General features: G+C 32.9%; 5 protein-coding genes across 7 annotated transcripts in view; 3 read left to right on the top strand and 2 right to left on the bottom strand.

Moving 5' to 3' along the window:
• The window catches only part of LOC143052793 (cytochrome P450 2J4-like), a 14999-nt gene extending 9034 nt beyond the window's left edge, over positions 1 to 5965 (bottom strand). Inside the window, exons 1-5 of the mRNA XM_076225896.1 lie at positions 5597 to 5965; positions 4315 to 4531; positions 3900 to 4026; positions 3084 to 3240; positions 2564 to 2700 (exon numbers count right to left, since the gene is read on the bottom strand). Coding sequence (XP_076082011.1) covers positions 2564 to 2700; positions 3084 to 3240; positions 3900 to 4026; positions 4315 to 4531; positions 5597 to 5951 — 993 coding nt within the window. The 5' untranslated portion in view covers positions 5952 to 5965. The remainder of the gene's footprint in view (positions 1 to 2563; positions 2701 to 3083; positions 3241 to 3899; positions 4027 to 4314; positions 4532 to 5596) is intronic.
• Positions 5966 to 68368: 62403 nt separating this feature from the next.
• On the top strand, positions 68369 to 78061 carry LOC143052791 (digestive cysteine proteinase 1-like). Of its 2 annotated transcripts, XM_076225894.1 has the most exons (9): positions 68369 to 68527; positions 70253 to 70398; positions 72601 to 72706; positions 73245 to 73397; positions 73884 to 74007; positions 74758 to 74858; positions 75489 to 75651; positions 76841 to 76946; positions 77159 to 78061. In XM_076225894.1, the coding sequence occupies exons 1-9, from the start codon at positions 68522 to 68524 to the stop codon at positions 77256 to 77258; spliced, it is 1005 nt and encodes a 334-aa protein (XP_076082009.1). In that variant the 5' UTR covers positions 68369 to 68521; the 3' UTR covers positions 77259 to 78061. The 2 variants fall into 2 exon arrangements, with proteins under 2 accessions (XP_076082009.1, XP_076082008.1); XM_076225893.1 differs by lacking the exon at positions 68369 to 68527 and having other exon boundaries at positions 70244 to 70398.
• A 235-nt stretch (positions 78062 to 78296) lies between these two features.
• On the top strand, positions 78297 to 96987 carry LOC143052790 (digestive cysteine proteinase 1-like). Of its 2 annotated transcripts, none has more exons than XM_076225891.1 (9): positions 78297 to 78434; positions 82924 to 83069; positions 83428 to 83533; positions 86383 to 86535; positions 87643 to 87766; positions 90641 to 90741; positions 92628 to 92790; positions 96046 to 96151; positions 96798 to 96987. In XM_076225891.1, exons 1-9 carry the CDS (start codon positions 78402 to 78404, stop codon positions 96895 to 96897), a joined length of 1032 nt encoding a protein of 343 aa, XP_076082006.1. In that variant the 5' UTR covers positions 78297 to 78401; the 3' UTR covers positions 96898 to 96987. The 2 variants fall into 2 exon arrangements, with proteins under 2 accessions (XP_076082006.1, XP_076082007.1); XM_076225892.1 differs by lacking the exon at positions 78297 to 78434 and adding an exon at positions 82077 to 82225.
• Positions 96988 to 99200: 2213 nt separating this feature from the next.
• LOC143052789 (cathepsin L-like peptidase) lies at positions 99201 to 121556 on the top strand. The gene is made up of 9 exons (XM_076225890.1): positions 99201 to 99335; positions 112431 to 112576; positions 113464 to 113569; positions 114217 to 114363; positions 115990 to 116113; positions 118311 to 118411; positions 118626 to 118788; positions 119949 to 120054; positions 120543 to 121556. Exons 1-9 carry the CDS (start codon positions 99330 to 99332, stop codon positions 120640 to 120642), a joined length of 999 nt encoding a protein of 332 aa, XP_076082005.1. The 5' UTR covers positions 99201 to 99329; the 3' UTR covers positions 120643 to 121556.
• A 2602-nt stretch (positions 121557 to 124158) lies between these two features.
• Positions 124159 to 130917, bottom strand: LOC143051389 (uncharacterized). Its single transcript, XM_076224311.1, has 3 exons — positions 130839 to 130917; positions 125658 to 127554; positions 124159 to 124444 (listed from the first exon to the last, which is right to left on the bottom strand). Exons 1-3 carry the CDS (start codon positions 130851 to 130853, stop codon positions 124305 to 124307), a joined length of 2052 nt encoding a protein of 683 aa, XP_076080426.1. The 5' UTR covers positions 130854 to 130917; the 3' UTR covers positions 124159 to 124304.
• Positions 130918 to 144179: the final 13262 nt, after the last annotated feature.

The following is a 144179-nucleotide window of genomic DNA, read 5'->3' as shown; positions in this document are numbered from 1 at the left end:
TTTCAAAAACTTTACACCCTATAAAGATATACCTATATTTATGTTTCCTGTACCTTACAAAGTAAAAAGGCACAGATTACAGCTAATTTCCTAATGCATGTAGAGCAAGACTTTGGTTACCTTGCTTGCTTTGTTTGTATATAGTACAATAATAATTTAAATAACATCCAATTGAATTTTACTATAATATTTACAGGTTTAAGTCTGCCTATATTTATTGTTTGAATATATGACAATCTTAAGTGCTTTAAGCTTGGGTAAATGTTTATACAAACAAAACAAGCAAGACAACCAAAGTTTTACTCTGCAAGCTGTAGGAAATTAGCTGTAAAAGAAAATATTCTGCAGTTTTAGAATATTTTATTCTCATAAACTAAATACAAATTTTAGTTACAGAGATAATGGTACATATAAACATACATAGAACAATGTAGAATAAATACATATTCTGGAGTTTTAAGTATGCTTGAATGAGACACATAATGTTCATTGAATGTGTACATGGTGTAAGGGTATGAGTGAAAAAAATGTTGCATGATTTGAAAATGATTAAATTTCCTTTAGCTCTTGGACTATCATATTTGGTATAAATTGATTTAATAGTCCCATATTAATGACCATCATGTTTTTTTTTTTTTTTATGAAATCAACATCTATCTTTATACTATGTTTTCTATCAGTATGTGGTAATTAAATTTATTGAGAGAAAAAAATAAGCAGGACATTGAATATAGCAATATATATTCCAAGCTGCCATTATACATATGGTGTGATTGCCACTGTGACCAACTACTGAATGATGTAGTGTATGGGTCTGTATGATTTATGAAGAATGAGCAAGATTCAAGATTTTATTGTACACTCTGACAGTTTACACTGTTACAAGAGGCAAACCCAAACATGAGAGGCACTTCATCTGATAAAATAGAACAAAACACAATTCAAAGAACTATCGGATTGATTGAATCAGATGTCTCTGATTGAATTGTGTTTAACAACACTTCCCACACTGTTGTACGAATACACGGAGGTCATGTTTTATTGGTAGATAAAGCTACAGTGTCCGTAGAAAAAATCAATACATAATTTTTTTGCCAAAAAAATACCAAACAGAAAGACAAGGGGCTTCATCATACGGTACCCCAAGGCTGAAGCCGATGTGTAATTATAATCATTAATAAACCGAGTAAAATATATATTTGAATAGTTTGTTTCTTTTAAATAAGTTGGTTATGGAGAAGATGCAACAAAATTACATTTAAATAAAGATCAGCGCTCAACAATTTCCCGATGACTGAATTTTATTTCGTATTACAGAATTACTTCCCTTTGAAAGTCACTTGTGCGTTTGTAAACAATGACGGACCTGAAAACTTGTGAAACACGTTACTTTTGACTCAAAAGTGCTAGCGTGTAGAAATGATGAATTTTCGATTCAAGTTAACGTACAGAAAGCTGAATATTAATATTTAACGAAAACTGCTACTCGGTTCATGTTGTTTATACCGTTTAAGTGTTAGGCGTTGTAATATCTGAAGGTCATAGTATTTTTGGCGCAATTCAGTCGAAAATCTCCGTTTATTTAATAAATCTTTTTATTCAAAGAGGCGAGTAGCACTTTTCTAATACTTTAGTATATAAGCTATCCACAGATAACAATATTTAGAAAAACAAGAGTGTCTACACGCTAGCACTTTTGAGTTTACTGTTTTCACGTTTATAAATAGATTTTGAGTGTCAAGTGATAACCACGTGATAGTTTGAGAATGTAATTTGTGAAAACGAAAATTTATATTGTCAATATACTAGCAAGACAAAAAAAATATAACAAATTACACTATAAATGAGTCAAAAAGTCTTTTTATTAAAAGTTGAAATTTAAGTCACACTTTTTCATTTTTTCGAAAATACAGCATTAACATACCCGCGTATATGCTTTTTGCAGGTCAATATGCGTTTTGCTATCCGCCGTTTTCTCTCTACCTTCGAAAATATAGTTTAACATGTGACTATCCCTAAACGAATCAAATTTGTTAAATTATACGAATTAATAATATAAGTTTACATACAATTTCATATAAACAGTACGTTCAAATTGACATAATGATACTGATTGGAAAATAAGTGAAGATGTAAGGATTTCTAGTCGATTTGGAAGTATTCAAAAAGTGCAAATAACAAAGATATCAAAGATTTTGCCTAGTTTGTTTGTATTAGTTTTTCCTTGTCAAATATATTTAGGACAGATAATCATGAATAAAGCAACAATGACGATTTCTAAAAACCTATATCAAGTTAATGTTGTGTTTAAATTTCATGAACATTGATAAATGATAAAGCTGTTGTCGTCATCAGTGGTTAAACACATGTAGTCGGTCAAACATATGGGCAAATTATCTACAAAATGCGCATACCAAATAAAGGGCGTATAAACAAAAACAAAGCATGAAACCACAGCTACAAGTGCAACCTGACGGGTTACTGTTTCCCGAATAGGTACCGAACTGAATTGCAATACAGTACACAAACTAGGCACTCATAATTATACGACAACCGGATTTACCTTATGTATTTCCTCCCTGCATTTTGTCTGGACATCCGGATATTTCAGCAGATGGAACATCAATGTCATCAGTGTGCCTGTGTACGTCTCGTATGCCGCTATATACATATCAATGATAGCTTGGAAAAAATTACTTTCTGGAAAACAAAAAAAAAAAATAGAAAAAAAATGACAAAATATCCATTTCCGAGCTATGGAAGTTTAATTATATCCTGTGTTTTTGGACGAACAATGTCGGTGTTGTCAGCGATCATTTATAATCATTGTCATGGCTTCTATGACAGTGTTGCAGATAAATATTTTACAGTAAAAGAACACCGCATTGCATTCTGATCAATTGAGTTTATGAACATACATCATAGTTGCGCCTTCAGCGATAGAGATTATGTACATTCCGGTGATTGTCCCTTGAATACGTTGTTTCCTGAAATGCACTAATAACTTGAAAGTCTAGAAAACTTAATTCACTTTTTGTTTCTTGTATATTTAAACAGAAATCACGCTGCAGTAACACACTAACCTGATAGGGCACTGTCTTTTCTTTCTGAATCAGATAGATTCAAATAAACATCCAATAAATCAAGTGGGAACTTTGAATTATTGTCAGTGATATGATTCTCTAGTTTTTGTTTCATGAATGCGTGTAGTTTGTCCATTTCTCCAATTACTTCACTGACCTGAAAATATAGATTTTACATACGTATCATTGGTCAGTTATTAACTTCCATACCATCATCAATTGAGCTAAGTCAAAGTTTAAGAACATAACAGGTGACCACATAGTTGGTATCTGTAATTAGCATAAGAGATAGAACTTATAGGTTTGCAGAATGCACCTTAAACAGTCGTATGAGACCGAAGATAAGATCATGTAGTAACCCCCTTAAGTTGTCATAGGCGGTTTTATTTTTTTAAAACGATAGTAAAAAAACCTGTTCTATGATGACTTATAACATGTATAAAACATAGACAAGTCAATATAACAGTATAGTGTAAATTACTGTACATCATCAAAAACAACCTTTTTTGCATATCGGAGCTTCTTGTTACGCTGATATAACATGGACAAAGATATTTGAAAAAAGGCCAAATACCCATTACTCCTGTGAAAATACAAAATAAAAATGATAGTAAAGGTTGGCCAAATTTACGTGACAGCAAATGTGCATATCTAATATCTAATATACCAGCCTTTTAAAAACGGTATTCGGGAATCAGCATGTGTTTATACAATCAACAACTTCTTCATTGTTATGGTAAACAGATGACATGTACATGATGAGTTTAAATATTTAGATAACTACCTAACATATCTGGTATAGATTCGTACAAATACCTGAGATTTTGTAAACAGCGCAAGCCAGCTAAACAAAGTTTCATTTCTACCCAAACTCTGACCATGTTTAAAGATGTATTTAACTCTAGTACGCAATGTCGTAAAATCAGGATCCTCATATTCCAATCTGCAAAATACATTAACTTACTTTTTGCATGTATATAGGCTTTCTATAAAAATCAGACACAGCTTCTTAACGACATTGTTTATGTAAATATATAAACTTGAAAGAATTATCAAAGGGAAGACGGTAGCGAGGATCGATCTCCCCACCACCGAAATAATACGCACTGTGTCTGTATTAGTACCAATGCTGTACTGTACAACGCTGTGCCTCTTTTCCAGTAAGATACAATTAATAAATGTATGGCTCTTGTCTGGATGTCTCTTATATGATACACTACCATATATTTACCTTTCCCCGAATGCCAGAATCGACATTATATTTAGTGTACTGTTAAATAAATGGTCTAACGGATCCGTGGCGTCATTTGGACTGAAAAATTGACAAAGTTTGTTGACTTCTAGAGTTAACTGTTGTTGCATATTCTCTATGACTGTTGTTTTATGTTGAGCCTGAATCATTAGTTTGTTTAGTTCCTGCCACTGATGTCCATTCGCCCATACAATGCCTATGTAAAACATGATAAAAAACTCAGGAAATGATATCCATAAAAAAACAACCTCATTCATTATCAAAATTGTATTGCTTTTTTCATATTAACAATAAAAATGGCATGCCATTAAGTTCACACACAAAGTTGTTTAACCAAACTATACATTTTGATAAATATCATACCATGCTGTCTATACAACTGGTCGTCCGCTACTATTTTTCTACGACTGAAGTGTTTGAGGATAGTGTCCTCGCTTTACATGTTTTAGCAGTTCCATTTTTTTCTGAAGTCAATGTTATTCTTACTTTTGATCTTGAATGAAATGTTTAGGAGGTATAACGCTATTGTTAAAACACACTGTTAACTACGAACGAAACGTAAGAACTGGATAAAAGCGGGTAAAATACCTTATTTGTATAAACAGTGACGTAGATATACCAAAAACAGTATGTCAACCTTATCCCATACAGACTTACTTTTACAACCGTATATGAAGGATTGTTCCTGACGTATGTATAGCTATGTACGAATTATTTTGCAAGCAGTGGAAAAATTTAAAGGAAAATTACAAGAATAATCAACTTCAAGGAGATTTCAAAATGGAAAGTGCCTAATCGAATTGCAAAATCAAAAGTTGAAACCCATCAATTCAATGAATAATAATTGTCATACTCCTGATTTGGTACATGTATTTTCCTATGTAGAAAATTATTTTTTTGTGATTCACATAATTCCAAATTCATAATGCCTACTTTCAACTAGCTTATGTTAGCGAAGTCAGCAGTACCCCATGCAGTGTTTAAACTCCACGTCTGACATATTGAAATGCTGAAATTGTTTAGATTTACTTATTTAATCTCTCGGCCTCCGAATACATATGGAAAAGAAGTTGCATTTTAATTTGAATTTTCTTATTTTGTCTTCTTTTAAAACATAAGTATAAACGTACAATCAGTATAAGATTACACCGTACAAGATTGCAGTTCATACACAACGGAGCGTAAGAATAGGTCCCGACTCTTTATTCTCCTTTACATATAAATGACATACATGGTTTTAGTAATGTAATTATCATGTTACCTTTGCCTTTAAAGATATGCTTAGGACAAAACATCCAGGTTGGTCTATGTGATGAGTTTTCGCCATCATCAACCATAACTTTGGATATATTGGTATGTCCAGAAATAAACACAATAGTTATCTGCCCTAACTTTAATCTGAAAACGTTCCCATACTCCTTCTGTAAATCTTTTGTCAGCTGGTAAAAGTTTTTGGCTCTACTAACCATGATAAGATTTCCTAAAAAGGGCCATGCCTTTGGTCCAGGAAGAGTATCACCTGGTGTCAGATATCGGTTATAAATCAAATAAGTTATGAAAAGCACAATCAACGTTATTAATCCCACAGTAACATGAGTAAAAACGTTTTCCATCATTTGTTTTGATGAATCTGTAAGAATAAAATAAATGAGTAGACAATTTTACAAAATAAATGCCTCTTCCTCTAATGTTGATGATACATTACAACCTGTGAAATACGACACACTGGGGGACCAGTAAAAAAATGTCAGATATATAGGGTAGAACTGTATTGATATGTTCTAGGGTAACACTGTTATTATACGTCTTGGTGTAAAATAGTAATGAAATGCTCGAAGATATAGAACTTAAATTATATGACCTAGGGTAACACTAGAATGATACGTTTTAAGGAAAAATTGTAAAGATATGGTATAAGGAAGAACTGTACATGTTGTTTTACGTTATTTGGTAACACTAGCATGCTACGTTCTAGGATACAACTGTATTTATATATTGTAGGGTTACACTATCATGATACATTCTACGGTAAAACTGTAATGATATTTTCTAGGGTAGAACTAATTTATATCTTCTAGAGTAACACTGTCATGATACCTTCTATGGCAGAATAGTTAGTGTATTTTATATGTTCTAGGGCTACACTATCATGATACGTTCTAGAATAGAACAGTACTTGTATGTTAAAATTGGCATGATCAGTTTTAGGGTGTCATGACACCTTCTAGTGTAGAAGTGTCGTGATATGTGCTTTGGCATATTCATGTTCCTCTCGCAGGTAAAACAATCATATAGTATACTAAAAAGTAGACATTTCATGATATCTGCTAGACTAGAACTAAAATTAAGCAGTAGAGTATATAACTGTCATTATTTATCATTGGAAGAACTGTTCTTCATGATATATTCTGTATTCGAACCGTCATGATACGTTAAAGGGTATAGCTTTTATGATCTGATTTTGGGTATAACTGGATTGGTTTGTTACAAGGTAGCTCAAAAACCTATGCTTAAGGGTACAAATATCAGAATCTGTTATCCACTAATATTGATACGGGAATAAAATGGTCACTACATATCTTCCTCCGACCGGCAATAAAACACTTACCGCAGCGTGGGTTCGATTTGTTGTGCGTGATGTCCCCGTAAAGAGAGAGTGCCACGTTTTCTGCACGTAACAAACCCTTGTAAACACGCTTTGGGGGATGGATTAAGAATGTCTGGATGTGGAATAGTTAGTTTAAATGTTTTAAAATGGTGAAAATTATAGACGCTTTTTATTGTATTTTTGAAAGTTATCATTGTCTATGACACAAATTGGATAGAAGGATAGTAAAACAATAATTGGTCATATTGTCTTGGTTAACAAGAACTTTCCATTGTGTGTCTTGAAAGGGTGTTAGTTTTGATATTTCCTCTTTTCGTTAAATTAGGTTTTTATAGTTTTGTTTTTAAATATAAATAAGATTCGATGAATTAAAGTTGTTCACTTCTTTTTTTTTAATTTGGTCTCTTATAATGAGTTGCCTTATTTGCAATCATAACGCATCTATTTTTTTATTTTTAAAGAAAAAACATATTTGAATATTTCAGTTCCGGTTTAGTAGTATCCAACATAATGATATATACATTTGAAGACAGTTAGTAGTAAAGTCCAAATTGTACGGTGATATATACTTTTTCCGTTTACTTCAATTATTATCGTTTTTGTTTTGTCACCTCAAAAAACACCCAAGTCTTGTAATATTGAATAAGTTTTTTTTTAATATCTTGTTTAGAAAGACTTGTATTCCATGGTTGCAACATACATCAATGTTAATAAAATTTATCCTAGGCAAATTTTGTAAGTGTATCTTATTGAACACTATAACACTACACACACCTAAATTATGTACATAAGTGGTTTACAATGTATTATCATTAGATAATTGTTTGTGTAAGTTAAAACATTAAAACAACATGATTTTGTCATAAAAGGTATAACTTAAAAGTCAATCATAATTGTATGCTTTGTGATCTTCAATAATGTATACGTAATAATAAAACTTTATGATTACATGTCCTTACCTGTAAATGTAAATAATGTGTGTTTGGTGCACAGATGCAGGTGACTTATGAAGCATATTAAAATATTGATCAGCCGTTGTACTAACAGTGTGTGAAGGTTTACTTAAAGTCTTGCATGTTTTAATCATTCGAGTCACTGCAGTCAAAAGGGATCTGCCGTAAGATAGACTATTGTATTAATGAATGTCAGGGCTAATTTTGACAGATATTTTATGCACAAATGCACATTGAGTTTCTGCCTCAAGACTTGTCAATACCAAAGTACGACAAGATTTTATAAACCGATCAAATGATAAAAAACGTCATAGGTCTGCACGAAAATGTTGTCTTTAAGTTGTTTTTTACAATATCAGATTCCCGAGATAATCTACACAATAGATATTGAAACTTCAAACAAACAAGAAATGAGAAAAACAATTGCTGCTATCAGAATTTGAACATACATTTAGCATGTTTATATTACAAGTTGTTGTTATATTCTGATAATAAGTCTTACCTTGTTTTAGAAAAGTTCAAACATACACCTGTATTATAATAACAACAAATAATGTGACGCACAGTCGTTAAAAGTCACTGAGGTGTGCAATAGAATGCATTGCATTCAATTATGACATAATGTGTAGTTTATCATGGGAAATCATTACGCTTATATATGCATATATAAACTCCTTCTATAAACAAAATTAAATAAAAAGATTTAATTTAAAAATGTGATAGACTGAGCTACCTCATGATATTTATTTTTTTTTATTGAAGATACTAGTTCTTTGCAATATAATTACACCTTATGTAAGAATCCTCGATTTTGATTGGTTGATAGCCAGTGTATTTTTCACCAATTTACTGTTATCACATGAATATCGTTCATTTTTAACGCCGCCGGGGTATTTGCCATACGGATATGCCTTTTTTATCCTCTCTGCAATGGTATTTGCCAAAAAATACTATATCCGACTGGACGCTTGTAACGTCACGATCATCAATGCGTTTGTCAACATTAAAATTCAGTGTAATTAAACAGATATAGCTTTGAGAATGAATTAACCTCGCCTTACGGCTCGCGAAATTTAACATTCTACCGACTGGTATTTTTAGCAGATACCCCTCTTTAACATGATATATCTGTTGACAACGTCATCAATTGAAATAACTTACTTTAACTAAATCTAACATAAACAGCAGTAGTTGTTCTTTTCTTGTATTTTGACATTTCAATTTCTAAATGGAAACTCGATACTAAAATGTACGACTAAAGAGACGTTTTTTTAATTCCCTATTAATAATTTTCCCTTTTTTTAGACGGCGATTTTCCTTTAAATCAATCATAAGTCGTTCGGTATGCCTGTATGTGTAGTGATGTCATAGATTTTAATGAATGAATTCAAAGAAACGCGTGTACTGGTAAATTATAAAATCTGGGATTTCGTTACCATAAATTACTAAAATCTTTTATTATATTCTTTCATATATACAAATATTTGATTAGTAAATTTGGATATCATAAAATGTTATTTCATATCCTAGAGAAGAAGCGTTCTGAAGGATTTCCCGATGAAACTAACATGAATTTCGTCTAAAATGATTTTTTCATCACCTTATTTGGCATTTTTTCGCCATTTTTTGGCAAAAATGTATGACTATGAAAAAAAGTGAATTACTGGATTTATGTAATAACACATTTATTAAACATAAGTTAAATGTATCCAAAAATGCATATGCTATATAACAAAGCCAACACCATGCCATAGTTAGTTATTGACATTTATCTGCATTCAAATGTGATTTTCCGGGGGAAAATCAGGAAAATCATTACAAATATACATAAAATGAGGATTTCTAGGATTATTTAATAACAAACCCTGAACAATAAGTTAAAATAACAAGTATGGTGCATATGTTGTGAATTGATTCAGTTTACAATATCAACAATACCAAAGTTAGAAAAATACATAAGAATGCATTTTAAAGTAGTTTTTTGGCAAAATACTGTAACAATCTTCATAAAGTGAGGCTTCTGCATGGGATGGTGCATATGTTTTGAATTGATACAATTTAAAATATCAAAATTATAAAAATACATATGAATGCATTTCAGAGTCAATGTTTGGCAAAATACGATAATATTGTACTAAAAGCGCAGAAATCACTATGTGATCCGTATTAACTTATCGAACCTTTAAACAAACTTAATTGTAAGGGTTATCCTACCAATATTTTCATTATATCTTTTAACATAGTTTACATCAGCACTAATTTCGATTTTGTCATCAGCACATTAAAACATAACTAAATTTGTATTCTTTTCAAACGGGATGTATAGAGACATACACACTTTTATTTTTATCTATAAAGAACTCATAACTATCCTTCTCTCTGTCAATACATTAATGTTTGGCTTTGCACAAGTCATATCTTTTTTGACTGTCAATGAATCTTTGTCGCCTGTTTTTTTAGTTTATAAGCGTTTCTCTTTTTTTTCGATTTTTATATAGATTAGACAGTTTGTTAGCCCGTTTGAATGGTTTACACTAGTAACTTTTGGGTCCATAATAGTAAAAACAACAGAAAATGCTCGTCCTAAAAAGATTAACTCAAGGCAAGACATTTACAGACTTGGTGGGGAAGTCCTTGAAGGTGATGACCATAGTGAGGATTGACATTCCGATACCATCATATTCTTTATGTTTTGTCTGAATAAAGTTTACTAATTCACAAATTTACTCGGAACTGTATGATCTAGTTTAATACTATGTACAATATGTAATATGTCAATATGCTGTTTCAAGAAAGTGTCTAAACTAGTAAGCACTATCCGTATTTATTTAATTTTTAACAGTAACTGTTGTATAAATACACGTGTTTAGAAACACGTGGTAGTGTTTACATACACTAAAATAATACATCTTTGGCAATGTCAATAGGTTTAAATTCTACTCTATATCACATGAGTGATAATCAACGAAGTGTGTTTAAAAAAAAACCATTGTATCACGTGACAATCGTTACGGTTATTATGTCCAAGCTAAATTTATAGTATACCTTACCTTATTTGACTACAACATGCAAATCAGTTCATTTCCACTTTCGATATAATTCAGAGAGGCGCATAAAAATTGGTCACTTAATTTGGATTATTTTATCAAAGTATCATTAACATAAAATCTTTGTTAAAAATTCAGCTCTCTGATATTTGCAATACCAACATCGAATATTTACGATGTTGAAATATTGCTTTTTGTACATGTACATATTTTTCTTTTTTTCTTTACTTTTTATTTTTCTGAAATTCATGAAGGGTCATTCGAATTATAATTGTCCATGCTATGTATCATGTTTTAAAATGCAGTCCTATATTGTTATCCTTTTCTATTGTATTGTATTTGACAATGGGTAATGATATTGTATCGTACAGGATAACAATAGGACTGTTTTATCACAAGACTAGTTTGGGTTGTTTGAAAAAAACAGTTTACCGGTATTGTTTTTCCTTAAATGATATGCTGGCAGAATTAATAAAGATGATTTCAAGATTTAAACTAAGTATACGCAACCTATATAGAACTTGTAGTAATTTGATTGCTTTTTATTTAGTGCTTTTATGTTTATTATTAATATGTGGTGACATTGAACCGAACCCGGGTCCTGAACGCACACACGAGTATTCCGAGAAAACATTGTCAATTTTCCATTGCAACATTAGAAGCCTTAGAAATAAACTGAACTATATTGCCGATATTATTGAGGATTATGATGTAGTATTTTTCACAGAAACACATTTAGACTCTAATATTGCTGATTACGATATATCTATTATGGGGTTTGAAACACCAGTTAGAAAAGACAGAAATTCACATGGTGGTGGTATTATCATGTATTTTAAAAATTACGTTCACATAATCCGTCGACAAGATTTAGAGCATGATGAAATTGAGAGTATGTGGTTTGAGTTAAAGACCAAACTTCGATCTATTTTGATTAATATAAATTATAGGTCGGAAAGGCAATCTAAAGTTTATTTCTGGCAATACTTTGATCAAATGTTGAAAAACGCCCTTGATGAAAATAATTGTATAATTTGCTTAGGTGATCTGAATAAAAATTTTATGTCTGATCTACCGTCAAATATTAGAGATATTATTTTTATTAATGGCCTGATTAACATAATTGACAAAGCCACACACTTTGACACACGAACAAGTAGTTCGTCACTACTTGACCCTATTTTAGTTACAGACTCTATACCAGTTTTAGATAAAGACACAATACCTATTGATAGAGGTATAAGTGACCATGATGGAACATATGTCACAATTGATTGTGGTTTTAGTAAAAGTCGAACATATATTAGATCTATATGGGATTATAAAAGAGGGGATTATGACTTGATGAAACAAAAAGTACTTAATACTAATTGGGAAAATTTGATTTCTGATGCAAGTGATGTTCATGTTGCTGCTACGAATTTCACTAACACTTTTATTATTATAGCATCTGCGTGTATCCCTACAAGGGACGTAACTATAAGATGTGATGATAAAGTTTGGTTTGATTCAAATTTGAGACGGGAAACGAGAAAACGGGACAGATTTCGAAAAAAATTTATGCGTTCACATAGTACATCTGCTGAACATAAATATAAGCAACAAAGGAATAAAGTTAATAATTTAAAAAAGCAAGCTAAAAAGCATTTTTACGCGACTATAAACGAGAATTTGGATGAACTTAAAGTTGCAAACTGTAAACAGTATTGGAAGACCATCAATATGCTAATTAAAAGCGACAGACCAACTCATGATATTCCTCCGCTAAGAGACCCGGATCATAACTTTAACCTTGCGTATGAAGGAACAGAAAAGTCTGAGATTTTAAATAAATATTTTTGTTCTATTTCTAATATAGATGATGCTAATAAAGATTTACCGGAATTTGATGATCGCTGTCATGATTTTCTTTCGCAGATAATTGTTAGTGAACAAGATGTATTTGATATTATTTCCACGCTTGATCCAAATAAAGCGGTAGGACCAGATATTGTTAGCAACAGAATGTTACTTGCTGTTAGAAATGAAATTTCAAAACCATTATGTTTACTTTTTAATAAATCACTTCATGAGAGAGTATTTCCCGATCAATGGAAAATTGCATATGTTATTCCATTATTCAAAAGTGGTGACAAATCACTACCTTCTAACTACAGGCCTGTCTCCTTATTGTCATGTGTGAGTAAATTATTAGAAAAAATTGTGTTCAAAAGTATTTTTAACCATTTACATGAAAATAAACTGTTGTATAAGTATCAATCTGGATTTATTCCAGGATATTCCACTACGCACCAATTAATTGAACTTTACAACAAAATTTTATTGGCGCTAAATGAAAAGCTAGTTACTAGCATTACATTTGCTGATATAAGTAAAGCTTTTGATACGGTTTGGATTAAGGCTTTACTATACAAACTTGAAAAATATGGTATAAAAGGAGACTTGCTGTGTTGGTTAAAAAGCTACTTATGTAGCCGATCTCAGAAAGTTTTCTTAAAAGATTCACTTTCAAAATTTGGAAAATTAAACGCCGGTGTGCCTCAGGGTTCGGTTTTAGGACCGTTATTGTTTTTGATATATATTAATGATATAGCTGATGGTTTTTCTGGATTTGGGAGGCTTTTTGCAGATGACACTTCAATAGGTCATACTGCTCCTAATGAATCCATTTTAAAAAATTTAATCAGCACAGATCTTGTTTATTTAAATGCGTGGTCAAACAGATGGCTAGTGAAGTTTAACCAAAATAAAACAGATATTATGATATTCAGTATGAAAACGATACAAAGTAATTTTTCTTTTTTTTTGATGGCACTACATTAGAGCCAGTTCATACGCATAAACATCTTGGTGTCATATTTAGTAGTGATTGTAAATGGAGTAAGCATGTTGATAGGCTGATAGAAAAAACTTCCAAGCAGCTTAATGTTTTACGAAAACTAAAATTTAGACTTAAGAGGGAATATTTGGAAAAAATTTATATGACTTTTATTCGGCCAATTTTGGAGTATTCATCAGAAGTATGGGATAACTGTGGACAAACAAATTCTGATCGGTTGGAAAATATCCAAATCGAGGCTGCTCGAATAGTTACGGGATTAACAAGTTACGCTAGCCGGAACAGTATCTATTTAGAGACGGGATGGGAAAAATTAAGCGTCAGACGGGAGGTTAAAAAATTATCTATGTTTTATAAGATTATAAATAACCAAGCGCCAGATTATTTACACGATTTGGTTCCGGATTTTGTATCAGATATTTGTAATTATAATTTGCGTAACAGTCAAAATATTACTATTCCCGTAAATCGTTTATCAGCTTATCAACAGTCTTATTTTCCGTCATCTGTTGCACTGTGGAACTCTTTAGACTTAAGTATAAGACATATTCCTACATTTTCCTTTTTTAAATTAACCTTGCACAAACTATACTATAGAAATAATAAATCTCCGAGATTTGGTTCTTTAGGAGATCGTTTGTATTCTGTTTTACACACAAGGCTGCGTAACAGATGTAGCGCACTGCGTGCTGACTTGTTCAAAGCAAATTTGATACAAAATGCAAATTGTTCATGTGGTTTTATTAATGAAAATGTTGAACACTATCTATTATATTGTATTAATTTTTCAGCTCAGAGAAATCTGATGTTTAACGAAATTAATGTCTTTAATGTAAATATTACTATCGATTTATTATTATTTGGCGATGATGCTTTACGTACTGAAGAAAATGATATTATTTGTTTATCTGTTCAAAGGTATATAAAAAATACCAAACGTTTTTCTCTGCATTGACAATCTTAATTCTGCTTACAACACATGAAATTAAAGATATTTCTATATACATGTAATGACAATAATCGAATGATCTTGATGAATATTTACTGTTAAGTTTTGTTATCAATAACGATTCAATGGATTTTAACGAAAGAATATAAGAATAAGTTTCAAATCTATACTTACCAGTGTGCAGCTGACATCCTTTTCGAAAACTTGGATAATATATTAAGATCCCACGCTTTATTATGAGAAAAACACACACACTTATTTAAGTTATGTCCACAAGAACAAAATTTGCGCATAGGTAATTCCACTAACTATTCGGTGTGTTTGTGTCGTATTTATACTGTAAAAGGATGCACTCGATTAAAATCCATTGATTCGCTTCAAAAAGTTTTCTTTTGTTTTCATGTCTTTATTCTTAAATTATTTGTTAGTATGAAATATTTGATGTGTTCATTAATTAATGTGTATATTTTGTATTTGTTTTGGAGAAGACGTTACTAAGTTGTAAAACTTGTGTCGGATCCTTTTGTCATTTTGAACAATAAAATATGTTTAAACTTAACTTTTGGGGCTCTTTGTAACATGCTGTTCGTCATGTGCATAGGATCACTGTATCTTGACCTATAGTGGTTTACTTTTATAAATTGTGACATGGATGGAGATTCGTTTCATTGCCACTCATACCAGATCTTCTAATGTTTATTGACACTGTATGTGCCTTCAATTCGAATCAAATCAAGTACTTACTTTATTGAGATCACAAAGGCTAAGTTTTAGTCCATAACATGAAGTTTATGAGAGCAAATTAGTATACTAACAATTTGTATCGCCTAATCCGGAAATGTGATTAGATAACGGATATGTATAGTTAACTTTAAATACTACAGATCTTGTAAACGTGTTGCTTAAACAAAGAAGTTAGTGAATTATCGATTATATTACTTATAATTTAACTAAACAAATATACATAGAATTTATTAAGTAGCAAATTGCTTATAAGTACAATAGAAGTTGTAATTTACTTTTTAATTTAACAAAATGTTGGTGATATTACGAAAGCGTATTAGCGCCACACAGTTATCCTTTTTGCCTTAGTCTTCTTAAGCTTGCATAAGTTTTCAGCGTTTGAGATCAACATACTACCAATGCATGTATGAGGTTAAAGTCCGATGGTCTTCTTGATATTCAAAACTGAATCAAAACTAGGAAGTCAAAATTTAAAGTTTTAAAGAAATGTTGTATTAAGGTAGCACAATACAAAGATTTTGTTACTCCCAATCAGACAACTTTAAACTGATGTATTTCATTTCATCCTTCTTTATATTTTATAAATGAGGTACCAAAAGAAAGAAGAAGGTTTAATCTTTCAAATTGTGATAATTTCATTATGACATAATTATTACATAATTAATTATTATGTAATTAGTTGCTATATTGTGATGTCCACACTTTAATGAATTTAGCTTCTTTGTTCTTCATAGCATCCCAAAATATTTTATATATTCTTGTACAACACAGCTTGACCTCCAAAATTGTGTTAATATTAATTATGTGGGAATAAAACAAACAAACATACAAGGTTAACATTTCAAAAATAGGGGATAACAGCCAACAGTGTGTTATAATCTTAATCACTTAAAAATAAAACACCATACAAACAATGAACATTACCAAAAATAAAAGTCAAGTATACAAAAATTTAAAATAGAACAATAACGAAATGGCGGAATGTATAAGTACAGAGCTGCGTCATATGGCAACAAGTCTGGTTGTTTTAAATTGTAATTGGTGGCAACTTGTCAATATTATTTCTAAACAATACGTATATAATAAATGTAAAAGCGTCAACCATACCAGGAGATTTCCTGTTATTTACTTCATTATATTTACACTTAAATCTTTATAATTTGCAGCAAAACTTATTGTTTTTCAAAAAGTTTATCAAATAAATGGAATGCTTTTGTTTGCAAAGATTGTGTGTATGTTTGATGCAGAGTTTGGAACATTCAAACTGCTACCGAATTAAAATGCCGATCGACATTATAAATCATCTTGTGCATCAATTATAGTTCAGTGATTATGAAAGCCATACTAACCTCCATATTCTATATTTATTTTTTTTTGTTTAGCTTGATTTTAAAATCATATGAATATTTATAATTAATCTGTTTTTAAGGTACCTTCTACCAGTCATCCAGTGTCATTAAAAGTTACTAGAGCAGAAATTTAAACCATGAAGAAAGTGATACATTGTAAACATGGTAATTAACCAATAGAAAATATTTTTTTAAAGATATTCTTATACCAGACAACTTAGTTGGCAAACAAATAGAGAACTGTTAGTAGATTTTGCCACTTTTGTTCTCTTGTCCATATTTTTAAAGCCTTTTTTCAACTGACCTAGTACTGATCCTTTTGATTTCTATAAACACATTTAGTAAAAGTACATTAGATTACAACTAGGCTGAAAAAGTTCAATTTCATTGATATGAAACTTTGACCAATATATACCCGTACACAGGTTTAGTTTAAACATATTTTATTTGTTTGATTACAAATTGGATAAGACACAAGTCAAACAGACTTATGAAGTCTTCTCCATTTAACATTTATCACAGGTACACAGGTTTGTCAATAAATGAAAACTTAAAATTAGCAGAACATTTTTACTAATACATATATTACAACAATACTTTAAAGAGTCATTTTTTTTGAAAACTTGGATCAGATAAATATAGAAAAACATATGAATTTACTAATAAAATTGAGAAAGGAAATGGTGAATATGTCAAAGCGACAACCACCCGACCATAGAGCAAACAACAGCCGAAGGCAACCAATGGGTCTTCAATGTAGCGAGAATTCCCGCACCCGTAGGTGTCCTTCAGCTGGCCCCTAAAATATGCATAATAGTACAGTGATAATGGACGTCATACTAAACTCCGAATTATACACAAGAAACTAAAATTTAAAATCATACAAGACTAACAAAGGCCAGAGGCTCCTGACTTGGGACAGGCGCAAAATTGCGGCGGGGTTAAACATGTTTATGAGATCTCAACCCTCCCCCTATACCTCTAGCCAATGTAGAAAAGTAAAACAATAACAATACGCACATTAAAATTCAGTTCAAGAGAAGTCCGAGTCTGATGTCAAAAGATGTAACAAAAGAAAATAAATAAAATGACAATAATACATAAATAACAACAGACTACTAGCAGTTAACTGACATGCCAGCTCCAGACCTCAATTAAACTGATTGAAAGATTATGTCTTCATCATATGAATATCAGGTACAATCCCTCCCGTTAGGGGTTTAGTATCATACTATCATAAAATATATGAGAAGAACATAACCCGTGTCATGCCAACAACTGTTTTTTTAGAAATAAATGTGTTTAGTTCCGATGCAAAGACCCTATCAGTGAATCAATGTTAAAGCCAAAATATGCAATCTTTAATGACCTGACAACAGTATCGTAACTATATCCCCTTTTAATAAGTCTATTTAAAGGTTTTGTTAGTTTCTGAGGAGAATACTGACATTTTTGTGCTTTATAAAGAATATTTCCATAAAATTTTGGATGTGAAATACCTGAACGTATAAGATGTCTGCATGTTGAGTTATATTTACGAATTATTTCCTTATACCGGTGATAAAATTTAGTAAATGTTTTGACCAGTTTGTGATATCGAAAACCCTGGTGTAATAATTTTTCAGTAATACATAAATTTCTCTCGCTAAAATCTAATACATTGTTACATACACGAGCGAATCGTACAAGTTGAGATATATAAACACCATAAGATGGTGACAAGGGAACGTCACCATCTAAAAATGGATAATTAACAATAGGAAATGAAAAATCATCTCTTTTATCATAAATTTTTGTATTAAGCTTCCCGTTTATGATATAGATATCAAGATCGAGGAAAGGGCAGTGGTCATTGTTATCATTAGCTTTATTTAAAGTAAGTTCTACAGGATAAATTTCTTTAGTATACATACTGAAGTCGTCATTATTTAGAGCCAATATATCATCCAAATATCTAAAAGTATTGTTAAATTTTTGTATCAAATGTTGTTTTGATGGGTCTTTGCTAATTTTAGTCATAAATTGTAACTCATAACAATACAAAAACAGGTCCGCAATAAGTGGTGCACAGTTAGTCCCCATTGGAATTCCAATAACTTGACGATATACGGAATCTCCAAAGCGAACAAAAATGTTATCAAGTAAAAATTCAAGTGCATAAATAGTATCAAAGCATGTCCAATTGACATAGTTCTTTTGTTTATTGCTACTAAAAAATGATCTAAAAGAGTTTGAACATATGTACTCGCATTCCGACTTTTTAAATGCCCAGTTAATTAGGGATGTGAATTTTTTCTTAATAAAAATATGAGGCAAAGTGGTATATAGGGTAGAAAAATCAAAACTTTGAACAGATTCAAAATCACCAATATATGCATGCAATTTATCAAGTACTTCCAACGAGTTTTTGACACTCCAAAAGTAATTAATTCCACTATTTTCAAAGGCCTTATTTGAACAATTTATTATCAGGTTTTTTATTGTACCAAGTGTACTAGTAAGTAAAACAGACAATTTAGTAGTTGAACAATGGCTGGAAGATGAAATAAATCTATATTTGTAAGGTTTTTTGTGCAGCTTCGGAAGCCAGTACATAGTTGGGACTTTCATTGTGTTTGGTTCTGCTTGTAAAGAAGTAGCTAAAAGTTTATGTTTGTTACAGATGTCGTTTTCTGAAAATGAAGTCAGTTGGAATGTTGGTGAATTCGTGATTTCCTTTTGCAGAACCTCTATATAAAATTTACGTCAAACAATAATGATATTATTAGCAGCTTTATCAGCCGGGACAAAAACAAATTCCTTGGCTAGTTCTGTTAGTTTATTTTTGATACGCGAAATAGGGTTTTTATAGTTTTTGTTGAGGGTAAAATGTTCTTTAAAATGTTGTATTCGAATATCAACTATCTTCATTACTGAATTAAAAAAAGAGTCCAAAGATTTTTTGTCAGCTTTTTCCCGTTTTACCCATTTCAAACAGTAGGCGCGGAGTGAGTCGTTGATGATATTACGACACTCATTCCAGTTAACAGTTGACGGGGGACGATATTTAGGTCCTTTACTGAGGAATGATTTTAACTCTCGGTCGCGAACGATGTTAAGGTCTCCTGTTATAACATGGGAAATTGGTCCATAGGTGTATTCTGAATTACTGCAATTACACGACATAGGTGTATTTTCAGTGATATTTACATCTTTACACAATTGGCTATAATTAAACACATATTTTCGGGTAGATTTCTTGTAAATATAACAAATGAGAGGGAGTTCAGTATTATCAAAATATCCAGGAATTTGGTCTTTAACAGAATGGTCGTTAAAATACCGGCAATATTTACAAAATCAAAACCTTTATTGACATACTTTATTTTAATAAAATGTTTTTTATGATCTTCAGGGCGATCAATTTTTGGAAACAGTTTAGAATAACAATATGCCATTATAATTTGGACAATTTCATACTTAGGACTGTAATATGAAATTGTGTTGCAATCCTCTAAAATTTTATTTAATTTATTTATAGGTAAAGAACAAAGCTTGGTTAACAGATAATGTCTGCCGTTGTTTTTTGAAATGGAAATTAGGTCCGAAATATTTGTATGGTTGGTCCGAAATTTTCTTTGATTGCGATTTTTTCTGCGTCCATGAGAACGATTTTTACGAACAGTTTTAGAAACTATATCCAAAATGTTAACAGAATCGGTTCTTGATATATTGCCAATTCCCATGATATTATCATTAAGACCGAGAGGGTAGACTGTCTGTAATTTTTTAATCCAATTTAATTCATTTATTTTTCGTGATCGTACAAACTTGGAATGAGATTCACCAGGCTGCTTATTTACTACTTCTAAAGGTTGAACTGTTAAATATTTAATAGGATGACTGTGCTTCTTAAGATGTTGATAAATGATACTTTTGAATTTATTGGGTCTTTTAAAACGATACAGGTGTTCTTGCGTGCGTTTAGATAAATATCGCCCAGTTTCACCTACGTACTGAATACCGCATCCCGGTTTGTTTCATGTGAGTAAATAAATAATACTGTTTGTTTTTCAAGTAATATCAGTTTCAAAATTTAGAGAAAATGTGCGACCATTAAATTTGGACCTTACTGTATTGTTGGTGGAAAGACGGGGACACGTAAGTCATTTTTTGGCATGACACTTATCGATAGAAGGGTAACCACGATTTTTATTGTTAAAAACGTTAGCTATGGTCGTATTTTTAGATAAGCGATTCTGAAGATTGAGACGTGTAGATACCCTTTGAACGAGTTTAGTATTTAATATTTTTCCATTTCTAAGCTTCATATTTGTTTTTTGGTATGTAGATTTATTACAAAGGAGCAAAGACTGGCGTCCAGAATATGAACCATCACACAGTAGATTAAATTGTGTAAAAAGGATAAAACTGTTCGGCTCAAGACGTCAAATGCTTATTGTCATAAGTTACCCGACAAATTTAACAAAAGATAGGGTATATCAAGGTAGCGACTGACGTCTGACTAAATAGATGAATGGGGCTGAATATTAAAATACTACTTTTTGATAGATATTCCTAAAGTAATGAACATAGAGAAGTTCTCGCTCGGACACACACTCCATAATCTAGTATAATATAAGAGCATAAACCTTAAGCACGGGGAGGCACTCTACTGTCTCCACACGGCACTAAAGACAAACTCTGTAAAAAATAAAATTGAGAAAGGAAATGGTGAATATGTCAAAGCGACAACCACCCGACCATAGAGCAAACAACAGCCGAAGGCAACCAATGGGTCTTCAATGTAGCGAGAATTCCCGCACCCGTAGGTGTCCTTCAGCTGGCCCCTAAAATATGCATAATAGTACAGTGATAATGGACGTCATACTAAACTCCGAATTATACACAAGAAACTAAAATTTAAAATCATACAAGACTAACAAAGGCCAGAGGCTCCTGACTTAGGACAGGCGCAAAATTGCGGCGGGGTTAAACATGTTTATGAGATCTCAACCCTCCCCCTATACCTCTAGCCAATGTAGAAAAGTAAAACAATAACAATACGCACATTAAAATTCAGTTCAAGAGAAGTCCGAGTCTGATGTCAAAAGATGTAACAAAAGAAAATAAATAAAATGACAATAATACATAAATAACAACAGACTACTAGCAGTTAACTGACATGCCAGCTCCAGACCTCAATTAAACTGATTGAAAGATTATGTCTTCATCATATGAATATCAGGTACAATCCCTCCCGTTAGGGGTTTAGTATCATACTATCATAAAATATATGAGAAGAACATAACCCGTGTCATGCCAACAACTGTTTTTTTAGAAATAAATGTGTTTAGTTCCGATGCAAAGACCCTATCAGTGAATCAATGTTAAAGCCAAAATATGCAATCTTTAATGACCTGACAACAGTATCGTAACTATATCCCCTTTTAATAAGTCTATTTAAAGGTTTTGTTAGTTTCTGAGGAGAATACTGACATTTTTGTGCTTTATAAAGAATATTTCCATAAAATTTTGGATGTGAAATACCTGAACGTATAAGATGTCTGCATGTTGAGTTATATTTACGAATTATTTCCTTATACCGGTGATAAAATTTAGTAAATGTTTTGACCAGTTTGTGATATCGAAAACCCTGGTGTAATAATTTTTCAGTAATACATAAATTTCTCTCGCTAAAATCTAATACATTGTTACATACACGAGCGAATCGTACAAGTTGAGATATATAAACACCATAAGATGGTGACAAGGGAACGTCACCATCTAAAAATGGATAATTAACAATAGGAAATGAAAAATCATCTCTTTTATCATAAATTTTTGTATTAAGCTTCCCGTTTATGATATAGATATCAAGATCGAGGAAAGGGCAGTGGTCATTGTTATCATTAGCTTTATCAAATCTATTCATAACTGCTGTGTCTACTTTCACTTTTTTTTTCTCCCAAAGCAATTAAACAAAATTTAATGGTTTCAAGTTTTAATGTCGCATGCTTCATGTGCTTGTTGAGTAAACATGGGTTTATAAGTATGACTTTTGATTTCTATGATTTTTATTCTTACAATTATTTTAAACATGATCATACATGTACCATTATTAATTTGCATGTATTATAATATTTTCATTTCTGTTTTGTAGATTTTCTACAGGAACTTCATATTGAGTTACATAACAGAAATAGAGCTATCACAGTCATGTATAATGTCTTCGAAGCAGCATTTTATAAGATATCAATAAAACAGTGGACTTACTACCCTTTTGGATGAATTATAGCCTGAAGAAGTTTTGATCTGACATTAAGGACTGGGCCATACAATTTTTGCCCTAATCCTTCAAGTGGTTTAAAATTTGTTTAGAAGGGACTGAATTGGTTTGTGTGTGTCTGTATCTTTAAAGGAAAAGACTTGATTGACTATTTGTAAAAAAAATAAAAATTATAGAATTATAAAGAAAATAAAGCTAACTGATTTTTGTATTGCTTTTGAAAATAGAGCTCTATATATGGGAGACTTTACTGATTACTATCTGGCTGCAGCAGTGTAAACTATTTGTATACAGCTTTATATTTTAGAGGGGAGATGACATGGATGCTTCAAACCTTGTATGCAGATATCTTATGCTAAGAAGTTTCCTTCTGTCAGGTGTCCATTTTCCTTGACAACATTTTCATGTTTCAACAAAACCATAAAAAATATACATGCCAGGTAGTGTGATCTGCTCTTGACCTCATTTTCATGGTTCTTTGGTCAATGTTAAGTTTTGTGTTTTGGTATGTTTTTCAATTATCCTTTAAGCAAAACAAGATAAAACTATTAGTGTACTGAAGTGAACAATTGTAAGGTGTACAATGTACAAGTCTGTCTGACCTTGACCGCAATGGCTCATTGTTATGGATCTTTAAAAAATGTTTAGTTGATGAGATACATGTGTATTCTGATCCTATAGAGCAACCAATTTGTTGTCCTTTTTAGAAACAGTGTTGAGCTTTATCTTGAACCATTACTACTATATTGATAGGGTTCATACCCCCCTTTTTTTGTCCAAACAAATTTCATTGAATTCTCTAAAAAAAAATAAGGAACAAGTTCATTTGTTGTCGCAGAAAGCTCGACATATATGTACAAATGTAGGGATAGTGATCCGGCTGTGGCGGCTACGGCGCCGGTGTTAGCTAAATTCTTAAAAGCTTTATATTTTATAAGGTGGCAGACCTGGATGCTGCATACTTTGTATATGGATGCCTCATGTTAAGAAGTTTCCGTCAGTCACATGTACAATGACCTTGACCTCATTTTCATGGTTCAGTGACTACTTGAAAAAAGTTAAGATTTGTTGTAATATTAAATTCTTTCTTATAATAAGTAATAGGATAACTATATTTGGTATATGCGTACCTTGCAAGGTCCGCAAGCCCGTCAGACAGTTTTCACTTGACCTCGACCTAATTTCAAAGATCAGTGAACAAGGTTAAGTTTTGGTGGTCAATTCCATATCTCAGATACTATCAGCAATAGGTCTAGTATATTCGGTGTATGGAAGGACTGTGAGGTGTACATGTCTCCCTTGCAGTTGTCATCTGACCATGACATCATTTTCATGGTTCAGTGGTCGAAGTTAAGTTTTTGAGTTAGTCTTTTTTTCAAATACTATATGCAATAGGATTACTATATTCATGATATTTGGTGTATGGAAATATCTATATCTCAGTCTCACAGGTTTTATTTGACCTTGACCTCATTTTTACGGTTCATTGCTCAGTTGATTTATAGGCAATAGATCAACTATATTTGTTATATAGAAGAAATGTGTGCATTACATGCCTGCCTGGCATGCTTTATCTGACCTTGATCTCATTTCATGGTTCAATGGTCAATGCTTAGTTTTCTTGGTTAATGTTTAGTTTATGTGACAGTTGTACCAAAGTTTTATATGTAGGACTATCAACATAATATCAATGATTAGTAAAGAAGGCGAGACATTTCAGCATGTGCACTCTTGTTAATGATATAAAGTCTATTTATTGCACTACAAACATATCTGAAAAGCTTTCATTGATTAAATATAGAGCTTAACTGTCAGAGTTAACATCCAGGAGGGGGGTAGGGGGTTGGGTGGTGTGACAAATATCTTCAAAGGGTTGTTTGAAAGATTTAAGTATGGCATCAATATTTAATATTTTTGCTCCTTACAATGATTTTGTACAGAACCAATATTGTTTAAGTGATTTTAAACGACGATTTTGTAAATCTAGGCATTTGTCTCCATGACAACCAAATATCCTACTCAACTTTATTTAATTATTTTGAATAATTTGATGTTACAATGTATTACATGGAGAAAATTTTTAAAAATTAAATGCTTGTTTAAATTCTATTATCATAAAGCATACATTTATCATTGTATAATTCTCAAAATCGGTGTGTTCTGTTTCCATGGAAACTGGTAGTTTGATTTGAGGAAAATGATAAATAAGTAACTGTTTTCTTTACTTTGTTTCAATATTTATGTGTTATACAAGCTAAAAAGACACAATCAAAGGAATCGTGCTATAAATACATGAAAATAATTTAGTATATTGTAAGACAAAAAATGCAAAAATAAATGAGACATAAAAAACTTTTTTTTCTGAAAAATCTAAAGGAGGCTTCAAACGATTATTTTTGATATGTTATAGACAAAGGTCCAATGAACAAATGCAAACAAACAGGTTATCCATAGGACCCTGCTCTTGGAAGAAAATAGAATTTGAAAAACGTAATTTTCACTTCTTTTTCTTTTAAGAAAATGAAAAACTGCAGCAATTGGTTGCCATGGAAACAAGAGTTGCCATAGTTGCAACTTCTGTTTATCAACTTTAATTTTTAGAACAAATGTGGAATTATGATAACATATATTTGTTTTATCGAAATTAATTAGCAGTTAATAAAAAAATCTGTGATGAAAAACAGTAATTTTTAAGGTTTTAGGACTGAAATTAAAGGGTTGTTATGGTGCCATCGTAACCATAGCAACTAAATGTACAACACATGTGCAATTGTTATTTTTTTTAGTTTCTTATCAAAATAGAACATATGAAGCCCAAAAAAGTCAATTTGGCAACTTCCACTGTATCACCCTTTGCATGATTCTTAGGTGGACCCATACTTAAAACAAAACATAATTGAAATTGGTTATTGTTTCAGTAAATGTCTGCCATGAATGTATATTAACACGATTATGTTGGTCTCCAAATGATGTTTGACCGGTTGACACAACATTATGCTTTTGCCAAGACATAGGCATTCCGCAATTAGTAAATTTTTACTCCGAAATTGTCATGGTGACCTCCTGGGGATGCAATATACAACTGTGAGCTTCTTTAGCGATCATCTTACCATGACATCATCGTGGTTGTTGTTATATTTTGATATTTTAATTTAAAAATTGAAATGCAATCCGTTTTTGTTCGTAACAGGACAGGTTTTCTTAGATTAAACTTCTAAATACTTGCCAAAACGAACAACATATGAGATGTAAAAAGTAAAATCACAAAAATACTCATCTCCGAGGAAAAAAGAAAACCCCTAATCAAATGGGCAAATCAAATGATAAAACACGTCAAACGAATGGACAACAAATGTCATATTCCTGACTTGGTACAGACATTTTCAAATGTTGGATTAAACCTGATTTTATAGCGCGTGTATAGCGCTAAACCTCGTGCTTGTATGACAGTCGTATCAAATTTCATTATATTTACAACGATGCATGAATAAGACAGTTATAATAGGTAAATAAAGGCAACAGTAGTATACCGATGTTCAAACGTTTTTTAGATGTTTGTAAGATGTTTTTTATTCAAAGGAATATATCAAAACAAGCTGTCTTGTCATAATAAGTTATTAATAATCATACCTAAGAACGAAAGTAATACCGAAAAATAATATTGGCATTGGACGATGTTAATCTTATTCTTATCAATCCAATAAACTTATGCTTAAAGGTTATTAATTCAACACTGTACTTAGATCTCTGAATGTAAGCTTTAATATGTTTGTATTGTATTTGTTATCAGTAATAATAATACAATTCAAAATCAAAGCAAATGTTATTGTTATATACATATTCACATCCATGGCCCTACGATATGCTTATACCTGTATCTTGACATTGCATATGGTCATGGTTTGTTCTTAAAATATGTATGAGTTTGTCCATTTGATGATAAGATATGTATTGGTTAATAATACGCTAAACACAACATGATATTGAAGTTCAAAACATTGTCACTTCTCACTTGCTTCGTTAACAAATGTGTTGACGGAGTAAAGTTCAAATGGTCGTTACAGTAACATTTAGTTTCAAATATGCAGTAGTAACAAGAGTAGGGTGTAACATGTATAGTATTGTTATTGCCTTCTATGTCCTAAAGAGTAAATTTCAAACCTACGTATCAAGCAATAACTGAGTATGTCAATTACAGCTAAATGCGTGTAGTGTGTAGGTATAGATAATATCCTTGGTTGGTTTGCTTGGCAGCTTAAAACCTGATATCCGTTCGAAGTATTGCAGTCACAGAGTAGGATATTCTACTAGAAATGAAAAGTAGTAGACCTACCCTGATAATGACTTCAAGGTTCAGCTAGCAAGCAACATAACCAAATATATTACCTTTACCTTCACCCTCAATGCATTTTGCTGTAAATGTCTGCAAGACCATAATAACAAGTCAGTACATATTAATGGATGTTCGTCCACACCAGTTCATCGAAGCCTTTCCGTCATACCACACTTCTAATACACCAATTTCTCATGGCCATCGAACTTGAATAGTACAACGCTAGCAATGTAGCAATATTGAGATGTTGTTAAATGAATTGGCTAGTCCGATAAATATATAAAGCAGATTGAAACAGTTCGTGGCATTGTCACAAATCATCCTGTCGATATGTGTATTGTATTTTATATATGCATTGTTGTGTGTATTATGCTTCCCTATAAACAGACATTTGAGAGCATTTCGGTGTTGACATAAATATCAATTATATGGTAATTCTTATAATTTTCCTGTTATGAATTTTTCCAAAACTAAGGTTTTTCTTATCCCAGAAATATATTACCTTAGCCGTCTTTGGTACATCTGAGCATAGTTTTGTGTGGACGTAGCGCGCATCTGGTTATATTTTTTTTAACCAGTTACCTTTTGATTTCTATTATTCGTTTATTTCTCTGTCCTATATTTTTCTCCCATTTATCTGTCTATCTAACCCTGTCGTGTAGTGTTGTCATGTTAATGTTATAATTAACACTGCCATTAACGCGGGAGGATTTGCAAGCTACAAAACCAGGTTCAACCCATCATCATAAAATGCCCTGTACCAACTCAGGAAAATGACAATTGTCACATTATAGTTCGTTTCTGTGTGTGTTACATTTCGGTGTTGTGTCTCTGTTGTGTCGTAGTTCTCTTATATTTTATACGTTTCCTTCAGTCTTAGTTTGTAACCAGAATTTGTTTTTTCTCTATCGATTTATAAATTTTTAACAGCGGTATACTACTGTTGCCTTTATTTTTGCACTTTTTTTGTAATTTTGGGTCCTCAATGCTCTCCAACTTTGTATTTGTTTGGCTTTATAACGTTTTTTATCTGAGCGTCACTGATCAGACTTATGTAGACGAAACGGACGTCTGGCGTATTAAATTATAATCCTGGTACCTTTGATAACTATTTTGTAATGGAATTATGATTCAAACTGCTGTACTCTCCTACGCACCTCATCTTATAGCCGGATTGTGATTAGGGATGTGCTGCTTGGTTTAATGTACCTTATACGCTGCCTGATGTTGATTTTTTTTTTATATTTGTCCTTCTGTGAATTTTCCTTACCTTCATCATGATTATTGTTTTATCGAAAAAAAAGGAAGTGATACTCGTTTATACATTTACGTTTTTTCGAAGTAAATATTTAGAGTATCGACTCATGATATTTATGATATTTAGCAATAATAAATGCAATTTAAAATTTGACAATTATCAGGTGATATACCCATAAATTTGATTTCACATATGCATTCATATTAACACATTTGCAGCACTGCAAATTTTATTTGATTCTCAACTTTGTCGTGACAGCAACTTCTGAACTCTTGGACACAGTTTTCAAAGTCCTCAAAACGGTTCATAACATATTTGAACCCACCAATGGGCGTCATATGATTTTCCCCCCGAGTAAATCTATAATCGTTCACATAATAAAGATGGAAATATCTGTGGTTACAACTATAAAAAGGTGTTGATGTTTTTTTGCGCCTTGTGCGCACTCTGTGTTTTGCCTGTTGCTTGTGTTGCTATTTTTTTTCATTGGTCTTCATAGTCTTCGGATTTTAGTTTTTGTTTTCGTTTAACTCAAATTAAAGTCAATGTGTCTTTTTAGGAAATGTTCCATTGGCAATAATTTCGACAATTTAAGGAATAGAGTGACACAATGTGACATGCTGTCATGGTTTTTTTTCCCTTAACGATTTGATGTATTCTGATATTTCATTTTCACTAGATGTATGCGTTGGCACAACGATACCTGTCTAAAATTACATCTCATAAATAACAGTGAATGAGTATCAGGATTTAATCACCATTCATTTCGAATTTATTATATAGTTAGCAAATAATATATATATATGGCTTAAACAATTTAAATATAAATTCGAACTTTGTCGGATAGTTGTGGATATACACGTATACAATACAATATATCACATAAATTAAAACAGGTAAAAACGAATATTTACAGTTCTTTTCCCATAACTTACTACAACTAATCTCGTAAAAAACAGTCACTTCTAAACAATGACACCATCAAGTCAGTAGCACATGTGAGTAAGACATCTCAATGCATATGGTTAAAATTGATCACATGAATACTAAGACATCAGTATCAAAGCAAATTCAAAAATTCATTTTAACAATACAAGATGTGAGTATACCATCTTGTAGTACAAACATGCTAAACTCTATGTGGTAAATGTTCAATACTGTCGATTTTCCCCTTTCAGCCTTTTTTCATACTAATCATTTGATTTCACAAATGATGGCTATTCGAATTCATTTGCATTACTTCATTACAATAACAAGCTTATTGTGTTGTTTCAGTGAAGACGATGATACTGCGTCAATTATAAATTGAATAACTAGTGTGTTGTCATTTTAGCTGAAGTTTTTCCTGCCGATGAAAAGTAGCAAGCATATCGAATACTGAACACATATGACAGACTTTTAAATATCTAATTCGATTAAGGTCGACAATTAGGTGTTAACTGTCTGTTAAAAAGATTCAAGAAAATGAACATGAAAACATGGAAGGATTCACAATGGTTATAATTGCAGTTCTCCTTTCTTTCGATAACATCCCAAAGGATATAGGATTTAGAATAGTTAAACATGCTGATAAAATAGCATAGATTATTATTTGGTTCGTAATGTTGCATTTAAGATTATCAATTAAAATTTCCAATACATTAATATATGTACTTGGGGCAATATTGAAAATAATTAATAGTAAGACGGACATCAACACTTGTCGGAGAAGTTTTCGTGACGAAGATCTAAATCCTCTGTGAATTCTCCGAGGAATAACTTGTGATTGAGTCCTGCTTAACTCAGGAGTTCGTCTTCGAGAAACGTTTGTACTGTTCTTGTGCGTGCTGTTGTTGTTGAATGTATATTTTAGAGGATTGCGGATTCTGCATCGATTGGTCCTAACGAAAACCACTGTGGTGTACACAGCTAAAACCAGATTCAGAATTATAACAAACATCCAGGAAACATCCATTATAATGAATTTAAGTATTCTCGTAATTATACACGTTTGACCTGCGTGTGCAGGACTCATGATAAAGATAACAATTCCATAGGCGATAGTTGCCATTATATTTAAAGTGATCGATAATGTCATGCAGATTTGTGATACTTGGAATCGGGCCTTTGCATTCTGTACAACGTTTACGTTCTTAAAAACCAAGATGCGGGATACTGTCAAGGACAGCAAGCACCAAATATAAAGACCTCTAAGTAAAAAGTCCAACGTTTCTGTAAACAAAAATGTTAATATGAGTTACTATAATATATACGCAACAAAGTTTTGGGTGTGTATAAGGTGTCTACACGTAAGAGGTTTAGCGCTATAAAACCAGGTTTAATCCACCATTTTCTACATTAGGTCCATTTGTTTTTGGTGTGTTTTGTCATTTCAATTTTGTCATGATTAGAGACTCGCCGATTTGATTTTCCTTTGAGTTCAGTTTTTTTGTGATTTTACTTTGTATAATCCCTTTTATATTTTATGTTTGCCTGATAGTTTTATTAAGTTGCGTTCTATAATATCTATTTTTTTCTTTGTTGTTTTGTATATAGATCAGCCGTTTTTCTCTGTTTTACATTTGGTTATGTCAGGGCCTTTATTTGATTTGTATATGTTTGGCCATTGTTGCCTTTCGTACGCTATCGAAAATAATATATATGTTCCGGACCATATGAGTATTTAGACCATACGCGTATGGTCATGACCATATGGGTATATACTCATATGGTCCGACCATACGCGTATGGTCGGACCATACGCGTATGGTCGGGGTAATTAACACTCTGTTTCAGTTTACTTTTAATACTTCTAAACTCTTCATATAGTATGACCGTTCATTCAAAATACGCTATCATATAGGTAATTCTATCATTATATTATAATAAAAAGATAAGCTAAATAAAAATAAGAAGTTTCACATAGTTAATTTTACTTAATTGTCAAATTTAAAGTAAACACATTTTATACCGATGGTCATTACCGATTAGTTATTACGAGTAATTGGCAATATGTCGACTAAAAATTAAATTCCAAAAAATTCTTAATGAACTGTTACATAAGAAGTCACTGGAAAGTAGCATACTATTAGTTTATTTAAGTTGTGTTGTGAAGATGGTGTATTGCAGTCATTTTACGATATTTGAGATCTAGAGCTTCTTAAAAACACCGTAGACATCAGAATTGCCAAAGACCTTGGTATCACTGAACGCAGCTGCAAAAAGGCTTGTTTTTCACTCGCAAACAAAATGTGTAAATGAAAAAGATCGTGCACAAATTTCTTGCAAATGCAAAAAAGCTATGATACCGTGTGGAAGTGAATGTCATCCAAACCTATATGCACGAATGTAACTAGCGATGAAAACTAACTATGGCATCAATACTTTTTTTACGTAGTTTTTTGGATTATAAAATTTAAAAAAATTGTCATGTTTTAAACCATCACTGTTTTTTTAGATAAAGTTTTTGTATTATTGAAACGTTTATAAATAATGTAATTTGAAAAAAATACATATACCTATATGGTCCAAATACTCATATGGTCCGGCCCGTTAATAACCAAACGAGTATTATACTCATATGGTCCGACCATACGCGTACGGTCGGACCATACGCGTATGGTCGGACCATATGAGTATACGCATACGGTCATGACCATACGCGTATGGTCCAAATACTCATATGGTCCGGAACATATACACCAGTTTGTCTCTGTTGTCTAGTTGTGTCATTAACAAACATACCACACCACCTTAATTTATATTCAACAGGAAGAGTATGAGCATTTATAGCATATGCATACTATTTTTGTGTATGCTGATTAACATTACAAATAAAGGCAAATGCTGAATACAATACTCATACAAAACGATTTCCATCAAACAAATGCCAAGTTATCAGCAAATTAAAATTTTTACTTCCTGTTCTTAACAGATGTCATCTGATTTGGTATGTTTGAAGGCGATTAACATTGCTAATTTTCAAAGACTTGGGGGACTATCAGTTAATGTCATTGGTTATATCGTAACTTCAAATTGACATTAAGGTATCAGCATAGTAATTGACATGTTTGAGTATTAAATATTATCAAAAAACCCACTCTGTCAAAAAATACAATTTGTGTTTCGGTATAATTTGAAACATGTTAAATAACTAAGCACGGAAATGCATTCTCAAATGATTGTTGACGCTCAATTTAGTATAGATGTATCTACGCAAAAAAGATGTTTACCTTTATTTGGTGAAATTCTTCCTTTTAAAATATACTCAATTGCAAATGATTTCAAAAACCTGTTTTTGTTCGGGTATACAAAGTTTGCATAATGGTACTTACCAAAGGCGTTGAGGGTAAACGTGTCGAAATCTTCTTTGCCGAGTGAGTATTTGAATGAAGATTTCACAACTGCAACAGATGCCTGGAGTAATTTAACAACAGTGACAGCTAAAATCGTTTTGTCAACAATTTTTTTCTTGTCGTTTATCTTGATACTCGTGTAAGCAAACATAGTATTTAAAAGTATACCAAATATATTACAGAAAATACAGATCCAAAATACAGGAGAATTGTTGTTAGTCGACATTAAAGTGTTGCATGCATCCATCGTCTTTAGAAACTTGTTTGGTTATCTTATTCAAAGTTCTGATGTTGGTTTTATACCTGCCTTTGATGTGTTAATATAACCTTTCAAATGATGATTATGAAGCAATCTCATAAAGTAATATTGAAGGTGTGATTTAAATTAGAGAAACATTAAAAACAGTATGCAATCGAAAAAGCTTTGTTGTTTTATAGAATGTATGTGTGAATGTAGTTTTGATTACTATTTCAATATAAAATACATTTTACTTTGCATACACCAAGTGTGTGTTTCAAACCAACTGATCTTGGGTTTTTTTCTTTTTATTTAGAATCAACAGTTGACTCTTTTAGCAGATATCTTAAGTCGGTTTCGCTTTGGATCAACTTCCTACAGAATTCACACTATCTTTAAGAAACATTATATATACACACTGACTTGATTTTAAGACTTCGGTGTGTTCGTAGGGCTTTTTTTTAACCAACTCATATTTTCAAAACGGGCAATAACAAAATAAAAAAAACCCGAATAATGACAATGTACATACTTACCATCATTAAATTTTAGCTTTTGATATAAAAAATACCAAACTTTTTTTGCCAGTCTTCATTTTGAGTAATGCCATATTCGTTGTTTTTCCTGTTGGTTAAAACCAATAATAAGTACATGTAAAACTCCATAGTATTCATCATCGGTATATCAGCGTATCGATTGAATTCTTGTAAACACTCAAAGTGAAGAGAGTAGTATTTCTGAATTCAATACAAGTTTTAACAGTTTAAAATTGATTTTGAATATTTTGCTTGAACCCATGTTTCGACCTTAGCAAAGAAATAAAATTCATAAGAGCTTTCCATTTCAAAACATGAGTTTTACTACATAGTAAAAGTGGCACTGTTCTAGGTATTAATGCGCTCATATTTGACATTGCATTACCTGTATTTACAGCAGTACAACATTAAGAGTTAATATAGGAAAGGAGAGTTATTTTTTTATCAGTTCTATCCAAAGTAGGTTCCTTAAAATTGATTTCAGCAAAAGTATGTTTATAAATGTACTTGTTACCACTATTAATGTAATGGTTTGTGATGGAATTTAGTGTACAAAGTAAAGGAAATGAACGGTAAGTTGTACAGAAGTCTCTAGAGGCATAATTTAATGAACATGATAAAGGCAACAGCAGTTTACTGCTCATCAAAACGATATTAGAAGTGATATTTTGGTAACCAATACATCGTAGACATATTTTATTGTCAAGAGGTATAAAGATGGTGCAATGCAGTTATAATTTCATTGTTTACTTGTTACTATGTACGGACCTAAATAAAGACGAACTCACGGAACTATCGTGTAGTATTTACAACAAACTATAATATAGGTGGTAGCTGAATAATCCCGTATGAAGAAACATAATTTGTGAGTACAAGTCCACACAAACCACAAAGTTTTAAGCAACATAATTCCTAACAGTTATTCTTGAATGTCATTAGTGACAAAATAACAATTGATAAGAACGTCATATAATGCACGCATCACTTATACCCAGAAACATATATCATAACAACATAATTTACTGTCTGTTTATATAAATTCTCGTAATTTCGTGGTTGCAGAACCATTATTGTCATTGATTATTTGTTCTGGTATAATTTTTTTAGATTAATGAAATAGTTGATACCTGCATCATTAAGCCATACCAAAGAAATATGGAGGTAGGATTTATATTAGAGGAACAAAGAAAACAATTTTCAAGTATTACATTGTATAAAAAGCATTGTTTTATTTGGTGTACTACTATCAATAATCCATAATATCTAATCTGCATGCAAATGGCCAGTGTCTTGAATAAGTGTATGCAAACTGGAAAAGTGGCTGTTTCTGTGACATTAAGACTTCTTAAATTATAATATATTATGGGTTACAAGCTTATTGTTTTTATATTTACCATTTCAACTTTTAACAGTTAAAGAAAGAAATCTAAATTCAAAAGTTCATATTTTATATGAAAAATGGCCACAAATGGCCTTAATAGCACATATTCCTTTCATCTAAATTTTCAAGAAAATTTTATTCTACGAAATACAGCCCCCTTTTAACAAGATATCTTACATATAAGCAATTTAAAAGAATAACAAGTGTGAAGTATATGCATTTTACAGAATCCACAGCTTATTATGCCAATTTGATAAAAATCGTTTTTAAGTACACATGTACCCAAATTTTGAAAAGAAAATCATTTATCTCATAATTATTTGCCGTTAGTGGATGTTAAAAGTGATATCGGATATGTTCCTTACGTCGTAATTAAAGTCCCCTTCCCTTTCATGAATATTACCTCCCAAATAAGACTATTTATCGCAACGGGTGCCACATGCGGAGCAGGATTTGCTTATCCTTCCGGAGCACCCGAGATCACCCCTAGTTTTGGTAGGTTCGAGTTGCTTATAGAAAACTATGTTGTGTCATGTGGTCTATTGTTTGTCTGTTTGTCTTCTTTTATTTTCAGCCAGACATTATGAGTTAGACTGTTCGTATGAAATATCGCATCCCTCTTTTACATGTTTTATAAGACTTAAGTTAAGGTTTATAAAATGTTTTTTTCATCTGAATTAATTTTTATCATTAATGGAAATACTCTTGTTTCTTTTTGTGCAATTTTAGTTCTATGAGCAAATTGCCTTTATCATTGTTCATGTATATATTTTGAAATTATTTTGACACAATGCTGTTCAAGATCAGAAAAATAAATTACAATATGAATAATTAAATGTAGTTCTTCTTGAAATATCAATAGAAAAACGCATCATTTTTATTATTACAAAAATATTTAAGGTAAAAAATGGTGAAAATTGTGATTTTAATGCTATTTGCATATGTGAAATGACATGTAAAGTTTCACCTGCTCATAACTTTATTTTAAAAAAAATTAAGAAAAATATGTTGTGTTTTCATTTTACCTATCCATATGTTCTATCTGCTAAAGATTTTATTTGTTTTTGAGAAAAGTACTTTCGGACCATTTTGCATGGTTTTATGGGAGAGTTGAACTTAATATATATTGTTTTCCTTTTTTTGTGTTGGCAGGAGGTTTTATGGGTTGTTTTTGACGTTTGGTTGTTGTTCAGAATAAATTGAAAACGTAGAAACCCTCAAACGTGTCTCACAGGAACAAATGTCTAGCACAAAAGCTTACGCGTGTGTGAAATTGGATATCAGAAACTGTATTGGTCTTCAAATGTCAATGCCGAGTATGTACATTAACAAGGTAATGGTCGTCATTAAAGGTTGTTTCAACAATTGACTCACAAGTAACTCTTTTCACCATGCCATTTCTTTGTCTGACAAATATCGCACGGGGAAGTGTATTTTTCTACTTAGAAAAACTCATAATGACTTCCAGGGGATGTTATGTACAAGTATGACGGCTTGCTTGGTAGGCTGGCATCTAACTATGACATCGTTGATATAAAGTTAGATAAAAGTTTGCAATTGTCATTTGTAAGATGATTCAAGGACAGAGAAAGGAAACCACTCTTTACACTCTCAGAAATCCTTCGTGTTTTCTAATGAAATTCATGCTTACTTGTGCATCTCTATTACAGCGTTATAATAAATGACCATGGAGTGATTTCATTGCTGCTTACTTTTAATGGTGTGAAATAATTGATACCTGCATCTTCAAGTCCTAACTTTAGTTGTTTTTTAAAGTTGATTAGTTAGCAATCCCATGAATCAAAGTTGAAGGTGTAATATATATTAGAGAAACCACAAAGACAATAATATAATTAAAATATCTTGCTTTGTTTTGTTTACTATCATTGATAATCAATAAACTTTAATATGCGTACACACAACATGTTTCTTGATTCTGTGTATGCATGAAATATATGGGTTTGTTTTGTTTTGTAGTTTGTTTGTCATTTAGACTTTAAAATTCAAGTGAAGTAGAAATCAATAAACGTCACTCATGGACAACAATGTGTATTGCTTAAACTTAAACGCGACAGAGCTTCGTTAAAAATGTATTGATTCAACACATGTCGTTTCTGACAATGTGTAATAACATGCTGATAGAGGTCAATAAATGATGTGTGAACAGTTCACGTGTTGGGGATACTGTTTTTTCTGTTTAATGCACAACGGGGAAATAATAAATTGCACTTCAAAAGACTGCTTGCGACCTCCTTGGTACAGAAAGTACGACTGCTCGCTTCTGATATCAAACGAGTCTGATTTTTAGAGTTGCAATTGGCTATATGACTGTTCAGTATACCTTATGAACAAAACGTTATTTAATTACGTCAAAGGGACAATACAAGCTTCATTCATACCAGCAGACTTCTTGTTACTTTCTGAAGTTTATTTGCACTTTAATTTAAATGACTCACATCTATATAATGTGCAGCAAATAATATAAAGACAAATATTTTTAATGAACTGGAATGTTTTTGATTGCAAATATTGTGTTGATATTTGTTGTAGAGAAAATTAAAACTACTAACCGAATTAAAAGGCTCATTAAAAGTGCAGAATCATATAGAGCATTCATTGAATTGTTACCATCCAAAATTAGTTAACTTCATTAAATACATACCATTGCAAACAATAACTAGAGTTTAATCCACCATTTTCTACATTAGAAAATTCCTGAACCAAGTCAGGAATATGACAGTTGTTATCCATTCGTTTGATGTTTTTGGACTTTTGATTTTGCCTTTTGAATTTTGATTTTCCTTTTTTGAATTTTCCTCGGAGTTCAGTATTATTGTGTTTTTACTTTTTAGAGAAAGAATATGTGACAGTATATTCAAATTTTGTTTATTCAGGTTTATGCTTGAATGTAGCATTTAATCTATAGAACAGACATTTGCGTTAGCTGCAATATGGTACAACACACATGTGGGGTCACGTGGCTGAATATAGACAAATTTACAATCGTATAATTTCACCACGAACTAAAGTGTCCTTTAAATGTCAAACCACTGTGTTGATAGCTACATTGTTGGCTGCGTCGTCAGGTCTTATGAAGACATGTGGTTACTAGTCATCAAATTCAAAAAAAAACAAGAAAAGATTAGAAACGCATCCCCAACAAGAGCACTCTTGTTTACTATTTGATTGTCATTTGTGACGTCAGTCTTGATAATCATAGCATGTAGTTAAGTCCATGTCCTGAATATTATAAAAACAGAGTTCTGAACGTCATTTGTCTATCGCTTATTATAAATATTATCACTGGCCCAAAGAGAAATGTCAGATACAAAAATAATCAATTAGTTGGCAATTACAAGAATATTTATATAACAAGAATGATAGTCATATGTTATTTGTAACGTCATTAATATTAGTAACCGTAGATTCAAAGTGCTCTCGATGTGTGTACAACTTTTCGTCGTAGGGGTAAAAAAGAACCTAATGTTAATGCATATGTATAACATTCTAACTAAATAGAAAAGGTTGGCAACTTTTTTTGTGTATGTGCCAACATGTTTTGCTATTTTCAGTTCTCCATTTGTGTGAGTTTATTCCACATAAAAGACAAAAAAGAACTCAATTGTAATGCTTTTATGTATTTTTTTTAACAATATGGAACATATTTGCACTTTTTTGTTTGCGAAAAACTAATTTTGCAAATTTATTTTAAGAATGTATATTTAAGGTAAATCTTATAGAATTATGTTTTAAGATACATCGTATGATAAAAAAAGTTAAAAGCTTTTTTTGTGTTGATGGTCCTGTCATTTGCAATCATCATTGTAACCCGAAAGTTTGAACTCGACTAAAGTGTTTCACAGAAACTCGTGTTGATCGCAAAGACATAAAACATGTCTAAAATTTAATATAAATTCAACAAATATCATTGCTAGACATGTATACAAACATGCTTACGGTACCGTAGTCATTAAATGTATGTCAACGTTTTTCACGATATCTATGTTTAGGTTTATTTTTTAAAACAAATTATTGAGTTTTGTATAATCTATAATAAATTAATCAACCAATGAATAAAAACATGTATAATTACCTTATCAGAATCACATAATTCCGAGTAAGTCAGTTAACCGTATGACTTTCTACTCTAACTGTATAGTTGGTTGTAAAATAAAAACACATGGAGGATATGAAACAATTGAACTGTGAACAATTAACGGATTAATCTAAAACAACACAATTTACATAAACAAAATATACGAGAAACATAATCCAATGACAGCCAACAAACTACAGGTTCTGACCGAGGACTAAAAAACGGCTATTTTTTGTTGTATCTTGCTGTGTTTTAATATTTATCAATTTAAATATAGTTTTTTTTTTGTTGTTTATAGTGAAGAGAGTTAGATAGTATTTGTGTAATGTTGCTAGTTTATACAAACATGTAAAATATCGCAACTGGCTTCCAACGAAGTAAAAGTGACTATTAAAATATCATAATAAACATCATCGGAAGAAAAACTATTGTTAGTCCATGATCATACCCAATCTACTTTTATTCACCTTACACAAATAATCGTAATTGCTTCAGTTGCGTTATTCATGATTCTGATTGATATAGTTGATGTTTAACCTATAGTTTAACAATAAGACTTATGCAAATGCCGGAGTATGAATCTCGAAAAACGAAAATGGTAGCACACCTATATATATTATAGTTTTTAACAGTTTGTAAATTTGATCATTGCTTGATTGAAATGATTGTTGTTATTTTTGTTAATGCAGTTTTAATCACTATTCATTTAAAAAAAGTTTACGTACACATATTGTATCTTTTTTTCAAGCCAGCTTGTTCTTATGTTTTGGTTTTTTTTTTTTATTAAAATCAGTATTACTGTTTGACAGAACTTATTTCGATTGAAGTTAAGATCAAACTCCTGCTGATTGCAATTTTGATACCAAGCATCGTTTCAAATACGACAAGCTAACACTTTAAAAAAAATCAATAAATAAGATGAGCATTTATATATTATCACCGACACAAAAACGTCAGATATGAAAAGTTGATACAGGATGATACAACAAGACATAATATAATAAAGTAGTCCAAAATATCAAACTAAAACAAAGCTTATTTTTGTTTTGTGTTGGGATGATATATCATCGTTTGTTGTCGTTTGTTGACATTGTGTATATATGTGCCGTCTGTCCCAAGTCAGGCGCCTGTTATTCAGTGGTTGTCGTTTGTTTATGTGTAATATATTTGTTTTTGTATATAATAAGGTCATTAGTTTTCTCGTTTGAAGTGTTTTACAATTTCATGTTGGCGCCTTTAATCGCTGACTATGCGGTATGGGCTTTGTTCATTGTTGCAGGACGTCCGGTGACCTATTGTTGTTAATGTCTGTGTAATTTGGTATCTTTTGGAGAGTTGTCTCATTGGAATACATACAACATTTCATTTGTGATATCTATAAAAGTATCTGACAAATATAAAAAAGAAGATGTGGTATGATTGCCAATGAGACAACTATCCACAAAAGAGCAACTATAGGTCACCATACGGCCTTCAACAATGAGCAAAGCCCATACCGCATAGTCAGCTATAGTAGACCCGATATGACAATGTACTTCAAACGAGAAAACTAACGGCCTTATTTGTGTAAAAAAATGAACGAAAAACAAATATGTAACACATAAACAAACGACAACCACTGAAAATCAGACTCCTGACTTGGGCCAGGTACATACATAAATAATGTGGCGGGGTTAAACATGTTAGCGGGGTCCCAACCCTCCCCTAACCTAGGACAGTGTTATAACAGTACAACATAAGAACGAACTATAAAAATCAGTTGAAAAAGGCTTAACTCATCAGATGGAAACATACAAGTGGACATGGCCGGGTAAGACTAATGTGAAAAAAGTATGCTAAACATAAAAATGTTATTAAAGTTCAAAACAGGGCAAATTCTCACTTGTTTCATTAACAAATGTGTTACATGTGTTAACTGGGTAAAGTTCAAATGGTCATTACAGTGACATTTAGTTTTGAATATAGGATATTAACATGATTTACTTCTAAACCTACATAGCAAGCAATACTATTTCAATTAAAGCGAAATGCCTTGAGTATGTAGATTATCTTTAATTGGCCTGACTACTAGCTGAAATCATTTTCCGGAAAGGAATACAACCATCCTTTGGAACCCTTTGGAATCAGTGCAGTCCTTATGAAAGATAGATTGGTTACCTGGCGGACTAGTCTATTACATGTATACAGATGCTCTGATAAAATCATATAGTCCTGTAAATATACAGACAGATGGCTACAGTTTATTATATTGTCAAAAATCATTCGGTCGATGTGTGTACTGTATTTATATAATTCTGTATTGTTTTGTTCTCCACTATTCAAACATAGTTTATGAGCATGTTTTAACGGAATCCTGTTCCAAACTGTTTTACTCTTCTACACACTTCATATTATAACTGTATTGTGATTAAGGATGGACTGTTTGATTTATATAAACTTGTTTCATTCTTAATGTTTGTCCTTCTGTGATGGATTCAACCTTTTTTTATGATTATTATCTTACCAATCCATATATAAAAGAAGTGATGTTTGTATTCATTTACGTTTATTCTAAGTAGATATTCAAAGTATCGGTACATGATATTTATAATATCTAGCATCCAGAAATGCGATTTAGAATATGACAACTTTAAGGTGTTATACCTATCAATTTGATTTAACATATCAGTTTATATTAACACTTTTGGAAAACTGCCGAAAACAATTCATAATTAATTGCAAGAGAAGCTTATGTACAGTAGTCCATGAATCATTCTTAACCTTTTTTAAAATATCGACAATTACAAAGAAGCGTCGCAGTGATTTTTTAACCCTATATGCTAACATTGCCTATGTTAATTTTAAAATTGTTTGTATGCACATTGAACGACAAATCTATGTGACGTATACAATTTTCTGACGTCAGACACACAAATCAATGAATGTGTTTGTAGATAGATGTTTTTGTGTTCTGTTAAATTGTTCCTTTTAAAAATGTTATACAATGACGACTGATGTACCCATATTTTGACTGTTTTGTTTATTGTTTCTGTTTAGTTAACGCATCAATTTAAATATAACGGAATTTGATGAGACTGTCATCAAAGTGGTAGGGTTAGCGCTATAAAACCAGGTTGATTCCACCATTTTCTACATTTGAAAATGCCTGTACCAAGTCAGGAATATGACAGTTCTTGTCCATTCGTTTTTTATGCGTTTTGTTATTTGATTTTGCAATGTGATTATGGACTTTCCGAATTGATTTTCCTCTAAGTTCATTTTTTTTGTGATTTTAATTTTAAATGACTTTCTATTACAGAGTATATCTATAATCTGTCAAATAGGTCAGATAGACTTACATGTTTCTATGACAATAACTATATGAAGAAGTTGATGTTTTCTTAAAGTACATCGTGCACAATATTTGTTTTGTCTGTTGATGGCGTTTGTTACTATATATACCGTATGCAGGGTTTTTTAACATATGTTGTGTCTATGTTGACTTCAACATTAAGTCAGAGTGTTTATTTGTTAAATGATTCCTCACGGAATAGTAATTCATTATCTACCAACAATATTTTATGTCTTTTGATTTTTGATGTATAAGTTGGTAAATCTAAACCTGTCTTAACTTACATCCTATAGATATTAGTAAATTTGCATTAGGATTTTACATAGTTCCCTACGAGTTTATTGAGAAGTCAACATATGATACATTGCATAGCTATACTGCTAAAGCAAATTAAATATAAACATGATAAAGTACATACAAACCACCCACTTCATTTGAAGTAATTTTGATAGTTGTAGATATACACATATAAAACACATTACCAGAATTAAAACAGATTTTGGATCAACACTAAATAAACAAATCGGTTAAGAACAATTTTTAAATCTGATAATATACTGAACTCTAACGATCGTATGTTCCTGATCGCTGAACTGTTAGATATGATCAAAAATACTTCAGTTGCACACGTTACATAAAATGAACCAAGCACTGTATATAACGAAGATATTGAATACCGTTAATCTCTTCTCTACCCCTAGTACAAACTATCACTTTTAAAACAGTAACTGATAAACAGTGATACTATCAAGTCACCAGCACAACTGAATGAGACATCCCAATGCCAATGGTTGAAACTGATCAAATTTTAATAAATTCTATGACATAAGTGGCAAAACAAATTCAAAAATCAATTTAAACAAAAACAAAATGTTAGTATTTCACTTTGCAATACTTGCCAGTTGATTATTCAATCAAATATCATTGTCTGAAATAAATGAACTAACATTGACCTTAACAAAGGTATACAGTAATTTTTCAAATCTTTTTATAAAAATCACGAGAAAAAGAGAAGGGGGATCTGTGTCGTTCTTAAATCTTAATGCAGCAAAAATGTTTATTCTCTCGAGTTGAGCTCCTCAATGTATCAAACAAAATACTTTAAAAGTTGTATTTCTTTTACATGACGTTTGACCTTAAACGGTATTCGTCTATCTGATTGTGATTTTAATCATTCAATACATGACATTGATAACCATTGCAAGTATTGGTCAACTTTTCTCTTTGAGAAAACCCATTACGTTCTTGTCGTTTTCAAGCAATTCGGTTGATCACACAAATGCTTACTATTCAAATTCCTCTGTATTACCTTACTATGAGAACATGACACTTTTGCTAGTAAGGTAAAGATCATGAAACCGATTCAGTTATAACTTGAATAACTAGTGTGTTGTCTTCTGAGCATAAGGTTTTCCAGTCTACGAAAAGAAGCAAGCATATCGAATACTGAACTAATATGACATACTTTTGAATATCTACAATTATGTGTTAAATATCTGTTGAAAAGGTTGGTCGTCTTAATCCAGAAAGCTAAAATGAAAACATGGAAGGATTCACAATGGTTATAATTGCAGTTCTCCTTTCTTTTGAAAACATCCCAAAGGAAACAGGATTTAGAATGGTTAAACATGCTGACAAAATAGCATAGATTATTATTTGGTTCTTAATGTTGTATTTAAGATTATCAACTAAAATTTCCAGTAGATTAACGTATGTACTTGGGGCAATATTGAAAATAATCAATAGTAAGACGGACATTAAAACCTGTCGGAGAAGTTTTCGTGACGAAGATCTATATCCTCTGAGAATTCTCCGAGGAATAATTTGTGATTGGGTACTGCTCTTCTCAGAAATTCGTCTTCGAGAAACGTTTGCATTGTTTTTGTGCCTGTTCTTATTGCTGAATGTATATTGTCTAGGATTGCGGATTCGACATCGATTGGTCCTTACGAATACCACTGTGATATACACAGCTAAAACCAGATTCAGAATTATAACAAACATCCAGGAAACGTCCATTATAATGAATTTAAGTGTTCTCTTAATTATACACGCTTGCCATGTGTGTACAGGACTCATGACAAAGAGAACAATTCCATAGGCAATAGTTGCCATTATATTTAAGGTTATCGATAGTGTCATGCATATTTGTGAATTTTGGAGTCGAGTCTTCGGATTATGCACAACGTTTACATTCTTTAAAACCAAGATCCGGGATATTGTCAAGGACAGCAAGCACCAGGTATACAGACCTCGAAGTAAAAAGTCCAACGTTTCTGTAAAAAATAAATGTTAATATGAGTTACTATATTATATACTCTACAAAGCTGTAGGTGTGTATAGGGCTCCTAAATGTGTATAATCCTAGTATATTTAATGTTTGTCTGTTTAAAGTCTTAATCATGTTATTAAGTTGTGTTTTATACTATATATTTTTCCTTTGTTGTGAATTTTGTGAATGTTACTGTTTTATATTTTGTCATGTCAGGGCCTTCAATAGCTTTGTATATTATATAGGTTTGTTGATTGTTGACTTTCGAACGCTATCGATAACAATATTTACATCAGTTTGTTTTTGGTCATTGACAAACATACCACAACACCTTAATTTATACTTAAGAGGAAGAGTATGAACATTTATAGCTATTTTTGTGTATGCTGATTACAAATAAAGGCAAATGCTGAATACAATACTCATACAAAAAGATTTCCATTAAACACATGCCAAATTATCATCTAATTTAAATATTGACTGCCTGTTCTCAACAGATGTCATCTGAGTTGGTATGTTTAAAGGTGATTAACATTGCTATTTTCAAAGACTTGGGGGATGATCAGTTTGATGTCATTGGTGATATCGTAACTTCAAATTTACATTTAGGTATCAGCATTATGATAGTAATTGACATGTTTGAGTATTAAATATTATCAAAAAACCCACTCTATCAACAAATACAATTTTTGTTTCGGTATAATTTGAAACATGTTAAATAACTAAGCACGGAAAGGCATTATCAAAATATTGTTGACGCTCAATTTATTATAGATGTACCTACGCAAAATATGTTAACCTTTAATTGGTGAAATTCTTCTTTTTAAAATTTACTTAATTGCCAATGATTTCAAATGCCTGTTTTTGTTCGGGTATAAAAAGTTAGAACTTTGCATACTGGTACTTACCAAACGCGTTAAGTGTAAACATGTCAAAATCTTCTTTGCCGAGTGAATACTTGAAAGAAGACTTCACAACTGCAACAGATCCCTGGAGTAATTTAACAACAGTGACAGCTAAAATCGTTTTGTCAACTAGTTTTTTCTTGTCGTTTATCTTGATACTTGTGTAAGCAAACATACTATTTAAAAGTATTCCAATTATATTACAGAAAATGCAGATCCAAAAAACAGGAGAGTTGTTGTAAGACGACGATAAATTGAAGCATGCAGCCATCGTATTTAGTAACTTCTTCGGTTATATTATTAAAAGTTCAGAAGTTTGTTTTTATACCTGCCTTTTGACGTGTTAATATAACATTGAAAATGTTGCTTATGAAGAAATCTCATAAAGCAATATTGAAGGTGTGATTTATATTAAGGAAATACTAAAAACAGTATGGAATCAAAAATGCTTTGTGTGCTATGATTTGTTGCTGTTTTTTTGTGTAAATGTAGATTTTTTTTTAAATTTAAACAATATTAAATAACCTTTAGTGTGCATAAACCCGGTTTTTCTAAATTTCAAGTCAATTTATTTTATTTGTATCATTTTGTTTCAGTGTTTCAGATAATATAGGTTGATTTTTGTTCATATCAACTTTCTACAGAATTCTATCTTTTTAATAAAATTGCTATAAATTAAAACAAATAACATTTCAAAATTAATTGTGTACGAAGCGCTTTTATCAACTTTCACAATGCCACTTATCATTACACAACGAATATAGTTGTGTTATCTCTCTTATCTTTGTATCATGAAACTCTACAAATGTAAGTAATCAGTGTACTTACAAACAACAGAAAGCATTGACATATAGTAGATAGTAGATAACACATAAACCACTGCGTTGCCCCGGAATCAGAATTAAACCATCGTTTGGGGCAACTCAGAGAGCAACTCAAATCAAATGGTTATAAGAACAAAAATATTTCAGAAGCTTTCGGTAAACCAAAAGAAAAAGACCGAACAAACCTTCTTGAATACAAAGAAAAAACGGCCCAGACAAATAAATCCCGTTTGTTGTTAGCGTTCATCCTCACCTGACAAATCTTTCATCAATTGTCCACAAACACTGGCGTCTTATTGAACATTATCCTTCCTTAAAAGAGATTTTTCCATCACCTCCCGTTATGGCTTACCGCAGACCCAAAAACCTCAAAGATATTCTAGCAACATCCTAAGTATCTAAACAGGAGATATCAACAATCGGAGGTTATAAACCGTGCAGAAGGGGCAATTGTAAGTCGCAAACATCGAAAGCCAATTCGTCAGCACAGTCACAAAGAAAATATACAACATATTTATAACATCAAATTGCAAAACGCAAAATTACATTAATGTTCTAACGTGTGGAACTTGCAAATTACAATATGTTGGTGAAACAGAAACACCATTTCACATCTGACTAAATAACTATCGGTCATTTTATACAAAAGAAAGGAACTGCCCAATTACAAGACACCTTTAAAGAGCAGGACATGATTTTGAAAACGTCATATTTCAAATCATTGAGAAAAATCAAAATTGGGATTCACAAGGAAGACAAAAAAGAGAGAGATGTTGGATGCACCAGTTACGAACTCTTGAACCTGATGGACCCGATGAGAGAGACGAAAAAAGATTTAAAAGCAAATCAAAACCATAATTATCTTGAAATCATACAAATTAATTTATAGAAATTCGTACAATTAATCGAACATCTATAAATGTTTTAAACTTTTATTCCAACTTCATGTAGTTGTAGCTGCAAACATATTTTAAGCAACATCAATCCAAATGTTACAATTTTTCTCAACTCTGGTATAGATGAAGCTACAAAAATATTTTTTGTCATGCATTCGATTTCACCTTGAGAGATGCATACGCCTGATGAAGCTTATTTGTTTAGCAAAATATTACGTATTTCTATTTAAAATCTAATAGAACTTTTAATGTATTAAAAAGCGTGTTTAAGTTATATTCTTAGACATTTATATATATATGGCGAGACAGAACAGCCATTCAACAAACGCATGAATGGTCATCGTAGTGACTACACCTGCAAGCCCGACCTCCCCGTAAGTCGTCATTTAAGACCACATGAGCATGTCCAAACTGATCTTAAAAAACTTACCATAACTATCATAAATCATAACGAGGATTGGTCAAAGGCCGACAGACTTGCTCTGGAAAGTTTTTGGATAAGAAAGCTCAGGACAGTTTTCCCAGAGGGCATTACTGAAAAACATAGAAGAATCACTCCTACCATCAGTTGTGTCCAGTAACTCCGGCTTCCGTACTGGACTCTTACACTTTTCAGGAATTTTTGAATTATACTAGTTTTAATTACAGTTGGCAGGGATGTGTAAATACGCAGCCACGTTCTATAACTTAACCTTAGTAAAAATTTATTACTCATTTTTCTTATCATCAAATTACTATATTTTTGGGATGTTTAAATACGCAGTCGCTGATGCAATTTCTCTACCGTTGTCATATTTAAAATATCATACCAGCTTAGATCGGTCAGGACTGTTTATTGGGACTGCTTTTCCACGCAGTTGTTTAACATCTCAACTGTCACCACCTTTGGGAATTTAGAGTTGTGCTAGTTCACATTGTAAATAACTATTTTTATTTTGGCATATCTTTGTAGTCTTTGCTCTGTGTTTGGAAATATTAAAATTGTTCAAGCGTTCGCTTAAATTTTATAAATTTCAAGATTTTGATAGAGTCTTAATTTGAATTGACATGATTCATTTTTCATCGTGCAATTACCGAGGAAGGATACCTGTTATCCGAAATATCTAATATATTGTTCGTTTTATTGTGTTTTTGGTGATGCTGTACCCTTTTAGACTTGTTATATATATATCTGTGTGACAATATAACGATTTTATTTTTCCTATTTTGAAATATCAATTTCTCCTTACATACCTACTGACCAATAATATGACTTTAACGTATTTTAACTTTTGATGACGCTTATAGTATTTAGTTGTGCCTTAAACCATCATAATTATTTTTTAACAGATTTCCATTTTTGAACATCTGATGAGATATATGTCTAGTGTTTCCTTTTTCTACTTTGTAACAAGGTTGGCTAAGTTTGAAGAATTTCCCAATGTCTCATTGTTGTGTTAATGTTGCTTTGAAAGTAATAAACAGTATATATAAGAGGCAGACACTACTTTGCGCAAATTATGTTATTCATCATCATCATCATCATCATCATCATCATCATCATCATCATCATCATCATCATCATCATCAGTTATATGTTCGTTTGATGTGTCTGAGCTTTTGCTTTTGACATTTGATTAGAGACTTTCCTTTTGAATTCTCCTGGGAGATCAGAATTTCTAGGATCTAACTTTTTTCAAATACAAATTATTATTTTTTTACAAGTCTTATCGATCAAAATGTGTAAAATAATATGTTTGACGTCGATAGTTCACAGCTCGAGTTACATTATTCAATAATGCGTTAATCATGTTAATAAGATGAGCAATCATTATTATGCGTCACTCGCATAAGGACAACCTTAAATCGAACTCTGGCAAATGTCTGGGATGATAAAATTCAGAATTGAAATGAGTCGTGTGTCAAAGATGCAACAACCCGACCAAAGTGCAGAAAACATCTGAAGACAACCATTGGGACTCCAACATATCACGAAAATATCACACACGGAGAAAGGTTTAAATTGGATCTTAAACAAAATGTCTTTTAGTTCATTTAGACGTCACACCAAACACACAAATGAGCTAACATTATAAAACAAACGAGATTAGCAAAGACTAAAAGCTACTAGCTTATGACATGTCACCTCTAGAACTCAATTAAACTGATTAAAAGATAATGTCTTCATTCTATGAAAAGTGCAATCCCTCCCTTTAGAGGTTCAGTGTCATACCATCATAAAATATTGGAGAAGCCGGGGTCATTTTTATAATATGTGATGGTCACGAAATGGCCTGACGCATTTTCAACATATTGTCATTGAAAGACTAACGTCTATTATATTTGATCATAGCGTTTATAAATGTTTATGGTTTGGTAACTTACCAATAAAAAAACGATACTTGACCTAATAGATTTATAATACATTGAATATTTAATTTTAAAAAAATGTCAATATGAACGGCAGTATCAAGGTCTTCTATATAAACAGAATTTTTTTTAATCACCTCAACCAAATAGAAAAGAAAAGACAAAAAGGTAGAGATTTAAACAAATTGATCTTAAAATGTCAATGTGTGACTTTTTAACAAAGAGGCAAATTCATAACGTATCATGTCCGAAAAGTTGGTTAAAGAGACAACGATATAACCAAGGCAAAAGAAAGTCGAAGGGCAGAGCTGTCCACTGGATTAGCTTTGCGTGTCGCTGTACGGCTTACAGCAATGAACAAACCTTTACTGCATAAAGGTTCTGACAGAACATATCAATAATTGTTTGAACGAGAAAACAACAGGATTTTTTTGACACAGACATTGAATAAAATCAAATATGCTTTACTCAAAAAAAGAACAAACATTGTAAAACAGTCACATGATTTGGTATATGCATATAACGAATGACACTGGGTTATACTTTTTTGCAGTCCGTTTACAATGTTAAAACTTCAAAAAGACGAAAACGGGATTGATAACAAATACAGTGTACGGAGCTTTGAATATCCAGAGGTAGCTGAAAGATGAGTGTTAAATAATTGACACCCTGTGCGGCTCACGGACTTGATTAATTATTATACTGTCCCCTTAAGAACGTTAGGCAGTATTAACGTCACACAACTACATTATTGGCGGCTTTATCGGCCTGTATGAACGAATCTAAAGTCCTAAGAATAAACCTATAGAACACTAAACATAACATCAAATTAGTAAGCAATATCTACATCACAAGGTTGACCATGGGTAGTCTTGTCAAATATGTTAATGCGTCATAACATATGGTTACATATTATATTATAAGACAGAAGTTAATAGCACGTTTGTCACCTTTATTGTGTTTATATATACATAATTGCCTTACCTAAGTAATATTTTACGCTCATATACGGAGATGATGTTTTAAAATTGTAATGACAAATATGTTATACAAAACAAAAGCTCAGAAGTTCAGAGGAATCTCTAACTGTTTGTTTAATAGTAAAACATCGTGCATTTCTTTAAATAAAATGTTTGGCTTTGTACTTTTAATTTAGAAACATCACTCTTGAACTTATTGCTTTCATTATCGTTGTGTGTGTATAATCATTCGACATGTTTATGTTGCTTGTTTTTCTTGTTTTGATGGGGTTTTGTTTAATGATTTATTTTTAGTTGGTAACAATTACACTGAAACGTTTAACAAATATATACAGGTGTATCACATAACCTTATGTTTACGCAAAATAATAAAGTGACAATATATGAATTGAAAAAAAACTTTTGAATTGAAAATATTTTTATCATTGATTACAGAAACTGAGGGTTTAATTTGTCAATTGTAATTCATTACATTATAAATGTTAAGGTCGATACGAATATCGAATTTTATACAACGTCATAATTTGGACGCTTAAAAAATCGGATGCATTTTAAAAACAGTTATATATATGGTAATAGTTTTTCTGAAATACTGATATACTGTCATAAAGGGTTAAAGATACATTTCATAAGAAACTCGGCATGCCGATTATGTATCATCATTGGAAATTGGTTATTTGCGTTTATCAAATAGTTGTTTTAATAACATATATATAACTTCATACATGTTTTAGTAATATAGAAGAAGAAGAAGAAGAAGATGCCTTATTTCCATAAATTGGGTTCACAAGGAGCATAATATAATATCATTGTAATATTATTCTTTTACAAATATAATAAACAATACAGTATACATAGTTACAAACACAAATAAGAAACAACAGTTTTAACATATTAGTAAATATACACCTTTGTTTCAGGCACACCTCTGGAAAGTAAAAAAACATAAACTGTATCAAGTACTTTTTTGAAGCATATTATAAAGTAGACGAAAACGATGTTTTGTTTGTCATTGCGATGAGTCAATTGTAATACAGACAGTAGTCAAATTGACATGCGATGAACTCCAAATACATATGCAGGAGAATGGTTTTGCAATAACGTAAGGCCGTGTTCTCATTGACCTACACAGAAATAAGTACCACTGGTCAATCAACGATTCACTCACAAATGCATTACTAAAACACTCTTAACATCTCAATCCTTCTTCTTCGTTTGTAGCCTACGTGATGTATTGAGTAATAAGTGGCGGATTCAGATGGGGACGGGTTACGGGGGTTAAAACCCCCTTTTTAGGACGAATCATGTTTGAAACCCATGCATTTCAAAAATGACTGCATCTGCTCTGGTAATCGAGACATCTATAGTTACTTGAAAATAGATGCAAAGGACTTTCCTTACTGCTAGAAAAGTTGTCATAGAAGTTTTAATTCGATTTTATGTAATGAACATTTAAATGACACATTGTTTATAAGTGTGAACAAAACTTATGCACAGGTAGCTAAACCAGGTATATAGATGTGAAAAAATTTAATGTGAAACTAGTTTACATTACTTTTAACTAATTGTTAATATGTTTACTTTACATGGCGTTCTGTAAGAACACGGCCTAATATGGATACTGTTTTGTGTGATTTTGTATATGCATATGCTATATAAGACAATACCTAAACCAATTAGAAAAAGACAAAAGGCGGATATTTCACCTAAATGATCTGAAAATGTCACTGTACGGCTTTTAACGAGAAGCAAAAATCCATACCGCATACAGGACCGGGAGGGTGAATAAAAAGACAACATCAAAACCAAGCAGAACAAAAAACGAAGGGCAGAGCTGTCCTCTGAATTATCTTCACATGTACGGCTTTCAGCAATAAACAAACCTTTACAGCATACAGTTTCCGACAGGACAGAGGGGTTTAATTTGAACATGACAAATACTGGCATACATAAAAATTAACAGAATCAAATATACACCAACAAACGACAACCATTAAAATCTAGTCACAACTTTTTCGACAAGCATATATAGAATGATACTGAATTCAAACTCTTTTGCGGTCCGTTTCAATGTATCAACTTCAAAACGACGAAAACAGGTTGCAAAACCAATACAGTGTACGGACCTTTAAATGTTCAGAGGTTGCTGAGAGTTGATTGAGTGTTAAATACTTGACTCTCTGTGTGGCTGGTGATCTTGGTTGTATATTAAAAAAATATCATCTAAAGAAATTTTGGCAACATTAACGTCACCCCCCTACATTGTTGGCATCTTTTTCACCCGGTGTGAACTCGCGTTTAAAGAATTATTCTTTCGAACACTAAACGGATAAATAATTAGTAAGCAATATGCAAACAAGGTTGATCGCAGGTACACTTGGAGTGTATGACGTTTATCATTTCGTGTAGTTCTTATGAAGAAGGTTAATGCGTCATAGTATATGATGAAATATTATATAATAAAACATACATTTTGTAAGTAAAAGTTACTAAAGTAATGCTCCTTGTGTGTATATATATAATTGCCTAACCTAACTTATATAAGAGGGTTATAAACGAAGATGATATTCAAAAAATTGTATCAATTTGTTAAATATGTTATACAAAACATAAGCTCACAAGATCAGTGGAAGCTTAACAGTTGATTTATTGAACGCTACAAAAATCTATTTTTCAAAACAAATATACCTTTCGTTATACTTATGCTTTGTATAAATACGCCGCTGACCAACTATCATATAGGGTTAAGAGTACATCAGACATTGTGTGTGCGGATTACTTATTCCAAATGAAGATTGGTTCGTTGTGCTCATCAAATGTTTGTTTTGTAAGCATGATAAATGACTTCATGTCTGTTTTAGGTATACATATATCATCATGTACTTATTCAGAGCATATTTTAAAGTAGACGAAGAAGATGCTTGGGTGTGATTGCAATGAGTCAATTGAACAAAACCTTTGATTTTTTGGAAAAACTAAGGATTTCTTATTCCAGAAGAAGATTACCTTTGCCGTATTTGGCATAATTTTTTGGAATTTGTGGTGCTCAATGCTCTACTTGTACCTGTTTGGCTTTTTAAGCGTTATGATCTGAGCTTCACTGATGAGTCTTTTGTAGACAAAACGCACGTCTGACGTATTAAACTATAATCCTGGTACTTTTGATAACTATTTAAACCATTGGACGATGCCAATGCTGGTGGAAGTTTCGTCCCCGAGGGTATCACCAGCCCAGTAGTCAGTACATCGGGGTTGCCATGAATATCAATTATATGGTCATTTTTATAAATTTCCTGTTTACAAAACTTTGAACTTTTGGAAAAACGAAGGATTTTTTTTATCGGAGGAGTAGATTACCTTAGCCGTATTTAGCACATTTTGTTTTGAATTTTCAGTTCTCAATGCTTTTCAACTTTTTCGCTTTTTAAGACTTTGGATTTGAGCGTCACTGGTGAGTCTTATGTAGACGAAACGGGCGTCTGGCGTATTAAATCATAATCCTGGTACCTTGGATAAATATTAGTAATACATACAGTAGTATCATTGACATACGATCAACTCCAAACACATATGCAGGAGAATGGTTATGCTTAACGTAATATGAATACTGCTTTGTGTGAGATTTATTATATTCATATGCTAGTTATGTAATGCGGAAATTCACAAAAACATGTCATAGTTCATGTTGTATAAGGACACTTGTATATACTTCTGAGACGACCAGTCATTGAGTGTTATCTTTAATGCCACATGTGTATAACAGTCTGTGGTTTCAAGTTTTGAAAACAAGTCTTGATAATCTTATGCGAGACCGGCTTGCTTCTTTGTTTACCAAATAAGCCTGATATCACCGATGTAAGAAGGTAGAAATCTTGTGAAGAGTACCAACATTTTTTACTTTGTCGTTAAATAATAACATACTTTACAACAGTGACACTAATCGTACTGATATTTTGTTAATATTTTATATTGTATATTCCTTTGTTAACATTGTGTAGCTCTGTAACGATAACAAATTTTGATCTATTAATTATACATAAAGGTTGCATATTGAGCGATGATTGGAAAATTCTAGATATCTACTCTATTATGTGATTTTAAACAAACCTTTTGTACGAGCTGTTAAACCTATTCCACTGACGTTCAATACCCGTATAGTGTTAATTTTTAGCGAATCCTTTATTTAGTCTTTGTACATACCAGTAGGAATTCACATATCCTCTTCTGGGGACAAACTTAAAAACGCCAAACATTCATATCGTTGTACAGATACAATTGTAATTAACCCTGATAAATACAAGATTTCAATTTAAAATGTGTGAGTGTTTTGATTCTAAATGCTTCTCAAATTCGTACTTTATTTTAACCTTTTAACAACGTTTTATTCGAGTAGCCTTTTGTAGACGAAACGCTTGTCTATCGCTAATATAAATGTTAATTCTGGTATCTATAATGTTTTCAATTGTATATGATTTAAGAAATAATGTCGGTTGAAATTGACTAAATGTACCTCATGTTTATTTCTGAACTGATAACCTTACAGTTTGAGACATTATAATATTATCTAACTCAATTTCAACGGCGATAATTTAATTTAACATTATTACAGTATTATGTAACTCAACATTTAAATTTTTGACGTCAAACAATACGTAATCTGTCTTTAAATGAGGATTTCAAAGATCATTTTCAGAAACATTTTAATTTCTGAGATGAAAATAAGTTCCTGTGATACACGTGTTTCGAGGTCAAATACTTTTGTCTTAACAAGAAACAAAAAAGCAAAAATGTATTTAAGTTCTTTTAACAAACTTACAAGGACGTTCACATATGTGAACAACGACAGCGACCAAGTTGAAAAGTATGTGCACAATTTAATTAGTTCAACAATTTTATAAAGTCAAATTCATCCGAACATTTGAAAATGGAAAGGATAAAATAATGAAATAAAAAAAAAGAAAGAGTCCATCACATTCAATCGTTTGATGTGTTGGAAATTTTGAATTTGCCAAGGGGACTTTCCGTTTAGAAGTAACATTGTTGTATCTATTTGGCAATGAGTTATTCTAATTTTTGAAACGTATTATATAAATATCATCATGCAAATGCCATCTTTTCTTGTAAGTATTTGTTATATTTAGAAGAGTTATGAAAAGAGTTTTGGTCATAATTCGTAAAAACATCATTTGAGGATAAAAATGTGTTCCAAGTTCAGTGCACAAAATATGGAAACATCAATTGAAATAAAGAAAATTAACTGTTTAATCTTAAACTATGTTTCCTTACTCCTATCGCAATAAGTAGTGGGCTAGTAAATTGTAGTCTGTACTGCATGGTACAGGTGATGGTAAAAGGTAAGATTCTTTAGTAGAAAACCAACATACACATTGTTTTTTTTTTTCAATTGCAGAAACTATAATAAAGGCAATACATATTTGGAAAATGTTTTGACTTTTAGTTTTGCGTTGACATGACCAAGTCATTAAGACTAAATAATACTTCAAAGCAGATTAAATTTATGGTAAAATAATCCTACCTCAAGAGTGGCTAGTTTTAATAAAATAGGGGTGAAAAATACCAATGGGACCTTCAATCACAAATTGTATTAAAAATGAAGTGACACCATGGCTAAAAAACATACATACAGAAAAAGTTTTAATACAAGACACACAACATATAAAACAAATAATAAAGTCTAACCCAAACGAACTCCACCAAAACCGTGAGGTTTATCTCATGTGTTCCAGAAAGGTAAACAGATGCTGCACAACATGTGGCATCTTTCGTGTTGCCCATGTTATTACAAACCCGGTAAATAGTATAAGGTAGGTCACATAATGGAAATATAGTTATATTTGGAACATATCCGATATCATCTGTGACACGGATATTCCAAAATGGTCAAATAACTCGTAACTGCGTCCGTAACATTTTCGAAGGGATGATTTCAACTTCCTCATTTTGTACTCTTGGTTAAGAGGCTTCCTTGTGATCGGTTATTCTCTATCAAGTAAACAATAATAGGAAATACTCAAGCCCAGGAATATCGTATATATAGGGAGATACATACTCTGTATGTAGGTGCTGCTTGAATTTTGCTAAATAGACAAGGAAAGTTCATAATCGGGAAGCTGAACGCATATTTTTTGTTGTACAGTTTTGTTTTCAACCGACCATCATTGTCATTTTCCTCATGTTAGAGTAGATAGTACGTTAAACAGTGTGATCGAACTGTTGCAGATATATACAAAAAAAAAGTAAACATATACAATTATGAATCCGAAGATCGGGCATTCATATGAACAATTGAGGAAATGAAAACTACGTTCACAAGTTTATGTTTACTCATTGGTATAAAATATTATACAACCAAGTAGAAAATTAAAATGATACATGTGACGTATCGTGTCATGGTTGATGTTATCAAGTACACACGTAGTTATAAATAACTTCCATAAATGTTAAATTATATTATCGCCGTTGAAATTGAATTTAAAATTGTATAACATCAAAAACAAATTCTTGACTTTCAGCTAAGGTTAAAAATTGTCGAGTTCATTTTTATTATTGTTATTTTTAAATGATGGTCCGATGTTTATCATGTATATATCTTTGAGCTTTTTATCATATAAAATCGGAAATAATTTGTTGCGACAAAAATGTAAAATAACAAAAATACAAAACTTCGATGAATCTTCTGAACGTAAAGTCCCTGCACAAAAAGCAAAATCAAAAGTTCGAGCACATACAACGATTAAATAACGGAGACAGAAGTATACTGTCGACAGCTTATCACTAGTAAAAAAACTTTTGTATATTCCATTGAAAAAAATCTTATAAAGAACAATGTAGAAGTGTATAACCGGCTAGTCTAAATTTACGTCATTGATTTTTTTATTATATTCATAAAATTGTCTAATTCATTTCCATTTCCAAATGTACATGTGGATTATACATGTACCAGTGAGAGGTTTAGCGCTATAAAACATTTAAAAATGCCTGTACCAAGTCAGGAATATGACAGTCGTTGTCCCTTCTTTTGATTGTGTTATGGTTATCATTTGATTTTTCCATTTGATTAGTGACTTTACGTTTTGACTTTTTCTCGGAGTTCAGTATTTTTGAGATTTTAATTTTGTCTCAATAAAATTATTTAAGAAATTAATTGGTGCTTATACTTTGCACATTTGTCAACTTGGTCGGTATCGTTGTTCATGGATCATAAAATTGTTTTTAACATATGTATATGTGTTTGTTAGTTAAATTTTTCCTTTTAAAATTGTTATATGATGATGACTGATGTACCCATATTTTGACTATTATATTTATTGTGTCTGTTTATTTAACGCATTAATGTAAATATGTCGTAAATTGATGAGAATGTCATTAAAGTGAGAGGGTTAGCGCTATAGAACCAGGTTTAATCCACCATTTTCTACATTTGAAAATGCCTGTACCAAGTCAGGAATATGACAGTTCTTGTTCATTCGTTTTTGATGCGTTTTGTTGTTTGATTTTGCCATGTGATTATGGACTTTTCGAATTGATTTTCTTCTAAGTTCAGTATTTTTTGTGATTTTACTTTTTATAACAACCAAGTCGATGTCAAGTTTCTTCTTCTTCCTGGAAGAAACTTAACTGCTGGTGGATTATTATATACCGAGGGCATCATTAACTTGGTAGCTTTATGCATGATGAATATAAAATATACGAAGAACAAACCGGCTGGGACGTCGTCCGGGTTACCAAGGTCCTCTGTTGCTGCACGGAACACTGTAGCATTTGATTTGTGTGATCCACAATATATCCTCCGGGATACCCCTGATTTGACTTATGTTCAGCCAGAAGGTAATTATTATTTCAAAAATTCAGATACCTTTCATAAATTAAAGCCATGTTGCGTCAATATTTTCGACTGTTAAAATACACCTGCTACAAGTGAATCAACACCTATCATTTCTTCTTGTCAACATAAAATAGGAAAAAGGAGCACGTGTAAGACTTGTGATATGTTAATCACGACTTCTGATTTTACTAGTAATTTAACATCTAAAACATATTACACTAAATTTTTCGAGTCTCTGGACTGTTCCTCGAACAATGTCGTGTACGGAATCGAATGTACTTTGTGTGGACTTCTTTATGTTGGTGAAACTCGTCAAACTTTGCGTAAAAGAATGAATCAACACCGGTCTGATAATAAAGATCCTCAATTTAGGGTTCTTTATAACCATTTTAATCGACCGGATCCTTCCTTATCTATGAAAGTACGCATCATTGAGAAAATTTATCACCACACAAATAACCCTGTACTAAATACTCCTTTCCGCAAAGATAGAGAAAATTTCTGGATAAGGGAGTTAGGGACTGCAATGCCATATGGTTGCAATGACAGTATTAAAGGAGTAGGACATTTGTCAAGTCCTGCCTGCAGTGATGTTAATGTAATGGGTTTATTTAATACTTCCTTACGACAACAACGTAGTCATGGACAAAAACATTACCATCGGCCTAATGTAAAAAAAGTCTTCCAAATCTAGATCACCCTCTTTGAGCTTTGATGACCTTCTTTCACATCTTCATCATCCACTAGGGTTACATTACATAAGAACTATTCTCTTTTCACTGCCAGTTAATTTTCTAAAACGTTTGAGAGATTATGCACTTGACAAAGGAAGCACCAATACATTTTCTGCAATATACAGACTAGTCAGTATTATTTATGATGTAGCTCTTTTCCGTCTTTTCAAACCAGTAAGATCGGAACCTTTACATGAGGAAAAGAGGAGATTCCTTCCTGTTGATTTTGCCAATAGAGGAAGTGATGCAATCAATATCTGTAACGTTCTACATCACAAGGAGGTAACATCTAAAATTCCTATTTATTTTCAAAATCAGTCTGTTCCTATTGTATCCTACAGTTAAACCAAAACCATTGCACCTAAAATATTTAACTATAAACAAGCATTGCAGGACCTTGGCTTAGAACAATACCTAAAAAACCCTCCGACATGTAACTGTTCCCACTTGCCTTATAATTACAGCCCCTCTGGTCATGTTATAACTGGGGATCTAAACATAATTCAACCTGAAAATCTCCGAAAGGTCATTTCTCATGGTCCTAAGTTTAGAGAACCTCAACACATCAATTGGAACCATAACTTCAAAATAATTATGGATTCCATTGAGGACTACGCCAGAGCATGGGCTAAGCGAGACGAAGTTGAACTGGACACTTTGTCAGAATGGGTTAAAACTATCAGGTCTCTTATAAAACGTCATATTCACAAGTTGAAAAACTGTGTGAATGATCGACCAAAGTCCATTTTCAGAGACAAAGAGGCCATGCAATGTCTATCAACTCTTCATGATAAGTATGTTGTTGTTCCTGCGGACAAAGCTTCAAACAATATTGTCTTTGTATGTAAATCGTATTACTTCGAATGTCTTGTAAAAGAATTGGGTATAAAGGAGCACTCAGGTAATCCCACATACAAAGACATATCATTTGACAAGGATGAGATTTTAGCAAATCATAAGTCCTTCATGGTTTCAATAAACATTACATTGAACACCAAATCGGAAGACTTACCTTGTTTGTATTGGATACCAAAGCTTCATAAAATTCCGAACAAACAACGGTATATTGCTGGCTCATCTTCTTGTTCCACTAAAAAAATGTCCATTAGATTGACTAAAATTCTCTCCGCAGTGAAAGAGGGTCTTCAGAAATACCGTGAAACTGTTTACTCGCGTAGTGGTATTAACCATATGTGGATTCTTAAAAATTCCAAAGAACTTCTAGACAATTTTAAATCTCGGTCTTTTTCTGAAATTAGTTCCATCAAAACTTTTGATTTTTCAAACCTGTATACCACCAATCCCCATGTGAAATTGAAAAATCGCCTAAAAGAAATAATTCACAATGCCTTTCAACATAAAAATGGTAGCATACGCTATAAATTTATTACTTTGGGATTTCATTAGGCATATTTCGTAAGTAGTGACAAACATAAGAGGCTCTCAAGAGCCTGAATCGCTCACCTTAATTCTTTTGGTTAAATCTCTCATCAATGATTATTTTGGCTTTTCAATTTATTTAAATGTTTTTTGGATCGTCCTATTTTCTTCAAAAGCCAAAAAAAATAATCATTTTCTCCTATGTTCTATTTTAGCCATAGGAGCTATGTTTCTTGACATACATGGAAATAAAATATAAAATTTATACTAGATACTCCGAAACTCATTTAGCCTAAGTTTGGCTGAAATTGATACAGCAGTTTCAAAGAAGAAGATTTTTAAAAGTAAGTCAACATGATGAACAAATTGTGAAAAAAGTCTCTAAAGGGCAATAACTCCTTAAGGGGTCAATTGACAATTTTTGTCAAATTGACTTAATTGAAGATCTTACTTTGCTGAACATTATTGCTGTTTACAGTTTATTTCTATCTATAATTATATTCAAGATAATAAACAAAAACAGCAAAATTTCCTTAAAATTATCAATTCAGGGGCAGCAACCCAACAAGAGGTTGTCTGATTCATCTGAAAATTTCAGGGCAGATAGATCTTGACCTGATAAACAATATTACCCACGTTAGATTTGCTCTAAATGCTTTGGTTTTTGAGTTATAAGCCAAAAACTGCATTTGACCCCTATGTTCTATTTTTAGCAATGGCGACCATGTTTGTTGATAGATCATAACTTCGGATACAATTTACAAACTAGATACCCTAAGGAACATTCAGTTAAAGTTTGGAAGTATTTGGCCCAGTAGTTTCAGAGGAGAAGATTTTTGTAAAAGATTACTAAGATTTACGAAAAATGGTTAAAAATTGACTATAAAGGGCAATAACTCCTAAAGGGCTCAACTGACCATTTCCGTCATGTTGACTTATTTGTAAATCTTACTTTGCTGAACATTATTGCTGTTTACAGTTTATCTCTATCTATAATAATATTCAAGATAATAACCAAAAACAGCAAAATTTCTTTAAAATTACCAATTCAGGGGCAGTAACCCAACAACAGGTTGTCTGATTCATCTGAAAATTTCAGGGCAGATAGATCTTGACCTGATAAACAATATTATCCCTGTCAGATTTGCTCTAAATGCTTTGGTTTTTGAGTTATAAGCCAAAAACTGCATTTGACCCCTATGTTCTATTTTTAGCAATGGCAACCATGTTTGTTGATAGATCACAACTTCAGATACAATTTACAAACTAGATACCCTAAGGAACATTCAGTTAAAGTTTGGAAGTATTTGGCCCAGTAGTTTCAGAGGAGAAGATTTTTGTAAAAGATTACTAAGATTTACGAAAAATGGTTAAAAATTGACTATAAAGGGCAATAACTCCTAAAGGGGTCAACTGACCATTTCCGTCATGTTGACTTATTTGTAAATCTTACTTTGATGAACATTATTCCTGTTTACAGTTTATCTCTATCTATAATAATATTCAAGATAATAACCAAAAACAGCAAAATTTCTTTAAAATTACCAATTCAGGGGCAGTAACCCAACAACAGGTTGTCTGATTCATCTGAAAATTTCAGGGCAGATAGATCTTGACCTGATAAACAATATTACCCACGTGAGATTTGCTCTAAATGCTTTGGTTTTTGAGTTATAAGCCAAAAACTGCATTTGACCCCTATGTTCTATTTTTAGCAATGGCAACCATGTTTGTTGATAGATCACAACTTCAGATACAATTTACAAACTAGATACCCTAAGGAACATTCAGTTAAAGTTTGGAAGTATTTGGCCCAGTAGTTTCAGAGGAGAAGATTTTTGTAAAAGATTACTAAGATTTACGAAAAATGGTTAAAAATTGACTATAAAGGGCAATAACTCCTAAAGGGGTCAACTGACCATTTCCGTCATGTTGACTTATTTGTAAATCTTACTTTGATGAACATTATTCCTGTTTACAGTTTATCTCTATCTATAATAATATTCAAGATAATAACCAAAAACAGCAAAATTTCCTTAAAATTACCAATTCAGGGGCAGCAACCCAACAACGGGTTGTCTGATTCATCTGAAAATTTCAGGGCAGATAGATCTTGACCTGATAAACAATATTACCCCGTGAGATTTGCTCTAAATGCTTTGGTTTTTGAGTTATAAGCCAAAAACTGCATTTGACCCCTATGTTCTATTTTTAGCAATGGCGACCATGTTTGTTGATAAATCAAAACTTCGGATACAATTTATAAATAAGATACCCTAAGGAACATTCAGTTAAAGTTTGAAAGTATTTGGCCCAGTAGTTTCAGAGGAGAAGATTCTTGAAATAGTTTACGACGACGACAGACGACGACAGACGACGGACGACGACGGACGCCAAGTGATGGCATAAGCTCACTTGTCCCTTCGGGACAGGTGAGCTAAAAAAGGTAAAACATGCTACACAGAAGAACAAGTGGTCAGTATGCTGGAGTTTCTTATCGACAACATATTTGTTGAGTTTGGAGGTATCTTCTGACATCAGACTCGGATTTCTCTTGAACTGAATTTTAATGTGCGTATTGTTATGCGTTTACTTTACTACATTGGTTAGAGGTATAGGGGGAGGGTTGAGATCTCACAAACATGTTTAACCCCGCCGCATTTTTGCGCCTGTCCCAAGTCAGGAGCCTCTGGCCTTTGTTAGTCTTGTATTATTTTAATTTTAGTTTCTTGTTTACAATTTGGAAATTAGTATGGCGTTCATTATCACTGGACTAGTATATATTTGTTTAGGGGCCAGCTGAGGGACGCCTCCGGGAATTTCTCGCTACATTGAAGACCTGTTGGTGACCCTCTGCTGTTGTTTTTTATTTGGTCGGGTTGTTGTCTCTTTGACACATTCCCCATTTCCATTCTCAATTTTATTTTCCAACAAATTGTCGGCATTCCTATGGGAACAAACTGTGCGCCTCTTCTTGCCGACTTCTTCTTATTTTCATATGAATCGGAGTTCCTCCAGACACTTGTCAAAAACAAGAGGATCATAGAAGCCAGATTATTTAATTTCACTTTCAGATATATTGAAGATGTTCTTTCCATAAACAATCCGAACTTTTCTGATTGGGTTCTAATACTATATCCCCCAGAACTAGATATTAAAGAAATAACAGACACGGCTTCCTCCGCCTCATTTTTAGACTTATATCTCGAATTTGACTTACACAGTCATCTCAGTACCAGAATATTCATAAGTTCTCTTTCATATAACATGTATAAATATCCTATACATTTTTAAAGCATTTTGTTTAGAAATAACGAAATTTGATCAAGTGTTCATGAATGTAGAAAAAAACGAGGTTTTTTTGCTGTATATTTATTAATCAAATTTTTAAAAATGCATCATTGACAGAAAATATAGCAGTTTTACAAAATTGTTAAAATGTAAACGGCTAGTTATTTATTTGAAAGTTGAATGCTTCTGCTACATCAGTATAGGCTGTTTTTGTACAATGCAATGCTCATATATCGGGTACAAGCATCATTAACTCATGCTAAATTACTGAAATCTTCACAATTTTGCATTTTAGCTAAATTTCTGACGGTTTCCGTTTTAAATGAAAGTGGCCGCATTTGTGTTCATTCTTAATATTGAAATGTAAGTTGTTACTAATTGAATCAATTGAAATAGACAAATAGTGTTTAAAAAGTATCCAAAATCTTTCATCTGATGAACTTGAAATTTGAGGCCATAATCGGCCCTTACCGGACCTACTCCGTTGGTACAAATGCTCTTCATACGTAATCAAACCGAATGTCATTTTTAAAAAGGGGGTCTATAACTCGTTTAAAAGTTAAATCAGTTTGAATGATTAAAATCAGTCAAAAATTGCATCTTTTCTCGATCTGTCACGGTTGACGTCGCAAAAATAACATTTTAAATTAGCAACGTCATTAACTCGCCTGTAACTGTAACATATGCCCTTAATTACGTATATGAGATTGTAAGTGTAAATAATAAAATTGTACGTAATAACTTGCAAACTTAATACCAAAAGCAATTTTTGTTTTGTTGTTGTTACATAAATTCTAGGGTTATCACAATTGACGATGGAAAGTAATCAAAGCGGGATATTAACAAGTCTAATACAACGATATCCTACAATTTTAATTTGAAGTATGTGTTAATATCTAAAATAATTTCAAAACTGTCAGACATTGTTAACAGCAGGTGTTATAACGTAATTGTCCCTCTAAGGTAGGTTTTAAAACTTTTCATCAAATTCCATTTCGTATCACAGACTTGCTAAATATCAATATTAAACTTCGCTATGGTATCAACTTGTCATACTTTCTTACAATGTTAAGATATCTTCCAATTTTTCTGCTAACTCTCTGTTGTTCTCTTTTGATGTTGATGATTTATTAATCCGTTACAAATTAAAGGTTAATCCTTTTGCAGAATTTGCAGAATGTTAAGGTTCGTCTGAAGTAAAGTGTTTTAAATGTCAGAACTGTCGATGAATTCATTCCAGATAAGATTATTATGAAATACGTACGGGGACGTTGCGGGATTATGAACCACCTTCTCTCGTTCTCCATTATAAGTTTGTACTTACTATTTGTACATCATTTTGTTGATGAACTCATTGTTGTTTCTATTTCTTCTATAATGTCTTTCAAGGGCCAATGTGTGTTCGTCACGTTTTGTTATTATTTATGTTTGTTTTTGATAGACACTAGTGTAAAGGTTTGACGAATGGAGACTAACGACTTATTGTTCATCTCATTTCGAAGATGATTTCTTCTACTTCAGCTCTAAGGGTTTATGAATATGCTCCATATATGATTAAAATACGTCATTTGTTAAATATGATGGTACCTGCAGATGTTTAACACACCATTCGTTGTTACAAACTAGAAGCTTTGTCAACAAGTATGAACAATGAGATCCCATACGTTAGCTAATGAGACCGATGGCCTCAAGAACTCAAAGAATGTTAGTATTTCAACTTTATCGCACTATGCAGTCGGTGATAAACTTAACAGTACCATATCGTAAAAATAGTTGGCGTAACAAAATATCACAAAAGAAAAGCGGCCTCATTTTTATTCAATTAAACAAACGAAAAACGAAAAAGGCAGACAGCAGCCACGAATACCCAAAAAGAATGTGGCAACGTAAAGCAGGTTACGGTTGCTTAAATATTCGCAAAGCAGGGGTAGTTGCGAAACAAACCATAATCATTAGTTAGACATGTTAGTTTAAGGTTTTCAACTTAGTAACGTTTTCTCAAATGTATACATACATATACACATGAATGAACATTACATATATTTCTCAAATGTATACATACATATACACATGAATGAACATTACATAGATCCAATAATTAACTAATTATTGCTTTAGCATGAAGATATAAAAATAAATTACACATAAATTGTAAGAATCGTATCAATGGATATGTTCAAATTATTATAACCAATCAAATGCGATTATTTCAGAAGAAATAAGTACAAACACACAGAGCTGTGTAATATAGAATATTTTAGTGAACATGACAAGTCATGTGTGTGAATGTGTTTAAATGTAGAACACACTCATAGTTTATAGTTACGGATTAACAGGAAAACGGAATAAATCGTCACGTTATTGAAAGTATCAATTTTGTTTTTTACTTAAGGTTCATCAAAACCTTTTGGCTAATATGGCAGTGTCTACACTACAAATTTTACTCAAAGTACAGACAAACCTATCTATGCACCTGCAAAAGCTTTAAGGGATGACAGGAACTAGATATATAAATTGTCAATGCATTTTATGTTTTAGAAAATTATAAACTTTACTAGATTTTGATATCCATTTTTTTTTCGTTCCTGCTGAAGGTGTCAAAAACAAACTAAGTTGGGAAAGAGGTCTGAGAATCTCCCTTCATATTATAATGTTGTAAGTAGTATTGATTTAAAAGGACAATTGCTGGGCAATAAATATCTGCAAACAATAGGTGATTTAAAGTGTGTAACTGGGTGGACCGTATCAAATGAAACTCGGGTGTTTATTTTGTTATCTTCTGCAGACTGGAAGAAAAAAACTGGACATCTTAATCCAGGTAAGTTTTTAATTTTCTGAAACGTATACTAAATATATCTTTTATATATCTAGTTTCTGTTATGCGTCAAAACTTTCCTAGATGTACCAGTTTGTCTGTACTTAGTGTAAATTTTGAGGTGTTAACACGGCCATAGTTTCAATTCCTTACATGTATGATGTTGAAACTTAAATCCATTCAAACGTTTTAGAATACAAATTACAGTTATAAAGATCATCCGATTATCGTACCCCTAAGAGCATTAATTGATCATGTTCTAGTAAGATCTCTTACAGAATAAGGTTGTCAAAGTTGAGTTAAACGCTTGGTACTTTTTATATACTTTTGTACAGAAAGAAACACACTGTAATGTTCGTCAGACTCATCACCATAGACCAATACCTCAATTGTAATATTGAAAGCAATAACATTGATTTCATTTGTCATTATAACTCTTTCTGATGACAAAATGTCTTTACAATATAATGAATAATGTTAAGCATCTTCATTGATAAGCCAAATAAACAATTGGCATCTTGTATTAAGTTTGCATGTTTGAAGAGTGCTACAACGGTTTCGCAACATTGCACGTTTGAAGAGTGCTACAATGGTTTCGCAACATTGCATGTTGTAATACAGATACTAAGCGGTCTCTAGAGTAAAAATGTCTCGGAGGTTTTTTATTCTTATAGCATCACGTATGCAGTTTCCCTTCAATTCGGGAGATATGATGATTTGTTCACCCTCGGCAGTTATTATTGTTCTTGGGTAAACAAATCGTCATATCTCCCTCAGTCACGGGAAATATATATATAGATATATCCTCTTGCACGTGTAAGATAATTTCAACTGCAGTCAAAAATACGTTCAGCTCGATCCATTCATTAATTAGCAAATCTCAAACATTGTATCAAATATAAGTGTGTCCTCCTCCTAGCAATGCATAAAATAAGTAACTGGTAATGCTAAGCCTCAAGAAATCAGTTATTAACGGGTTTATGTCCTAAACATATCAATACAAGTTATATTTGAATAATTCATCACAAGAAATTTCGATTTAAAATATATAACAAAAATAGATGTATTAAGGAAATAAAATTCTACCTGAGAAATTTACTTACACATTGCACTTAGTGTTTACAGTTATGATATAAACCATTTATAACGTTTTTGTTTGAATAAATAAACTTAAACTTTGAAGGTCACTATTGTATTGTAACAGTTGCTGTTTAATCGATACACGTTATGTGTTTGTTCATTTTTATTGTATTGAGGGATGCAGGGATAAAATATCAGTATGAAAATCTGTAATGCATTTATCTTACAAAGTTTGAATTCGAATTGGATGATAAGTAAATGTATAAGATGAAACAGTATTAAAGTGATCATTGTACTATTTTTATACGAAACCATTGTGTATACTAATATCAATGATACTAAATATAGCAATTTAATATAGAAACTACTTCAAAAGACTTAAGTGTGGTATTCTATCGACCGGAATAGGTTTAAAGTTCAGGTATTACCAGTTTATTTTTAACTAGGAAGTTGACGGAATCACGAGCACATGAGTCAATAGCATCTGGTTTTCAGTCTGTAGTTAAACTTTGTATTGCATTACATCTTCCATTGAAATTTCAGCAGCAACATGCAGGTATGTACTGTGTAAACAACAGCAGCAATCTTTACGTTTACATTTTGTATTTCTGCACAAAATCTTTATTCAACATGCAACTTTGACTACAGTCATTGTTGTGTATATTTCTTTAATTTGAATCTAACAACTGTGTATTAATTGGCACTTTAGGTTTTGACTGCGTTGTAATCTTAAGGTCATTGGTAATCTCCTACCACCCGACTGCAAGATACATGGTAAACATATCTTGCTGTTTAAAATGGTTAAGCTGTCATGTATTCATCAAATCGCAGCCACACACGGCTAGGAATAAGACATTAAATTATGCGCCTAGATTATAAAGATAATCGCGTTCTCTGCGCATTTCGAAAATTCTTTTGAGATTCCATTGCGGACAAGAATGTATGTCTCCAATAATACATTTGCATTTTTCTTTAAATATCATCCTTTCACCGAAGTCGAAATATTGTTCAACTACAACTGCATGTATAGGTTGTAAAATATGCATTCCAAACACTATTTGGTGAGGTTGATTTCTCTATATATAAACTCCGGAAAGGTGAATGCCAAAATTAAGAAATAAGTTATGTATACACTATTTTTTTGTGAACTATTAGTTTTTCATGGCTGGGCAAGATCAGAGTTTTTGACGGTGAACTTTTTTTTATCTGAATTTTGTAACTATTTGATTACCGGACTCATGAAAGTAAACACATGTCGAGATCTGAGGACAAAGTGTATTGTGTTTGGTAATATCAGGGTCATGCTCACTATTCTTTATAGATAAACATGTACATAATGTGATTTTGTTTTAACGAAGTATTAATTGCATTGTTACAGGAAACTTACACTTATAATTGGTGAATATAGTTGTCCTTTTTTCGAAAACTTGACCTTAAACGTATAGTACTTAAAATAGAGAACTTATATGTATTAATAAATTCGTGTTAGTATTTTGTTTTTCTTGATAAATGACCGATCTTTAAAAACATTCCACAACCGGATATTTGTTGATCCCTGGTCTTCATAAAAATATCGAATAAATAAAAGAGAGCTGTCTGCAACTTTTTTTTTTATATAGACCAAACGGGACAACCATTTAAAAAACCCAATGTATTGCTCAATTCTGTTATGACATACATTTGTACATTAGGTGTTGAGATTTGTTTTTTTTTTCTACACAGAAGGTCATAACTGCTTAAACAAACGGAAAAACATAATTTTGTTTTAGTTGAAATAAGGAAATGTGCAAATATAAAAAAGAAGATGTGGTATGATTGCCAATTAGGCAACTATCCACAAAAGACCAAAATGACACAGACATTAACAACTATAGGTCACCGTACGGTCTTCAACAATGAGTAAACCCCATACCGCATAGTCAGCTATAATAGGCCCCGATAAGACAATGTAAAACAATTCAAACGGGAAAAGTAACGGCCTTATTTATGTAAAAAAAATGAACGAAAAACAAATATGTAACACATAAACAAACGACAACCACTGAATAACAGGCTCCTGACTTGGGACAGGCAGATACATAAATAATGTGGAAAGACTTTATGTAAAGGACAAAACAGAACAGGGAGTAGATTAACATCTCTGAAGGTGCATAGCCTAACCCTACCCTTAATTGATAACACAAAACAGTGGCGAAACAGTACAACATCAGTAAAAACACCAACGGTTGAATAGGGTTCACTGTTTGTTTTTATGCTATCAATTTCTAGTTTTATGTTTCAGATCTACGTCATACTGTCTACGTTGTTGTTTGGCAATGTTGCTTCTATGTCGTTGAAATTCACATCCAATAGTATGAACAATGACTGGGAACTCTACAAGAAATCATATAATAAAGTGTATAAAGACGATAATGAAGAATTGCAAAGGTAAGCTTGAAATGTCTACTATAATCCACAATGTAGTCCAGAGTTTTCTAGGTATTACACAAGAAACATGGCATAATCCAATGTCCATTTTATTAAAACTTAGGAATACCTAATAAAAATGCCACTACAATAAGGAACTGAATGGTTTATCAATCGGGCAATACACTATATAAGTTATGTAGGTCGAATTAGAGACAAGTAATTAAATGTCTTCAAAGAACCCCCGTGAAGTATTAGTATAATATAATGGGGTTACTCTTAATTTATGTTTTGTATAAAGCTCATCATCTACAACATTTACAATTTGTCTGTTAAATAGAATACATAAACAGTTATGCATGTGGTTTAATTATATGTTACTTAGGTTTTGTTATTATGCTGCTGAATGCTATATCAACGTCCTTCTTCTTTTTGGGCATATGTAAAATTGAGAATGGAAATGGGGAATGTGTCAAAGAGACAACAACCCGACCAAATAAAAAACAACGGCAGAGGGTCAACAACAGGTCTTCAATGTAGCGAGAAATTCCCGCAACCGGAGGCGTCCGTCAGCTGGCCCCTAAACAAATATATACTAGTCCAGTGATAATGAACGCCATACTAATTTCCAAATTGAACACAAGAAACTAAAATTAAAATAATACAAGACTAACAAAGACCAGAGGCTCCTGACTCGGGACAGGCGCAAAAATGCATAACAATACACACATTAAAATTCAGTTCAAGAGAAGTCCGAGTCTGATGTCAGAAGATGTAACCAAAGAAAATAAACAAAATGACAATAATACATAAATAACAACAGACTACTAGCAGTTAACTGAGATGCCAGCTCCAGACTTCAATTAAACTGACTGAAAGATTATGATTTCATCATATCAACATCAGGCACAATACTTCCCGTTAGGAGTTTAGTATCATACCATCATAACATATATGAGAAGAACATAACCAGTGTCATGCCAACAACTGTTTATAGAATAAATGTGTTTAGTTCCGATGCAAAGACCTTATCAGTGACTCAATATTAACGCCAAAATATGCTATCTTTAATGACTTGACAACAGTATCGTAATTATATCCCTTCTTAATAAGTCTATTCAAAGGTTTTGTAAGTTTCTGAGGTGAATACTGACACCTTTGTGCTTTATAAAGAATATTTCCATAAAAAATTGGATGTGAAATACCTGAACGTATTAGAAGTCTGCATGTTGAGCTATATTTACGAATGATGTCTTTATACCGATGATAAAATTTAGTAAATGTTTTGACTAGTTTGTGATATCGAAAACCCTTGTGTAATAATGTTTCAGTAATACATAAATTTCTCTCGTTAAAATCTAAAACGTTGTTACATACACGAGCGAATCGTACAAGTTGAGATATATAAACACCGTAAGATGGTGACAAGGGAACGTCACCATCTAAAAACGGATAATTAACGATAGGAAATGAAAAATCATCCCTTTTATCATAAATTTTAGTATTCAGCTTTCCATTAGTGATAAAGATATCAAGATCGAGAAAAGGGCAGTGGTCATTGTTAGTATTAGCTTTATTTAAAGTAAGTTCAACAGGGTAAATTTCATTAATATACATACTGAAGTCGTCATTATTGAGAGCCAAAATATCCAAATATCTAAAAGTATTATTAAATTTGTTTATCAGATGTTGTTTCGATGGGTCTTTGCTTATTTTTGTCATAAATTGTAACTCATAACAATACAAAAACAGGTCCGCAATAAGTGGTGCACAGTTAGTCCCCATTGGAATTCCGATAATCTGACGATATACGTAATCCCCAAAGCGAACAAAAATGTTATCTAGTAAAAATTCAAGGGCATATATAGTATCAAAGCATGTCCAATTAACATAGTGTTTTTGTTTATTGCTACTAAAAAATGACCTAAAAGAGTTTGAACATATATATTCACATTCTGATTTTTTGAATGCCCAATTAATTAGGTGTGTGAATTATTTCTTAATGAGAATGTGAGACAATGTGGTATACAGGGTAGGAAAATCAAAACTTTGAACAGATTCAGTACCTTTTATTCGAATTCTATGGTCTGACATAATTGTTCACTATATATTTTGGGCATTGTGCAGCAGTAATAAATGTGTATAATTTAAATTTGATGTATTACTAGTAAAACCAATATAAATTGAAGATGTAATATGACTAAAGTTGTTATTAATTATTAGACGAGTGATCTGGGAAGACAATGTCCGTTTTATAGAACACCACAATATGGCAGCTGATAGAGGCGAACATAGCTACTGGCTTGGAATTAATCATTTTGCTGACATGGTAAGATGTTATATATATATATATTTGTTATTCTCGTGGGATTTTGTCTATAAGTGTTACATTTTAGTGTTATGTCGTTGTTCTCCTCTTATATTTAATGCGTTTCCCTCGGTTTTAGTTTGTTATCCCGATTTTGTTTTTTGTCCATGGATTTATGAGTTTTGAACAGCGGTATACTACTGTTGCCTTTATTTTATAAGCGCCAATTATGAATTGAATTAAAATGTACAAGTCTGAAAATACATGTGTTTCCACACCCTGTGTTCATGCCGTAAAAATGACGGGAAAAAATCGACCGACGGTAGAACGTTATGTGATTATATTGAGTATCATTTTGTATTTAAAACGGCTTATTCAAAATATTGAAACAGGACAATTTATTGTAATAACATAAGTTATAACAAAACATTGCATAAAAGCGACTGTTAATTAATTATATATATCAATATTTAAAATTGATGAAAACACGACTGTCGATTTAGGTCTAGTCATCTTTGTTATTTTAACAATAAGGTCAATTTGTATTCTTGAATTTCAGTCAGAGAAAGAAGTGACTCAAAAAATGAAAGGATACAAAAGGTCAAATGATGTCGTAATAGGGGGTTCTACATATCTCCCTCCAAATAATGTACAAGTTCCAGATGAGGTTGACTGGCGACAGCAAGGTTATGTGACTCCTGTCAAAGATCAGGTCGGTATTCTTATCCTTTGTCAGACTTGTTTATAAGTTCGTCGTTTTTTTCCCAAACTGCCATCAATTTAAAAAAAATATATTCTTATTTGAAGAGAGCAAACGTTTGATTTGACGTTTCATATTTTATTAGAGATAAATACTTAAGCATAAGCAATATCTGTTTGCCAATTAAAATTCCAACTTAAGAAAAATATCCTTAGAAATTCTGGATTAACGGCAAATTTTACCTTAGATTCTTAACATGTCGAAGCTAGAGGTGTTTGGATTATGCTAACAGAAAGAATAGTTGAAGCTATAGAGTTATCAGCACAATCAAGTACATAAATTTGTCGCATTGAAATACGTTTTCTTGATACATTATAATAAGATGCATCACTGTGTGACCTTAGGTATTAAAATATTACAGGTAGATACTTGGTATAGCAATCAAAATGTTCGTTAAAAGAATAAAAAATATTTTGGAACAACATTTTCTTCATTCAGGGACAATGTGGATCTTGCTGGTCATTTTCTTCGACTGGTGCTCTTGAAGGGCAGCATTTCAGGAAAACTGGAAATCTTGTTTCCTTATCAGAACAGAACCTTGTAGATTGCACTTTTAAGTATGGTAAATATCAGGCTTATATGTAGTTCGATGTAAAGTCAATGTTTTCAGATATCGACCAGATAAAAAATACATGATAAGCACCTCCCTCTATAAAAAAAAATCAAACACTGAAATAAGGAGAACATAAAGATGTTGCATTAGTATCGCGCATATATCATAAATTAGAAGTAACGTAAAATAAATAGTTTATCATCAAGTTGAAAAACAGACCCCAGATAACGATGCTACGTTTATCGTATTTATACTTTCGGCCGCTGCTCTTCGCAACTTTGATTAAGCACTGTCCTAACAGGACGAACGCATCAATGCTAGGTAAACAATTGTAAACAAATATCTTCAGACAAGTCCATTATATGCTCCGAAGTCAGCACATGTTGGTGAATGTATCTTATACTTATATTGAACACCTAGGCAGGACATTATGTTGCGCACATGCAAAATATGATACTAAAATCTGAAACAAATGTTAAATATTAGGTGAATGGAGGGAATCGACTTAATCTTACGTATAACACAAATAATGTAAATTCAGGAGTCATTACTTCCTTTGTACAAGGTGCCAAAGAAACACAATTATGTCTGAATGTGTATGTGCTAAATTGTGCTGTATTTTGACGAAATAACAAAAAATTGTTACAATCTAAGACCCGAATTTAAACCAACTTGAACCTACTTCAATTCGATATACAAATAGAAGACTATGGGTACCATGTAACAATGTGTTTTATAAAAGTTTATTGTTATTTAAAGGGAACGATGGGTGTGCTGGTGGCTGGATGTACAGTGCATTCCAGTATATTCAAGACAATGATGGAATAGATACAGAAACATCTTACCCATACGAAGCCAAGGTTTTTATATTAGTGTAAAAAACTCTTTCTAAATTGCATGTGCATTCATATATTATCAATGAAAGCTAAGTATGTAAATGAATCGAAATCGTTGTGCAGATCTATTAGAATAAAAGAGGAACTTATAAAGTCCAAATATAACACTGTTCATACTTTTTAATAAATGTCTTTTAAAAAATTTGATCAAACAACTTGTAAGCAAACATGAAATTTAATTCTTTAATTAAACACAAGCAATAGAATAAGCGACTGTACCAACATTTTTTTTTTCTCATTTTATTAAATGCAAGTAGCAAAATAAACAACATCAACTTGGTACCAGAGAGCAAGACGTCTATATTAACTGTACTTCAACTTTTTTGTAAGTCCTAATTTATTTTTATAAATAAAAATTATTGATGTGGAAAGAGTTCTTCACCAATATCAAGTGTATATAAATAAGGAATAAAACTGAACATAGATCTGAGTTGGTTTCTTTTCAAACGAATAAGAGTATATTTCCCGTATGCGAAAACTCGTGTACTAATCTAGCAGTATACACAATTTATGAATATATAATGAAAAAAACAGTACATTATGATAATTATCAAGCCTTTAAAGAATGTCATCATTTCCTCGTATAATTGTTAGAATGGGACCTGTAGATTTCAAGAGTCCGATGTTGGAGCTACAGACACAGGTTATACTAAAATCCCACAAGGTGATGAACAGGCTTTGAAATATGCCGTTGCAACAGTAGGTCCGATATCAATAGCGATTGATGCTGACAGAAAATTTCAACAATACGAGAGAGGTAGGTTCATTACTAAAATACAAATTCGACTATACAGTAAACAGAATTGCAAAAACTGTACTTAAACAGAAGTGGCATGGTTTTTTTTTTTACAAGGGCCTTATTGACATGTTCTGACCTTTTAAACATCAATGAAGAAGTGATAATACAGTATTGAAAAAGTAAAAACACAAAAATACTGAACTCCGAGGAAAAATCAAATCGGAAATTTCCTAGTAAATGGCAAAATCAAAAGTTTAAACACATGAAAGGAATGTATAACAACAGTTCTGACTTGGAACAGGCATGTTCTTATGTAGAAAATTGTGGAATAAACTTGTTTTTATATCTACATTTATATAAATCATTCTTTTGAATAGCATTAACTAATGTTAGCCTGTAAACGAAACAATACACAAGATTAAACTCCATGTATCATAAAATATGATAATACAAAAACACTGTTAAATTATAAATTGAAAAACATTCATTTTTTACAGAAATGATGACAAAACCATGCACTTCAACTTGGTCATAAAGCATTTGCCATGTCTGTAAATTTTTTAATGTTTGTACTTTGATTATTATGAATTTGTATCCTTTTTTCTGACTACATCGGAGACAAATTTTACGTAAAATTAAATGTATTTGCCATCCAAATTTAAACAGATCATGTTGAAGTTCAAAATTTTAAGTTCCAATATCGATTTTGAAGTTTATTAATGAAAATAAGACATGTACGATTTTTTCAATAATAAAAAAATCCCTCCCCCCCAAAAAAAAAATAGCGGTTTTGCCTAAAATTAATGGTTTTGATAAAAAAAAAATGTAAATATTAAACCAGTTGTGCACTTATTTACCTTGGTATAATGTTTAAAATTCCATTACATATTGGAAATGCATTTTTTTGTATAGTTTCTTATATTGACTAGCCTGGTCTAAGTAGTTACTACTGTAATCACTAGCAAGTCAACACTGAGGTTGTGAGTCAGAACCCCGCTCATGCGGATGCACTCGACTTCAATCCTAATTGACTAAGACTGTGTACGATTAAGAGCTGAAGGCATATTTTACAAACAGTTATGTCAAATTTTGTAGATTGTATTTTACCTCTTTTTGGAGGAATGCTGTCTCATTCACCAGTACTCCATATTGTTAACTGGTTACTTAATACATTGTAAATTTTGCAGTCTTATAATATGTATTACAGGAGTTTTTGACGAACCAGCCTGCAATGCCTCTTTCACTGACCATGCAGTTTTGATTGTTGGATATGGTGTAGAGAATGGACAAGACTATTGGTTGGTAAAGAACAGGTACGACGAATTTGTAGTAAGACAAAAATTAAAATTTGTTTAATCAGTTTTGAATGAACGTTATTAACAAAAATTGCTTTAACTAAGAAATAGATGTTTTAGATTAACAAATTGGTAGCAGTACTATAGATTTATCGAATGTAAGATATATGTCCATATTATGCAAAGATATCCTATAGCAAAAACATATACATTGATTAAATTGTTTTCAGTTGGAGTGAAAGCTGGGGATTGGATGGGTATATCAAAATGTCCAGGAACAAAAACAACCAATGTGGCATAGCTAGTTACGCCATGTATCCTCTCGTTTGATAGCTACCTGTGAAGACATGACGCCATAAACATTGTAATATATGCGTCTAGTTTGATAGCATATATTGAGGACCGAATTGATACTTTATATGGACACGTAAAACCGTGTGTGATACATGTTACATCTCATGAGAAAAAGATACATGCGTGGATTCTGTTTGATGATATTGCATGTGGACCAATGACTTGACGGACAAAGATTATATTTTTTTTGTCAATCACTTTATGTCTTTTGTTTATTATTTATTGTGAAATTTTAGCAGGCCATTGTTGACATGCCTTTGCTATTTTTTATTTATTTGTTTAAATGATAATTAACATTGGTTAGTGTGTGCTCCTTGTATCACGACAATACCCTTCTCTGTTGTTTTGAAAGGAAAACCGATTAAACATGTGTAATGACTTTTTTATGTGTCTTAATTCATCGAGTAGAAAACATTTAAAGTATTAACTTTTCACTGCATTTGTCAAAGTACATGTGACAATATTTTTAAATAAACTTTATATATGTTTTTTTATTATTCGTATTTTAATTACTATGAAACTTTTCAATACATCATTGTTTGCGTATATTTCACCATTTGAGCGTGATATTTGGACAAGGTGGCAAACACTAAAAATGAAACATTGTGAACACAACTGTTCCGTCTCTGAACTAGACCTGCCACTTGAAAAAAACCGATGCAGTATGCATGAATATCATTTTTTTTTTATATTCAAACATTCGCTGTATATTGTGATTGGTCTTCAGTTTTTTATACTTTTAATATGTCTAATATGGCCAATAAAGCATATCAATTCCAGTATTCGTTCTTTATTTCATACCCAACTGAAACACATTATATAACATAGTGTATCAAGGTATAAATGGCATTGAAAACAAAAACCAAAGGCACGGTCCTTGTATTGCTGTTGATTCCATCTCAAAGATAAAAGACACTGTTAGATCTTTAATATTAAATTACAAAAAACAAAAACTCGTGCATTCAATCCATAACTTCCTAACCTATAGAGACTCTTTCAGAACATTTCAAGAGTCCGATGTCGGAACTACAAACACAGGTTATACCAAAATCCCACAAGGTGATGAACAGACTTTGAAATCTGTCGTTGCAACAGTAGGTCCGATATCAATAGCGATTGATGCTGACAGAAAATGTCAACATTACGAGAGAGGTAGGTTCCTTATTAAATTACCAATTTGACTACACAGTAAACAAAATTGCAACACTGTACTTAAACAGAAGTGTTTTGGGTTTTTTACAAGGGCCTTATTGACATTTCTGACCTTTTATATGAAGAAGTGATAATATAGTATTGAAAAAGTACAATCACGAAATACTGAACTCCGAGGAAAAATCAAATCGGAAAGTCCCTAGTAAACAAAATGATCAAATGGCAAAATCAAAAGTTCAAACACATTAAAAGAATGGATAACAACAGTCAAGACTTTGTACAGGCATTTTCCTATGTAGAAAATGGTTGATTAAACTTTTTTTTATAACTAACTAAATCATTCTTTTGAATAGCATTAACAAATTTTAGCCTTTAAACGAAACGATACACAAGTTTAACCCTAACCCTTAAACTCAATGTATCATAAAAGAGGGACGAAAGATACCAAAGGGACAGTCAAACTCATAAATCTAAAACAAACTGACAACGTCATCATAAAATATGTTAATAAGAAAACACTGTTGAATTATAAAATGAAAAACATTCATTTGCAAACCAAATGGAAACGATTAAAATAATCTGAACAAATTGGATAGATCTTCATATGAAATTTTAAAAAAAAACTCGTGCATTCAATCCATTACTACCTAACCTCACGAGACTCTTTATTCAAAAACCCTAACCCTGAAGCAGTTTGCAAAAATGCTATGTATAGTTGTCAAGAGTATTATGATTTTATTGCAAACCCACAAGGGTATAAGGAAAAGGACAAAAAAAGTAAAATCAGAACAATACTGAACTCAGAGGAAAATCAAATTGGAAAGTCCCTAATCACATGGCGAAATCAAATGAAAACACAACAATAAACAACTGACAAATGAGCGACATTTACTCGCCAGAACAATCCAGCATTGATACATGTATTATTGATTGAAAAAAAAACATTTATATAACATTGTTATATCAATCAATATATAAAAATACAACCCGATGCACACATATTACATTGAACAAGAATACAGCGAAGTAGTTCAGAGCTTTTTAGAAAGCTTAAACTTATAATTTTCTTAATTTTCAAAGTGTATATCACTGATGCGTTTTGTTTTAATCTGTGTCAAAAAAGCATTTACCAGAACGTAATAGGTGTTTGAACATAACGTAATTGGTGTTTGGACATAACGTAATAGGTGTTTGCACATAACGTAATAGATGTTTGGACATAATGTAATAGGCATTTGCACATAGCGTAATAGGTTTTTTCACATAATATAAGCGGTATTTGCACATAACGTAATAGTGTTGGCACATAATGATGTAGTTGTTCTACATTACTTAATATGTATTTGCACATAACGCAATAGGTGTTTATTATGCAAACTATGTTTGCACATAGGGTAAACGATGTTTGCACTTAGGGAGAACGATGTTTGCACATAAGATAAACGAGGTTTGCACAAAACGTATAAGTTTGCACATACTAATGATGTAAAAGGCATTTGCACATGTCGTAATGAATGCTCACAGAGAGTATAAATTGTTCGCCAAAACGCATATGAATTATACCATGATGTATTGTGTTTTGCACTGGAGATACATTTGTATAAACACAACATAACGCCACAAGACTATAATATCATGAGATTTACATAGAACAAATGTGTATCAAAACAAACCCTTTACAACATTCGGCATATCAATCACATTTGAGACAGCACGCAATTTTCAATTGACTTTAGTAAAAGAAGAATAGACACAACATAGCTAAAATATGAAAGAATGAAAAGGTGGTTGATCATAAAGTTTTGAAGTATTCACAGAATATATAGTAATTAAAGCATGATGTAATGCCTATTGTACACAACAAACTTTAGCAACGACATATCATACAACTGTTTGACCAAACAAATAACTAATTTGACATAACACAAAGATGCCGTGTCATGAAACACAGACATTTGCACATAGCATAAAGAAGAAACGACAGAACGTTAAGACAAAGCAAGAGAACACATTAAATATTTACACTATTACACAGTTCCAAAGTTCCATACAAGAAGAATAATACCTCCTTTATACATTCATATTTGGGGTAAATAAAATAAACAAAAAGACTTTTACAAACATTTGAAAGACGACCTTTTGTCAAATCCCATTTTATCATACATCTTACTGTGTCAATTTGAGTATTTGTAGAAAGTACAATAATAATAAGCGATCTGTATTTTGTTTTGACTTCAGTGCTTTATCAAAAGACGAGGGTATATTACCAATATACGCATCTTTGTGTAATAACTTATAACTGTACACATTTAACAAATACATAATAGGCCTAATTTCATATTTATAGTATTAGCAATAAAGTAAAACAAATCGAGCACCCAGTTTGATTTGGTTTTATGCCATACCATCCAAAAGCATATGAAAACATCGATGAGAGGTATGAACTAATGGCACAAAATACATACATGTACAAAAAACAGGTTAAACCCACCATATTTCTTAAAATGTCATGTACCAAGTCAGTGTTACATTGTCGTTTTTTTTTTTTTTTTGTTGAAATTTAGTGTTTCTGTTGTTTCGTTCTTTTCCTCTTACAGTTTTAGCTTGTTATCTGGATTCGTTTTCTCTCGATCGATTTTGACGTTCGAACAGCGGTATACTACTGTTGTCTTTATTCAGTAGTTTTTGTGATGTATGTCGATCTATTGAGTTTAACCCTTTTTAAATGATTTTTATATTTCTCTTATGTTGTGCAGTAAATTTGAAATATCTGTTTCACTGATTATATCGGTTATGTTCCTTATGTCGTCAATCGCGTTCTATTTTCACGAATGTGACCGACTGAATTAGACTATTTACCGGGTTTCTAATAACATGAGCAACACGATAAATGCCTCATGTGGAGCAGGCTCTGGCTTTCCTTCCGGAGCACCTGAGACCACCCCAGTTTTTGGTGGGGTTCGTGTTACGCAGTCTTCAGTGTTATATATTGTGACTTGTGTACTGTTGTTTGTCTCATCTAGTCATGGCGATACCAGTTTCTTTTCGATCTATGAGCTTGATTCTGGTATCTTTCGCCACTCTTTTAAATTATTTAATTTAAATCATTATTACCGATAGCTCGATTTGTTTGACCAAATTAAGTCCTCCGTTACCATTTAATTTTCCATCCCTCATGTCGACCAAAACATGCAATACAAATATGTATAAATGTGAGAATAGAAATGGGGAATTACCAAAGAGACAACAACCCGACCATAGAGCAGACAACAGCAGAAGGTCACCAACAGGTCTTCAATGCAACGAGAAATTTCCGCACTCGGAGGCGTCCTTCAGCTGGCCCCTAAACAAATATATACTAGTTCAGTGATAATGAACGCCATACTAAACTCCAAATTGTGCACAAGAAACTAAAAGTTAAAATAATACAAGACTAACAAAGGCCAGAAATAGTTAGCTCAATCTAAAAATGCATAAACATTTGTATGGGAACGTTCATTAAATGTCAACAAATCAATCAATGTATCGGTCGGACACAATAGTCTCTGTAATTACACATCAATTAACTTTATATTTCCATCGCGTAATAACCTATACAAGGGTTTTAGATGTCATGAATTATTCAACCTGTTAAATAAGGAAGTATTGTTCTGTTTTAAGTTCAGGTATTTAAAATTCATTTATAACTAGGAAGTCGAAGTAACACTCAATATAATTTGTTCTTCCTGTTTTAATTTATTTGAATGCTGGATTTATTTTATTGAAACTGCTGAATATCAGACAAAATGCAAGTACGTATTAAATATAATAAAAAAACTACATTGTGCAATTTGGCGACGTAAGTCTCAACGCTTCAATGACGCCTTTTGTTAGGTTGAACGCTTTATTTTGCTTACACCTGTATCTTACTGGTTACTTTATTTCTATAAGACTGCATTGATTACATAGGCTAAACAAAAGGACAAAACACATTATTAAATTTCAAAGTTAACTTAAATACGAGAAGTTGTTAAAAACTGCCAATATTAAACGTTATCTAAATATTTGTTTATGAAACAAATCAGTGATTTTTATTTTGATTTACGTTTCAGTTAAATAAAATGAATTACAACATTGTGTTTACACGTGATTTTATGCTAATGAATGTGTAAGAAAATACACAGAAAATACATTAAACTAATTACATATATAAGGAAACATGTTTACAGAGCATAGCAAACATTGTAAAGTCGACCTTATGTTAAATTACATATTTACATACATTTGAATGTATTACTTCAAAATAACTGTACAAAGTTAGGAATATGACTGTGGTTGTCTATTTGTTTCATTTGTTTTATCATTTTATTTTGTCATTTGATTAGGGATATTCCGTTTTGAATTTTCCTCGGAGTTCAGTATTTTTGTGATTTTATTTTTTGAAGAAATTGTAAAAAGACAGACCGATCTTTATGTTTTTGTCTAACCAATTTGACATTTAATATTTCAGATACACGTAATACTCTGTACTTTGTTGTTTGGCAATATAGTTTCTTTTTCTCTGAAGTTCACATCTCTTCGTCTAGACAATGAATGGGAACTGTACAAGAAATCATATAATAAAATATACGCAGATAATAATGAAGAAATACAAAGGTAAGCTTTTAGTACTTCAAAATAGTATGATATATTGGGGCATGTGATAAGTTTTACATAAGAAAGATTACATAAACCATTGTCCATATCCTTACACTTAATAACATATAAAAATGACAACGCAGAAATTAACCGTATCATTTGTTTAAATGAGGCAATACACAATACCAATTACTGTGAACAAAAACAAAAAATACAATCAAAGGTTACCAAAATATGTGCGATAAGTGTTTACATCTTAATGTGATGTCAAGAATTGTTTATATTGTATATGTAGTTCGTAATTTATAATTTATTCATCCCAATTAATTAATACTAAGTGAAAACTAATATGTACTTAAATGTTTTATGTAATTAGACGAGTGACCTGGGAAGACAATGTCCGTTTTATTGAGCATCACAATATGGCTGCAGATCGTGGAGAACATACTTACTGGCTTGGAATTAATCATTTTGCTGACATGGTAGGTGATTTTTATGCGGTCACTTTAATATAAGATAAAAGCTTTGTTCAAATCAAATCAAATTAAAGTTTTGTGTACTGACGATACAATGCTACATTGAAAACAAAGTAGCACAAGCTCTAGTGACCTTTTTAACGTCGATATCAATATAATGCATTACAGTCAAGCAAATTGACATGCAAACCAACACACGAATGTGGCCAACCAAATTGGACTAGTTGCCAGGTTTGTAAAAACATGAGAAACACGACGGGTACTACATGTGAAGCAGGATATGCTTACCCTTCTGGCGCAAATGAGATCACCCCTAGTATTTTGGTGGGGATCGTGTTGCTAATAGTTTTCTATGTTGTGTCTTTTGTACTATTATTTTTATGTTTGTCTTTTTATTTTTTAGCTATGACGCTGTCAGTTTATTTTTGATTTATGAGTTTGATCATCCCTCTGGAATCTTTCGCCCCTCCTTTTTTTAGACAAAAAAACACACATTACGACAAAAATACAAACATTACAACAAAACAAAACACATCTACCACATATGCAAAATAAAATGCAACTGTTCATGGCTTCAAAGTTATTGTGAAACTGCCTATTCTAGAGGGGGCATGAATCAGATGTGGATACTAAAAAACAATCTAACTCTCTTTCATCTTGTAACAGTATTAAAACATTTGACTTTTCTACTCTTTACGCTAGTATTCCACATTCCAAACTAAGAGACAAATTGAAAGAGTTGGTATTGCTTTGCTTTATAAAAAAGAATGGCCAACGTAGAAACAAGTATCTTGTCTTAGGGAGGGATAAATCCTACTTTGTGAAGGACCACTCAGATTCAAACAAAAAATTCTCTGAAACTAATATCATAAAGATGCTTGATTTACTGATTGACAACATATTTGTTACGTTCGGAGGACGTGTTTTCAACAGACTGGTGGCATTCCAATGGGAACAAACTGTGCCCCTCTACTTGCCGACTTGTTTCTTTATTCTTATGAGGCTGACTTCGTGCAGGAACTTCTTAGGAAGAAAGATAAGAAGTTAGCGATATCCTTTAACTCTACTTTCCGCTATATAGATGATGTTCTTTCACTAAATAATTCAAAATTTAATGACTATGTGGAACGCATCTATCCCATCGAGCTAGAGATAAAGGATACCACAGATACAGTTAAGTCGGTCTAATATCTTGACTTACATCTAGAGATTGACAATGAGTGTCGGTTGAAAACAAAACTTTACGACAAAAGAGATGATTTCAGCTTTCCAATTGTGTACTTTCCATTTTTAAGTAGCACCTGCATACGGGGTATATATCTCCCAATCGATACGATATTCCCGTGCTTGCATTTCATATCATGATTTTTTTATTTTTTTTTTATAGAGGGTTGCTGCTCACAAGGAACCTATTAAACCAAGAGTTCCAAATAGTGAAGTTGAAATCATCCCATCGTAAATTTTACGGACTCCATCACGAGTTGGTTGACCGTTTTGGAATAACCGTTTCACAAATGATATCGGATATGTTCCTTACGTCGTAACTACAATCCCCTTAATTTTCATGAATGTGACCTACCGAATTAGACTATTTACCGGATTTGCTAGTCATTGACAATAAGGGTCGGTTGAAAACAAAACTTTACGACAAAAAAGATGATTTCAGCTTTTCAATTGTGAACTTTCCATTTCTAAGTAGCAACATTCCAGCAGCACCTGCATACGGGATATATATCTCCTAATTGATACGATATTCCCGTGCTTGCATTTCCTATCATGATTTTCTTGATAGAGGATTGCTGTTCACAAGACAGCTATTAAACCAAGAAATCCAAATGGTGAAGTTGAGATCATCCCTTCGTAAATGTTACGGACGCCATCACGAGTTGGTTGACCGTTATTAACCGTTTCACAAACAATATCGGATATGTTCCTTACGTCGTAACTACAATCCCCTTCCCTTTCATGAAATTCTGACCTACCGAATTAGTCTATTTACCGGATTTGTTATCACATAAGCAACACGACGGGTGCCACATGTGGAGCAGGATCTGCTTACCCTCCTGGAGCACCACAGATAACCCCTAGTTTTTTTGAGGTTCGTGTTGTTTATTCTTTAGTTTTCTATGTTGTGTCATGTATGCTGTTTTTTGTATGTCTTTTTCATTTTTAGCCATGCCGTTGTCAGTTTGTTTTAGATTTATGAGTTTGACTGTCCGTTTGGTATCTTTCGTCCCTCTTTCATGCCGATAAATTATAATATCAACGTGAACTAGTTTATTATAAAAGCAACAAAAAGGCCAAGTTAAGCTGACATCGAAAATGTATTTTTAACTAAACACGCACTCGACTAGCGGTATAAAATGTAACGTTTCATTTGGAATACCGTCATTTAGAAGAAAAACAATACGAGAAAAATTTGTTGTGATTATTAGTTTATTTAAACATTTACCAAACTCAATTAAAATTCAAAAACGGAAAAGACCTTCTGAAACAGCAAAATATACAGCTCAAAAACATCAAACGAAAGGAAAATAACTATCTCTCGAAAAAGAATTTTCAACTTGGTACACGTTTTTCCTTTTGTGGAACGTATTAGATTCAACCGAGTTGTATATCTAGCCAAACCTCTCAGTTGAATGACTTATGAAAATTTAGAACAAAACCGATTGTTTTACCTAATGAAATACAAACAACACCATCAACTTAATTTAAAAATGAATAAAAAAAAGGTGAAACTGCACAACTTTATAAACTAGTATTCATTGAGTATTGGTGAAAACCCGAGAGTCTATTTAAGTCAGATCTTCTCCTTAAACCGTGGCTTTAGGTCAAACTGTATGTTTCAATTTCAGTCAGAGATAGAAGTAACTCGGAAAATGAAAGGATACAAAACGTCACACGATGTCATAAAAGATGGCTCGCTTTATCTCCCGCCAAATAATGTCCAAGTCTCCGATGAAGTTGACTGGCGGCAAAAAGGCTATGTTACTCCTGTAAAAGATCAGGTCGGTATATGTTTTCTATATCACACTTGTTTAAGTGTTTGGTATTTGGTGAGGATAAAAAAAAAACTAAAATCACAAAAAATACTGAACTCCGAGGAAAAATCAAAACGGAAAGTCCTTAATCAAATGGCAAAATTAAAAGCTCAAACACATCAATAACAACTGTCATAATCCTGACTTGCATTTTCTTAGCATGCTCTAGTGTTGATTTAATTGTTTAATGCACTAATGTTTAACAATTGGTGTCCTTTTATGCTTATACGTGTGTTATGTATTGGGTATTTCTATATCAATGCTATAGTGTGTTTAAGTAAAGATGATTGGGTCGATGTTAGTTGTATTTGCGCGAGACAAAACTGAAGGTCAATACAGTTGATATAGACCAAATACGACATTAAGACATAAACAGGATTAATAAGACAACATCTATGTTATGACACCTGTATTAACAAGTGAATTAAAATTACCCACAAAAACTGAATTAGTATACAAAAAAAATTATTCGGGATCAATATGAACTATTTGAGGTAATTATCATTTGTGTCGTATAAGCCCAAAAATCATACATGCTTCATGAAATTACCGTTTCATCCTGTTTGATATTTTTAGATAATTATATTAGTTTGATTCTCTTGTTTTTTCGAGTTGTTTTCAGTCAAAAATGCGTCACTGATGTATAAAAAGTTGAACTACAAAAATATCAAACTCCAAAGCAAATTAGTATCTGAAATTCTTTTCACATCAAACAAATGTATTGCGAAAAGTCATAGTCCTGAAGGCATTTCCTAAAGGAGGAAGGGTGGATAAAACCTGATTGTATAGCTAGTTTCACCTATCAATTGTATGACAGTGACATATAAACAAATTGTATATCGAAAGCAATTTACATTGTTAACATTGGCAATGCAAACGGACATATAAGCTATATCGAGTGGAGAAATATGGTAATAAGGCCGAGAGCGTTGTGTAAAGGGCATATGTTGTGTGTATCGACATCATACAAAAGAGGTGATGGAGACGCATGTTATGGTCCAAATCTCATGATGCAGGTAATACTGTATACATTAAATAAAATCTGTACATTGTATGAATCGTTCCTTTATTCAGGGACAATGTGGATCATGCTGGTCATTTTCATCAACTGGTGCCTTGGAGGGTCAACATTTCAGGAAAACAGGACAATTGGTTTCTTTATCAGAGCAGAACCTTGTAGATTGTACATTTAAGTATGGTAAATATCAGGCATATTTGTTTTTACCACCGGTCCGCTATTCTGTAAAAATCGCATACACGGAGTAAAGTAAACGAAGTCAAGACAAGTATTTTTATTTTATTTTTTTCATTTGCGGTATACATATGTTCAGATCTGTAGTGTTATTTTGTATCGATATTTTGAGGAAACAAGTAACAGGATAAGCTTTAACACTTAAGAAATATATCAACCGTTAATATATAGTTACAATAACCTAATTTATCATATTCTCGTTTTCTTTCATCTCGGACGATCCACTTTCCAGGACTTACCACTTATATATAATTAAACATGACTTCTGTTGCCTGTTCTATGGTCGGGTTGTTGTCTCTTTGACACATTCCCCATTTACATTCTCAATTTTATTCACCCTGAATGAGCATACATCATTTGCAACTATCCTTTAGGCAAACAACTAAATGTACAGCATGCATTCTTTCCTAATGTCCTGTCATATGTTATATGTATTTGTATTATTTAAGAAACACATCGATCGTGCACTGGTTTTTTTTCTGTTTTTAGTTGTATTTCCTTGGCAAAAGGGAGACAACCATAATTAATATATGTACTAACGCTAATTCATTACGTTATATTAGAGGTGATCGGTGAGATTACGAATCACGAACGTATCATCTTCTTTGCCGTATAACACGAATTAATTTCAAATTAGGATGCCTTAGTGTTCATTATTATCTTGCTTCGATTATAAGTACTTTTTTTATTGATTGATACGCGTACTGTCTGTTTTATTCTTTTTTTTTGTATGTTGTCGTCAGTCACGGAGCATTTTCTGGTGGGAGTGGGAAAGGGTGGGGGAAATTTTTTGATTCTGATTTTGGTAAAAAAAATAATTCTGGCCAGCATCTAGAGTAGGGAACGACAGTTTGATTTGTAGGGGAGACTGAAATAAAAAGGCAGGACAGGCCATAAGGAAATCATAAAAAAATAAAAAGAAAGTCTCTCTTATTTTTCATAAAAAAAAAACTTGAAGCTATAGCGGCCATGATGGCTCGATTTAAGGGTCGCTTTATACGACAACAGGAGAAAGACAGAGGTAACCGGTGAGATCACGAACCGACGAATAATGACGAACGAACGTATTGGGAGCAGTGACTTTCATATTGGTAAAGCTCGATATAATCGAATAATCGACTTAAATACCCCTTTACACCTCACAAAGTTTCCTTTATTTGAAAACAATGATAAAATACGAGCATTCAAGTATAAGGATGGATATATAAGACTATGTATTTTTAACTGATAAATCGGTCATTTAAAAACGTATCAACCGTATCATATACGTTGACGTATACGCATTTGCAGATATGCCAAAAAATATTATGTGATCCCGAGCTTAGACTATTATATGTTTTCCCTCTGTCCCAGTGGTATCTTTCGCCCCTCTTTTCCTACAATTAAGTCAGCTACACAATTAGATACTATCATTTTAAATTAATCAGTTGCCCATCTGCATTATTGAAAGTCTATACAATTAAAGCTCGGGATCACATATTGTTTATTGGTAAATCTACAGATGCGAATACGTCAACGTATATGATACGGTTGATATGTCTTTAAATGATCGACCTCTATTAGTGTAATAACTTCAATCGCTCCCGACATGATCTGCATACCCTTCCGGAGCACCTGATATCATACCCGGTATTTGATTGGGTTCGTGTGGCTCTGTTTGTTTTGTGTTTTGTATACTGTTATTTGTCCTTAATTTTCTATTTTTTGTCATGGCCTTGTTAGTTAATTTTCAACTTACTAGAAACTACCCACGAAATATACTTTGGTTCATAAGATATATAGTTTTAATATGAATGGAGAAAAGGGGGGATACTTTCTCAGCCGCACTTCGTACCCAAACAGACGTAATTCCTCTCTCCTTCAGGGTATACTTTTTGCTGAGCAGACCATAATACTTGCAATATGCTCCGAAGAATTGTTTGTACCTCCCCCCTCCCACCTCCCTAACATTAAATCCTGAATCTGCACCTGATTTCTGGTGTGTCCGTGCTCAAAACCACCCTCATATATGAGTGGTCTGAAAATGCATTAATATATGAATGGGGGTGTCACATTCAAGTCAACTGAAGTAAACCAACCAACCTTTTCGTGTTGAATTGATGCGATTCTCCGGAAGGAAAAGCTCTTGGGGTGTACACAACTGTTGTTATATTGCTGAGAGCTTCAAGGGAATGTCAATAACAAAGTGTTTCAGTGAAAGGTTAATATTTACCTGCTACGAAATATAATTTTATTTTGCCGGACCGACGTGCAATGACAGAAATGATGAGGGCACGTAAATTTCGTGAAGGACAGTCGATTCGCACAGTTTTTTTCGTTTTTAACCCCAAATTCACCCCTATAGATGAGATTGAATGTCCCTTTGATATCTAATACTGCTCTGCTTTTTTAACTTATACATAAGAAGTCGTTTTTTTTAAGAAAACCGTTTCTCACTAAGAATAAGACCCTTGCTTTGTAAATGTTATTTACCAATAAAGTTGCTTCTCTGGTCATTCCTTATTTTAAGCTATGCCAAAGTCGAGAGACTTTCGGTAATGGACAATGTTTACAGTAATAAAATTTGGAATGGAAATGGGGAATGTGTCAAAGAGACAACAACCCAACCATAGAGCAGACAACAACAGAAGGTCACCAACAGGTCTTCAATGCAGCGAGAAATTCCCGCACCCAGAGGCGTCCTTCAGCTGACCCCTAAACAGATATATATACTAGTTCAGTGATAGTAAAGCTATTTGACGTAAGTTATTGATAAGTTTATATCTTGTTTATATGCAGCACAGCTCACACGTGTATATATATCTTTTTTTATACTTAAAGGTAATGGAGGTTGTAATGGAGGGTTTGTATTCCGGGCATACCAATATGTTAAAGACAATAATGGAATAGATACAGAGTCGTCCTACCCGTATGAAGCTAGGGTAAGCATACCAATATGTTAAAGACAATAATGGAGTAGATATAGAGTCATCTTACCCGTACGAAACTAGGGTAATCATATCAATATACAACTTTAACCTTACTTTTGTCGTTATCATGACCGTTTTAATGTTGTCTTTTTTGTAATCGGCTTTCGTTCCAAACACATGTTTATCACCAGAAACATAGAAACATGTTATTAATTATACTTGTCTTGTTTCTATGCCCAAAATATTTTGTGTACGAAAAATACATGTATATTATTAATGAGTAATGGAAAATTCATCAGCCTCCAGGGTCTTGTGTGTGATTTATCAATTGTACGATGTTTAACATGTTTAACGCCACTTTCAGTAATATTTGTTAAAATCAAGGCAAACATATGTTTTATGGATTGAGGTCAAACATATCTGTATTCAACTTCATACAAACTAAATAACCGCCAAATAACCTTCTTAAACATATACAGGGACTTCATACGAACTAACAGGCTAGTGGTCCCGGCAAATAACCTTCTTAAACATATACAGGGACTTCATACGAACTAACAGGCTAGTGGTCCCGGCAAATAACCTTCTTTAACATATACAGGGGCTTCATACGAACTAACAGGCTAGTGGTCCCAGCAAATAACCTTCTTAAACATATACAGGGGCTTCATACGAACTAACAGGCTAGTGGTCCCGGCAAATAACCTTCTTAAACATATACAGGGACTTCATACGAACTAACAGGCTAGTGGTCCCAGCAAATAACCTTCTTAAACATATACAGGGACTTCATACGAACTAACAGGCTAGTGGTCCCGGCAAATAACCTTCTTAGACATATACAGGGGCTTCATACAAACTAACAGGCTAGTGGTCCCAGCAAATAACCTTCTTAAAAATATACAGGGGCTTCATACGAACTTACAGGCTAGTGGTCCCGGCAAATAACCTTCTTAGACATATACAGGGGCTTCATACAAACTAACAGGCTAGTGGTCCCAGCAAATAACCTTCTTAAACATGTACAGGGGCTTCATCCGAACTAACAGGCTAGTGGTCCCGGCAAATAACCTTCTTAAACATATACAGGGACTTCATACTAACTAGCAGGCTAGTGGTCCCGGCAAATAACCTTCTTAAACATATACAGGGGCTTCATACAAACTAACAGGCTAGTGGTCCAAGCAAATAACCTTCTTAAACATATACAGGGGCTTCATACAAACTAACAGGCTAGTGGTCCCAGCAAATAACCTTCTTAAACATGTACAGGGGCTTCATACAAACTAACAGGCTAGTGGTCCCAGCAAATAACCTTCTTAGACATATTCAGGGGCTTCATACAAACTAACAGGCTAGTGGTCCCAGCAAATAACCTTCTTAAACATATACAGGGGCTTCATACAAACTAACAGGCTAGTGGTCCTGGCAAATAACCTTCTTAGACATACATGTATACAGGGGCGTCATACAAACTAACAGGCTAGTAGTCCCGGCAAATAACCTTCTTTAACATATACAGGGACTTCATACGAACTAACAGGCTAGTGGTCCCGGCAAATAACCTTCTTAAACATATACAGGGATCCATGATTTCGGAATTGGTTCTAAATGGTAACATCTATGATTTTAACTCTGGTATTTGACAATGACCCGAATTATTTGCAATAAGCATCTGTCTTGTATTCGAAACTAACAAATTTATGATTTCAAAGATGTCATGTTGAAACATGACGGATGGTTTTCGCTTACAAAGCAAGGTCTAATTGACACTGAATAGTTTAAACAATATCAATAATATAATCCTACTGTTAACTTATTAAGAGTTAAAGAAAAATACATGTGCTCAACATTCTGATTCGTATAACTTCAATTGAATGTGTCTCTCTATTTTTTAGAATGCTAGTTGCAGATTTAAAAAATCTGATGTCGGAGCTACAGTTACAGGAATAAAAATAATAAAGAAGGGGGATGAAGAAGCTTTAAAATCTGCCGTAGCATCAGTAGGTCCAATATCAATAGCGATTGACGCCGATCGCAAATTTCACCTTTACAAAAATGGTAGGTTCTTATTTAAATTGTAATGTCGCCATACTAGTTTTATATAAGGAGAAAATAAACGTACCATTTAAACAATACGTACTTGTTTGTAAACATGTCATTGTCTGAGTATATTCATCTTTACAAGAATGGTAGGTTCTTATTTATAAATAATAATGTCCCCATATTAATTTTAGATGAGGAGAAACCGAAATAAGTAAAACAACCATTAAAAGGAGACGTTGTTGAGGGGAGGATCCTACCATTTTAAAAAGAGGGGGTTCCCAAACCAGGATAAAAGGGGGGGTCAGCTGTATGTCCCCATTCAAATGCATTGATCGGCCAAAAAAAGGGGTACACTTGAATTTTGATATAAAAAAAAAAATTATCTGAAGAAAATAAAGACAACTGGTTAAAAGCACATTAGCCTGTCAATTCTCCTTTTAGTAAAATTGAGAATGGAAATGGGAAATGTGTCAAAGAGACAACAACCCGACCAAATTAAAAACAACAGCAGAGGGTCACCAACAGGTCTTCAATGTAGCGAGAAATTCTCGCACCCGGAGGCGTCCTGCAGCTGGCTCCTAAACAAATATATACTAGTCCAGTGATAATGAACGCCATACTGACTTGTAATAGCGAATAAAAGTGACGAAATTTTACCTTTTTTAACCAAACAGTATCAAGTTTAATATATTTGTACATTTTCCGTCAAAGTCTGAATCTACTGCGAATTCTACTAAGTTTCCTTTACTTTAAAGACATGTATTGTTGGTTATCTGCTTAGACTCCATATGTGTCTTGCATTTTTTTTTTTTGAGTCTGTGACATTTAACATGTTTGAGTTGCAACATCTTCGCTAGCCAAGGGTTACGATCCTCTCCCGCTCTCTTCGAAGAGAGCGTTAGTGGATCGTAACCCTTGGCTAGCGAAAATGGAGTTGCAAAGTCGTGAAATCATACGATAGTTGGACAGAAACTGTTTTTTTTTTTTATCAGAAGAGTATCCAGAGCATAATGATAAAATTATATGTTTGCTTTTCCCGAATTTTACAGATAAATGAATTTCGTTTTGCAATTAACTACTGGATACAAAGAGGGGCTAGCTTGCAGTGGCGTAGCCAGGGTTGAAATGATGTGGATGCCTTCGCCGAGCGGAGCGAGGCCAATTTTGTTTTAGACTATTTTATGCAGATTTTTTTTCAGACATTGTTCCTATAAGCACATGTACTCCGCTAGAATCCGACACTGGTTAGATTTTTGTTTAATTTCAAAATACCCACCAATTCATATAATTATTTTCAAACAAAATTTTAATGTTTTCTCGAAATTTTCGAAATTAAATGCAATTCATAATTTATTTATTTGATGTAAAGGTTTCACACCAATCTTATTGTTGACATCTCATAAACGGCCCCATCACAGCGGCACTTCTGTATAAAGGAATTGGAGTGATCCCCTTTCCTAGCATTTCTCAAAAAACGGCCCCATCCTTGGTTACATAAAATATGTGCAATACAGGGGACATAGGAACTGTGTTCTTTTATTGAAAATAAAATTAATATGTGGACCTAGATAGAAACTGGTATTACTTATAAGCCTAGGAATGATCACACTCTATTACAGATTAGTTTTTTTTCACGTCGTCTTTCATGTCACAGGAAACGATATCAGGATATAGTGGTTTAGTTGTCAGTTATGTTGTTAGTCAGTTGCAGAAGCCATCGCTCCGCTAGGCTCAATTTCAGATGAAACATGTCCGAGGATCTGTGCATCGTCCTCTGCATTTGCCGTAGCCGACGACGTAATCTGTTTACGAAAAAAAATCGAGAACACTTTTCTCCGATTTATCCATCTTGTTTTATTACATGAACTAAATTATCCTTAATAAAAGACCACGCATACTTCACCGGAATATTATTGGATGTTATCCTCATATCCTAACCCTTGTTACATACGGATACCTCCGAGTTTAACTGCTGCGAACATATCTTTTTTTATAATTTTATTCCTGTCAAAATGATGTGGATGCTTGAGCATCTGCGCATACATGCAAGCTACTCAACTGGCTTGTAACGCATCAATTTCTTTGTCAAAACTTCATCGAATCTTATCAAAGTTTGGGCAGATCCTTTATTGTCATAAATGTATGAAGCAAAAACAATCAGTATTATATTGACAGAACAAACAGTCTGTGTTTTTGTTGAATGATTTTTTTTAAACCTTAATTGATATTGTTGATTGTCATGAAACTTTGGCAAAAGTAAACACCATTACAGCTCAAGAAAGATTATCGAAAGATGTTTTTTTTTAAATTCTGTAAAGAACTTATAACTGCCGGATTCAGCTATTGCAAAACCCTTAACGATCTCTCACATTGTGACTTAACAACGTTTTTAATGATAGGAAAGTTATTTCTTTCTCAATAATTCGTTAAAATTCCCGGGGTTAATGCTTTGAAATAGACACGTTCGGGACCATCAGAAGTTGAACCCCTCACCGCGGTTTGGGCATACACTTAAAAAAAAGACCTAGCTACGCCACTCTTGGTTGCCTATACTTGTTTACATCAACTACATTTGAACGTTAGTGAATCGTTGTCTCATTGGTAAATTTGCCACACTTCCTTGCTATTATATAGGTAACAAAAAGTGATTATCAAACATATGTGTAATACAATACATGTAAACTTTAGTATATGAACAGATTGCTTTATACAACTGTTGTATTTAATATAAAAAAGAAGATGTGGTATGATTGCCAATGAGACACCTATCCACGAAAGACCAAAATGACACAGACATTAACAACTATATGTCACCGTACGGCCTTCAACAATGAGCAAAGCCAATACCGCATAGTCAGCTATAAAAGGCCCCGAAAAGACAATGTAAAACAATTCAAACGAGAAAACTAACGGCCTTTTTTTTTTAAGTAAAAAAAAAATGAACGAAAAACAAATATGTAACACATAAACAAACGACAACCACTGGATTACAGGCTCCTGACTTGGGACAGGCAAAACTTTATATGGATATACAATTCTTGGGGAAATTATACTGCTTAATATTTTATTTACACGACGAACTCTTCGGAATATAGTAAAATTTCCCCTCAAATTACACCGATTAAAGTTTGATGTTACTTATTTACGTGGCTCCTAATTGACCGAGTACCAGGATGTCGTAGGTAACATGTCAAAAAATAATATAAACCGGAGTCAAAAGTCGGTAATATGAAAACAGTCTATTAACTTCGATTTGCATTTATATTACAGGGGTGTTTGATGAACCAGAATGTAACAGCACTTTCACGGACCATGCAGTGTTAATTGTAGGATATGGTGTAGAGAATGGACAAGACTATTGGCTGGTTAAAAATAGGTAAACAAATGTGTATTATACCTCAGCTATCATGTTCTATATAGAATTAGTACATCGTACTTTGACCTATAATGGTTTACTTTAATAAATTGCGACTAGGATAGAGAGTTGTCTCATTGGCACTTATAACAAATATTCTCATATTTACACACTATTTTCACCATTTTTAAGCGTTGAACTATTTGCATGGTCAATATCTTCCAACTATTTGCTTGTGATGGAACTATTCGACAGCAAGCGTCGCTACGGGATTGGCTAATTGTTTTTGGAGAGTCCATTCCGGACTTTATATATGAATTCATCTTAATCATTGAGGTCGATTCTTGAGTTTTTCCTACAAACATGTACACACTAATTTGAAAAAAGAACTATGAAGTTATCAGAAACTTATATATCGCCTTTCATCTTTTGAAAGAATGCATATTTACAATCGGATAATTGTCATCACTATGTGTCCTTCCTATATCTATGTATCAATTGCATGCATTTTACATACTCTAACGTTTGTATACCGCGATCTATAAATATCATACTAAATTATTTTATTTTTTTTTGAATTTCACAAAATTTATCAAGTCAATAGGGGATTTTTAATGTCGTATTATGGTTCTAAGGATAATAAAATGATGTTTGTATTTATTTAAAGTTGGAGTGTAAGCTGGGGAATAGACGGATATATAAAAATGTCGAGGAACAAAGACAACCAATGTGGTATAGCTTCTTATGCCATGTACCCTCTTGTGTGATAACAACTTGTGAGGACCAGACGTCACAATTAAACTTTAATATAATAATGTTAATGTATTGCTTAATAAATGTACTGTTTGTCTATCAAACTACAGGCTCTAAAGAGTCTGTACCGCTCACCTGACTCTTCTTTGGTTTTTGAAATCATATATAAAAAGATAAAATTTGGCTTCAAAGTAACCACACTTGGCCAGCACCTCATTAAGAAATAAACATTCATGCTATGTTTGGTTTCATTCAATTCAGAGATGCATTTCCCATAGTTTCCTATGTTAAACTAAGCCCCCCCCCCCCCTTTCCATCTAGTGGCCATCTTGTATGATGGATCGGCTACAAAGTAACAACACTTGGGCAGCACATCATAAGGAGCATTCATGCTATGTTTGGTTTCTTTCCATTCAGTGGTTCTCTAAAAGAAGTCATTTGTATGCATTTCCTTGAGGGTCCTATGATAAACCAAAAAGTAAAATCACAAAAATACTGAACTTAGAGAAAAATCAATTCGGAAAGTCCATAGTCACATGGCAAAATCAAATAACAAAACGCATAAAAAATGAATGGACAAGAACTGTCATATTCCTGACTTGGTACAGGCATTTTTAAATGTAGAAAATGGTGGATTAAACCTGGTTTTATAGCGCTAACCCTCTCACGTTGATGACAATCTCATCAAATTCCGTTATATTTACATTGATGCGTTAACTAAACAGACACAATAAATAAAACAGTCAAAATATGGGTACATCAGTCATCGTATAACAATTATAAAAGGAACAATTTAACAGAACACAAAAACATCTATGTACAAACACATTCATTGATTAGTGTGTCTGACGTCAGAAAATTTTATACGTAACATAGATTTGTCGTTCAATGTGCATACAAACAATTTTAAAATTTACATAGGCAACTTCAGCATATAGGGTCAAAAAACCAAAAGTATGTAAAATAAGTTTTAGAAACAGACCGAGATTGAAAATAGTCTAAAAGTTATATATAGAATTTATAAAAATCCACAAATAGTTAATTCCACTACGCGATAGAATGATTTAGACGTTTATGGTTCAACGCATTTTGTAATTCATAATAGAAATATACCATAATGACATAAAATAGAACAATATCATACTGACGGGATCTTTTAAAGTACAGAGTCACGTTATAAGAACCAAAGAACCAAGTCACCCCACTGGCGACCATCTTGGATGTTGGATCGGCGACAAAGTACCAACACTTGGTAAGCGTCTCATAAGGAACAGTTTTGCTATTTTTAAATTTCATTCCATTCAGTGGCTCTCTAAAAGAAGTCATTTGTATGCATTTCTCATAGGGTCCTATGGTAAACTAAGGCCCTCGCTGGCGGTCATCTTGGATGATGGATCGGCTAAAAAGTAACAACACTTGGTCAGGTGAGCTAAAAATCCTATATTGTGCTATAGCTTACGTTGAGGGTTGAGATCTCACAAAACATGCTTAACCCTGTCGCATTTTCCAACTGTTTCAAGTCGGGAACCTCTATAGCCTATGTTAGTTTTGTGTAGTTTTTTCTTGACAGCATGATTTGGAATTTAATATGGTTTCGATTTCGCTGAACTACTTACTATACATTATTATTTTCGAAGTTTGTCTCTGGTCGGTATTTGGTCTCTTTCCTGTTTTTATTTTTTCATGTTATATATATATATCATGTTATAGATCCTTAAGAGTCAGTAGTAGGTCATAGTTGCATTGTTTTTTTTAAGAAATAATTGATGCAAGCTATACTTTATTGTAGTTTTAACATGGGTATGTATTATATTCGTGATTAGATTTGCCTCTAGCCTTTCTTTTTTCTTTCTTTTTTTAATTTTAGTTAATTTATATGTTGTGAAGTTAAGTGTGACGTTCATTTTCACGAAAGTAGTACACATTGTTCAGGGGCCAGCTTAAGCCCGCCCCCGGTTGAGGGATTTTCTCGCTGTGTTGGAGACACATTGGTGGCATTCAGCTGTTTTCTGTTCTTTTGTCGGGTTGTTGTCTCTTTGACACATTTCTCATTTCCATTCGAAATTATCTGACGAGTTTTCTTTTAATAATCTACAGAAAAGATGAAAAAAAAATGTCGTTAAGATTTCGTTACTTGAAACTTAACATTGTTAAGACCGTACGTTGACCTATAGTTGTTAATTTCTGTGTCATTTAGTCTCTTGTGGAGAGTTGTCTCATTTAAAATCATACAACATCTTCTTTTTTTATGAAATGGAAATGTGTCTCGAGAAATTGTAAATAAGTAAAATTACGACGAACGGAAATCATAAGGTTCAATTACAAGTTCTTCCCTCTTCCTGTTGTTAACTGCGATGATATTCAATACACAAACAAGTTACATTTGATATAGGACAGCTTATAGATAAGAAGTCTCTTCGGACAAAAAATTCAAAAAAGTTACAGAATGAAGGTAAAGGTCATATGCATGTTTTCTTTGTTTGTTTTGATACGTAGCTGTCTACGTGGCATTTTGTGAAAATATTATTGTGGTAATTAAGAATGCAAATGTTCTTGAAATAAGAATTGAATTTCACAGTTCAAATACAAACATCACGTGTCTCAAAATGTTCGTTTTGGTAACAATTTATTCAATCGACTTAATTAAAAAAAGTATTACAATAATTTTTAATTTTTATTGTAGAAATTTGCTAAAAGATATTATGTAAAATCTATATACATTTTACTGCTAAATTCAACAAAACTGCCAATATGTTTACACAAATGTATTTTTCCTTGTAAATATGAGTTAACTTAAATAGTTTTCCTCTCCTTTTCCTAGCTACATGTATAGGACCTATAAAAACTATGTTATAATACTGAAATCGTTTCTTCCATAGACAGATAATTTACCATTTTAATAACTCGGTGACATGCTTACCATAAGCCAAGAGTTATCGTCCCCAGCTTGAAACAAATACGACCGTATGTACAGGAGTTTTAAATAAAAAATAATATAATTTACTATAACAGGTTGTAGTCGTTTATGCTGTCACGTTCAAGAATCAGTGTTCGGACTTACTACGAGTCCGAGACAAATGCTTGCATTTTTAATTTTTTTTTAATTGAGTTAAGTCGTGCCATTTGATATTTTATAGTGCGTCTTTCTAGATTGTGATGTTATACTACAGTAACTGTTTCAGAAAAGGGAGAAGGTCTGGTACCATTATAACGTTTAATCCCGCTGCAATTTTTGCCCCTGTCCTAAGCCAGGAATCTGATGTTCAGTGGTTGTCGTGTGTTTATGCGGTTCATATGTGTTTCTCGTTTCTCTCCTTTTTATATAGATTAGCTCGTTGGTTTTCCCGTTTGAATAGTTTCACACTAATAATTTGTAAGGCCCTTTACTTATAGCTTGCTGTTCAATGTGAGCCTAGGACGCGTATTAAAGGCCATACCATATGGTTGTCATTTAGATTACTCTTTATAGACCTAATAAAGTGGATGTCAGCATACACGTAGGTCGCAGTACGGTCTTCAATTATGAGCAAAACCCACACATATCGTATCCACAACATTTAGCTTTTTTTCTTCAGAATTACCGGTTGACATTTAATAGTTTTTATAAATTAATATACATTGTAATTTATGCATCATGGATATTTTATTTGTTACATCTGACATCGGACTCGGACTTATTAGGGACGACATCAAAAGTTCAATGAAGGATAAAAAACTTAATTCAAATAGTTTTTTCACTGACCCCGCTACCCCCCTATTAACTTAATTTGGGAAAAATTGATTGACCCATATGGATATATGTAAAAATCAATGTCGGATAACCAAATCTTGCAGCAGTTCAACCCCCCCACCCCCAAACTATTTGAATTAAGATTTTTATCTTACATTGATCTTTTGATGTCGTCCCTTATGAACTGAATTTTAATGTGCGTATTGTTATGCGTTTACTTTTCTACATTGGCGAGAGATATAGGGGAGGGTTGAGAACTCATAAACATGTTAACCTTGCCGCATTGTTGTACCTGTCCCTAGTCAGGAGCCTCTTGCCTTTGTTAGTCTTGTATGTTTGTTTTAATTTTAGATCATTCATATGTTGAAGTTCAGTGTGACGTCCATTTTCACGGAACTGGAACACAATTTTAATTACGGGTGGTTGAGGACCACCTCCGGTTGCTGAATTTTCTCGCTGCGTTGACGACCAATTGGTTGCATTCGTCTGTTGTCTGCTCTTTGGTCGGTTTGTTGTCTCTTTGACATACTAGTCCCCTATTCCATTCTCAATTTCAACCATTTAATTGTCAACTTCAGGAACTTCTGTTCTGTTGATTGGTAGACATATGAACACGCGTACTCCCATTGTAAAATTATGTGAAAACAGCCCTGTGTGTTGTTCATAATTTTACTACTTGGTTGTGCAGCGATCGATATTAGAGTGTAGGAGAGAGTAAAGTTATCTATGTAAGAGCTCGGCAGTTTCTTTAAATGATAATAATACGGAACTGTATGGGATGATTTTCTTTTTTTTATTATTTGACACTGAACTGTTAGTAGCCACTAATTATTAAATCAAGCATCTTTTATTTCATATCTAATTACTTTCTTTTATAAATATTTAGGTTGGAGTTACATAGGAAATCGACTGGAAGTTTAATCACAAGTGTTATCCCACCATATTGTCATTTACAAATACAATCAGGAAACTAAAAACACTGTTTTATTTTATACAAATTATATATGTCTAAATTTGTTTAGGCGTCTTCACGGCCGACACTCGGCTAACCGAGAGATTGGTCGGTTATTTTATATTGAGTATGCGGCTATATCGGCGGTTGGTCTGTTAATCGGGTTGGCTAAAGTCTGTTAATCAGGTGTTATCGAGAAAATCATTGAAAGTTCAGCATGTTTCATTGTATAACTTTCTAAATATATTTTCATCATAAAAAGTATTAATGTCTTACAAAACAATTCAATGTACTGAATTCAGTGGTGTAATTATTATTTTTCTAGCTTCGATGTACGATCTATAAAATGAAAAGGCGGGTTACTCATCAATAAATTTATACACATTTTACACACATATAATGTACACAAAATGACACATTGGTTAAATTTACTTGCATTCAATATTTTTAACATCGAAAAAAGAAAGGCATTATGTTTGTTAACCATATTGATATCATTGTGTGAAAAATCTACACGAAAATCTGTATTTTGGTGACATAAATCAATATTTATTTAAAACCTGGTCTGTTAATGGGTCGGATGTATAAAACCCGGTCTGTTAATTGGTCTGTTAAGAGTTTAAAATGAATGGCAATAAAAGTATAATTGTATTGCTATATGGGGTGTTATCGGATCAAATGAGTAGGCTCAAGACGAGCGGCTAAAATATACGAAAACAACATATGAGCAATGAAACATAACATATACGGAAACAACACATGAAATTGAAAATTGATAAAAAAATGGGTTTAAAAAGTGTAATATTAAAGTAATACTAATTTCATCCAAGAATGATCGCATATATCATGTTGATTCTGTTTAATTGTCATGAATGACACAATTTGTCATCTACATTGGTAACCAGTATATACATCAGAGATAGTAACTAAACATCAGTAAGTAAAATATATTGGGATGACAAAATATGAAAAATAAAGAAAGAATAATGAGTAAGATAAATAAAATGAAGAAAAAAATGACATAACAATTTTAAGAATACAGAAATAAACAATACCCTCCAATCCGGACCCTCATGGTATACACAAGAATCTGGATGGAAACGCAGAATAAAGAATAATATATAAGGACAGTAGAGAGTGATACATTGCTAAAACCGAGAGACAAATAATACTTGTTTAAAAATACACACATGAAACACCGATGGCTGTTGAAACAGTAACGGATTGCGATGTACTTATATTGGTGACAAATTCTAGAAGTTTACATGCGGACAACTATGGTGGCAGGTTAATGCCATTTTGCGTTTTAGCGCTTTAGCGTTTTCGCCTTACATATTCTATATAACGAAAACGTGAAAACGCGAAACCGATTTCTCGTTTTCGACTTCGCGTTTTCGCGTTTTCGACTTCGCGATTTCGCCTTTTCGCGATTTCCCGATTTCGCCCTATAGAATATGAAAGGCAAAATCGCGGAAACGCGAAATAGACTTCACCGGCAAACATAGACAACTGTATTTCTTCTCTGCACTTATGTAGAAAGGAACTAAACCGAATAAAATGAATTGAAACTTAAAATAACCAAATGTAGCTGCATTCGCTCCTTTCCGTTTACTTCTTTAGAGTGATTTGTAAACAACATATGATTAAGTAATAGACGAAAAGAACCAATTGGATGATGCTGATGAATTAGTGTTTAACGTCCAGTGACAAATATCATATTCATATGTGAACGAGAACACGTTATGTACCCTGTGTTGTATTAGAAAGACACTTTCAGTCGGAATTTTAGAACGTGCTACTTCGAACAGACACAAAAATTAAGGCTAATTGAAAACGTCAATAAAAAGTTCATGCATATTTCAGAGGCCAATCCATATCACGCTACATTGAAGTCAATAAATGCAAAGAAAGTCAAAATAAAAATGCTCTTTCTAGAATACTGGGCACCGTATTGTCATTTTTGTTTACTCAGGAACATCTCATTCTTAAATTTTTATTATTAAAAATTATTTATTAGCACCATTATTGTCGTGGCTAAATAACTCTTAACTGACACAATTTCAATTGTCCAACCCATTAACAGACTTTATTCCCATAATTTTCAATAAAAAGTGGCATTATTCACGTTATTTTACAATTATGAAATATTTACTAATGTCAATTTAATTTTTAGAACCACAGTACTATTTTTTGTCCTTTAAATGATATCTAAATTTGTTTGTTTCGTCTTTTATTAAAAAAATTGCTATGCGTATAAGCATAAATACTACATACTTGCGCGACGCCTTTTAGTTTTACTGAAAACTGCGCAGACTAAGAAATGTTTTTACAAGTGCAAAATGTTCTGTGATAAATATCATTTTGTCAGACACTTTTCTTTTTTTGATTTGGTTCTTATAACATGCCAAAAATCTGTATATTTAATAGAGTTTGACATTGAATTAAGCGTTTTACTCTTAACAGACGTATAACCAACCCGATTAACAGACCAATCGCCCATATAGCCGCATACTCAATATAGATTAACCGACCAATCTCTCGGTTAGCCGAGTGTCGGCCGTGGTCTTGTGAAAGGAAGCTCTATATTTTGAAAATCTCTTGATTAATGCATGATTTGTCCTTACAAGAAGCGGGACATATTCTATGCTTTATCGTCTATTGTCGTTCCTCTTTGATACTTGTTGTCCTTACACGAGCCTACTTAGGTCGGGACATATTCTATGCTTTATCGTTTATTGTCTTACCTCTTTGATACTTTTTGTTCTTACACGAGCCTACTTAGGGCGGGACATATTCTATGCTTTATCGTCTATTGTCTTACCTCTTTGATACTGTTTGTCCTTACACGAGCCTACTTAGGGCGGGACATATTCTATACTTTATCGTCTATTGTCTTACCTCTTTGATACTTTTTGTTCTTACACGAGCCTACTTAGGGCGGGACATATTCTATGCTTTATCGTCTATTGTCTTACCTCTTTGATACTTTTTGTCCTTACACGAGCCTACTTAGGGCGGGACATATTCTATACTTTATCGTCTATTGCCGTACCTCTTTGATACTTTTTGTCCTTACACGAGCCTACTTAGGGCGGGACATATTCTATGCTTTATCGTCTATTGTCGTACCTCTTTGATATTTTTTGTCCTTACACGAGCCTACTTAGGGCGGGATATATTCTATGCTTTATCGTCTATTGCCGTACCTCTTTGATACTTTTTGTACTTACACGAGCCTACTTAGGGCGGGACATATTCTATGCTTTATCGTCTATTGTCTTACCTCTTTGATACTTTTTGTCCTTACACGAGCTTACTTAGGGCGGGACATATTCTATCCTTTATCGTCTATTGTCTTACCTCTTTGATACTTTTTGTCCTTACACGAGCCTACTTAGGGCGGGACATATTCTATGCTTTATTGTCTATTGTCGTACCTCTTTGATACTTTTTGTCCTTACACGAGCCTATTTAGGGCGGGATATATTATATGCTTTATCGTCTATTGCCGTACCTCTTTGATACTTTTTGTACTTACACGAGCCTACTTAGGACGGGACATATTCTATACTTTATCGTCTATTGTCTTACCTCTTTGATACTTTTTGTCCTTACACGAGCCTACTTAAGGCGGGACATATTCTATGCTTTATCGTTTATTGTCGTACCTCTTTGATACTTTTTGTCCTTACACGAGCCTACTTAGGGCGGGACATATTCTATACTTTATCGTCTATTGCCGTACCTCTTTGATACTTTTTGTCCTTACACGAGCCTACTTAGGGCGGGACATATTCTATGCTTTGTCGTCTATTGCCGTACCTCTTTGATACTTTCTGAGAGTTTGTGTGTTGTTCAGTTGCTCTCCAGTTAACATGTTTAACCCGCCACATTCTATATGTATGTGCCTGTCTCGAGTCAGGAGTCTGTTATCACATGTTTAACCCACCACATTCCGTATGTATGTGCTTGTCAGGAGTCAGGAGTCTGTAATCACATGTTTAATCCCGCCACATTCTGTATGTATGTGCCTGTCTCGAGTCAGGAGTCTGTAATCAAATGTTTAACCCCACCACATTCTGTATGTATGTGCCTGTCCCGAGTCAGGAGTCTGTAATCACATGTTTAACCCCGCCATATTCTGTATGTATGTGCCTGTCCCGAGTCAGGAGTCTGTAATAACATGTTTAACCCCACCACATTCTGCATGTATGTGCCTGTCCCGAGTCAGGAGTCTGTAATCACATGTTCAACCCGCCGCATTCTGCATGTATGTGCCTGTCCCGAGTCAGGAGTCTGTAATCACATGTTTAACCCCACCACATTCTGTATGTATGTGCCTGTCCCGAGTCAGGAGTCTGTAATCACATGTTCAACCCGCCACATTCTGTATGTATGTGCCTGTCCCGAGTCAGGAGTCTGTAATCACATGTTTAACCCCACCACATTCTGTATGTATGTGCCTGTCCCGAGTCAGGAGTCTGTAATCACATGTTCAACCCGCCACATTCTGTATGTATGTGCCTGTCCCGAGTCAGGAGTCTGTAATCACATGTTTAACCCCGCCACATTCTGTATGTATGTGCCTGTTCCCAGTCAGGAGTCTGTAATCACATGTTCAACCCGCCACATTCTGTATGTATGTGCCTGTCCCGAGTCAGGAGTCTGTAATCACATGTTCAACCCGCCACATTCTGTATGTATGTGCCTGTCCCGAGTCAGGAGTCTGTAATCACATGTTTAACCCGCCACATTCTGTATGTATGTGCCTGTCCCGAGTCAGAGGTCTGTAATCACATGTTTATCCCCGCCACATTCTGTATGTATGTGCCTGTCCCGAGTCAGGAGTCTGTAATCACATGTTTAACCCGCCACTTTCTGTATGTATGTGCCTGTCCGGAGTCAGGAGTCTGTAATCACATGTTTAACTCCACCACATTCTGTATGTATGTGCCTGTCCCGAGTCAGGAGTCTGTAATCACATGTTCAACCCGCCACATTCTGTATGTTTGTGCCTGTCCCGAGTCAGGAGTCTGTAATCCAAGTTTAACCCCGCCACATTATGTATGTATGTGCCTGTCCCGAGTCAGGAGTCTGTAATCACATATTTAACCCGCCACATTCTGTATGTATGTGCCTGTCCCGAGTCAGGAGTCTGTAATCACATGTTTAACCCCGCCATATTCTGTATGTATGTGCCTGTCCCGAGTCAGGAGTCTGTAATAACATGTTTAACCCCACCACATTCTGCATGTATGTGCCTGTCCCGAGTCAGGAGTCTGTAATCACATGTTCAACCCGCCGCATTCTGTATGTATGTGCCTGTCCCGAGTCAGGAGTCTGTAATCACATGTTTAACCCCACCACATTCTGTATGTATGTGCCTGTCCCGAGTCAGGAGTCTGTAATCACATGTTCAACCCGCCACATTCTGTATGTATGTGCCTGTCCCGAGTCAGGAGTCTGTAATCACATGTTTAACCCCGCAACATTCTGTATGTATGTGCCTGTCCCGAGTCAGGAGTCTGTAATCACATGTTTAACCCCACCACATTCTGTATGTATGTGCCTGTCCTGAGTCAGGAGTCTGTAATCACATGTTCAACCCGCCGCATTCTGTATGTATGTGCCTGTCCCGAGTCAGGAGTCTGTAATCACATGTCTAACCCCACCACATTCTGTATGTATGTGCCTGTCCCGAGTCAGGAGTCTGTAATCACATGTTCAACCCGCCACATTCTGCATGTATGTGCCTGTCCCGAGTCAGGAGTCTGTAATCACATGTTTAACCCCGCCACATTCTGTATGTATGTGCCTGTTCCGAGTCAGGAGTCTGTAATCACATGTTCAACCCGCCACATTCTGTATGTATGTGCCTGTCCCGAGTCAGGAGTCTGTAATCACATGTTCAACCCGCCACATTCTGTATGTATGTGCCTGTCCCGAGTCAGGAGTCTGTAATCACATGTTTAACCCGCCACATTCTGTATGTATGTGCCTGTCCCGAGTCAGAGGTCTGTAATCACATGTTTATCCCCGCCACATTCTGTATGTATGTGCCTGTCCCGAGTCAGGAGTCTGTAATCACATGTTTAACCCGCCACTTTCTGTATGTATGTGCCTGTCCGGAGTCAGGAGTCTGTAATCACATGTTTAACTCCACCACATTTTGTATGTATGTGCCTGTCCCGAGTCAGGAGTCTGTAATCACATGTTCAACCCGCCACATTCTGTATGTTTGTGCCTGTCCCGAGTCAGGAGTCTGTAATCCAAGTTTAACCCCGCCACATTATGTATGTATGTGCCTGTCCCGAGTCAGGAGTCTGTAATCACATATTTAACCCGCCACATTCTGTATGTATGTGCCTGTCCCGAGTCAGGAGTCTGTAATCACATGTTTAACCCCGCCACATTTTGTATGTATGTGCTTGTCCCGAGTCAGGAGTCTGTAATCACATGTTAAACCCCGCCACATTCTGTATGTATGTGCTTGTCCTGAGTCAGGAGTCTGTAATCACATGTTTAACCCCACCACATTTTGTATGTATGTGCCTGTCCCGAGTCAGCAGTTTGTAATCACATGTTTAACCCCGCCACATTCTGTATGTATGTGCCTGTCTCGAGTCAGGAGTCTGTAATCACATGTTTAACCCCACCACATTCTATATGTATGTGCCTTTCCCGAGTCAGGAGTCTGTAATCACATGTTCAACCCGCCACATTCTGTATGTATGTGCCTGTCCCGAGTCAGGAGTCTGTAATCACATGTTCAACCCGCCACATTCTGTATGTTTGTGCCTGTCCCGAGTCAGGAGTCTGTAATCCAAGTTTAACCCCGCCACATTCTGTATGTATGTGCCTGTCTCGAGTCAGGAGTCTGTAATCACATGTTTAACCCCACCACATTCTATATGTATGTGCCTTTCCCGAGTCAGGAGTCTGTAATCACATGTTCAACCCGCCACATTCTGTATGTATGTGCCTGTCCCGAGTCAGGAGTCTGTAATCACATGTTTAATCCCACCACATTCTGTATGTATGTGCCTGTCTCGAATCAGGAGTCTGTAATCACATGTTTAACCCCACCACATTCTGTATGTATGTGCCTTTCCCGAGTCAGGAGTCTCTAATCACATGTTCAACCCGCCACTTTCTGTATGTATGTGCCTGTCCCGAGTCAGGAGTCTGTAATCACATGTTTAACTCCGCCTCATTCTGTATGTATGTGCCTGTCCCGAGTCAGGAGTCTGTAATCACATATTTAACCAGCCACATTCTGTATGTTTGTGCCTGTCCCGAGTCAGGAGTCTGTAATCACATGTTTAACCCCGCCACATTATGTATGTATGTGCCTGTCCCGAGTCAGGAGTCTGTAATCACATATTTAACCCGCCACATTCTGTATGTACATGTATGTGCCTGTCCCGAGACAGGAGTCTGTAATCACATGTTTAACCCCGCCACATTTTGTATGTATGTGCTTGTCCCGAGTCAGGAGTCTGTAATCACATGTTTAACCCCGCCACATTCTGTATGTATGTGCTTGTCCCGAGTCAGGAGTCTGTAATCACATGTTTAACCCGCCACATTCTGTATGTATGTGCCTTTCCCGAGTCAAGAGTCTGTAATCACATGTTTAACCCCACCACATTCTAAAATTGAGAAAGGAAATGGTGAATATGTCAAAGCGACAACCATCCGACCATAGAGCAAACAACAGCCGAAGGCAACCAATGGGTCTTCAATGTAGCGAGAATTCCCGCACCCGTAGGTGTCCTTCAGCTGGCCCCTAAAATATGCATAATAGTACAGTGATAATGGACGTCATACTAAACTCCGAATTATACACAAGAAACTAAAATTTAAAATCATACAAGACTAACAAAGGCCAGAGGCTCCTGACTTGGGACAGGCGCAAAATTGCGGCGGGGTTAAACATGTTTATGAGATCTCAACCCTCCCCCTATACCTCTAGCCAATGTAGAAAAGTAAAAGAATAACAATACGCACATTAAAATTCAGTTTAAGAGAAGTCCGAGTCCGATGTCAAAAGATGTAACAAAAGAAAATAAATAAAATGACAATAATACATAAATAACAACAGACTACTAGCAGTTAACTGACATGCCAGCTCCAGACCTCAATTAAACTGATTGAAAGATTATGTCTTCATCATATGAATATCAGGTACAATCCCTCCCGTTAGGGGTTTAGTATCATACTATCATAAAATATATGAGAAGAACATAACCCGTGTCATGCCAACAACTGTTTTTTTTTTTTTTTTTTTTTTTTTTTTTTTTTTTTTTTTTTTTTTTTTTTTTTTTTTTTTAGAAATAAATGTGTTTAGTTCCGATGCAAAGACCCTATCAGTGAATCAATGTTAAAGCCAAAATATGCAATCTTTAATGACCTGACAACAGTATCGTAACTATATCCCCTTTTAATAAGTCTATTTAAAGGTTTTGTTAGTTTCTGAGGAGAATACTGACATTTTTGTGCTTTATAAAGAATATTTCCATAAAATTTTGGATGTGAAATACCTGAACGTATAAGATGTCTGCATGTTGAGTTATATTTACGAATTATTTCCTTATACCGGTGATAAAATTTAGTAAATGTTTTGACCAGTTTGTGATATCGAAAACCCTGGTGTAATAATTTTTCAGTAATACATAAATTTCTCTCGTTAAAATCTAATACATTGTTACATACACGAGCGAATCGTACAAGTTGAGATATATAAACACCATAAGATGGTGACAAGGGAACGTCACCATCTAAAAATGGATAATTAACAATAGGAAATGAAAAATCATCTCTTTTATCATAAATTTTTGTATTAAGCTTCCCGTTTATGATATAGATATCAAGATCGAGGAAAGGGCAGTGGTCATTGTTATCATTAGCTTTATTTAAAGTAAGTTCTACAGGATAAATTTCTTTAGTATACATACTGAAGTCGTCATTATTTAGAGCCAATATATCATCCAAATATCTAAAAGTATTGTTAAATTTTTGTATCAAATGTTGTTTTGATGGGTCTTTGCTAATTTTAGTCATAAATTGTAACTCATAACAATACAAAAACAGGTCCGCAATAAGTGGTGCACAGTTAGTCCCCATTGGAATTCCAATAACTTGACGATATACGGAATCTCCAAAGCGAACAAAAATGTTATCAAGTAAAAATTCAAGTGCATAAATAGTATCAAAGCATGTCCAATTGACATAGTTCTTTTGTTTATTGCTACTAAAAAATGATCTAAAAGAGTTTGAACATATGTACTCGCATTCCGACTTTTTAAATGCCCAGTTAATTAGGGATGTGAATTTTTTCTTAATAAGAATATGAGGCAAAGTGGTATATAGGGTAGAAAAATCAAAACTTTGAACAGATTCAAAATCACCAATATATGCATGCAATTTATCAAGTACTTCCAACGAGTTTTTGACACTCCAAAAGTAATTAATTCCACTATTTTCAAAGGCCTTATTTGAAAAATTTATTATCAGGTTTTTTATTGTACCAAGTGTACTAGTAAGTAAAACAGACAATTTAGTAGTTGAACAATGGCTAGAAGATGAAATAAATCTATATTTGTAAGGTTTTTTGTGCAGCTTCGGAAGCCAGTACATAGTTGGGACTTTCATTGTGTTTGTATGTATGTGCCTGTCCCGAGTCAGGAGTTTGTAATCAAATGTTTAACCCCGCCACATTCTGTATGTATGTGCCTGTCTCGAGTCAGGAGTCTGTAATCACATGTTTAACCCCACCACATTCTGTATGTATGTGCCTTTCCCGAGTCAGGAGTCTGTAATCACATGTTCAACCCGCCACATTCTGTATGTATGTGCCTGTCCCGAGTCAGGAGTCTGTAATCACATGTTTAATCCCACCACATTCTGTATGTATGTGCCTGTCTCGAATCAGGAGTCTGTAATCACATGTTTAACCCCACCACATTCTGTATGTATGTGCCTTTCCCGAGTCAGGAGTCCTTTATCACATGTTCAACCCGCCACATTCTGTATGTATGTGCCTGTCCCGAGTCAGGAGTCTGTAATCACATGTTTAACCCCGCCACATTCTGTATGTATGTGCCTGTCCCGAGTCAGGAGTCTGTAATCACATGTTTAACCCCGCCACATTCTGTATGTATGTGCCTGTCCCGAGTCAGGAGTCTGTAATCACATGTTCAACCCGCCACATTCTGTATGTATGTGCCTGTCCCGAGTCAGGAGTCTGTAATCACATGTTCAACGCGCAACATTCTGTATGTATGTGCCTGTCCCGAGTCAGGAGTCTGTAATCACATGTTTTACCCGCCACATTCTGTATGTATGTGCCTGTCCCGAGTCAGGAGTCTGTAATCACATGTTTAACCCCGCCACATTCTGTATGTATGTGCCTGTCCCGAGTCAAGAGTCTGTAATCACATGTTTAACCCCGCCACATTCTGTATGTATGTGCCTGTCCAGTTAAAATGTTCAACCCCGCCACATTCTGTATGTATGTGCCTGTCCAGTTAACATGTTCAACCCCGCCACATTCTGTATGTATGTGCCTTTCCCGGGTCAGGAGTCTGTAATTGAGCGGTTGTCCTTTGTTGATGTGTGACATATTTGTCTTTCGTTCATTTTTGTACATAAATTAAGCCGTTAGTTTTCTAGTTTGAATTGTTTTTCAATTGTCATGTCGGGCTATATTATAGCTGACTAAGCGGTATGGGACTTTGCTCATTGTTAAAGACCGTACGATGACTTACAGTTGTTAATTCCTGAGTCATTTGGTCTCTTGTGGAGGGTTGTCTCATTGGCAATCATACCAGTACATCTTCTTTTTTATATTTACTCATTTGCAGATAAAACTATTTTTGACATTAGTATGTGTTGGACATGCTCTAGCTGGGTCATTGGTATTCACACCATCAGACCTCGACAATGAATGGGAACTGTTCAAGACATCTTACAACAAAATATATTCAGATAATGTTGAAGATTTGAATAGGTGAGTATGGAATATTATGGCTGCATAAATCGTAGATAAAAAACTAGTTACAAACAAGAGAAAATAAGGAACATAAATGCCAGAATAAGTGTAAAAAGAAAACTTGTTCAGCGCAAATTTATGTCTAATATTAATTCAAAATTTCTGCGTATTGGGATAAGTCTCACATCCAGATGTTATTCAATAAGTTATATAATTAAAGAACTAGACAAATTGAATTTTGAAATAACCCCTTTTCACTGAAAATACACTTATATAATTATATAAATACATACTGCTACAAAAGGGTTGATATGTTTATTTATCATATATTTAGACTAAATAACATATGATTTTTACTGTATGATAATAACATTAAATTAACGTAACTCCATATTTTTTTAATTGATGCTTATCGGGCTGATACGAAAAGTTTATCACATGCTTCGATTGTTATCACATGCCTTTCCATAACGTTATCGCATAGCATTCCGGTGATACTCTACAAATTCCGGAAAATACACCTCATTGCTACGTTTCCAGGGACAAACATTACAAAATATTATACAATTATTTGGATACTAGAAAGTATATGGTGTAAAGTAATGGAAAACAAATATTAACTAAATGCATTTTTAAAAGTTTTAAACATAATTTAGAAAGTTACTTTAAAAAAAAGTTGACTTTTCCAAACAGTGTTCGTTATGTATATTGTTGAATTATTTGTTTTGTCGATTCGTCCATATTAAAATATTGTTCTACTCTGTTGAGGCATATGACAGAAAGATTTCATATCGAATGTACTAAATCTTAAATGCGTTCACGAGAAAACAGATGGTAATATCTTAAGCTAAATCTTGTGTATTCAATACATTTTTTCATCTGTCTTTTGTTTTTCTTCATTACAGACGCCAGATATGGGAGGATAATGTTCGTTTTATAGAACACCACAATATGGCGGCAGATAGAGGCGAACATAGCTTCTGGCTTGGAATTAATCATCTCGCTGATATGGTAATTGTTTCTTTTCTTAAAAACGCATTTGTTTTCAAAAAGGTAAAACATCACTGCTCAAGTTAAATTTGTACTATCATGAGTTCTGGTTGGTTCGAATGTTTTGGTTTAAAGAATATGGCCAATGAATTGCACCATAGTTGATTGTTAGTATTTGCCTTTTTTTGTTGATATATGAAAATAATTTAATTTTGGATGTAACGCGTCTTCTGATTGGCTGACGTTATTTTGTTATCAGACCATAGACATAATTTAGTCATGTGACCGTGACGTCATCAACGTTTTTTCAAGGTTTTTTACGGTTTAAAATGGAATTTAAAATAAAATTATAAGAAATGACTGTAATATTTTTTCTGTCTATTCGAAATAACAAAAAAAATGTGGTGCACACTGTTAAATAACCCGCTACGCGCGTTATTCAGTGTGCAACAAATTGTTTATGTTATTTCTTTATAGACAGAAAAAATATTACAGTCATTCCTTAAATATAATAATAAAATATTCAAAATTGAGCAATAAGTTTATGAAAATTATATCTACAACTGTCAGTGTTTTGAAAAGAATGGGGAAAACAGAAGTGCTAAAATATATGTGGCTGGACAAAAGACCTCTTGACATCCCATTAATTAATTTGAACACCTGTTTAGTCTTTAGATGAAGTAAGCCAAATGATGACACAATACGGAAACAACAGTTCATTAGACGGGTCTACATACCTCCCACCGAGTAATGTCAATACTCCTGAGGAAGTTGACTGGAGGAAACAAGGATACGTCACACCAGTGAAAAATCAGGTATCAATTATCATTGTTTTCCATACATATATAAAAATATACAAATATATAAAATTTCGCCACAAATAAATCACGATATCTCACATTGATTTTCAAGACATTTTCCGATACACAAACCATTATTTTTTAAACATGCACTTTTTTTAAAAGCATACACATGGTAGTGCGGTGGCAGAATGCGGCCATGAAAAAAAAAAATATGTTGTTCCCTTCAGATACTATGTCGTTCCCTCAAGATGCTATGTCGTTCCCACAAGATAGTTATCTCGTTCCCACAAGATAGTTATCTCGTGACCTCAAGATGCTATGTCGTTCCTACAAGATACTATGTCGTTCCTACAAGATAGTTATCTCGTTCCTACAAGATAGTTATCGCGTTCCTACAATATAGTTACCACGTTCCCTCAAGATGTTATGTCGTTCCCTCAAGATACTATGTTGTTCCCTCAAGATGATATGTCGCTCTCTTAAGATACTTATTCGTTCCCTCAAGATGTTATGTTGTTCCCTCAAGATGTTATATTGTTCCCTCAAGATGTTATGTTGTTCCTCCAAGATAGTTATCCTATTCCATCAAGATACTATGTCGTTCCCAGAAGATAGTTATCGCGTTCCCTCAAGATGATATGTCGTTCCCTCAAGATATCATTTCGTTCCCTCAAGATAGCATTTCGTTCCCTCAAGATACTATGTGTTTCCCTCAAGATGATATGTCGTTCCCACGAGATAGTTATATCGTTCCTTCAACATAGCAATACAATTATATTAATATGAGGGAACAACATAGTATCTTGAGGGAACGGCATATCATCTTGAGGGAACAACAAAGTATCTTGAGGGAACGACATAGCATCTTGAGAGAACGCGATAACTATCTTGTAGGAACGAGATAACTATCTTGTGGGAACGACATAGTATCTTGTAGGAACGACATAGCATCTTGAGGGAACGATATAACTATCTTGTGGGAACGACATAGTATCTTGCGGGAACGAGATAACTAACTTGTTGGAACGACAAAGTATCTTGAGGGAACGAGATAACTATCTTGTGGGAACGACATATCATCTTGATGGAACGACATAGTATCTTGAGGGAACAACATATTTTTTTTTCTTTCATGGCCGCATTCTGCCACCGTACACATGACTCAAAGTGACTATTGTTTATAAAGAATGTTCCGGCAATGTTTAATTTTGACAAGAAAGGGTGTCATGTCATGAGTGCTAGTCGTATTTTTATGCCCCATTTTGGGACATTATGTTTTCTGGTCTGTGCGTCCGTTCGTCCATCCGTCCGTTCGTTGTACCGTTCCCTCGTTCGTTCGTCCGTTCGTCCGTTCGTCTGTCCCGCTTCAGATTAAAGTTTTTAGTTACAGTTTTTGGTCGAGGTGGTTTTTGATGAAGTTGAAGTCCAATCAACTTGAAACTTAGTGCACATGTTCCCTATGATATGATCTTTCTAACTGTAATGCCAAAATGTAAAATTTTACCCCATTTTCACGGTCCACTGAACATAGAAAATGTTAGTGCGGATGGGGCATCCGTGTACTAGGGGCACATTCTTGTTGTGTATTGAAATAGAATAAAAAAAAAATCTTATCACGTGTGCATCTCTTTTTTTCAGGGACATTGTGGATCATGCTGGTCTTTTGCAGCCACGGGTTCATTGGAAGGTCAACATTTCAGAAAGACCGGAAAACTTGTGTCGTTGTCGGAGCAGAATCTCGTTGATTGTTCTTCTAATTACGGTAAGTTTTATAAAACTAATGAGATGGTATAGGATCCCCAATAACAAACCAATAGAAAAAGAACAAATAGGTAAAACAAACAGGGCACTCTTACACATTTAGAATATATATATATACATGTATGTTTTATATATGTGTCATTAAGTTACATATGTTTTTACGGAATTGTACAAGTGATGTCCGGAAACTACTTTTTTGTTTTACACTCTCTTTTATTAAATGTCGTAACGTAAGACGTGTTTTTATTTCTAAGCTAGTTAAAACCCCAAAACTAAAGTTTTAAGACGAGGCTAATATGGTCACACCACCACAATTGTCTTCAACAACGATAACATTATCAGAATGTAGAGTCAACTTTAAAAAGCTTAGGAATAACAAAATTTGAAATATTAAGTATTAAAACAACCGAAGGGAATGATATTTAATGTAACAATAAACGGACAAAATTGTGACAGACAGCAACCAACAACAACAAAAAAAATACCGAAAGTACAGGCTCCTGGATCTAGTATAAAACGTAACTAATATGACATTTGCATATATTTGTTAGATTTCTACACCACGTAAGTTAAACCTTATCTTGGACTTAATTCTGTCTGATGGTAAGTCATACATGTAGGATTAAACTGTAATCATCTGTGTAAATTCCTTGACAATTAAACAATTATACAAATCCGATGTCCACAGACCTTAAAACATGATAGACATCTTCCCTGAACTTTTTGTCCAGTGGAAACTATGTCGTTTGTGTTTAGGACAAAAACAAATTAACAATGCATCCAATAGGTTGGTACTCGAGTAACAAAGGTCGTTCGAGATCATTGGCGGATCCAGTGGAGGTGGGGGGTCGGTGGTTTGAACACCCTTTTTTCTGATGATCAATGCATTTGAATGGGAGCATATATACATTTTAGTTGGAGGGATAGGGGTAGATAAAATGCCTTGCAAAATGGCCACCTACGGATACTGTAAATAGTTGATGTAATGGTCTTCAACGTGCGAAGAGCTTAACACTCACTTTTAACAATGCATCTGATGAGACTTTCACATTCAGATCGGACGTAAATGCGTACTTCATCATCCCGCATAGGCAAACAAGTGCTCTAACTTTGGTATTAGGGTGTTACTGCCAGTCGGAAGATAACCAAGATTGACCATGTTTCAATACCAGTCACCCTAACGACGGAAATGATTTATAATAAAAATGAAATTAAGAATGGAAATGGGGAATGTGTCAAAAAGCAACAACCCGACCATAGAGACAAGACAACAGCAGAATGTCACCAACAGGTCTTCAATGGCACAACATATTTTTTTATTAGAAAATTAAATTAGTTGCAATTTGCCTTACTTAATAGATCGGTACGAGGCAATCCAAGAAGACATAAACTTTAAATAAAGACACTAAACACCCATATATGACCATTCGCCGTTACTGACGGCTAGATCAGAGCCAATTGAAATTAATATATAAATCACAATTTCCAAAACTACAGAGTATTCTTAAAAGCACAAATATACATGTAGCAATATACATTTATAGGTATTTATGCTTTCATTTTCAAAACTGAAATTAATGTTAGTACGAAAATGGCCACGAGTTCAAGAGTTTACTTAAAGACTGTTTAATATGTAACTTTTAAAAATATGTTTTTTTTTTTTAAATGTTCAATCTGTTTACATGTATCGTTTCTAAATTTACGGGCTCAATAAACAAAATATAACAATTTCCCGCCGGATATTAAATCATTCAATCAGTCAATCAATCAATCAATCAATACCTCATCCCTTTATAATTTAAAATAGTAAAACAACAATACTCATAACCTCAAAGATCGCATCTAAATTAACGGGACTCATTAAACAACTTATAATATTTACCACTGGATTATAAATCATTTAAAGAGTTAAGCAATCATTACAATAATCAAATTTTAAAGTTTAGATTAGTGTCATAATAAAATTCAATCTTAATGTGTTATTGATTGTATCTAATTATATAAAAGAGGGACGAAGATACAAGAGGGACAGTCAAACTCATAAATCGAAAATAAACAACTCCATGGCTAAAAAAGAAAAAGACAAACAGACAAACAACAGTACACGTGACACAACATAGAAAACTAAAGAATAATCAATACGAACCCAATTATAACATTTTCTATAAAATTCATTATTCTGCATTTTCTAACTGTAGGTAACAAAGGGTGCCATGGCGGGTATGTGTCTAAAGCATATCAATACATTAAAGACAATGGAGGTATAGACACTGAATCGTCTTATCCTTATGAAGCTACGGTTAGTTTAAAAGGACATATTTAGGATTCTTTATATTTAGAATACATGTAAAAAACTAATCTTGAAAATCTCTGGTGTATTTTTTTTTATCCAATTCATTATCTATTTGTTATTGATTTTGGGCGATGGTCTCACCTATTCAATGGGGTACTTGAGCATCCCTCAATTAAACATTGTGTAATGGTAGTACAATCAAAAAGTGTTACATTTCCAGGATGACAATTGTAGATTTAAGGAGAATGATGTTGGAGCTACAGCCAAAGGATTTACTAACATTGAATCTGGAGATGAGAAGGCCCTACAGTCTGCAGTAGCCACTGTGGGACCAATAGCTGTCGGAGTTGACGTAAAGCGACCTTTTCAGTTCTACAGATCAGGTATATACAAATATATATAGATCAATTAATAACTCATACTTATATTTCTTGAGCCAATGATGCATGTCTCTTCATTTGAGGTAGTTTGGTACGTGTTATCATTGTATAAACTGTCTTGCAGAGTAATATTAGATCTTAAAACCGAAGTAAGTAGTGTCAGAAGCAGAACTTAAATAGAAGGTAGCTTCTCATGACCGACCGTGCAAGGGTTGTATACTAGCCTGTCAATGTCGTTAAAAAGTTCCATCGTCGTAATGTTGCCATTTGTACAGTATGAAGTGCACATCGGAAAAGTAGGAAAGTAAAAAGTTTTAAACGAGTAGCAGCAATAGTTAAAAAATTGGTAGTGTTTAAAACCTGCTGGTATAATATAGATAGCGGGTTCGGTACAAATTCCCAAACGGGGCTGGTGCTACAGTTTTGCAGTGACTTTACTGACAATAAATCACGTCTAAGTGCTACCCTGTTGTTCCGACAGTTATAGACATATTTGTTTAATAAATAAATTCATAGATGAGAGTTTACATAGTTCAGATTTGGTTCATACATTTGTTTTGTAATAGGTGCCATACATTTAGATTTCAGCCAAATTCCATTCATTTAGGTTTCAGACCAGTTCCATATATTCAGGTTTCTACCCAGTTCCATTCATTTAGCTTTCAGCCTACAGTTGAAAACATTTGATTCAAAACAATATCAAAATTTAAAAGGTTTTAAACTGTTTTAATGTACCAGGTTCGGGTTAAGTTTATAGATATTGAAATTCATTATAAGTAGTATCTGTTTTATTTTTGGTAGTATAGAATAAACTGTTATCGCTGCTAAAATCCAAGGAAACTGGTTCGAACCCGAGGATAAAAATATTAGAACGTCCTCGCCCGGGTACACGTTACAACAGTAACAATTTGTCAAATTCTGTATTATATTTTAAATGATTTTTTAATAATGTTAAAAAAATTGAGACTGGAAATAGGGAATGTGTCAATAAGACAACCCGACAAAAGAGTAGAAAACTGTCGACTGCCACCATTGTATATTATTTTCAGGGAATTTGCATATATAACCTTTCATTAATGTGTGTTTCAAGTAGTATTTGAAATATTTGTTTAGCAATCTATACGAATATCTCTTTTCTAAAGATTATTCATTTTTATTTTTAGGTATATTTGACGATCCAACTTGTAGCTCAGTGACTTACAACCATGGTGTATTGGTTGTTGGATATGGGACGGAGAATGGTCAGGAATACTGGTTGGTGAAAAACAGGTAAACATTGTTATAATGTACTCTTTGTCATTTTTATCTGGTCTTTTTATGTAGCCAAGGTATTGTGAAGTGATACATTTCCTCTAGTGAGTGAAATTATAGTAGTCTTCTCGTTAAGGGAAAAACAAAATACGGAAATGTCATCTGATGATAAAGATCAGACCAGACATATGAAATACATTGATTAATGTAACAAACTATAAGTTAGAAAACATTATCCGTATCTTATCATAGGATACGGCAGCATAATGCTCGCAATTTGATAGCCAGTACAATTGGAAAACATTATAACAGGAATGCGCTGTATTTTCGGCACACGGAAGAAGTGTATATATACTCAAGTAACATGTTTTCTATATGAAAAACAAATATTTAAAATTCAAAATAAGCACAGATTTATTATGCTTGTCACCCTGTTGTTATTCTAGAAGTACACTATCTATTAATTAATACAAACACTAACTGTACAATTTCCTTTTTTCTTACAGTTGGAGTGCGTTCTGGGGAATGGATGGATACATCAAAATGTCACGGAATAAAAACAACCAATGTGCAATAGCAACCGATGCCCTCTATCCTCTTGTATGAAGTGAATTTTAATTTTTGATTTATTTTCAATTGTATTAAATTCTGTATTTATTACTGTTTAGTGCATTGTGTATTCAGTGTTTGTTTCGTTTGTATGAATTAGAAATACAGGATTTTAATATATATATATAAACTAGCAATAATTAGATAATATTGTATTTAAAGGTAGAATTGTCACGATTAGGTATTGATTTTTATGCCCCACCCACGATAGTAGAGGGGCATTATGTGTTCTGGTCTGTGGGTCCGTTCGTCCGTCCGTTCGTTCGTTTATTCGTTTGTCCGTCTGTCCCGCTTCAAGTTAAAGTTTTTGATCGAGGTAGTTTTTGATGAAGTTGAAGTCCAATCAAATTGAAACTTAGTATGCCAAATTAGAGTTTGTATTCCCAATTTCACGGTACATTGAACATAAAAATGATAGTGCAAGTGGGGCATTAGTGTACTATGGACACATTATTGGTTTTTTTTTTATGTATTTCCATTATTAACAGTCACATAAATATTACATGTGATTTTTTCATTCTATACAAAATCAGACAAAACTTGCTTTTTATACCACAGTTATTCTCTACTTCATTCACAGATATATACCTTGCGATTTACTTGTATTAAAATATCACGCTATTTGCGTCAATAACAAATATGCCTTCTTAAACAAGCATATATATATATTTGAATACCAATTTTAAGAAATCCTAGCAAATTTTATAAGACAAATGAAATAATTAGTTGGTGTAAGTTTCAAACATCGACCTTTAGATGACGCAATCGAAAACATTCTCTGAAATCATATCAATGTCTCCGAGAAAATTAAATCCCTACAAATAAAGTAACGTTTATTTTAAGTTATGTAATGTGGTTTTAGTCGCAATTTTAATAAATGATTTAATAAAAAAAATTACCGATATCTTGTACTATGTGTTGTGGAATTTCTTACATTCAAATTTCAATTAATTATAATGAATAGTTTCTTTGTTTGTCTTTAATACATGTCCATAAGAAACTACAACTCACAATATTATCAAAATTGTCTTCCCTTTTAATGTGTACATGTCAAATCTGAAAAGATAATTCTTAGTTTCGTTCAAATCCATTAAATCATAACGTTTTATTTAAGATATTATATCTCTACAAAACCTTCATTTATTTTGCCTGTGATATTTTTTAAATTTTAACCCATTTATTCGGATATTTTTAAACAACTTTACATTGAATACTATATATATCAGATTATCACATGTAATTTTTTATATCATATAATCAAAAAGTGAAAAGTTGACAGCCGAATGACATACATCAAATGTAATACATCCGATATGAAATCTGTCTATCATATACTTCAACTGAGGAGAATAAACAGCTACACCATGAGAGCATGATACGCCCGTCCCTATTTCAAAGAATAAAGATCAATAACGTATCACTGTCGTATAAGAAATTCATGAAAATCTAAAGGGATGGTATCTTAATAGATATAAACCAATCCCCCAAGTTCAATGATAACTATTCAAAGCATTGTCCGAAAACTGCGATATATCTCCTTTTTATGAATGAAATCATATAACTCTGAAACGTAAAATCGAAAATTTATAAAAATCGAAAGGGAGCTTACATGTACGTCAATAGAAATAAACAATTTACCAAAGTTTCACGAAAACTGCTGAAAATTCACCCCTTTTTTTAATTAATTAAACCCCATAACTTCAAACCGATGTTGATGGTCTCTACAGATAGAAAATCGGTAAAAACGAGTACTTCTGTTTTTGTCATGGTTACGATACCAACTGCTTTCTGATTTTTTCGACGTTCAAAGATGAAATACATATTAGACAAAAGAAGATGTGGTATGGGTGCCAATGAGACAACTCTCCATCTAAATCACTATTAGTAAAATCATTATACGTCAAAGTATGGTCTTCAACATGAGCCCTGACTCACATCGAACAGCAAGATATAAAAAGCCCCAAAATTGACATACATGTATAACTATTTTTATGGACACATTTAGCGGTCTTTTTAATAAACCCTGTTTTGATTAAAGACATAACTTACGAAAAATTGTTGATCAATTTTGTTGAATTAAGATTCTACCCATTTCTTATAACTTTTTATATATGAGGCAAAAATGCATAAAAGATAATTGTAAACATCGTCATCCAAGGGCAATAAATCTAATTATGAGTTGATTGACGATTTAAGCGTAGACCTTATCTTGCTTATAATTTTCCAAACGTATAGTTACTTTGTAGCTTTGATAATATTCAAGATACAAATGCACAAATGAAACAATATTGGACATTTGTCTCTTAAGAGCAATACCTCATATAAGAAGTCACCTGGCAGTTTTGACGTCAAAAGAATTGGTAGCGCTCAACAATCGGAGCATATTTACCTTGTCAAATTTTATCTATTCATAACAGTTTTCAAAACACCAGGTAAAACTTGCAATTTTCACCTATGTTCTATCTCAGGAGGATCGGCCATCTTGGTCGGCTAGGGGTTCATTGGACATCTATTTTCTTAACTAAATACCACAATAATAATAATATTATTGATTAGCTTTGTAAAATAAGGTTCAGTAATTTTGTAAATGATAACGACGACGACCGTCAAATGATGAGAAAAGCTCGATTGGCCGTTAATGGCTAAAACTAAATAGCAAAACAGACTCTACAGCAATCTATATATGACTCTTTTGAAAATAATACATCAGAAGTAGACAAAAACGACCAACACAGGGTATAGATAACTAGACTGAATTAATACAGCCACTACCCTTTGTGCGTGTGTGACTTTTTTCAGGTGACAGAAGTTTCAACCTAGCAAAATAACAATTATAATGATATGTATTTAAGTGGGCTTATTAGTAAATAGTTATCAAATGTACCAGGATTATAATTCATAGTTTTGTCACTAGAAAATTTATTAAAATGAACATATAATTGATATTCCTGTCAACACCGAAGTGCTGACTACTGGGCTAGTGATACCCTCGGTGAAGAAGCGTCCACCAGCACTGACATTAATCCAGTGGTCTAAATAGTTATAAAAGGTACTATGATTATAATTTAATACGACAAACGCGCGTTTCGTCTACATAAGACTCATCAGTGACGTTCAGTCAAAATAGTTATGACATCAAGCAAGTTCAAAGTTGAAGAGCATTGTGTACCCAAAATTCCAAGAAGTTGTGCCTAATACGGCTAAGGTAATCTATTCCTGGGATAAGAAAATCTTTAGTTTTTCGAATAATCAAAAGTTTTGTCAACAGGATATTTATTAAAATGACCATAGTAATATTACGTTTCGGTGTTGTGTCTCTTTTGTGTCGTAGTTCTCTTATATCTGATACGTTTTCCTCAGTTTTAGTTTGTAACCCGGATTTGTTTTTTCTCTATCGATTTTTGAATTTTGAACAGCAGTATACTACTGTTGCCTTTATTCTACATTTTCAAAATCAATGAATTTGAATATCACTTTTTATCTTGTTTTAGAATAAATAGAGATATACTTGGCATTATTTATTTTTTTAATTAATAGATAAACATGTATCATTTGTAAGAATATATAGAATAAGAAATATTCAGATAAGCCAGCACAATACATCATGTACATTGTATAAAAGAGAGAAATTGTCTGTTAACGCTAATTGTAAAATAATTCTAAGTACTCGGCGGTGACATTTCTATATTATTGGAGGCGGTTGAGGCTGTTCTCCTTTTCCAAATTATATAACCAATCAACAGTAGGACAGCAACTGCCAAAACACCGACAACAGCATACAGGACATTTGTTGTTGAATCTGAAATAACAATGAAATAATATTAACATAGGACAGCAACTGCCAAAACACCGACAACAGCGTATAATACATTTGTTGTTGAATCTATAATAACAATGAAATAATATTAACATAAGTAATTGCAAAAGTCACAGTATTGTCCGTCAAGGTGTTTTCGCCAACTAACCATTTTTTTTTTTTTCGTTTTCAAATATGATTTTAATTCATTTGTAAATAAGAATTATGAATAAATGGAAACTAAATGTTGGTATTTCAAGAATTGAAATTCGTGAACATATGACACATGTTAAGAAATACGTTAATTGTTTGATTAAACAGAAAAGATCTTATCTTTTTGTTTAGACCACATTTATGTTAGTAGTGTATGACTATTTATATAAACCAGCTTAGATATCCCGGAAGATTGTATGATTTTTGTGTTACTCAGTGTTTAGTTTCGTTGTAGGTATGTGAATGGCGGTCTTATCTTTCAATGGTCTTGTCAGTTTTTCATCGAATTAAGAATTGTACTTCTACCAATGTTTTAATAACAATTGTTTTTTTTTTTCAAATCAAAACGAGCGGTTCTTATTCTAACACGCTCGAATATCCGCCAAAGTGTTTTTCACGAAATAAAAAGAATAAAAAAACTAAACATGATCCAATTGATTCATATGTAATTGAAAACGAGGCTCTGTTCATTGATTGAAAAAAAGTTATACACCATAGAACGCATATTTCTTTTTTCAAAAAGACCTAATAGTTCAACAGTAAAAAGTAAAATTACAAAAATAGTGAATCCGAGAAAAATGCAAAACGGAAGGTCCCTAATTAAATGGCAAAATCAAATGATAAAACACAGTTTATATTATATCGACCCAGTGGTTGTAAATAAACCCAATAATATATAATTCAAGCATAGATTATCAACACTTGTAAATTATTACATTGTACAACCACTGCTTTAAATATATAACCTTTATTTAGCTAATACAATGTTATAGTTGTTTCTTCTGTTAATTATACTGATGATCATTAGAACTATTTCTTATTTTACAAAAAAACTACGAATGTAAGAAAAAGGTTTTACAGAAAACAATTATGAGCCTTTGATTAACATGAATCTAAGAGTAAGGTACTTATATGTATATTGCGATAACATTGATTTGTTAAAGCAGGTTGCAAAAAATTCAAATTGGCTTCCCGATAAATGTTTCAAAAGACATTATCATACCTGTTGTAGAACTTGTTTGAGATGCAGACGTTGCGCTAAGTTTACCAGACATTTCCGTCAAATAGCTGTGACATGTTGGTAATCCATTTGGTATTTGTTGGCCAGACCTCTCGAAAGATTCATTCAGCATTAATGCCATACCTTCCACCATATGTTTATCAATGTGACAGTGCATGAACCACACGCCTGGGTTAGCAGCTTTTATTTTAATTATCACATATCCTCCGTATGGTACCACTATTGTATCTTTGCGTACAGCATCAACTGTATTAATACCAGGGATGTTATTGTAATCATTCCAAGACGAATTTCTCCATCGTGCATTATTACAACTGCTATTGATATTCGGAAGTGTATTACTGCATTCTATATCTTCTGTAAAAGTAAAATTTCCGTCAATGGAAACCTTGGGAAATTCCATTTTAAGAACTTTGTAAGTATGGCCATGCATGTGAATAGGATGCGAAATGAAAGCTCCGGTACCAAGATTAAGTAAAACCATAATGATGTCTGACCCAGTTTTTAAGTTAAGTGAATGGCTACAGTGACAAGTTTCTTCATCAGTACATTTACTACAGTCACTATCAACCTCAGATGGCTGTGTAAGAGCGGATACGGTTGGCCAACGAAATATTCGACCATTTATGGATGAATCACCTTTTGGGAAACCGAAATTTAAGAAATGTAATGCTGTTTCGGTTGACTCTTGTGTAGTCTTGAAAGCCAAAAAATTTTCATCTTTTACAAGTCCCCTGTCTTTCAATTCATTCACAGGAACGCAAATTATGTCTTCCTCGTGAGGGTAGGTTTGAAACGGACAATTTAGGACTCGACTTTTAATATTATGTCCGTAAACCTTTGCTGGCAGATTATTACTGTTAGAAACATTAAGAAACCCAAGTCCAATATACGGTTTAATTGTTAGTTTTTTGGACGAGAGGATGCTGACAGTAATGTTATATATTCCCTCCTCTGCATAATCCAGATCGAGTTCAAAATCATAACGTTCAGCAGGATATATAATGATTTTGTCAACGACAGTAGGAACAACCTCAAAACCATCGGTTTCTGTTACATTTAACTTTAAACCATGTATAGAAAACAAGAGTACGTGCATTGAACCAACACCTATCAGTCTAAACAAACATCGATCCCCTTTATTAACAGGAAATATTTCTAGAGGTGCAAGGTTATCTTTTAACTCTCCTCTTCCATTGATCAAAATAGAATTTGGAGATTTAACCTCATCTTTAACATTTGCATACAGCAGGTCCATTGCGTTATACAGATGATTCCATTCTTGTATCTGTACAATATGTTGCAATTCAAACGGTACTGGGTCCCTTTTTCTGAGAACAATAAATGCACCGTACATGCCCATATCTCGTTGATTACCAACATGTGAGTGATACCAGTAGGAGCCACCAAATGTCGGTTGGAAGGTGTAATTAAAAGTCTGTCCTGGTAGTATCGGACATTGAGAAACAAATGCCACACCATCCATTGCTGGCCATCCAAGTTGGTCAATACCGTGCCAGTGAATAGTTACAGCTTCATTAATCATATGGTTTCTAACTAGAATTGTTATTTTCTGGTTTTCGTAAATGATGATAGATGGTCCGGGCATGGATCCATTTGCAGTAATTAAATGTCTTGTATGATTCCAACCGTCAGCAGTTATTATATCATCTATAAAGACGGGGCCATTTATTGCTGTATTTATTGAATAAATTGCCCGATCCTTTACGTACACTTGACCTATTTTTCCTTCGCCAATCATGGTAAAAGCGGATTTTATATCTAGTGATGTAAAACAGTGAGCAGCATTCTCATCACAATGAAAGCAAACAACGGTACTAATCAGTCCATATACGATACAGAGAACAGCACTTAAAGCCTGAAAATGTACACGAAATAACATATATGTATGATATTCACAAAAACATATTTCCGTTGTATGATCTTTTCATGTACCAGATTATGGTTTTATTTAATCATTGACTTTTTGAATGTATCGTTTAAATTAATATACAAACGTTTTGTTTATTTAAAAATAAACAGCAAGTTGAGATCATGTGCATTTGTAGAAATGCACGTTTTGTAAATCTCAGTATTCTTAATATTCTTATGATAAAAAAAAAACGGTGATATAAGGAGATTTTCAAATATCTTTCATCGAATAGTAAGAACAAACAAAAACCGAGAAAATGGCATAATTTCTAAAAAAAGCAGCGAAGATTCGTGCGATAATTTGAGTAAGATTCTGCTTTCTTTGTATTTATTACTCCAGCTTCAACCACACAACACAAATGAGCTGACGGCCAGGAAGTAGCACAATAGTGTCAAAAATGGAGTTAAAATCAATCAATCAACTAATGTAATGACTTCATCAATTCACCAGTGGCGCTATATCAAAAAACATCAACGCCAAATTAAACACGAAGTTCAAAAGCAGTTAAAACAGAAAACATATAAGACTAGCCATGTAGGTGTTGATAAAACATATTCAAGTTAGTATTTCGAATAATATAGCATACAGGTAAGGTATGCATTAAAGATATTACTAGGTTGGTGACGCTCCATACAACGAAACCTCTACCAGCATTGGTATTGAACAAATGATTATAAGATCTCATCAAAGATACCCGGCGCAATATGAGTATGCCATACATGCTTGCTATCAATATAAGACGGATAAGTGCTGCTTCAACCTACACAGTAAGATGGCTAAAACAAATATGATTCTACATTTTGTAAACTGTCATAACTATTTACTATACACATACAAGTAGTTTCATTTATTATATGTATGCTGTTCCCTTCATGATATTCTGAACAGAACCGCTTGAAACCGGTCGTAGCATAGGGTTTATTTCAAATGATAAATTTTAAGTAATAGTCAATGTTAAATGTTCGAATAAAAGCACTGCAATATAAGCACAACATGTATCATAATAAGTAATGTATTTCTTATGGCCAAAAACAGTTGAGAACAATCGAAGTTAAAAAGCTTTTGTTTCATTTCCTAAAATGTAAACAAATGAATTTAGAAAAAAACAAAACTAACAGTCTACAGTAGTAGGAGTCAATAATAAGGTAAAGAATTGTATTTTTCAAATCCGTGAAATCAATTGGTATTTTAACAAAAATATTGGAATACGTGTTGACTAAATTTAAAATCATCTTAATTCGAGGAATAGCTATGCACGATTAATATATTAGCAAAACAATATCTCACAAAACCTATGAGACAGCTACCCACCAACACATACGAAAACGCATATAACTTTTGCCATCATTCTGCAACTTTTGCGGTGTTTTCACCCTAAGAGACTTGTAATCTAAACGATACCTTACATCAAATGTTCACTTGAGTTATGCTTGGGTAGCATCGAAGATACCAACGGGAACACGGAAGAGTTTGTAATATGTAATTACACCATATAATTTCCATCTTACGTCATTGATTATCATCATCAACATCCTAGGACCTACACCTCACATTTCCTGTTAATGTTTGTTTTTACAAAAAGCACATGTTATATCTGTTTTACATATTATATCTTTTCTGTGACTTAATGAAACAAAAAAACATATTTCCCTTTTACAAAATTCACTAAGACACAGAGGCAAGGACCAACGTGCTTTTAGTCAAATGATATACATTAATCTGTTCTGTTCTATTTCTATTCCTTAATATGTATGTATGTTGTATGCAAATAAGTTCTAATCTGATATGTGTACTTTTTATGAATGTAACATCCTTTAAACCAAAAGATTATTTGTTTAGGGTAAAAGAATTTCATTAAATTGATATACACGTAGTTTAAATAGAAATACGCATATGCTGAGTAGTACTATTATTAATTTGTGTACACAAATAGAACCATTCTAAGAAGGCGTGTCTAAATGTAATAAGTCATGCCCGATTATCTTTTAGTAAATTGAACCTCACCTTAAAGACTTATACCGGGTTAATAAGTTCTAGGTACAATAAGTGCACAAAAAAGTTTCTTTACAACATGATATCGTCCCAGGTATCTTAGGTAATTATTTTGCCTTGAATACCAATGAAAAATGCATGAACAGGTTTGTAAGTTATCACAATTGTTTTTATAATTTTTTTAATATTTGAACGATAAAAGTTACCATTACATACATGAATATTTAAAACTTTTGTCTGCTTCAAATATCCTTTGAATTTGTTAACCTGACAAGCGAAAAAAAATATTTTCAAGGAGAATATAATAAGGTCATACCTTATGTTAAATTGAGAATAGAAACGAGGAATGTGTCAAAGAGACAACAACACGACCAAAGAGCAGAAACATCCGAAGACCATCAATATTTAAGTATGTATATACACCTGACTGGGAGCTTTGCATGTTCGATCCAATTGACATTAATATGAAAAACATAAAAAGGGACAAAAATCAATAAACATTTTAAATCAGTTAAGAAAACAAAGATGGAAAGATACTTAATATGCTGGTATGAAAAATACGTGTAACCTCTAAAAATTAAAGTAGCCTAGGTAATATAAAACATGGTACCTACAGTGTTGTACATAAAGACAACTACATGCAGTAAGTCATTCTTATCATGTTGGTATGTTATTCTATTAAGTCTACTAGTTGGTAGATTGATGTCTGAATTTGTCAATGTGATGAATACAGTACACACAAGGGGAATGTTGTGTTGCACTTGTAAAACTTTTCTAATTTTAAGCAAGTCTTCCTAATCAATATTTCACCATCAACCTTGATTTTATTTATTTCTATTTCAGGTATTGGTGTAAAACGCTTTAAATATTAAGTTTATTTACTTGTATTACCGTTTGTATTTAAAAATATATTTTTGGACAAAAGAAATTATATAATAATACATAATTTCAATCAAGATAATAATAAGATGTATGAACAAAATTATAAATTCGTTATATTTATTATTAATCAAATTATTTATAGGAAACGTTTAATATATTCAATTTACTTTTTAACGCCACCATATATATATATATATATATATATATATATATATATATATATATATATATATATATATATATGTTTAAGACATGACAATTTATGATTGATATGGGCATTATAATTTTATAATACGTAATTTTATTCAAGATATCGACAGATGTATTAGAAAAATAAAATAAAAATTAAGACTTACCATAACTAATTCCATTGCCGGATGCTAGCAGTTCCGGTTGCCTTTTGTGAATGAAATACACTATATCTAAAGGTGGGGCATTATATATATGCTATTCTGTAATAATTTTTTTCGGGAGATTACCGATCCTTTATTTTTAAATACTTTTCCAAGAAAGGCGTTTCTTCATTTATTTTCATTCATATGGAAAACATGTTGCATTATATTTGGGAATGTTTAAAAATACAAACCTACAAAAATAGATTATATATAAAGGTGAAAGGGATTATTCATGGGTGAAATAGGAGTTGGAACTCAACTGAGTTCAGTTCATTCAATGTGGTAACAATAAACGGAAATACGATTAGACAATTAAGTAACGACCAAACTCGTAGTTCTTAAAATATGTGAAAGAAGCAACCACATTGCATAATTTCTTTGTTTTTGCAGGCATTCAACTGAATTAATATACAGGTTTCTATATAAACTTTAGTTTTTTTTTTTCTAAAATAAAAAAAGGAATCAGTAAACTCAGAATATAAGATTGTTAAAAGCCCCCGCATTCAACTGAATTTTTGTTTGTTTGTTGAAATGACCGACGATTTGATACAAACAACAGTTTTGTGGTTTATTACATTTTATACTATAAAAAAGAAGATGTGGTATGATTGCCAATGAGACAGCTATCCACAAAAGACCAAAATGACACAGACATTAACAATTATAGGTCACCGTACGGCCTTCAACAATGAGCAAAGCCCATACCGCATAGTGAGCTTTAAAAGACCCTGATAAGACAATGTAAAACAATTCAAACGAGAAAACCAACGACCTTATTTATGTAAAAAAATGAACGATAAACAAATATGTAACACGTAAACAAACGACAACCACTGAATTACAGGCTCCTGACTTGGGACAGGCACATAAATAAATAATGTGGCGGGTTTAAACATGTAAGCGGGATCCCAACCCTCCCCTAACCTGGGACAATGGTATAACAGTACAACATCAGAACGAACTATAAAAATCAGTAAACACCTTTCTTTACACTGCAGATTTCAATATAAATCCAATTATAACCATGTTTCATTTTGTGGTTGCTACTTTTTTGGACAAGGTATTACACAATATAATTGATACATGTATGTCATTACCTACAACTCATAAAAGATAAGCTAATCATTATAATTAAATGAACACCTATTTAAATATTATAACAAAGGAAACCCCAATCAAACAATTGTATACGTAGTTGGTAAACTTTTAAAACAGAAAACACATTTAAAAATGTTTACAACAAAGGCGTAAATAAAAGAAGTTTAACTATTCCCCGAGGGTCACCAGAGGATACGACGAATATATTTAAATTGAAAGCGTCTCCTTGTCAACTTTTTGTTTTGACCGTCGGTTTTTTAACTCTGTAAATTTTAGTCCTGCAGATGAATGTATTTGCAATGACAAGACATGTTTGTTAATAGTGTCAGCCTAGGTAAAACCCATCTTTTTGTGGAGGCATTCTAAGTAAAAATTTAACACAAGCATTCGAAAAATGTATTTTAGTCACTAGTATTTTACTTGGAAGCATCTTCTTGTCAACTTTTTGTTTCGACCGTCGTACTTTATTTGGCCTTTTAAACTTTTTTAGATTCGAGTCTTTTGAAGACGAAACGCGCGTCTGGCGTAAAAAACAAAGTTTAATCCTGGTATCTATGATGAGTTTATTTATGATTTATCAGTGATGCCTATTTAATTTTCCGAAAGATGTTCTCCAGATATTTGTGTAATTCGATATTCCGTATGATCGAGCTAACCTCGAATATTCGATTACTTATTGACAAAAAATAATCATTCAATAAAATTACTAGTTATCGTCTGATAACACATAAGGTTAAACAGTGTTTTCATTGTGTTTTATAGGGTTTATATGGCACACACACATGCCCACACATCGTTCTTTTGAGTTTCGCCTGCATTCTAGCTATATGTAAAGGTATTAGGGATGGTATAATTGTCAATTAGGTAACTATTAACTAGACATGTAGTATCTTGCACATAAAATATTTTATAGAATCATCTTAGAATAGTTTAAGACCTCAAATCGAAATCCGGTAAATTTATCATTTGGTGATAAAAAACTCCTTTTATAGCTAACTATGCGGTATGGACTTTGCTCATTGTTGAAGGCCGAACGATGACCTATAGTTGTTAATGTCTGTGTCATTTTGGTCTTTTGTGGATAGTTGTCTCATTGGCAATCATACCACATCTTCTTTTTTATATCATCATAGATACCAGGAGTGAAATTTTATATTTAAGCCAGACGCTCGTTTTGTCTACAAAAGACTCATCAGTGACGCTCGAATAAAAAATGTTAAAAAGGCCAAATAAAAGACGAAGTTGAAGAGCACTGAGGACCAAAAATTCCTAAAAGTTTTGCCAAATACGGTTATCTATTTCTTAGGTAGAAAAGCCTTAGTATTTCAAAAAGCAATATTGGCCCAATTATTCTGCAGATGTTAACCTCAATTACAAAAATAAACATCTGCTGACAAAATACTAAGTAGGTAAAATTATCTGACAAAAAAATAATCCACAAGTTTTGAAACATTAGAACAATTATGATGTCATTATGACTTCTTAATCATTCACTAATATGAAGTCAACAATAGTTTTTACAAAATTCTTAACAATTGCTTCTAACGACATTACACCCTGTGTAGGACTATCATTTATTGGACGGATGTGTTTCGGAGCCATTCTTGAATAAAAATATCGTAACATCATCTGAAAAGTTGGAAACTTCAAATGTTCAGTTTTCTTTAGAGTTTACAAAGACGAAAGATAACAAACGAATATACATTCAAATCTAAAATAAGCTACTGAACAGTTAGAAAATAGATGTAACAGATCGTTATTGACTGCAAACGATATGTCTGAATAGAAATAAATGTTTTATTTCCAAATTGATATATTAAAGTACATAGCAAAGAACCAAATACAAAATGTAAAGGAAGCCAACACAATCATTCGAACTGCGACCTTTTTCGTAGTCAGTATGACTTATCGAACAATATTATTACCTACGTGTTTAGATACAGCCAGTGTATAGTAATGAAAATAGTTATGATATAAAAAAAGATGTAGTATAATTGTCAATGAGACAACTCTCCAGAAGAGATCAAATGACACAGATATTCACAGCTATATGTCAGCCTTCAACAATGAGTAAAACTCATACCGCATACTCAACTTGAATTGGCCCCGAAAATACAAATATGTATCACATCATCAATCGACAACAACTAAAATACAGGCTCCTGATATAGGACAGTCACATACATACATAATGTGGCGGGTTAAACATGTTAGCGGAATATCAACCCTCCGCCTAACATGGGACAGTGGTGTAACAGTACAACATGTTGTTGGTTAAATATATACCTTAGTAAAAAGCGTTGATACATCATTTACAGGTTTCATACGTTTTATCTGTACTCACCGTTATAATCCGAGCATTTAGTACAGAAAATATTAAGATATAAAAGAACTTGTATATTAATCTTTAGAGATGTTTATTTATTTAATAAAAAGAACATTATTTTTTATTGTAAATACAACAACTATCTAACTGGTGTTAGAATTGATTTAATTCCGGATCATGGTTGGCGAGGTGGGACACTTTTGGTTAAGGAACCTACCAAATCAAACTCACAACTTGACGTTTTGTTTTTAACTGAAAATGACGCATGCCAGGGAAAACCGTTGGTCTAAGTCTATATATTTTTTTAATAGATGTTTATTGTTATTGTATTTCAAAAATGCATTCCATATCATGATATCAGTTATGTTAATGAACTTTTTGTGAAATCCGGAATCCACTTTAGTTACTTTGTTGAACATAAAGAATTTCTATTTTAAATTTACGACAATAAAAAGAAAGCATGTATAATGAAACATATAGATTTAAAATGAAGGTACCCGGAAATGATCATATTCTATAGGTCTGTAACATTATGTTTAAAGAACTGTAAAAGTATATAGAAAAAATGTGACATGCGATTATTCCCTAATACGCCTAGGAATATTAGTGAAACGTATTGATAACTTATATTCTTGACTATAGGATGGGCTTTGCTCATGGTTGAAGGCCGTACGGTGAGCTATAGTTGTTAATGTCTGCGTCTTTTTGGTCTTTTGTGGATAGCTGTCTCATTGGCAATCATACTAAATCTTCTTTTTTATATAGGAGTTTGTAAAAGAAAAAAGATGGTGTTGGCTTGCTTGTAGATCAAACTCAGCCGAAATCGATGATTTAATTTGACGTAATTTCCGGAATCGAACCTTCCTTGTTTAAATTTGATATTGGCCACAGGCCTCGACAAAACAAGTTTTACTCTTATTTTAATTGTTTGAGACTGACGTCGTTTGCAACAATATTTACCGTGGTCGAGGCTTGTTGCCACTTACAAAAATAACGTTTGCTATTATCAAATTAATTCAGAGTTCATTTCAATGTTTAAATATAACACATAGAAAGTTTATTTTGTTATAATTAGCCCGATCTTTGCTCTGAAAAAAAAACCAAAAAAAACCGGGCAGTTTTGAATTAGAGCTGTAGCTTTTATCAGTAAAACTCTACATCCAGCAGATCGATATAGTTGTCAACATCAACATCTAATACACATTTCCCGTCAGGTACACGTATTTGGTTTTATAAATGATGAAATTGTCGAAATGTAACCTCCGTGTAATGTAATCTCTGTTGGCGTTGACGCTTTAGTGAAAAGCGCTTTCTTTCACGTTCGACATATTTTAAATCATTACTTTGGAATGGGGAAATACATTACAGAACCGTGAACAATTACAGCTGTTGCAATTCATGGGACATAAGAAGAAACCATGTGATACTCTAAATATATTACACAGTGGTTTAAATTTACAGATGATTTTCAATATTTTTTTTATTAAAATACAAAAAATACGACATCAACTGAGAGGGCATGGTGTATATTGCATGTAACATTTATAACCAATACACAGAACATTTTTTTTTGTTGGCAAATGAAAACTATAATAAAAATGAAACAAAACTATCCGACACTTTAATAGATCTTCAAGGTAACTTCAAATAAATATCTGATATTCACACGGGATAAGGTTTATAATACACCTTATCGCTCTTCCCGGCTGACCCGATAATTTTTCCTTCTTAAACTATTGACGTCAAACAACAATCACTTTTCCATTGTGGCGTCAGATATTTTGTATTATGACGTCAAAAAGTTTACAGGAATCTTTGTGATGTTCAGTAATGGCGGACAAATAGCGATAAGGTGTATGGTAAAACTGTATACAATAATCAGTTGTTAACTTAGTCCCTTTTTGATGGTGTCTTTTAAACTTGACTGAGATTATGCGACAACCAATCAAAAACAAATGGCTGCTTACTATGAATTACGTATATATGAGATATTTTTATATTTTTGATTTTTCCTGGTTTTTGTTGTGGCTCGGATACGGGGTTCGTGCTCAATCTGTAGTTACCTGTTTTTATCTTTTGTTATTACTGTTTGTCTTTTTGTCGCCTCTCTTTTTTTTTATTGTGCTGTATGGTTTTATTGGACTAATGATTTATTATTCCCCCCACCCCCTAGTATTTTTGGAGACTTTACTAACATTTTCAATGACAACACATGCAATTTCGTGTATCTTGTTAGATTTTTTTTAATCTAAATTCCTCTCACGGGAGCCTTAACATTTACTGATTTTACCACAGGTTGGCCCTTCGTGCCAAATACTAGAATTTATTCGGATTCCCAAATCATTTGTCCCAAGTGCTGCTGAAGAAACACGAGATTCAAAAAGAGCACCCAGCCAATAATTGTCAAAAAAAACCATCGGCAAATGAGTATTAAAGCAACAAGCCGAAAGAAGAATAGTCCAGAAAATCAAAGGTTCCAAACTTGGTGATAAAGATATTTCACAAAATGAGACAATTGAAATAATAAGACATCTTATATATTATAAGTTCGAATAAATAGTAAACCAGCTTACCATAGAAACCTCTCTGCCATACGAGCTCCTGCATATGTCAATGTTATATCATAGTTAGGCATTTTTACGAAATATTGTGAAAGAAAACAAATTCATCTTCTTTTAAAAAAATCATGCTCTATACCAAAAACAAATTCTTCCGAAAAGTCTCTTTATAAGAAACAATATATCCGAAATCTTTACAAAGCTTCCATTTTCAAAGCGTTATTGAGTTTTTATTATCACATTGTAATTAGTACCTTATGGATGAGAGTTGAGGGGACTTTAGTTTGGCACCTAGTCCAACAGTCTGTCCGTCGATGTGTCATTGTTATTTACACTATAACGTGTCATTTCCTCAAAACGTTTCTGTGATGTCATGACTAGACAAATGTTCTATCGACAACATTTAGAAAAAATGATTGACCTTTTGGGGTTTCGAGCATATTAACAGTTGAAGTATTGCCTTGTACACTAAACACACTTTAACTTTACCGAAAAATAAATACACTATGCAAAGTATTGCATAAATATAAACTTAATAATAATAACTGAGAAATTTATTGAATATATAATAAAAACTGCAGCTTCCAAAATAATTCTAAACAATACCATATATTTTCTGTTGGTTTGAAATTTTATAACGAAAAGCAGATACTATGGACTCGTGGTGTGGGCGTCATTCAAAAACAGACATGTTTAAGCGTCTGAAATTGCACATGTTTTGGTTTCAATGGAAATTCTAATGCAACATTGTTTTTAACGTACATTTTGATTGGATAACGTCACCCATTTTTATTGCTTCAATTCACAATTGATGCTATGAAAATGTACGCGCAATCGTAGACGACGTATGACAGATTTTAAATGTATGATTTGACATGGAGATAACAATATTGTATGTTAAGCTCAGACAACATCAATTGGTGATGTGATAGTCGGATATATCCGTTTACTGGCTCCGCGAAAACGTCGCCAGTAAGCTTAATTTGCAACCATCAAATCACTGTTGGAGCTTCACATACAATACAGTTATCTTGTTAACCCCTTCAAAAATTTAAAAAATGGCGGTAATCGTGATGACGTCGTAAAAAATTATGAAAATTGCAAAAATCGTGATGACGTCGTGAAAAATAATGAAAATCGCGAATTGATTTTGGAATTAAATGGGGTTAATTCAATAATCGAAATTATTACTGCATTGTAGTTTAATGAAAGTGAACATCAAATTAATATACTCATATAAACGTACTAAAATTAAAAAAAAAATAGCAAAGGCCAAAATACAGCGGGATTTAATACGATCGTTTGGTTTGTTGTTTTGTTTGGTCATGACAAAGGTTGCATCTTTATTGCACAATGTATAGTTTTGTAAATGTATTGGTTGCATCCTTCCGTTTGGTTGTTATCCAGAATGTATACCGTACACGAGATAATATATGGTGTCAATTCATTTTTATTTTAACCATGCAATTATCCTACTATTGCTATATCTTTAAAAAAAACGAAAAAAAAACCAAACAAAAAACTAGATTGAAATAAAATGTAACATTGAACATATCGATAGGATATCATATTTAAGATATTCAAGTCTGTCTATTCTAAATGCCAAAAAGTCATTTACTTATATAGTGTAATTTTATTTTATATTTTCGTTTATTGTATATAACAATACTTAGTGTATATGTGTAGTAGGCCATGCCAAACGTTAATAATATATCTACTATTAAACAATGGATATACGTTGATCAATTATTCTTGAATGTGTAAATAGTTAACATCAACAACACCAGTAAATTAAAAAGGGGCAATGGGATTTCATTGCAAAAATTCGCTAATCAGTTTGAAGAGTGTTTCAAAATGATGCTGATAAAAAATGCGGATATATGCTAAACATTTTAAAATCAAACCATGTAAAGAAAGCCATTTTAACACCATTCTGTATCAATTAACTTTTATCATCACAATTTTATCATCCGCTTGCGTAACAATACTTTATAGTATTTGTTTCATTACTTGTTAATTTTCTAAACTGTTTGAGAGATTCTACATTTGACAATGAATACATGTACACATTGTCTCCAATATACAGACTGGCCTGTATATTTTGTAATACTGCGAATTTATGTCTTTATAAATAAGTAAGATACGAACTATTAAATGATAAAAATAAGAATCGATGCTATCAACATCAGCCACGTTCATCACACAGAGACTTTCCTTACAACGTAAAAGAGGAGCGATAGATACGAGAGGGATATTCAAACTCATAGATCGAAAATTAACTGAAAAAAACAAAGAACAAAACATAAAATACAAGGGACGCCAACACAATATTTCGCACCGAGACCTTTCGTAGGGAGTTTGAATATTTGTACAATATTATTAACTACGTGTTCAGATACAGTCAGTGAATTTTAATGCAAAGAAACATGATGCAGGTTATACGATTAACCTTAAGGAATAGGGTCAAGAGATCAATTAGTGGTTTAATACATTTTCATTGTATTTAGTACTGAAAACAATAAGATATAGAAGAACTTATATTAATGATTACTAAGTTTATTTATTTTATAATAAAAAGATTGATTTCGATTGTAAACGTTACAACTATATAAATGCTGATCTCAGTGACTAATTCTACCCGGATTGTAATCACCGACATCGCACGCCTTATTATTTCTACTACAATGACAAACACGCGTGTGTAATGAAAAAAAAGAAGATTTAAAATGTCGGTTACCCGGATCTGATCATATTGTATAGGTGTTTAATATTATATTTAAAGTATTTTAAGATTGTTTATCAATACAAACGTAACATGATTGTGTAATTTTAATTTAATACTTCCCTATCCCGCCTAAGGAAACTCCCGAACCGGATTGTTGACTTTTGTTGTTGACTATTAAAATTTGTAAAATTGTTAATTTGGTAATTTCTGATTTGTCACATCCTCATGCGACATTGCAATTTTATAATATAAAAATGTTGATTCCGTTGTGTTAAGCGTATAAAAAATTTTAAAATCTATATTACATTATCGAAATAAAAACAATGGTTTAACTTCAATCAAACGCTTCCAGGACACTGTTAGCGTCCTTAGGTTTTCATTATCTGTTCGTGGTACCCCTAGCGTTAACTGTGTATAACTTGCAGTTTATCATACACTTACTCGATTTATTTCTTGATTTTTCATGCATTAAATATCAATAAAGTTGATGAATAAAGGCAACAGTAGTCAACAGCTGTTCGAAAGTCATAAATCGATTGAGAAAAAAAAAATCCAGGTTACAAACTAAAACTGAGGGAAACATATCAATATGAGAGGAGAACAACGACACAACAGAAATACAACACTAAAATATAACACACAGAGAAACGATTTATAATAAAACAATGGCAATTTTCCTGACTTGGTACAGGACTATTTAAGACAAAAATGGTGGGTTAGACCTGGTGTTGTGGCTAGCCAAACCTCGCACTTTTATGGAAATGTTACATATAACACTTAAATAATACCACAGAAACACTACAGTGCATTATAAACAAACCACAATGCAACACCCATAGAAACAAACTATATGATAACAATTGCCATTTTCCAGACTTGGTACAGGACATTTTTTAATCTGGTTTTGTGGCTAGCCAAACCTTCAGCTTTTAGGGCAATGTTAAATATAACATTCATGACAGGACTACAATTCAAATTGATTAGAGAACATATAGGACAGAGAAACACACTCATAATAGCTATCACACATGATAAAAACATCCGGGTGCTGCATCGTTATGTTACGTAGTGATTTGCTTAGGTTAAAAAAAGTTTAAAAAGAAATAAAATGTCTGAAGTTGTCAGAAGGTAGAAGTTTCTATAATTATGACGTTTCGTGTCCCAATAGTAGTACACTACACTGTTCAAGTATTTAAGAAAAAGAGAAAGTGCTAACTTGACATATAATAATTCAATACAGAATACTAGTGATGTGAATGCAAGAAAGAATGAATATATCTAAAAAAATGATATGCGGCTGTGATTGAAATCTCCTTTGAATGACCATCCAAGCTTCTTGATTTATACACCTTTTTTCTCCTATTAAAACAACATCACATCTATTAACAAATGGCAAACAACCATGAAGTGAGGAAACTGGACGAAACACAGCTTGGACATTAATCTTCTGCTGAGGATATATCTAATAAACGACCCTTTTCAGGCACAACTACAAAAATGTATATCTTAAGGAGCCAAATAGAGTGAATCTTTGTTAAACTTACGAGAAATTTTAAGACACAAAATAATTTGGTTATTTTTTGGTTATTTTGACAGTCTCTTACAATAGTAAGGGAAGTGCTTTGACGATAATTCGAAAGGTCCTTCCACTGTTTGGTATAATACAAACCATGAGGGCCCCGTAAAAGAAATGAATGATCCCAAAAAAAGTGCTTTCATTTCGGACTGTGTCCTCAGTTATTGACCTTTTATGTTAATCAACTTAGAAAGTCGTCTTTTCTACGGACCTTCATCGTTTATAGTTAATAGATATAGGAAGATGTGGTGTTAGTGCCAATGAGACAACTCTCCATCCAAATAACAATATAAAAAAGTAAACCATTATAGGTCAAAGTACGGCCTTCAACACGGAGCCTTGGCTCACATCGAACAACAAGCTATAAAAGTATTTATTGAGATGAATGGAAAATATAATTTTAAATTATGTGCTTTTGTATATTGTAATAATTCTATCTTTGTAGCATCGCATGACTTATATCTTTATGCTATCGCGTGTACTATTTTTGCACAACAATGTTACGTAATTGCATGTTGGTGAAACTTCCATCACAGAAATACAAAATGATTTAGAAAATAGGTGAGTTTGCTATTAGCTCAGCAAATTTCTTATCCTGGTGATTTCTTATTTGGTTAGTAAGCAAAAGTCAAATTTTATGTCATACGTTGTTTATATAGAATCAAATGATATCAAATAGTATGAATGTATGAATCTGTCAGTTGGATTATTTGTGTCATCATGTATTCTTTTCTATTGACAAGTGTCTGACGGAATTTGCGTTCTTGTATTGATTGACAAGTGTCCTGTCTGACGGAGTATGTGTTCTGGTATTGATTGACAAGTGTCCTGTCTGACGGAGTATGTGTTCTGGTATGGATTGACATGTGTCCTGTCTGACATAGTATAATGTGTTCTGGTATTGATTGACAAGTGTCCTGTCTGACGGAGTATGTGTTCTGGTATTGATTGACAAGTGTTCTGTCTGAAGGAGTATGTGTTCTGGTATTGATTGACAAGTGTCCTGTCTGACGGAGTATGTGTTCTGGTATTGATTGACAAATGTCTTATCTGAAGAAGTATGTGTTCTGGTATTGATTGATATGTGTCCTGTCTGACGGAGTATGTGTTCTGGTATTGATTGACAAGTGTCCTGTCTGACGAAGTATGTGTTCTGGTATTGATTGATAGGTGTCCTGTCTGACGGAGTATGTGGTTTTGTATTGATTAACAAGTGTCCAGTCTGATGGAGTATGTGTTCTGGTATTGATTGACAAGGTTTTATCTGAAGAAGTATGTGTTCTGGTATTGATTGATAGGTGTCCTGTCTGACGGAGTATGTGTTCTGGTATTGATTGACAAATGTCCTGTCTGACGGAGTATGTGGTTTTGTATTGATTAACAAGTGTCCAGTCTGATGGAGTATGTGTTCTGGTATTGATTGACAAGGTTTTATCTGAAGAAGTATGTGTTCTGGTATTGATTGACAAGTGTTCTGTCTGACGGAGTATGTGTTCTGGTATTGTTGTAATTCATTAAAGGTTTGTAGTTTTAAACAGATTTTTTATTTGAATAACTTAAACCAAACTGAAAAATCTGATAATTAAATCGTGATTTTTCTCAATTAATCATGCACTTTTAATAAATTGCTTTTTTGTTTTTAAATTCAATACTAGAAGTAGATATGCAATCAATTAAATCCCAAAAAATTTTAAAAATTAAGATTTTTCGTAGGATGTTCGATTTATTTTACACTAATATTGCCTTGGTGTTTTAAATAAAATTCTTAAAAAATGGAAAATGTATATAGAACCGTATATCTAGTATTCAAAATAATAAGAAATAACAAAAATGCCTTTGTTGTTCCAAGCTTTTCTTTCAAAGTTAAGTTAATATGAAAATAAGAGGTTATGGTATATTCAATGACATGATTATACTTTACAGTTAACATTGGGTAGATGTAACCGTATAGTGAGTGGAAGCAATTAAAAATAAAACCCCAAGTTTCTCGGAACTGACCAAAATCGAATTTCCTATATGACAGATTTTTTTCTAAACTAACACATTTCAGTGGAAGCCGGTTAGGTACATTTGTATTTGTAAACTAATATTATTTCTTAAATTCATTTATCTTCGTTGTCTTCTATTTTGGAGAATTTTCCCTTTTCTTAATTTTTGAATTTCTCATCAATTGAACAAAACGCACCGATCTCAATATTATCACATCGCATTAATGATTTTTTTTTTCAAATCAAAGCAAGTTAGGCACCTCTTAAATGTTATTTTTTGTCTTGTGGTTGCCTGTCATTTAGATTTTTTTGTCAAAATGCTATTAACTGCGTTTTTGATTCGAGCGTCACTAGTATAGATCCTGGTTTCTGCTTTTATGAGTTTATTGAAATGACCGTTATAGGAATATTCCGACGTCATTACATCAACGATTCATATGAAAGTTTTATTGTAGGTCAAGGATTGTAAAGTGATATTACAATTCAAGTTGATACCATAAAATGAATTTTACGTAACAACCATACACTTATATTATTTATTGTTTAAAGTTCTGTTCCAATTATATTTCTTCAAAGAAGTAAGGTTCATATTCATGATATTGACCAACATCTTTTTTAAGATGGAAATGTTTAGAAGCTGATGCATTTATTTTTTAGTTGGAAGATATAAGAAATCGTAGGAATACATTATCTGCAGTTTATCTTCTCCTTTTTTAAACAATAACATTGATTATTGGAAGAGATGTGAAATCGTATGAATACATTATTTCCAGTTTTGCTTCCACTAAAGCAGGGTTATAAATACCAAACGCAAGACAGAGTTGGTCAACAGATACAACCTTTTTGAAGGTGTACAATATTTTCGAAGTGTCTTTGTCAATAACTGAAAACTCTCTCCGGTTCATATTAATAAAGAATCCCAGTCTTCCTGTGACAGCTGTTCCACCTGTATTCCCCAAACTAATGACTTTAAGTTGTTCCCTTGTATTCGACATCATACTCTTGGCTATAAGGCATATGTAAGAAAAGCA

This window comes from Mytilus galloprovincialis, chromosome 11 (assembly GCF_965363235.1).
Source record: "Mytilus galloprovincialis chromosome 11, xbMytGall1.hap1.1, whole genome shotgun sequence".
Classification (NCBI taxonomy): Eukaryota; Metazoa; Mollusca; class Bivalvia; order Mytilida; family Mytilidae; genus Mytilus; species Mytilus galloprovincialis.
The sequence above is the reverse complement of the archived record's forward strand: the minus strand, read 5'-3'. Positions and strand labels throughout refer to the sequence as shown.

What these genes read in the sequence shown, in the direction of transcription:
- LOC143052791 (XM_076225893.1), top strand. Translation starts at nt 70,244, where the DNA reads ATGTTTCAGATCTACGTCATACTGTCTACGTTGTTGTTTGGCAATGTT. An exon ending in GATAATGAAGAATTGCAAAG is followed by an intron (nt 70,399 to 72,600) that starts GTAAGCTTGAAA and finishes ATTAATTATTAG; the next exon opens with ACGAGTGATCTGGGAAGACA. An exon ending in AGATTGCACTTTTAAGTATG is followed by an intron (nt 74,008 to 74,757) that starts GTAAATATCAGG and finishes TGTTATTTAAAG; the next exon opens with GGAACGATGGGTGTGCTGGT.
- LOC143051389 (XM_076224311.1), bottom strand. An exon ending in TCAAACAAGTTCTACAACAG is followed by an intron (nt 124,445 to 125,657) that starts GTATGATAATGT and finishes TTGTTATTTCAG; the next exon opens with ATTCAACAACAAATGTCCTG.
- LOC143052790 (XM_076225891.1), top strand. Translation starts at nt 78,402, where the DNA reads ATGCTGACAGAAAATGTCAACATTACGAGAGAG. An exon ending in AATAATGAAGAAATACAAAG is followed by an intron (nt 83,070 to 83,427) that starts GTAAGCTTTTAG and finishes TTATGTAATTAG; the next exon opens with ACGAGTGACCTGGGAAGACA. An exon ending in CCTACCCGTATGAAGCTAGG is followed by an intron (nt 90,742 to 92,627) that starts GTAAGCATACCA and finishes TCTATTTTTTAG; the next exon opens with AATGCTAGTTGCAGATTTAA.
- LOC143052789 (XM_076225890.1), top strand. An exon ending in TTAATCATCTCGCTGATATG is followed by an intron (nt 113,570 to 114,216) that starts GTAATTGTTTCT and finishes ACACCTGTTTAG; the next exon opens with TCTTTAGATGAAGTAAGCCA. An exon ending in TCACACCAGTGAAAAATCAG is followed by an intron (nt 114,364 to 115,989) that starts GTATCAATTATC and finishes TCTTTTTTTCAG; the next exon opens with GGACATTGTGGATCATGCTG.